Source organism: Salmo trutta, chromosome 22 (genome assembly GCF_901001165.1).
Source record: "Salmo trutta chromosome 22, fSalTru1.1, whole genome shotgun sequence".
NCBI lineage: Eukaryota > Metazoa > Chordata > Actinopteri > Salmoniformes > Salmonidae > Salmo > Salmo trutta.
In genome coordinates this window covers 503,573-625,468 of record NC_042978.1, presented here as the reverse complement: position 1 = coordinate 625,468, position 121,896 = coordinate 503,573, and the positions used below count along the sequence as shown (strand labels likewise).

The window sequence follows — 121,896 nt, the reverse complement described above, 5'->3', positions numbered from 1 at the left end:
ACTACAGCGAATCAATATGCAACTTTTTGTTTCATATTGCGCATATTATAATTTGTATTCCTTCAGAAACCGAGATTCTGAAAGTGTAGGTCTGTACACTGGGTGAGAATTGCGCACAATTATACTTACAGAAAATCCCAGTGTTCAATGGGCTTTGCATTTTGATAACACACAATGTCACTGAAAAACCTGAATATTCGACTCTGTTTTAGACACATAATTGCTGCAATAGCTGAAAATAATTTTATCAAAAAGAAAATAAGCAGAAACTCCGTAGTTTTGCATTAAATCGACCACTGAAATATGAGTATCCCGCAGGGGGCGCTCTGTCTCCGCTGAAAGGCCTGATCTGGGATTCCCGAGAAAGCCAGTGGCCCTGGAGCATCAGTTTAACAAGCTAGTTGCGGGGGTGTGACCGTATGAGAGACTGACAGCTGCTTTAACCATAACCCCTCCTCCTATGCTCCCGGTCTCTCTCTCTCGTTCACTCTTCCCTTGTTTCTGCACAATCGTGCTCAATTCCAATGCACACACCGAGCGGAGCATAAGCTTTCTGCAGCCACGCCGATAATTCGCTCAGGGACATTACTACAATATATCAACCAAGGAGATTTTTTTCGTGAATAACACTTGATCATGTAAACGGGTAGGCTAAACTACAGACATAGCTGGACTGCATTATGGTATTGATACAAGTGTGGAAATATCAAACGTCTTGACTACAAAAAGTATTTGGATTATTCCCGACGGAACCCGTGAAACGGACTTACATTGCCCTGCGTTATCATAATAGGGGATATTTACTGAATGGTTGTTGGGAACGAGGCACCTTCTCTTCCGTGATTGCCAAATGCGAAGTCTACGGGTTGGACAACTTTTGCCCGTTACCGTTTCTTGCATAAACCCATTGAAAATTATTGAAAAGGAGAGGGCTCCTGGATTGCACAAAGCTTCTCATCCCTCCCTCATATTGATATTTTTCTTGTTGGTTTTATGGAGGTAACTCTGGGTTTGGGTGCTAGACGCGGTTAGACTGGGTGCGTGGAGCGTCAGAACACCGGATTGTATTCCTCCCTCCCGCTCTCCCTTGGGTTTATTTCATGCCCGAACTGACCGCTTTATGACAATGGATTACTTTCTGGTTTTATGCAGCCTCTTGCTTGCCATGGCGTCAGCTGTTGAAGGTAAGACACATTCATATTTTTTGTGGTTTATTATTGGCTACTAGTTTTTGGATTTGCGTTTAAGACCCTGTTCGCCCTGGGTTTTAACTACGCCGAAGCTCTCATGAGGTCCGCCAATGGGCTACAGCAGTGCGCATTGGTAGTAGCCGAAGCCGAGCAACACAAGTTTATCCTTCGTCGAGCTATAGCTCTCTCTTATTTATGCTTTAGCATTTTAAACGAGATTATTTTATCAGGCTCTGAGAGAACATTTTGAACAGATATGAACTCGCTCCCACAGATAGTTTTGTGCAACGGCAAACAACCCCAAGTGCCTTACCATTGCCGATGTTCAATACACATTTGTAATGCTCACCAGTCGTATCATTTCAAGGATAGTTGTGTATTTTTCCGATCATTCATTCTCCTTGATGCTTGCCTTTTCATTCTTACCCTAAGGATATTAGTGCAACACTAGCCTGTATCTCAACAGGGAGTCGGAGCTCTATGTAGGTTGCATCTCCGCGTGTATGCAGCGCAAGTGGTGCCCCAGACACTAAAATGTATTCTAGTATTTTTTGAAGGTTCAGCATTGCATAAAATAGTGGGTTAGTTTGACAAGAAGCCAATCAAGTAATTACTTTTTAAGCAGATTTGGCTTTCAAACCATTACATTACAAATGTAGCGTTTGAGTCATTGTAAATTGGGATAATACACTATTTGTCTACACAATCACTGTGAAATATATTTTAATTTCATTCGTTAATATGTAGAGCAATATTAGCGAAAGTAGTACATTTTTTCTGTCATGCAGCAAACATAAAAACAAAAAGCGTTTTATTGCCTAACAGTGGACCGTTTATTCATTGGTGTAGAATGGGGAAACAGGTCTGGCACACAGTGGGTTTGAATGGGCCTACAGCTTGTAGGCTATTGCCGTAGCAAGGCGGCTTGTAGTCTACCCGACTGGCTTGTGTTACTGTTGCCACTAGAAAAGTAGGACAGTGTGCCACTGTTTTTAGTAAATGGCGCTCTCCCACAGCTTCCTTGTCTACTTTCATGACTTGTCAATACATTTTCAACTCCTTTGAATTTACACTGATAAGATAAGCTTTCTACGGTGTTGAACTTCGATTATACTTGAGAGAGAGAAACCGAATAGCATGCACTGTTTTATGATTCTTGGGATTATTTGATTATGAGCGAGCCTTGGCCCAATTTCAGATCGTAATATAAAATTACATTAGAATTGTGCGTGATTATAACATCATGTTTAGACAGAGTTTTAAACAATCGGTTGTTCTGTTGTATTCAAAGTCGGCCTTTAAAGTTGTGGTAAAGTGAAGTAGGCTATAGCGCGGGTCAAAATAATGTAGGCCTATACGGCTTAACTGATAAGCTTTGTTGTTTCATTGGTACCCGCAATCATTCTGTATAAAGTAGACTATAGACCAACTCATGTCAAAAAGAAGCGGTAGATTATGAATTGGTATGTGCACTGAAATCCACAAATTCACCTAGCCTGTGTAGACTATATTAGGCCTGTTATAACGCCGATACGAGGTAGAATTCAAGATATCCCTAGTTGGAGGCACTCATTTTGAGTGATGTGTCAGGGTATATAACGGCACCGAAATTATGGGTGCAGTTTTTCAAATCAAATTTTCAAATCAAATTCTATTAGTCACATGCGCCGAATACAACAGGTGTAGGAAGACCTTACAGTGAAATACTTACTTACGAGCCCCTAACCAACAATGCGGTTAAAAAAAAGTAACAAGTAATTAAAGAACAACAGTAAAATAACAATAGCGAGACTATATACAGGGGGGTACCGGTACAGAATCAATGTGCGGGGGCACCGGTTAGTAGTTAATATGTACATGTAGGTAAAGTTATTAAAGTAACAACAGAGAGTAGCAGTGGTGTAAAAGGGGGGGGGGGAATGCAAATAGTCCGTTTTTGGCTGAAGTTGATGTATTTCGTTAGAACAACCTATTTCCACCATAAGTGCTGCCATACATTTCTCTTCGCTGACCTGGTTCGGGGCTTAGCTAGGCGTTTAACATGGGCAGGTGATTTATGACTTGCGCTGGAGACTTTTCTGAGAGGGAGCATGGTTTAAGGGGATTTCGGGATAATCGACCGCCCGGGGAACAATACACGACCACACGGAGCGTCTGGTCTGACCAGGAACTGTAAACGAGAGAATGCCCCTATTTTACCCAATTTACAGCCGCTACTAACAAGGGACAGGTTAAAAGTAACATTGCACCGTTTTGGAGAACACTTTTTCTATAGCCTATTGAAAAGAAAACACCTTTAGTTTTTTTTGCATTATTTGCATGTTATTGCATGTTTTTTCGTATGCTCAGCATCCCCGTTCACGATTCCGTTGAATATGTTAAATTATTCATGAAACATATTCCTGATTAATTCAATAATTTGATACCCCCATAGGTCTATTGTGTGACCTAATTCTGGACACATGAACTACGCCTAAACATCATAGTGTGACCATGTGACTTCTGCTTAATCTCTTGCTTAGCAAAAATGAGCCATGGATATTGTGGCAATAGTCTGTTTTTCAACTCAACCATCAAAGTCATTTATATGACGAAATTTCATCCTTATTTATTCAGAAACAAAAGCAAAGGGCATGTATGAATCAGGCTACACCTGGCTATCTTTCGCACCTTCAATGTAGGCCTATGCAAATCTTTTTTCTGTATAGACTATTCAGTAGTGTTATAGCTGTCAAAACAATTAATATTCTAGGCTTATTGAGCGTTCTTTCGCACTATGGTTGGCTTTAAAATGCCCTTGACTTCAAGTTAATGTTGTTTGTAGTTGTTTGAAATGTTGTACTTGAAATAGTTTGAAAACAAAGCCAAAGTCTCATCTTGTAAAAGCCTCACGAGGCCTACTGTTCTGTACATGGCTACATAGATAAAGTGGCTAACAACCATGAGTTGTTTGGATGAAGCTCTGTGGCTATCGGTTTTCTCGGCGCTACTTCGGAGACATAAATTGTCCCGATGACATTTTAGTGCACTGGGGGATTCGTTAATCTCTTTCCCCATTGTAAATTATGTTTATGATATAGGTTTAAGATAGAAGCAGAAGCAGATATCTTAGCGGTGCACACAGCACACACAACAACATCTATCACGATTTGCAGGCAATCTAAATACACTTTGACGCGTATTTAATTTCACTTATAGGTCCCATCCTTCACTTTGCAGCCTATTGTTTTTCGAGGGAAGGGATAATCATTTTCAATTCAAGTACGTTGAACTTCGTTTTCCATTTGCCCACCCGCCCTCCTCAGTTCATGAATTCCCAGACAGTGCGTAAGCTAACCTCACAACACCAGTGTTTTGAAGCCGTGCAATTTACTGGAACTGGTTTGATTTACCATTGTCACTGCTTGCATGTTTGTAGATTGGCCTACAGGTGCAAACCTTATCAAGGGTATTTTGTATGGATTTCCCACAACTAAAGTGCTGATTATTTGCTTTGATTAGTTTTTCACCATATTTAGCCCATGCCCATGGCATAATCTTTCTGTCTCGTAGAGTTGCTATTTATGTTTGGTTGTGGTGTGCGTCAATAGGCGGCGAGCCTCGTACGCACCAGCTTGTGCTTTTATACTGTGCCCAAGATCACACCTGTGCAGGCCAAATTTCCTGTCCTTAATTTGCAGTTGGCGAATCTCTCACTCTCTCAAATCAATTCAAAGTCTCTCTCTGTCTCTCTCAGCCAGGTTTAATCATTCTCTCTTCAACGTGCCTGGAAGGCTCTTCATCATCATTATTATTGCTTGACCCATTTTGTTCGGCACACTTGTTCTGTGTTAAATAAGGAAAGCCTTGCCCAGCTTTTTTAGAACATGCAACAGGCCTATCCTGTTTGAATGAACTAGGATTTTTGTTAACTTTTTACTGACCCTGTAGTGCGTCCAGAGAGATCAGTTACTGAGCGCCCACCTTGGAGAATCCATGTTACATAGGCCAATGCATTCAAAGGCAAATGATCAACAAACGTTAGGGATAATAATGGGCATTATTGAATGGGCAAAATAAATTATTAGTACTAGTTTAACAACTGTAACAACCAAACTCTCTTAGGGGCCGAGGGGGAAATTGGACGGCAGAATTTGTAAAATAATACACAATAAGCCTCAGCTAGCACTTTCAATATGGAGACCTTGCTGGGACACCGCTGAATATGACAGAATTGACAGAATGTAGATTCCTGTCCACTGGTTATTGTTGTTATTTTTGTTGTTGTTAAAGATTGACTTTACTAGACCTAAACGAAATACTGACCAAACCAAAATTAGAATTACAGGGCTGAAAAGTACAGTGTATTTAATTAAATGCTTTAGATTTTTAAAGAGTTTATGCAGTTTGTAATATATATATTTGTTTACATCATTATAACACTTACGAGTATTTTACGTATTAAAATAGCTTCATTATATGTATAGCCTATGCTAATAATATCATAATTTAATTTATTAGCAATACGTTTTGACTTTGCGTTAATACTTTGAAAAAACTGTTGTAGGCCATGGTGGTTAAGAAAATGCCTCTTGGGTTGCATGCTTTATTGAACTATTGAAAGTATTAACTATTTAAACTTCCCTACAGCCAGAGTGTCGCAATCGATGTGGCTTGATTGATTAAGGACAACCGCGCTGCTTAGGCCTTTAACCGGAGAATCAATAGAGTGATGCAAGAGATTGGCTTCCTTCCTATTGTCTGTGAACCAAATGGCTGTGACTTTTGACCAGTTGGATATTCCTGGCCTTACAATCTATTGGAGGGCAGGTCTTTATTGCAGAATAGTCCACAGGATGAAACGTTGAAGTGCACCAATTAAGGCAATTTCTTAATAGGCGATTGGAATCAAATGGTCTGGCGGATAGAGGGGATGAGTGTGCCAATCTAATTGCCACGTAGGCCGCTCTGCGAGAGCGAGACTGAGCACGATGGTGCTGAGCGCATGTAGGCTTTTACATTTTGCATGATTTTTGACTTATTGAATTACATGGGTGAAAATATATTTTAATAATTTCAGTTTTTAGTATACAATGATTAATTACGAAAAGCCTAGTTTATTTATGAGTCTTGGTTTTTCATAAATTGATAGCATATAGGTGTATTACTATACGGTTATGGTCTCTGTTTTCCATTCCGTGAATTATAGTTGTAGCCTATTTTATCATCTAATTTTGTTTATTGAACATGTTCTTTTCATGTAGAGTTTGGCCATTATTAAATATAGAGTACTCTATTGTTAGAGTATAATTAATGCATAATAAATAATTGTGTAGGTATATTTTTCCATGTGAAATTTTTCTTTACGTCAAGAATAATATAAACTTTTGTTAAATTCAAAAGCAATATAATTAAGTAAAACATGTAATCCAAATTTGTTGGATTTTAGAGTAATTGAGCGCTTATAATCTAAGGCAATAATATAAGGAATGATAGTGGTGATGATGATACGTATAATTAATGTAAAACTACAATGTTATGATTCCAGCATTATAATCCAATTTATTTTCAAATCATGATTCAGCCTGGAATTGTGAATCAATTGCGGCTTTACAACTGTCAAATCCTCTATAAGAGAAGAATGACAACTAGAAAATAGTGGCATCTTCCCCACTCTGGCCCTGTATAGGTTAGATAGGGCCCCATTGAGTTGAAGGTCACATGCTAAGGAGAGGCCATGTTGAACAGATGTTCAGTGTCTTTGGTTCAGATTGGCATAAGGAGCTCAGACAGGGTTGGTTGGTTGGTTGGTTGGTGAGAGAGAGAGAGAGAGAGAGAGAGAGAGAGAGAGAGAGAGAGAGAGAGAGAGAGAGAGAGAGAGAGAGAGAGAGAGAGAGATCCCACCCCACTGGGCACAGACGTCAATTCAACATCTATTCCACGTTGGTTCAACATTGTTTCAACCAGTGTGTGCCCAGTGGGATGTGAATGCTGATGGGACGGTCACGGAGCACATGAACGTTTGCTCACATATCCATATACAACAGTTGCACACCAGGAACTTCTATGTCATAGAAGAAAACTAGGTGACCTTTTTGGATGGACAGTGGGTCTATAAGGGTTAGTGTAAAGCCTACATTTTGGATGCCATAAGGACAGAATATTCTGGATGGATTTATTATGCTGTGAAGTGAATGGCTGGCTAATTAACGCATAAGTGCTTGTTTGCAGACCTTCGTGTGTGTGTCTGTGTGCTTACGGAGATCCCCCTTTCTTCCTCTAAAGGGCTGTCCTGCAGCTGATGAAGGGTCTTGTCGAATAGAAGGTCTTTGACACCCGCTCCTGAGAGCGTGAGGAGCAAATGTGTCTAGGCCTGCCCGCTGCCAAATTCCCACTGGTGCTGTCTACAGCCAGCCGAGTGGAACGAGGGAGAGGAGGGAGACAAAAAAGAGAGGGATTGAAAGAAAGAGAAAGAGAGAGAGAGAGGACTTGCACTCCGTCTGGAGAGAGCGAGATGGGTGGCTGTGGCACGGCTTTAGGGCCGTGTCTTATATCACAGTGCCAACTGCTGAGGCCAACAGAGACAGCTCAAGCCACCTAAACAAAGTCACATGATGGCAGCTGGCGTTAGGGTAGTAGCGCCACTCCTTTACCTCTTTAGTCACTGTCAAAGTCAGAAGGTGCTTTCTGAGGTTTTTCCCTTTCAAGTCGACTAATAAAAGTTTTTCAACCCGAAAATGTGTGACTAAAAGTGAGTGTGGGTATGTGCGTGCAGGGTGGGTGTGTTACCACTTGGCCCCTTAGTCTGCTGTCGTTTTAAAAAATCATTTCCATCCAACTGGAACCATATTAATGAGTTTAAAAATTCTGGTGAAATGCTATACATAACGTTAACTTCCATCAAAGTAGGCATTTTATAGGCCCCTTCCACATCGGACGTCCATAAAGCGCAGCTGAAATGACCATGTGTGACAACTTGGTTGGGTTAGAATGGGGGTGCGTTCAGCAGGGAACAACGTTGTAGAACGGTCAGATAGAAAATGTTATGTAGAACAAACTTTCCTCTCTGACATCTAGAATAAGGAATCGTGTCGTCTCTATTTCGTGACATTTCTATCTGCATCGTTCCACAATGTTTGCCTGCTGAACGTGGCTCTGTTAGAACCGTGTGTTTTCTTCTGCTGCAATTGAGGACCTACGCCTTTTGACCTTCTGTCAGTTCAAAACAAGGCAGTCACTGCATCTTAACCAAGCCAGTCTTTTTATTCAGTAACAATGGCTTCCCAAACTAAATCAAACCCTTGGGGCCATGCTTGGTTGAATGAAAATAGAATTAAGGATGAAAAAGGAAACAAGTGGTGATGTGTATTTATTGTACAGGGAAATATGCATGCACAGCCACTCATGCCTGTCGACACACATAAACACTCATGCGAGGACACAAACAGACAAGCCAATAGTGCTGAAGTGTGCTTGAGCATCACTCGACGCCAGATAGCAGTTCAGGGCCAATGTGCTATTCACATGTAGGTCGGGGGTGCTCGGGGGAGAAGACTAACACACTTTATGGGCATGCCATGGTCATTACTCTGCAGAGAGTCACTTGGCGAGAGCCGAGCTGACTTCTCCTTCTGCAATGCACAGTGGTTTGATCTGTTTCAGCCCCCCAAACCCCCCCCCCTCCATTTTTTACGAGCTACAGGCTCTTGTAACATATTTTGCTGATAGAGCAGAAAGGGATCTTTGATATTTGTCTTTTACAAAAAACAGTCACATCTGTCGGCCGTTCCAAAATTGAGTGCCTGGAGGAAAAAAGCTATCACCTGGTTTCAGCTTCGCTAGTCTTGTTAAAATGTAAGAGAAAGAAGAAAAGGGGCCAACTCTAAGATATTTTTAACATATTGAAATAGTTGATGATGAGAGTTGAATGTAAGCTTTAGCTCCGGACACTTGGTTGTATTTTGGATACGTTTTTAAAGACTGGCAACACATTTTGCTACTTTTCAAAATGACTGCCATAAAGAGAAGGTGTGATGATAGGGGATCTTGGAGGCACTGACTGAAGTCGTGGTTAGTGTGCTAGGTGTGAACGTCCACTTTGATTAATGGAACTAGATGTGTGAAGCGAGTGTGTATTGTGTGTCAATGGTGTGAATGGTGGTTTGTGTGTGTATGTTCAATGTGCCTGTGTGATTTCATGGCGTGGGAGTCGAGAGTTACAGTTGGCACTAAAACTCCATCCGTTCACTCCTTCTCCTAAGAGTTAAAACACCCAGCTCCACCTGCTCCCAATCTACACTTCAAACAACACACACTGCCAAAAGGAAGCTTCTTCTCATGAATGGGTGCAGACTTTACCATACCCCCTACTACCACTTACCAACATTGACAGTACTCACTCTTAATGACTTAAATAGGGTTTCTCAACGTGATGCAGCTTGCACAGAATGTACGATAGTCGAGAGTGACGATAATCCTCACAGTTCCCACTATAACCTCCTGAAGGTTTTGTCTGTGAGAAGAGTTCTGCTAACCTTTGCATTGAATGTTAAAGACGGGGCATTGAACGTTAAAGATGTTCAATGCCCTATGCTCTTTTAAATGCATGAATAAGCATACCAAGTTAGGGGACAAAGACAAAAATGCAAATGCAAAACTGGTGAGGCATCTTTTTGTCTTTACATGCATCCTGTGCACTAAAAGACCAAATGTCTTGGTGTTGAGTTGAGGCAGACATTGTTTTACTGCCTAGCCGATCTGACACCTCTCCATTTAGGGAGACGGGACTGAGGGAGTTGTGAAGTGTGTGTTTCTCTGACTGTTTGGTCTTTGTCTCTGAGTGTGTGTGTATGTGTGTGTGTGTGTGACCACAGTGTATTTTCCAGTGGTGGAAAAAGTACCCAATTGTCATACCAGAGTAAAAGTATAGATACCTTAATAGAAAGTTACTCAAGTAAAAGTCAGCCAGTAAAATACTACTTGAGTAAAAGTCTAAAAGTATTTTGTTTTAAATATACTTAAGTATCAAAAGTAAATGTAATTCTAAAAATATACTTAAGTATCAAAAGTAAAAGTATAAATCATTTCAAATTCCTTATTTTAAGCAAAGCAGATGGCACCCTTTTCTTGCTTTTAAAATTTAAGAATTGCCAGGGGCGCACTCCAACACTTAGACATTAGTTACAAAAGATTCATTTGTGTTAAGTGAGTCCGCCAGAACATACGCAGTAGGGATGACAAAGTGTTCTCTTGATAACTGTGTAAATTTCACTATTTTTCTTTTCTGCTAAGCATTCAAAATGTAACTAGTACTTTGGGTTGTCAGGGAAAAATGTATGGAATAAAAAGTACAATATTTTCTTTAGGAATGTAGTGAGGTAAAAATAGTCAAAAATATAAATAGTAAACTAAAGTACCCCAAAAACTACTTAAGTAGTACTTTAAAGTATTTTTACTTAAGTACTTTACACTGCTGGTATTTTCAGTGGCGGAAGCCCCTGTGGGGGGCACAGAGTGCTCTCCCCCACGGGGCTATTGAGAGAACTTTATCTATTATAGGGGAATGAGATGCTTTATGGAAAGGAAAGGAGGATACCTAGTCAGTTGTCCAACTGAATGTATTGACATGAACTGAAGTGTGTCTTCTGCATTTATTCCAACCACTCTGAATCAGAGAGGTGTGGGGGGCTGCCTAAATCGACGTCTTCTTGCGCCCGGTGAACAGTGGGTTAACTGCCTTGCTCAGGGGTAGAACCACAGATTTTTACCTTTATGCAATCCAAGGCAATAGGTTTAATATATAAATCTAAGGACCATCTGTAGGATCCCCATCTGTAGTAGGGCTTCCGAGTGGCACAGCAATCTAAGGCACTGCATCTCAGTGCTAGCGATAGACCCTGGTTCGATCCCGGGCTGTATCACAACTGGTTGTGATTGGGAGTCCCACAGGGCGGCGTCATCCGGGTTTGGTCGGGGTAGGCCGTCATTGTAAAATATATGTTTTTTCTTAACTGACTTGCCTAGTGAAATAAAAGTTAAATAAAAATTACCTCACAGGAGATGTCTTGTCATTGTGATTTGTTTACATATGTTTCATCTGTAGATTGTTTATCTACAGCAAGCTGTAATCATGCAGCGAATGAGTGTCCTTGTCAAGTGTTTGTGAAGATATCTTTTTGAAGGATTCAATCTTAGCTTACCATTTGAAAGAATTACATTTCTGAGCGTGGTTTGATCAAAACTGATGTGACTTCTATTATTATCATTGGTAGATGTTCTAAAACCTGCAAGGAGTTTGAAACATGCAGACAGTTCAAAGACCTCTCGCTTATTAAAGGATTCACTGGAATATTCACTGCCTTCCCTGTAGCTCAGTTGGTAGAGCATGGTGTTTGCAACGCATGGTGTTTGCAATGCCAGGGTTGTGGGTTCGATTCCCACGGGGAGCCATGTATGAAATGTATGCATTCACTACTGTAAGTCACTCTGGATAAGAGCGTCTGCTAAATGACCTAAATGTAAATGTAAATATGGTGGTTGATGAACTTGAGAAAGAGATAGAGATAGACATAGACAGTAGAGAGAGCGAGAAATACACTATATATTTTTTTATCTAGTTAAGATGAAACCATATGGTGACTAAACCACCACACCAGCTCACAGATATGGTGTATCAAAGCCTTTTGATCCATAGGCATGGGTCCAGCAGACAGCTACATCTGGAAGGTGACATATCTCAGCCAGGCAGTGAGAGTGTTCACCCAGGGCAGCCCTTTTCTACAGGGATTATCCACAAACCCCCTGCCTTGCGAGAAGCCTCCCATGCCGGGGGAGAGATGTATGATTGCAGGGTTGAGCTTCGCGCTCTGGTTCTCCGCTGAGCCACAGTTGAAGGCTTATCAGTTATTGAACCTGAACCTGAACCGAGAGAGAGAGAGAGAGAAAGAGAGCAACAGAGAAATAAAGAGAGTGATGAGAGAGGCAGAGAGAAAGCCACTTGGTTCAGTGTTGGCAAGACAGTTCATTTCAAAAGGTGTTGAGAGTGTTGACAATGTGGGACAGAGTGACCCAGGTGAGATTGGGGGGAGCTGTGGTAAAATGAGTGGGGAAGAGGGGGTGAGGAAGGAGGGGTAAAGGGGGTTGGGGGTGCTGGTGGGCTCTGGGAAGGTGTGAGCATCAGAGAAGGGAGATTTTATTTCCTACCTTGGACCAGTGTTACATATCTACTGTATCCTCTCATCTTCAATTAGACTAGTTTAATCCAGTTTTAGCCTGGGAAGAAAGATCCAGCTTTCTCTTTCTTTCTTTCTTTCTTTCTTTCTTTCTTTCTTTCTTTCTTTCTTTCTTTCTTTCTTTCTTTCTTTCTTTCTTTCTTTCTTTCTTTCTTTCCCTCCCTCCATTTCTCTTTCTCTCTCTCACTCACCACCCAGGTTACCAGATGAAAAGTCTGGGCTGTGATGCAGGCTGGAAGGAATCCGCGGTTGTTTTTAATGAATCTGACAAAGCAACCAAGTGCCGATCAATGGCAACATTGTGCCACAATTTTCAAGACAGCATCTCTGATAATGTCAGAGAGACAGACACACTGCAAGAGAGATAGACGGAGCGATCGAGGGAGAGAAATAGATAGAGAGACTGCAAGATAATCAGCTGTGTAGTACTAGGGCAAAAATTCAATCGTCATTGTTTGCTTTTGCACAACCGTTTATGAGATTATACTGTCCAATAACTTTTATTGTCACTTAATTCAAGGAACTATAGGGCTGTATACATTCTGTGATGATTTAGCGCGTGAACAGAACTCCGCGGGCTTATCCACGGGCAGCCATTTAGGCCCTGAGCTTGTAGCTGGGTAGACAGATTGGCGCTGTGGTATGCCAAAGAGGAAGAACGAAAGGTTCACCGGTCCTCATTCAAACAGGTAGACTTTTAAACAAACCACCATAGACAATGCCTCCTGTTCTCTCCTCTGTTTACTTTCTCTTTCTTCACCTCCATCTCTCTTCCATTCTGTCCTTTCCCACCCTTTACTGTACCCCTGATTCCCATCATTTAATAGTTTGGTTCTAATTGTAGTAATATTTTCCCTTCCCGTTATCTGCCAGCCTTGTTATATAGAAATCTCAAAAGCTAGGAGACAGGGATATTTACTGCCCCGTGGTCCTTTGATGTGTCCACTTGTTGATAAGGGCTGACAGTCAGGCGACTCACTTCCTCTATTGAAGTGGAAAGAGGAGTCTGCGGTTCTCTGCTTCGTTCTGTGACATTGTTTCCCATGAACACGAAATGATGGCGACTGTATGCAAAAAATGCAGTTGGAGTTCAAGCACCGACACTTACATGACATGTTTGCAATGGCGTTCTCTTTCAACCTGTCCCCATCGCCCTTTGCTTCTCCAAGAACAGGTTCCTCAGTTGTCAGACATCACAAAAAGAGAGATTAGTACAAATGGAGGAAAACACACAAGGTCTTCACTGGGCTGTAATTCAATCTGTTGCTGTAGGGTGTCGGAGGGTGCCTAAGTGCAAGGCACGTGAGGTGTAGCAGGTTTTCAATACCCGGCAGAATGGTGAAGAGTGTGAAAACAATTGCCAGGGACATGAAAGCGAGCAGGAACACACAGCAGAGTCAAATAACCCCCCGACCAGATGGAAATGGTCAGTGAACAAGGGGGTCGATATTTATACAATTGGTGTCAGAAGACGGATCTGAAAACATTAACCCCAAAGATACTTTTGCCCTCTCTGAATCCCTATGGGACCAGAGGCTAAAAGTGTGGTGATGATTAGAGATTCAATTTAGCTCTCCATCAATCAATGCTGGAGGGAGGAAGGCGAGTGCTGTTGATAGCACAGCCCCTTAAAACCAGACTGGGTTGGTCTCTTGGGAGTAGGCATTTTTTCTGCTTTGCTAATTAAGCGGCAAAGCTGCCACTGCACTTACTTATTAATGAATCTTCGCTTCGATCGGTGCAGGAGACCACGAGGTAACTCAACTCTAAACCCTAATTAGTCCATCACTAAAGTCTGAGCTTCTCGACGATCCTTACATTCTAAACATCTACCATCAGCCAGGAACATGCCATCACACTTCTGACCTTTACTTCTGGTCTTGCGTTGCTTGTTTGAGAGCAAATTTGAGAATTTCCCCCTCATGGAACTTTATTTCCATCTGGACACCCATATTGAATGAAGTCATACGCAGGTACTTTTTGAGGAGGTACTTTAATTTAGTTTAAGCTACCATATTTAATCCTCTCTCCCAGATCCTCCTCTTTGTGTGCTTGGTGTCATTTGACTACAAACCTCAAGAGAGATCAAATGGGATGAGGTGTCACACCCTTTGATTTCCTCCACAGCCTAAGTGCTAACAGAGAAAGTCAAGATGTGGCACAAACATTCTCCCAACTCATTTCCACACTTGTTTGTGATGCTCGTTCATAGACTAACAGATTGGAAAAATCATGCACCCCTGACAATGCGGGTCAATAAGATGTCACACGCACAAACCGCGTCAGTCATGTAACCAAAACACTACCACCACGCAGACTAGTTAAGTTTGTCTAGTTTTGGTGGTGGTGGTGACATCACTGCTCAGGGACAGTGAGTCCGTCCGTCTATCCATCGCAGCCTTGTATGGTGTGGCTTTTAGAGCTATAAACACAGGTTCTGAGTCAGATTTACAGGCCCATGGGATTTGGGCCTCATTAGTTTCTGCCCACTCTTAGTGGTTCTTTGTGGTTCAGAGTCAGGTCTAGTGCTGCGTCCCAAATGCTACCATGTTCCCTATATAATGCACTACATTTGACCAGATCCCTATGGAAAGTAGTGCCCTACATGGTGAATAGGGTGCCATTTGGGAAGCTACCTATGACTAATCAGGCAGGGGTTGATCCACGCCCTGTGGTCTGGACTGACTCGGCCAGTCCCAAACGAACCCCACCTAACCCAGACCACCAAGAGCTCTCATATGTATGTGTGTGTGTCTAAGGTAGATAGCAAATACAGTATGTGTGTGTTCATAAAATATGTTGCATATTTTGTCTGACATATAGGTAGGTATAGTACATTTAGAATACTTTATTTGATTTAACCAGGCAAGTCACATTGAGATGAACATTTTCAAGAAAGCAGTCTTGTATTTGAATAGCCAATTCATTTGTAGACAATTCATTTGTCTTAGTTCTTATAGCCCTCAGCTGTGGTCACAGAAATAGCTGAAAGCTATAACTGAATGGTGAGGCAAGTCATCAGAATATGATCTTTATTAATTTACCTGTTGGCTTTGCCACGGGCAGTGTTGCAGGGGTCACAGTGAGGCAGAAGGGTAGAATATTGGAAGTGAACATTAAAGCATGAAACGCACTGCCGATAGACTGCCGATAGGTACTTATCACAGTGGGAGGCCGTTCCTTCTCTTGAAAGACTCAGTAGCGACAAACCTACCGATTCTACTTGTAGAATCGCAATGTTCGTCAGTGGCCAACCACATGACTTTGAGCCAATTAGAGAGCATGAACCCCCACGTGGGGGAGCTAACAAAAAAAAAGATAATCGGGCATTTTCTCCATATAGCCATGGATGATCCAGTCTCACTTCATATGCAATGAAGGCTATGGGATGGTAGCCAAGTGCACAGATATAATGATGCAATGCACACAATACTAAATACTTCCCCCAAGCTTATTGACCACTGTAGCTATTATTGACATTATAATTAAGTCAATAACAGCTGCCTGTGTTAGCTTCCGGGTTAGTGCAGTGTCCTTAGCTAGCTAGCTAGCTAGGTTGTTCTAGCTATCAAATATGCTAATGTTAGCTAGCTAGCTTAACATTTGGCTATGGGCTGGCACTGGCAGTAAATCAAATCGAATTCAATTCGATTGGCCACATACACATGGTTAGCAGATGTTATTGCGAGTGTAGCGAAATGCTTATGCTTCTAGATCCGACACTGCAGCAGTATCTAACAGGTAATATCTAACAATTCAACAACAAAACCTAATATCTAACAAATTCCACAACAAAACCTAATACACTCAATCTAGTAAAGGAATGGGATAAGAAGATATAAGTATAAAATATATGGATGAGCAGTGACAGAGCAGCTAAAATGCAATAGATAGTAAAGAATAGATAGTGAAGGATACTGTATACAGTATATACTGTACATATGAGATGAGTAATGCGAGATATGTAAACATTCTTCAAGTGGTGTTATTAAAGTGACTAGTGTTCCATTTATTAAAGTGGCCAATGATATCAAGTTTGTAGATAGGCAGCCACCTCTCTGCGCTAGTGGTGGCTGTTTAACAATCTGATGGCCTTGAGATAGAAGCTGTTTTTTAATATCTCTGTCCCAGCTTTGATACACCTGTACTGACCTCGCCTTCTGGATGGAAGTGGGGTGAACAGGTACTGGCTCGGGTGGTTATTGTCCTTGATTATCTTTTTTGCCTTCCTGTGACATTGGGTGTTGTAGGTGTCCTGGAGGGCAGGTAGTTTGCCCCCGGTGATGTGTTGTGCAGACCGCACCACCCTCTGGAGAGCCCTGCGGTTGTGGGCGGTGCAGTTGCCATACCAGGCGGTGATACAGCCCGATTGTGCACCTGTAAAAGTTAGTGAGGGTTTTCGGTGACAAGCCACATTTTTTCAGCCGCCTGAGGTTGAAGAGGCCATGTTGCGCATTCTTCACCACACTGTCTGTGTGCGTGGATCATTTCAGTTTGTTGATGATATGTACACCGAGGACCTTAAAACTTTCCACCTTCTCCACTGCTGTCCCGTCGATGTGGATTGGGGGGTGCTCCCTTTGTTGTTTCCTGAAGTCCACGATCATCTCTTTTGTTTTGCTGACATTGAGTGAGAGGTTATTTTCCTGAAACCACACTCCGAGGGCCCTCACCCCCTCCCTGTAGACTGTCTCGTCATTGTTGGTAACTAAGCCTGCCACTGTAGTGTTGTCTGCAAACTTGATGATTGAGTTGGAGGCGTGCTTGGCCACGCAGTCATGGGTGAACAGGTACTACAGGAGAGGGCTGAGAACGCACACTTGTGGGGCCCCAGTGTTGAGGATCAGCGGAGTGGATCCTACCTTTACCACCTTGGGGCGGCCCTGTAGGAAGGTCAGGACCCAGTTGCACAGGGTGGGGTCGAGATCCAGGGTCTCAAGCTTAATGATGATTTTGGAGGGTACAATGGTGTTGAATGCTGAGCTGTAGTCAATGAACAGCGTTCTTCCATAGGTATTCCTCTTGTCCAGATGGGATAGGGCAGTGTGCAGTGTGATGGTGATTGCATCATCTGTGGACCTGTTGGGGTGGTATTGTAGTGGGTCTAGGGTGACAGGTAAGGTGGAGGTGATATGATCCTCGACTAGTCTCTCAAAGCACTTCATGATGACAGAAGTGAGTGCTACGGGGAGATATTCATTTAGTTCAGTTACCTTACTACGGGGATTACTACAGTATGGAATATGGAGAGTGATTTAAATTGTTTCTTCATCATCTTGCTAGGTATTTATGTAGCTGTGGCCATCAGGCTAGTATCAACAAGGGCTTTCTACAAAATAGCATCATTAGCACAGTAGCTTCAAATCTAGACAATTAGCAATATGCACAGATATGCATTGCCAAACAACGCTACTGCCACCTTCTGGTTTGGAGTATTTTAACAAGGCTGAGTGGCTGACGATTTCCAAGGTCTTTGCTGTGTGAACACAAAAGAGATTGACTGCAGACACTGTTCAGAGCACTGTCGGTACTGTCGGCAGGCAAACGTTTGGCAATCTTACCGGTGTGTCTGAGTTTTAATGGGTGGTAAAACATTAGAAGTGAATATTAACTTGTAGCGACGAATGCTGATGCGCGATGTCGAATATTAACCTCTTACATCTAGATGTTCCGCTAACGGAACACCTGCTCCAATATCCAATGATGGGCGTGGCGCGAAATACAAATTCCTCTAAAATCCGAAAACTTCCATTATTCAAACATATGACTATTTTACAGCATTTTAGAGACAAGACTCTCGTTAATCTAACCACACTGTCCGATTTCAAAAAGGCTTTACAGCGAAAGCAAAACATTACATTATGTCAGCAGAGTACCCAGCCATTAATAATCAGACACCCATTTTTCAAGCTAGCCTATAATGTCACAAAAACCCAGAAGACAGCTAAATGCAGCACTAACCTTTGATGATCTTCATCAGATGACAACCCTAGGACATTATGTTATATAATGCATGCATGTTTTGTTCAATCAAGTTCATATTTATATCAAAAACCAGCTTTTTACATTAGCATGTGACGTTCAGAACTAGCATACCCCCCGCAAACCTCCGGTGAATTTACTAAATTACTCACGATAAACGTTCACAAAAAACATAACAATTATTTTAAGAATTATAGATACAGAACTCCTCTATGCACTCGATATGTCCGATTTTAAAATAGCTTTTCGGTGAAAGCACATTTTACAATATTCTCAGTAGATAGCCCGGCATCACAGGGCTAGCTATTTAGACACCCACCCAGTTTAGCACTCACCAAAATCAGATTTACTATTAGAAAAGTTTGATTACCTTTGATGTTCTTCGTCAGAATGCACTCCCAGGACTTCTACTTCAATAACAAATGTAGGTTTGGTCCAAAATAATCCATAGTTATGTTCCATCAGCGACGTTTTGTTCGTGCGTTCTAGACACTATCCCAATGGTAAATAAGGGTCGTGCGCATGGCGCATTTCGTGACAAAAGATTTCTAAATATTTCATTACCGTACTTCGAAGCATGTCAACCGCTGTTTAACTTGTTGGGGCTAGGGGGCAGTATTTACACGGCCGGATAAAAAACGTACCCGATTTAATCTGGTTACTAATCCTACCCAGTAACTAGAATATGCATATACTTATTATATATGGATAGAAAACACCCTAAAGTTTCTAAAACTGTTTGAATGGTGTCTGTGAGTATAACAGAACTCCTATGGCAGGCAAAAACCTGAGAAGGTTTCATGCAGGAAGTGGCCTGTCTGACAAGGTGTTGTTGTTCTTGCTTCTGTTTATTGAAGAGTCAGGATCTTAGCTGTAACGTGACAATTCCTACGGCTCCAATAGGCTCTCAGAGCCCGGGAAAAACCTGAACGATGACGAGGCAGCCTCAGGCTGAAACACATTATCGCCTTTTCCAAGTGGCCCATCAGAGGACAATGGAATTAGGCGCGTGCCCGATTCGACCCCGTGCAGTACTTTCCTTCGGCTGTTTAGCTAATTGCAGATTCCCGGTCGGAATATTATCGCTTTTTTACGAGAATAATGGCATAAAAATTGATTTTAAACAGCGGTTGACATGCTTCGAAGTACGGTAATGGAATATTTAGAATTTTTTTGTCACGTTATGCGCCATGTGCGCGACCGTGATTTACCATTCTGATAGTGTCTAGAACGCACAAACAAAACGTCGCTGATGGAACATAACTATGGATTATTTGGGACCAAACCTACATTTGTTATTGAAGTAGAGGTCCTGGGAGTGCATTCTGACGAAGAACAGGAAAGGTAAGACCATTTTTCTTATAGGAAATGTGATTTTGGTGAAGGCTAAACTGGGTGGGTGTCTAAACTATTACATTGACCCCCCCCCATTTGTTTTGTACACTGCTGCTACTCGCTGTTTATTATCTATGCATAGTCACTTCACCCCTACCTACATGTACAAATGACCTCTAACCTGTACCCCCACACATTGACTCGGTACCGGTACCCCCTGTATATAACCTTGTTATTGTTATGTTATTGTGTTACTTTTTAGTATTTTTTACTTTAGTTTATTTGGTAAATATTTTCTTAACTCTTCTTGAACTGCACTGTTGGTTAAGGGCTTGTAAGTAAGCATTTCACGTTCTACACTTGTTGTATTCGGCGCATGTGACAAATAAAGTTTGATTTGATGACAGGAACATGGGTGTGGTCAAGAGGTCTGTAATTATGACTGTCACCACCAAACGAGAATCAAAGGTATGCATGTTTTTCTGCCTGTGTGTATGTGTACATGTGTTTAAGAGAGAGAGATTTTTTAGAAAGACACCTCTGATCTAACATAAACTGGTTAAATCCTTCTCGCTCACCAAGAGCACTTATTAACCCTATTTTTTTGTCAGGGTTACGTAACCTTTTGTCCTCCTCCATTGCTGAGTGTATATGATTGAGTGTGTGTGGGTGAGTCAGTCTATCCACTATCACATCCCGTACCATCACCCAGTGTGATTGGCAGCCTACCAGGCAAAATTGACTCAACAACTTGAAGTGAGCTGTCAAAACAGTTCATGTATAGATCAGCGATTGACTCTGGGTGGATATAACATGACCTTTCCAGTCCTTTGACATCTGTTATTTATCCCTCGAGTCATATAGCCACAGTTGCTCCCTCTGTCCTTTTTATCTCCCTCCCTCACTCCCCCTCTGCCTCCTTGCTGCGCTTTGGCCTCTATTGCCCTCAATCACACTAGCCGCTAGATATCCTATGAAGCCTGTACCAGTCTGTTTGCCTCAGTGGTTACACATACCACAGGAGGTTGGTGGCACCTTCATTGGGGAGGACGGATTCATGGTAATGGCTGGAGCGGAATGAGTGGAATGGTATCAAATACATCAAACACATTGTTTCCAGGTGGTTGCCATTCGCTTTGTTCCAGTCATTATTATGAGTCGTCCTGTCCTCAACAGCCTTCACTGACACACACACACACACACACACACACACACACACACACACACACACACACACACACACACACACACACACACACACACACACACACACACACACACACAATCAGGGGCGTCATGCACCCCAATAAATCTGCAGAAATTACTTGAGGATGGCTGGGAGGTGGGCCCGGCTCCACAAGGGTGCTAAAGGGGGTTTAGCTCACACAATTCAACCTTTAGTTTATAAATTGTATGTCCTTATATAAAAGAAGCTATCAAATAAGTTAAAATGATTGAGACACAGGTTGGCTCCCCCCAAAAAAATCTGTATCTCTGCTTCACTGTGTTCCTGTGTGTAGGCAGCCTGGTCTCATAGACTAGACGTAACATAGTAAATGTAAATCTGGGACTCTCAAATTAGTATGATATGTTACATTTGGTATGGTTACATAAGACATAAGGTTACTTAAATGTGCAATATGCAGAATTTGCTCTGCCATTTCCTGGTTGCTAAAATTGTAATAGTTTGCCTAATTTCCGTTTATGTGACAAAACAATCAGTCGTTGTGTGGAGAATAATTGTACCATCTAAACCACTGTGAAATATATTTTCCATATCCAGAAATATTATATTTTCAATTGGTTTAGCTACATATCCATATGTTTCATCATAGAAATAGAAAGGCTACATTCTATTATGGTTTTCTTGGTAGCTTGTTGGTTTTCATTGCTGTAAATGGAACTTTACGTATTAGAAATGTGTTTATGGTAGGCTGGCATTGCTTAATTGATTATGCGGGTCGAATTTGTTTCACATAAGTGTGTTTTACCATATCACAACGTGAGCGAGCAGCATGATTTTCCATGTTTGAAGCAGGCCTGCGTAGGTCTTTTAATTTGGAAAGACAGCTGTGCATGGCTGCATCTCACTGGAGTAGTGTGTAGGCTATGTTTTGGTTATTTGATCTCTATTCGCCTTTTGTTTACTTTTAATGTAACTAGCCTAAATATAAATTGTTTCATGCCATTATCGATCATATATTTTGTTTACTAGGACTTCAACTCTGTACCGCTGTTTTGTTCTGTTTACATTCGTTCGCATTCACAATTGTCGGAATTCTAATCCAAACTTTAGAATACCAAACTTTTGAATATTCTACTTTCAGCATTTCGTTTGCATTATTTTGGTAATACAGCTGTGTGTACGGTGTATTTACATGCACCGACTGTTTGTAATAGGGTAATTGCCCATCGCAACGGCATTGCTGTAGAGGGATGTCCCTTGTGCTGATACAGAGCTACAGAGATAGGCTACAGAGTCTCGGCATTTGAACATTATGTTTATTAGGGTATAGCGTGATTATACTGTGTGCACTATTATTAGGCAAATTGTATTCCTCATGGTTAATTTTATTGTTGAACAAACACAATGCTCTCAGTCAATACAAAATGTTATTGAACATCAAACCTGAATGTTTAACCTGTTGGGGCTACGGGGTAGCAATGAACCCTGAGATGGGATTGCTAGCAAGGCTGGAAATTCAAAACATCAAAAATCTAATAATTTCAATTTCTCAAACAATCAACTATTTTACACCATTTAAAAGATAAACATCTCCTTAATCTAACCACATTGTTCGATTTTCAAAGAGGCTTTACGGCAAAAGCATAAAGTTAGATTATGTTAGGACAGTACATAGCCACAAAAGTACAAACATCCATTTTCAATTCAAGGTCAGGCGTCACCAAAAGCAGAAACCAGCTAAAATTATGCACTAACCTTTGACAATCTCCATCAGATGACACTCCTAGGACATTATGTTATACAATACATGCATTTTTTGTTCCATCAAGTTCATATTTATATCCAAAAACAGCATTTTACAGTAGCGGTGAAATTCAGATTTTTTTCTTCTCTGAAATGCTTCCGGTGAACAACGTTACAATTTACAAAATTACTATTCGAAAACATTGGTAAATTATAATATTGTCATTCAAATAATTATAGTTTAACATTTCGTAAATGCTACTGTATTGCCAGATTTCAAAATAACTTTACTGGGAAATCACAAGTTGCAATAAACCGGGTGCTGTGCTAAGAACAATAGGCTAGGCTATATAGGTTAGCATCATCTTGTAACCATGTAACATCAATAATACTATTGTCAATAATCCCTTACCTTTGATTATCTTCATCCATTGGCACTTCCAGGAATCCCAGGTCCACAACAAATGTGGTTTCTTTTGACAAAGTTCATAATTGATGTCCAAATAACTCCAAGTTGTTAGGCTTCGGTGGCTACTAAAAAGTAGCGCGGGGGGGTGGGAAGTCACGGCGAAAAGTTAAAAAAGTTGTAAAAAATAATCTATTTACGTTCGTTCAAACATGTCAAACGTTGTTTAGCATCAATCTTTAGAGCCATTTTTAACGTGAAACATCAGTAATGTTTCATCCCGACCTCTCCTGTGTCTAGAAAAACGTTTTTGAAAAATGTCTCCCGTCACATGATTACGCAGGTGCAGGCAATAATGGAAGTGACGACATCCCAGGGAGGTCAACTTCCCTGCATTCTAATTTGATCTCTGTTCATCATAGACGCTTCAAACAACTTTATAAAGATCGCTGACATCTAGTGGAAGCCGTAGGAGTTGCGAAATGAATCCTTTCTCACTGTGTTATCTATTAAACAATGACTCAAAAAAAATAGTACAGCCACAAAATTATTTTTTTCTCTCAGGTTTTCTCAGGTTTTTGCCTGCCATATGAGTTTTGTTATACTTACAGACACCATTCAAACAGTTTCAGAAAATTCAGAGTGTTTTCTATCCAAATCTGGTAATAATATGCAGGCAACTATTGGTGTGCAGAATTATTAGGCAACTAAATTACAAAAATAATTTCTCCAGCATGACCGGTTTGGCGGTGGGTCAGTCATGGTGTGGGGTGGCATTTCTTTGGGGGGCCGCACAGCCCTCCATGTGCTCGCCAGAGGTAGCCTGACTGCCATTAGGTACCGAGATGAGATCCTCAGACCCCTTGTGAGACCATATGCTGGTGCGGTTGGCCCTGGGTTCCTCCTAATGCAAGACAATGCTAGACCTCATGTGGCTGGAGTGTGTCAGCAGTTCCTGCAAGAGGAAGGCATTGATGCTATGGACTGGCCCGCCCGTTCCCCAGACCTGAATCCAATTGAGCACATCTGGGACATCATGTCTCGCTCCATCCACCAACGCCACGTTGCACCACAGACTGTCCAGAAGTTGGCGGATGCTTTAGTCCAGGTCTGGGAGGAGATCCCTCAGGAGACCATCCACCACCTCATCAGGAGCATGCCCAGGCGTTGTAGGGAGGTCATACAGGCACGTGGAGGCCACACACACTACTGAGCCTCATTTTGAATTGTTTAAGGACATTACATCAAAGTTGGATCAGCCTGTAGTGTGGTTTTCCACTTTAATTTTGAGTGTGACTCCAAATCCAGACCTCCGTGGGTTGATAAATTGGATTTCCATTGATTATTTTTGTGTGATTTTGTTGTCAGCACATTCAACTATGTAAAGATAAAAGTGTTTAATAAGATTATTTCATTCATTCAGATCTAGGATGTGTTATTTTAGTGTTCCCTTTATTTTTTTGAGCAGTGTATATACAAAGCATTCGGAAAGTATTCAGACCCCCCTTTCCATATTTTGTTACATCACAGCCTTATTCTAAAATGGATTAAATAAATACAAATCCTCACCAATCTACACCCAATACCCCATAATGACAAAACAAAAACAGGTTTTTAGAAATGTTAGCAAATGTATTAAACATGTAAAAAGTATCACACATTTACATAAGTATTCAGACCATTTACTCAGTACTTTGTTGAAGCACCTTTGGCAGTGATTACAGCCTCGTATCTTCTTGGGTATGATGCTACAAGCTTGGTACATCTGTATTTGGGGAGTTTATCCCATTCTTCTTTGTAGATCCTCTCAAACTCTGTCAGATTGAATGGGGAGCGTCGCTGCACAGCTATTTTCAGGTATATCCGGGTTCAAGTCCAGGCTCTTACTGGGCCAGTCAAGGACATTCAGATACTTGTTCCAAACCCACTCCTGCATTGTCTTGGCTGTGTGCTTAGGGTTGTTGTGCTGTTGGAAGGTGAACCTTTTCCCCAGTCTGAGGTCCTGAGAGCTCTGGAGCAGGTTTTCATCAAGGATCTCTCTGTACTTTGCACCGTACCCTCAACTCGTCATTAAGCTCGAGACCATGGTCTCATCTCCGCCCTGTGCAACTGGGTCCTGGACTTTCAGACGGGCCGCCCCAGCTGGTGAGGGTAGGAAACAACATCTCCACCCCGCTGATCCTCAACACTGGGGCCCCACAAGGGTGCGTTCTCAGCCCTCTCCTGTACTCCCTGTTCACCCATGACTGCGTGGCCATGCATGCCTACAACTCAATCATCAAGTTTGCAGACGACACTACAGTGGTAGGCTTGATTACCAACAATGACAAGATGGCTTACAGGGAGGGGGTGAGGGCCCTCGCAGTGTGGTGTCAGGAAAATAACCTCACACTCAACGTCAACAAAACAAAGGAGATGATCGTGGACTTCAGGAAACAGCAGAGGGAGCACCCCCCTATCCACATCGACGGGACAGTAGTGGAGAAGGTGAAAAGTTTTACGTTCCGCGGCATACACATCACGGACAAACTGAAATGGTCCACGCACACAGACAGCGTGGTGAAGAAGGCGCAACAGCGCCTCTTCAACCTCAGGAGGCTGAAGAAATTTGGCTTGTCACCAAAAACACTCACAAACTTTTACAGATTCACAATCGAGAGCATCCTGTCTGGCTATATCACCGCCTGGTACGGCAACTGCTCCGTCCACAACCGTAAGGCTCTCCAGAGGGTGGTGAGGTCTGCACAACGCATCACCGGGGGCAAATTACCTGCCCTCCAGGACACCTACACCACCCGATGTCACAGGATGGCCAAAAAGATCATCAATGATAACAACCACCCGAGCCACTGCCTGTTCACCCTGCTACCATCCAGAAGGCGAGGTCAGTGCAGGTGCATCAAAGCTGGGACCGAGAGACTGAAAAACAGCTTCTATCTCAAGGCCATCAGACTGTTAAACAGCCATCACTAACATTGAGTGGCTGCTGCCAACATACTGACTCTAATCTCTTGCCGCTATAATAGTAAAAATTGCATGTAATAATTGTATCACTAATCACTTTAAACAATGCCACTTTATATAATGTTTACTTACCCTAGATTACTAATTTCATATTTATATATGATATACCATCTACTGCATCTTGCCTTTGCCGTTTGGCCATCGCTCATCCATATATTTATATGTACATATTCTTATTCATTCCTTTACACTTGTGTGTGTGAGGTAGTTATTGTGAAATTGTTATATTACTTTTTAGATATTACTGCACGGTCGGAACTAGAAGCACAAGCATTTCGCAGCACTCACATTAACGTCTGCTAACCATGTGTATGTGACCAATAGAATTTGATTTGCAAAAATTATAATTATTTTACTTTAAAAATATTTTTTATATATACACTACTGTTCAAGAGTTTGGGTGCACAACTGAGATATGGCTTTTTCTTTGCAACTCTGCCTAGAATGCCAGCATCCCGGAGTCGCCTCTTCACTGTTGACGTTGAGACTGGTGTTTTGCGGGTACTATTTAATAAAGCTGCCAGTTGAGGACTTGTGAGGCGTCTGTTTCTCAAACTAGACACTCTAATGTACTTGTCCTCTTGCTCAGTAGTGCATCGGGGCCTCCCACTCTTCTTTATATTCTGGTTAGAGCCTGTTTGCTCTGTTCTGTTAAGGGAGTAGTACACAGTGTTTGTAACGTTCGTCGTTATAGAGGGACCAAGGCGCAGCGGAGGTTTGGTTCATCATCATTTTTATTAGAACGGTGAACCAGCAAAACAATTAACGATACCATGAACGAACAGCTTCACAGGCTACGAATAGCAATGCAAATACAATTCCCCACGAACAGCGTGGGGGAAAATGAACTTAAATGAGATCCCAATCAGAGACAACTAGCGACAGCTGTCTCTGATTGGGAAGACAGAAACCAACATAGAAATACTCCCCAATAGAGCCAACACAAGGCTCCAACGCAAAACAGAAAACAAACACAGGAAAACCACCCAACATAAACCACCCTGACCCAAAACACCTGAGTTCACCCGGTCAGGGCGTGACAGTACCCCCCCCTCAACGGTGCGTACTCCCGGCGCACCAAACTTAAGTCTATTAGGGGGGGGAATCCGGGTGGGCGCCTCACCCTCGGTGGAGGCTCTGGCCCCGGGCGTGTTCTCCCCCCCGCCCCCACCTTAGCCCTACCCCTCTGGCCCGGACTGGACCACTGTGGAGCGGCATGCCCAGGCTCTGGAGCGGAGCCGTCGCCCGGAACAGGATTGGGCACCGGTGGACCGGACCCGGGCCGTGCCGGACTGGGAACACGCACCACTGGTTTGGTGCGGGCAGCAGGGACGGGCCGGACAGGACTGGGGACACGCACCACTGACTTGGTGCGGGGAGCAGGGACGGGCCGGACAGGACTGGGGACACGCACCACTAACCTGGTGCGGGGAGCAGGAACGGGCCGGACAGGACTGGGAACACGCACCTCTGACTTGGTGCGGGGAGCAGGAACGGCCCGGACAGGACTGGGGACACGCACCACTAACCTGGTGCGGGGAGCAGGAACGGGCCGGACAGGACTGGGGACACGCACCACTAACCTGGTGCGGGGAGCAGGGACGGGCCGGACAGGACTGGGGACACGCACCACTGACTTGGTGCGGGGAGCAGGGACGGGCCGGACAGGACTGGGGACACGCACCACTAACCTGGTGCGGGGAGCAGGAACGGGCCGGACAGGACTGGGGACATGCACCACTAACCTGGTGCGGGGAGCAGGGACGGGCCGGACAGGACTGGGGACACGCACCACTGACTTGGTGCGGGGAGCAGGGACGGGCCGGACAGGACTGGGGACACGCACCACTAACCTGGTGCGGGGAGCAGGAACGGGCCGGACAGGACTGTGGACACGCACCGTGGGCTTGGTGCGGGGAGCAGGGACGGGCCAGACAGGACTGTGAACACGTATAGGTGACCTGTAGCGTGGAGCTGGTTTAGCCACTCGTCCCGGCTGGATTCCCATCTTAGCACGGCATGTGCTGGGTCTGTCCACCGGACGCACTGGGCTGTGCGGGCGCACTGGCGACACAGTGCGCAACTCCGCATACCAGGGCTCCTCCTCCAGATCTTCCCTCTGCAGGTCCTCAATCAACTGCCTCATCCTCGTCTCTTCCTCCGCCGTCATCCCCCACGAGAGCAGTGGTCTGGGCTCTTCCTCTGCCCTACCGGACCACCCCATTAGCCCCCCCCCAAAATTTTCTTGGGGCTGTTTTCCGGGCCTCCTCGACCGCCGCCTGCGACTCCGTCTACCGGCTGGCTTTTCCTCCTCGACCTGGGAGTCCGTCCGCCAGGGTCCTTTCCCCGACATGATCTCCTCCCAGGTCCAGAACTCCTTTCCCTCGCGAGCCCATCTCTCGCGCTCCTTTTCCTCCCGCTGCTTGGTCCTGGTTCGGTGGGGAATTCTGTAACGTTCGTCGTTATAGAGGGACCAAGGCGCAGCGGAGGTTTGGTTCATCATCATTTTTATTAGAACGGTGAACCAGCAAAACAATTAACGATACCATGAACGAACAGCTTCACAGGCTACGAATAGCAATGCAAATACAATTCCCCACGAACAGCGTGGGGGAAAATGAACTTAAATGAGATCCCAATCAGAGACAACTAGCGACAGCTGTCTCTGATTGGGAAGACAGAAACCAACATAGAAATACTCCCCAATAGAGCCAACACAAGGCTCCAACGCAAAACAGAAAACAAACACAGGAAAACCACCCAACATAAACCACCCTGACCCAAAACACCTGAGTTCACCCGGTCAGGGCGTGACAGTGTTGTATGAGACCTTTAGTTTCTTGGCAATTTCTCGCCTCTTCACTGCTGTGCTAACAAATTGCAAAAGGGTTTTCTAATGATCTTTTGCTTATCAATTGCTGATAATGGGGCTCTGTATGCCTATGTCGATATTTCATAAAAAATCTGCCGTTTTCAGCTACAATAGTAATTTACAACATTAACAATGTCTACACTGTATTTCTGATCAATTTGATGTTATTTTAATGGACAAAAACATGTGCTTTTCTTTCAAAAACAAGGACATTTTTAAGTGACCCCAAACTTTTGAATGGTAGTGTATATTTTTAAAACAGGACAAATCTGAGGGAGAACGTGGGGCATGACGCCTCTGCACATCATCACCTGTTTGACTGCTATAATGCTTCAGCTCGGTTATTCTGGCATGTTGATGGTGTGGTCTCCAGATGACACATACTTGCAGGCACACCACAGGAGGCTGCTGAGGGGACAGCTCTTTATAATGGCTGGAACAGAGTAAATTGAATGGCATCAAACACATGGAAACCAGAGCATGTGTGTGGCATCTGGAGGCTTCACCATAAACATGCCAGAGAATGAGCATGCACAATTTGACGAGCATGAAGCGAGATTCGCAAAGGCTGGAGCGTCGGCCTTCTCGCCCAATCCAATTTTGCTCCAGTAGCGCTCCAGTTACGCTCACTTCACCACTTCAGGGCATGCCCGGCTCATCATTCATTTGTAGTCTAGTTGTGTGCTGTTATAGCCCCTTGCTTTAGCTACTGTCATGTAGTTTGCTAAATATTATCATAAAGAAACTGATAAAACACACAGGTGCTAAATCAAGGTGACTTACAAAGATGAGGACCAAGAGCAAGAGAGGGAGTGTGGTGATGTAGTGTCAACAACTTGAGAATCATTGTGGAATCTGAAAAGAGGCATGATGGTGTACTTACTATGTGCACACGCTAAACGAAAAGAACAAGGTGGGTAGATAACTAAGTGTGTATTTATAAACTAAAAATGATAAACTTTTAGTTTATTTTTGTTCTATTATTTATACAATAGGCCATCATTGATTTTGTCCCAATAAGCCTGGAATATTCCCACGTTCAAGGAGCTTTCCGTTTTGTTTGGGTTATTTAGCTTAAAAACTTTAGGCCTACCTATAGAAAAATAAAAATAATAAATTCTGCATCTCTGCCCAGCCTGGCAGAAAGGGTGTTTAGCATCCCCAGTGACTCTGCCCGTGTGGAAAGGATATTCTCTCCAGGCACCATCACATTTGTATTTCATTCTAAGTAAATCACAGCCTCTATGCGCAATTTATAGACTATAATGATTTAATACAACGAAATGTTGTTTAAATGCTGAACACTTTATGTCCCTTTTTGTTCCTTCTTAGGCTCCCTTTCTGACCTATTTAGAGTGTTTTTATGATGTTTAATATAACATGTAGCCTATTTGAAATGATGTGCGCTTCTTACATTCACCTTGTCATGTTTATTCAAATACTTTTCATTCAAAACCATATGGTTTGGGAGTCACAAAATAAATGGGTGTTGGTTAAATTGGGATTTTAATAAAGGGAGCGAATTTGGAGCGGCAGTTTTTATTTCTGTGAGCACTGAGTGGTTTTTAGTGGAGCGGTTGGAAAGTACATGGAGCACCGGAGCGGTGCCCAAGCACCTCTCCATGAGCGATGAGCGGGATTTCCAACCGCTCAACTCCACTCACCTACACTCACATGCTCTGATGGAAATCATGTGTTGGATGTATTTGATATCATTCTACTGATTCGGCTTCAGCCATTACCAAGAGCCCGTCTCCCCAATTAAGGTGCCACCAACCTCCTGTGATGTACAAACACACACACACACAAACTGGACACACACACACTCCACACTTAACTCAATCCAATCCTGCCCAGGCTGTGTGCATCTGTCTATCAGCACATAAATCAATGGGGCCTTGCGACCTGGGCTTCTGTGGGGGAGTACCAGTTGTACCCTTCTTACTAACCACCAGCTTTAGTTACACATCAATGATGGGTGAATAATACATTAGCCAGCATGGCCTATATGTTCCTTCTACTGCTGAAAGGAAGAGAAGGGAAGAAAAAGCGAGAGAGATAAGGAAAAAGAGTGGGAGAGCGGGGGGAGCGAGAAGGGGGGAGAAGTAGAGGGAGACATCTCCAGCATCTGCCCCCTCTTCTTTTATGTCCAACCCAGGAGATCCCTCCCTGCTTTGCAACCTGTTTGCCTACAGTATGTCCCCGCTTAATTCAGATTTAAATATGGTATGGGACCATACTGTATGGAAGATTCATGTCCCAGCTAAACAACAACACCAGTCCTTGGATATATGAGAAGTGGAGTGATGCATACATCAACTCTGGTTCAGTAGACTCACTTGATCTGAGGGAAGTTGCTGGCAGTGTTCTCTTGTTGTGGGTCAACAGTTACAAGTGACACCCATCCACCTCAGTTTTAATGGCTGAGTGCAAATTGTACAAACAGTGTTCCAGTCAGCTAGATTGTGACTGACTGCCTTGACACAACAGCAAAATAGATTATGAGAGCTTGGGTAAGCTCTCATAACCTATATAAGGTTATATCTGCATTTTTGTAAACATTTTGTTCGCCTTGTTCTGTTCAATGTCCTCTACCTATATAGTACTCTAAATACCCCAATTCATGTTGTGATGTTCAAAAGAATACAAGATAAGAATGTCTGACACCATTCAAACCAATGAGGTTCGGAACTTGAAAGCCAATTATCTCACAATCATCTTTTTGCAGATAGAACCTTATAGTCCCAAGCTCTCGATTAGTTAGGAGCCCAGACAGACAGACAAACACAGACAGACTGTCCTGTACTCCCTGTTCACCCACGACTGCATGGCCAGGCACGACTCCAAAACCATCATTAAGTTTGCAGACGACACAACAGTGGTTGGCCTGATCACCGACAGCGACCAGACAGCCTATAGGGAGGAGGTCAGAGAACTGGCCGGGTGGTGCCAGAATAACAACCTATCCCTCAACCAAGACTAAGGAGATGATTGTGGACTACAGGAAAAGGAGGACCGAGCACGCCCCCATTCTCATTGACGGGGCTGTAGTGGAGCAGGTTGAGAGCTTCAAGTTCCTTGGTATCCACATCAACAACAAACTACAATGGTCCAAACACACCGTTGTGAAGAGGGCACGACAAAGCCTATTCCCCCTCAGGAAACTAAAAAGATTTGGCATGGGTCCTGAGATCCTCAAAAGGTTCTACAGCTGCAACATTGAGAGCATCCTGACTGGTTGCATCACTGCCTGGTACGGCAATTGCTCTGTCTCTGACCGCAAGGCACTACAGAGGATAGTGCGTACGGCCCAGTACATCCCTGGGGCTAAGCTGCCTGCCATCCAGGACCTCTACACCAGGCGGTGTCAGAGGAAGGACCTAAAAATTGTCAAAGAACCCAGCCACCCCAGTCATAGACCGTTCTCTCTACTACCGCATGGCAAGCCTAGGACAAAAAGGCTTCTCAACAGGTAATCAAATGGCTACCCGGACTATTTGCATTGTGTGCCCCCCCCCCAAACCCCCCAACCCCTCTTTTTACGCTGCTGCTACTCTCTGTTTATCATATATGCATAGTCACTTTAACTATACATTCATGTACGTACTACCTCAATTGGGCCGACCAACCAGTGCTCCCGCACATTGGCTAACCGGGCTATCTGCATTGTGTCCCACCCACCACCTGCCAACCCCTCTTTTACGCTACTGCTACTCTCTGTTCATCATATATGCATAGTCACTTTAACCATATCTACATGTACATACTACCTCAATCAGCCTGACTAACCGGTGTCTGTATGTAGCCTCGCTACTTTTATAGCCTCGCTACTGTATATAGCCTGTCTTTTTACTGTTTTATTTATTGACCTACCTATTGTTCACCTAATACCTTTTCTGCGCTATTGGTTAGAGTCTGTAAGTAAGCATTTCACTGTAAGGTCTACACCTGTTGTATTCGGCGCACGTGACAAATAAACTTTGATTTGAGACAGACAGACAGAATGCCAGACAGAATGCCAGACAGACAGACAGAATGCCTGACAGACAGACAGAATGCATGACAGACAGACAGAATGCATGACAGACAGACAGAATGCCTGACTGACAGAATACCTGACAGACAGACATGATGCCAGACAGACAGACAGACAGACAGACAGACAGACAGACAGACAGACAGACAGACAGACAGACAGACAGACAGACAGACAGACAGACAGACAGACAGACAGACAGACAGACAGACAGACAGACAGACATTCCACGCAAACACAGCCAAGTTCTCTCAACGGATACAGAGAAAGATTTGAGTCAGTGTGTCTGGTCTGGCTCCCTAAGTGCTGTGTGATTTATTCGTCCTCATTTGCTGTCACGGGCCCCTAGCTATCTCTGTGTCGTGGCGATGCACCAGAGCGATTTAACTTAAACATTACAGTGATCGTTCCAAATGCATCGGTATTTACGAGCAAACTTTTTAAGAGTGTTTCTCAAACAAGCACATAGAGAGAACGTTCACTAAGTGTGTCTTTAGACAATGTGTCGATACTGATAAGATCAAAAGGATATTGCACACTGCTCTCGGATCAGCTTTCTCCATTCAAATGTACATGAGAATTACTCCACAATATTGACGACGGATCAGCTCCTAGAGAGATATTACCACCTATGGCTGCAAGTAGGCTATTGAGGTGGCTTATTTTGCTTACCCAATAATAATGCACTAAATCACAGATTGTGGCACATTATTGCGCACATGTTGTCACACATCATGAAATACATTGAGGCAGAAAATTACAGACAGTAGCCTAGTCGCAAAATAGAACTCTATTGATTGCACATGTCATTGATTTCAATATGATTAAAATAGCCTATATATGACCATGCAGCCTATGTATCTTTTAATGCAGTTATCAACATTTTCATTTGAAGCATAATTGTGTCCTTTAATTGTTTGAAACAATTGGAAATACTTTGGCAAATTTGTATTTGTAGTTATCGGACATCACAGTCAGAGAGACACCTAGCCTGAATATCTTGATTTTATTTTTAATGGTGATTTTCTCTGAAGTAAGTGACGTGGAAGGGCAAAAAAGCATCTAACAATGCACTTTGGCTGCTCTACGAGTGGTCTGGATCACTCGTAGATGTGCAAAGGTTTTTAGGAGCCACGTTACTAATGAAAATACATTGTAAGATGGTTCTAATGATGATCTTAACGCAATGAAGGCTCTGTAAAGGAGGCCCAGACCAGATAGAGAGTAGAGACTGAAAACACAGTTCTGGGATCAGGGATAGGGGACTCAGGTATGGCAAAACTGCACTGCAAAGTCATCTGGGAAGGTTGGGCACAAATGTACATGGTATGGTTCGTTCTCTCTCTCTCCCTGCCTCCCCTCTCTCCATGTTCCTCTCATTATCTCCCTCTATCTCTCTCCCTCTCTTTGTCTTTCTCTTTCCCTCTTTCTCCTTGTCCCTCTCTCCCTCTCTGGGTTTCTGGCACTTTAGCGATGGGCCTCAGAGCTAAAGAGGCAAAGCCCATTCGGAAAGGTCTAACGAGTCAAGTTATTATAGCAGCCAAGTGTGAGATTAATTAACTGAGTGGCGATTAGGAATAGAGCAGACAAGATCTCCTAAAAGTAACGCTGGGGAGTGCTAGAAACAAATCAACGTGATTTATCTCGCAGAGCCATTTGGGAGAAGAAAAACAAAATAAGCATACATAATAATGATCTTCCCTCCTCTGAAAGTTAATGATGCCAAATGGCAAATACATTCTTTTGGCCAACGAAAAGTCCTCAAAAAGGCGGAAATAAATATATAAATCCCTCATAATTAACCCGCAGCTGTTTGTCATCATAGGCCATTGAGTATATAAAAAAAATTACGAACGTAGAGAGAGAGATAGACCATGGGCATAGGCCCAACTGAAAGGGAGGGAAGGGGGGGTTGAATCTCAGGTTGGTTAGCTGGCTATACACCCCAAGGGAGGACCTAAGAGAGAGAGAGAGAGAGAGAGAGAGAGAGAGAGAGGGAGGAGTGCCATGCGTGGAGGAGAGAGAAGGAGGGAGAGGCAGGGGAGGGAGAGGCAGAAAGGGAGAAGAGGAAAGGAGATGCCAGGAACCCTGCTTAGGTTTGTTTAATCAAACCAAGTTGTGTGCGTGTCATGTGTCTGTAACACAAATTCTGTAGAGCATGTGGTGTATGCCTCTAAATGTGTGTGTGTGTGTGTGTATGGTTACCTGTGTGTATGTGTGTGCCTGCCTGTGCGTGTCAGCCTCCTTAGCCGACTGTGTGTATGCGTGCACATAGGTGTGAATGTATGTGTGTGCGTGTGTTTCAGAGCATGTGTCAGCAGCCAGCAACACAGCCCTAAAGCCTTGACCCAGCTGGCTGCGTTCCTTCCTCTAACTGCCCTAACCTTGCTTTTGTGCTCCTGACCTGAATGGGTAATGAGTGAGCAGGTAAACACGAGCCCTCTCTCACATTTAATTCTATAAATGTTGCACCCGAGAAGGGACTTCTGTTCTGTGACTGAGTGACTCTCTTGCAATGCGTGAGCCTAAAACCTGGCTGATTTTCTCTCTCTCTCTGTCTCCCTCTCTCTCTGTCTCTCTCTCTCTCTCTCTTTCTTTCTTTCTTTCTTTCTTTCTTTCTTTCTTTAATGATCTTAACGTGAGAACCGCCTGTCGAGCTCTGGCTAGCTAGCTCACACTGAGGCTATCGCCTCCCCTGGAGCTCATTAGCAGCCTGTTTGAAAAAGAAAGGGATAGAAATACAGAGGAAAAAACATGTATAATTACTCATCTATTACACTGTGGTGAAGCTGGACCTATTAGGATTGATTTTTTCTTCTTCCCTATCCCAGGTACATGAGGACATACCTCGGAAATTAACATCGTTCACGGGTGAGAATTGACTCAAACATTTGCTGGCACGTCTTAATAAATCAACTTCAGTTACTCGGATAGTCTCATTGTTCCTCCTTAAAAGCTTGAGAGCCCATGCATTTCACATTCTGGTCTTTTCTTGTTTTGTTTATGTTACTCAAGAGGGACGCCAAACCAGAGGAAAAATAAAATAAAAACATGTTAAAACCTCAAGGGTTTTGAACTGTCCATGGTATATTTTTTCGACCATTATAAAGTAATTGAAAGCCACTGGTATGTGGAAAATGTGCAACCACCACATCACGGCTGTCCACTGCAGATAACCAGCTGTTCAAAGAAATGTTGAAGCAGCGATCGCTAATTAGATTGAACACAATCATTACACAGTACTTTACAAGTGGACTGTAAAGACTGTAAGACAATCCGATATGTTGGCATGATGGCTATATCAAAAGCTGATACTCATAACGGCAGTTATAAAGATAGACTCGATATCTATTCATACAGAACAGTTAAGCTGGAAGTTAAGCCCTCTTTTTAATTTAGAGTCAGTCCCCATTAGAGACTCACTGCTTTTCTTTTATACCCGGACCAGCTTCCGGAATTTTCTGTGTTAAGCTACACAGAGGACAAGCAGGATTTTGTCATTGTGTGGACAAGCCTGTATCGGTGTGTGTTTGTATGTGTGTTTGTGTGTTTGACTGTGTGCGAGCGTGTATAAATTGGGGCATGTACTGTATCAGGGATGGCCGTCATCTATGTGTGGGTACGAGTGTGTATGTGCACGGTGGTTCACATTCTCATGTGATAGCGGCACACTGTTTGTTGTGCAAGTTGCTGACTCACAAACCAGGTGGAACCTCACATTAGCATGGGAAGTAACCTTCACAGACAGTGCATGTCAGACTATGTCCCAGGTTCTCCCTGCGCAAGCAGAAGGATGGTATGTGTGTGTGCATGCATGTCCAGTGTCTGCATGAGTGTGTTCTTGAGGGACTGCCATACATATGAGAGAGAAAGCTTCAAGTTTTTCGGCGTAGACATCACTGACGATCTGAAATGGTCCACCCATACAGACAGCGTGGTGAAAAAGGCGCAACAGTACCTCTTCAACATCAGGAGGCTGAAGAAAATTGTCTTCGCCCATAAGACCCTCACAAACTTTACAGATGCATAATTGAGAGCATCCTGTCAGGCTGCATCACCGTCTGGTATGGCAACTGCACCGCCCGCAACCGCAGGGCTCTCCAGAGGGTGGTGCGGTCTGCCCAACGCATCACCGGGGGCACACTGCCTGCCCTCCAGGACACCTACAGCACCCGATGTCACAGGAAGGCCATAAAGATCATCAAATACACCAACCACCCGAGCCATGGCTTGTTCACCCCGCTATCATCCAGAAGGCGAGGTCAGTACAGGTGCATCAAAGCTGTGACCGAGAGACTGAAAAACAGCTTCTATCTCAAGGCCATCAGATTGTTAAATAGCCATCACTAGCTGGCTACCACCCGGTAACTCAAACCTGCACCTTAGAGGCTGTTGTCCTATATTCATAGACATGGAATCACTGGTCACTTTAATAATGGAACACTAGTCAATTTAATAATGTTTACATACTGCTTTACTCATTTCATATGTATATACAGTATTCTATTCTACTGTAAGTTACTCTATGCCACTCTGACATTGTTCGTCCTAATATTTATATATTTCTTAATTCCATTATTTTACTTTTGCATTTGTGTGTATTGTTGTGAATTTTTAAATTTTACTGCACTTTTGGAGCTAGGAACACAAGCATTTTGCTACACCCGCAATAACATCAGCTAAATATGTATATTTGACCAATAACATTTGATTTGAATTGATTTAAGAGGGAGACAAGCCACGGGCAATGCAACCACACAGAGAGTCTGTGTTCCCCATTCCCCTAGGATAGCCGTGGTGCAATCTGCTATCATATTTTCATATATTTTGTCTGGGACCCATCCGGGCTAACTGTTAATACTGCTGCTGTAGTCAATATAATGAATGTTTTGCCGGGTAAGCAGAGTTTTTTTTATTTAACCTTTAACCTTTATTTATTTATTCAGTCAAGAACAAATGCTAATTTACAATGACGGTCTACCAAAAGGCTTCCAGTGGGGACGGGGGCTGGAATTAAAAATGTAGGACATAACACACATCACGACAAGTGAAACACCACAACACTACATACAGAGAGACCTAAGACACCAACACAGCATGGCAGCAACACGTGACAACACAGCATGGTAGCAACACAACATGATAACAACATGGTAGCAACACAACATGGCAGCAGCACATGGTAGCAAAACATGCTACAAACATTATTGGGCACAGACAACAGCACAAGAACATACAGACAAGTATACAGTGAGGGAAAAAAGTATTTGATCCCCTGCTGATTTTGTACGTTTGCCCACTGACAAAGAAATGATCAGTCTATAATTTTAATGGTAGGTTTATTTGAACAGTGAGAGACAGAATAACAACAAAAAATCCAGAAAAAAGCATGTCAAAAATTTTATAAATTGATTTGCATTTTGCATTTTAAAGACCACTTCTCAGTTCCTATGTTTCCTGACTGATGTTTTGGTCACTTTTGAATGCTGGCGGTGCTTTCACTCTAGTGGTAGCATGAGACGGAGTCTACAACCCACACAAGTGGCTCAGGTAGTGCAGCTCATCCAGGATGGCACATCAATGCGAGCTGTGGCAAGAAGGTTTGCTGTGTCTGTCAGCGTAGTGTCCAGAGCATGGAGGCGCTACCAGGAGACAGGCCAGTACATCAGGAGACGTGGAGGAGGCCGTAGGAGGGCAACAACCCAGCAGCAGGACCGCTACCTCCGCCTTTGTGCAAGGAGGAGCAGGAGGAGCACTGCCAGAGCCCTGCAAAATGACCTCCAGCAGGCCACAAATGTGCATGTGTCTGCTCAAACGGTCAGAAACAGACTCCATGAGGGTGGTATGAGGGCCCGACGTCCACAGGTGGGGGTTGTGCTTACAGCCCAACACCGTGCAGGACGTTTGGCATTTGCCAGAGAAATAAAAAAGTATTGAATGTTGAATGTATACACACACATATTTCATGCATCCATATACACAGACAGACAGACAGACAGACAGACAGACAGACAGACAGACAGACAGACAGACAGACAGAACTAGCTGAGGCCTCATATATATTCCTGTCCACACTTCCTCATATGGCTCTTATCAGGGCTTGTTAACGGCGAGCAGCTTTGCTCATTAGCTAGATCTACTGAGGATTCATCAGAAGCCGTTTGGGCCAGACAAAGAAACAAATCAAAGCGTATCACTACGCCCTTATCTTATCCAATAAATTACTCCACCACCCTATTCCCCTTTCTGGAAATAGAATTCTAAAATAGTTTTGTAGGTTACTGAGAATTTTCAAGATTAAGCAATTTTTCTCAAACATTTTCATACAGACATAGCTCAAAAACAAAGAACAAATGACAATTACAAAATAACTTTCTCTTCTTTAATATGACACCACATTCATGTCAATAGGAATAACACTCATTGTGTTTTCCATTGTGTAAAGACACTCACTATTACGCACTCAAAATGAACAATGCATAATATATTATACTTATAAATATTGAACAAATAACCAAAAATGTGACCAGAGGACAATATTCAGAAATATTCAAAGGAGGCTATTTGATTGACAACTACACTTACTTCTGTAATGATGTAAAAATGCAAACAGCTATTCAGAGACTTGAAAATCTAGATAACCTTTCTCAATAACATGTAGTACAGACCAGGCCTCAAACAAAATGTAGAAATAGTAGCCTACTTTGACAACAATTCAGTTAATTCAATGAATGTATTAGATAGACAGACAACTACTGTTCAGAGACAATCCGAAAAGAAATACACAATTTCCCTATAAGATTTGTAGGACAAATTCTTATTTCACACTGTCACTTTAGTGTGTGTATTTAGCCTACAACATGTCATGGGACTTCTGGAAGCACAGCCCCATTCAGCAAAGTGGAATAGAACATGTAGAGCACACAAAGGGGGTTTCTACACAACTCCCACTCTCTGCCCTGCGTCCACTCCAGATGCACACCACACACCCTCTCTGCGCGCTTCAACCTACACCAGGTAGTGGTTTGAGTGACAACTCGGTGCAAACCTCCTCGTGCCACACTCTTGGCTCACCGCTTCCTGCCACTGTAGCCATCCCAAAGTGAATGCACAAGCTGCATTTTGAATACCTTCAGGGACCAATGCATGCAGTTTCCTGGAAGGGGCCTTTGCAGGGTCCCCCACACTAGTCTACTGATGCCGCCCTCAGGGTACTATACATAGGTAGCAATATGCCGCGCAACCGCTTTGAGAAGCTATGTAGGTACATGCAGTTTTCAGATCCAAATTCAACAAATGAGACAGACAAATTGCACAATGTAAGCTGTGTGGTACAAGGTGAGACTTAAGAATTTGTTCTTTTATCTGAATTTTTTTATTTACAATGACGGCCTACACTGGCCAAACCCGGATGACGCTGGAACGATTGTGCACCGCCCTAAGGGACTCACAAACACGGCCGGTTGTGATACAACCTGGAATCGAACCAGGGTGTCTGTAGTGATGCCTCAAGCACTGAGATGCAGTGCCTTGGACCGCTGCGTGACTCAGGAGCCCAAGACTTGGGGCAGACACATTCCATGGAAACGTAGGCTCCCATCACTGGTGTGCTCTCCCTCTTCCTCTTTCTGTTCCTCCTCCTCTACCTTTCAATGTTCCGATCACTCTCCTCTCGCTCCACTCCTCCCTCCTCACTCCACATCTCTATCCCACCAATCAACTCTAACTGGTCTTCCTCCCTGCCTTCTGCTACTGGGCCTTGAGTCTCCACATCACTTCCCTCACTTTCACTGACCTAGAGGAACAGAGTGACAGAGGGAGAAAGAGAGAGAGAGACACAGACACACAAACACACACACAGTACAGTTGAAGTCAGAAGTTTACAATCACTTAGGTTGGAGTCATTAAAACTCATTTTTCAACCACTTCACAATTTTCTTGTTAACAAACTATAGATTTCGCAAGTCGGTTAGGACATCTACTTTCTGCATGACACAAGTACTTTTTCCAACAGTTGTTTACAGACAGATTATTTCACTTACAATTCACTGTATCACAATTCCAGTGGGTCAGAAGTTTGCATACACTAAGTTGACTGTGCCTTTAAACAGCTTGGAAAATTCCAGAAAATGATGTCATGGCTTTAGAAGATTCTGATAGGCTAATTGACATCATTTGAGTCAATTGGAGGTGTACCTGTATTTCAAGGCTTACCTTCACACTCTCTGCCTCTTTGCTTGACATCATGTGAAAATCAAAAGAAATCAGCCAAGACTTCAGAAAAAAAATTGTAGACCTCCACAAGTCTGGTTCATCCTTGGGAGCAATTTCCAAACGCCTGAAGGTACAACGTCATCTGTACAAACAATAGTACGCAAGTATAAACACCATGGGACCATGCAGCCGTCATAATTCTCAGGAAGGAGACTCGTTCTGTCTCCTAGAGATGACTTCGGTGCGAGAAGTGCAACTTAATCCCAAAACAACAGCAAAGGACCTTGTGAAGGAGGAAAAACAGGTACAAAAGTATCTATATCCATAGTAAAATGAGTCCTATATCAACATAACCTGAAAGGCTGCTCAGCAAGGAAGACGCCACTGCTCCAAAACCACCCCCCCAAAAAAGCCAGACTATGGTTGGCAACTGCACATGGGGAGAAAGATCATACTTTTTGGAGAAATGTCCTCTGGTCTGATGAAACAAAAATATAACTGTTTTGCCATAATGACCATCGTTATGTTTGGAGGAAAAGGGGGAGGCTTGCAAGCCGAAGAACACCATCCCAACCGTGAAGCACGGGGGTGGCAGCATCATGTTGTGGGGGTGCTTTCCTGCAGGAGGGACTGGTACACTTCACAAAATAGATGGCATCATGAGGCAGGACAATGATGTGGATATATTGAAGCAACATCTCAAGACATCAGTCAGGAAGTGAAAGCTTGGTCGCAAATGGGTCTTTCAAGTGGACAATGACCCCAAGCATACCTCCAAACTTGTGGCAAAATGGCTTAAGGACAACAAAGTCAAGGTATTGGAGTGGCCATCACAAAGCTCTAACCTCAATCCCATAGAAAATTTGTGGGCAGAACTGAAAAAGTGTGTGCGAGCAAGGAGGCCTACAAATCTGACTCAGTTGCGCCAGCTCTGTCAGGAGGAATGGGCCAAAATTCACCCAACTTATTGTGGGAAGCTTGTGGAAGGCTACCCAAAACGTTTGACCCACGTTAAATAATTTAAAGGCAATGCTACCAAATACTAATTGAGTGTATGTAAACTTCTGACCCACTGGGAATGTGATGAAAGAAATAAAAACTGAAATAAATCATTCTCTCACTATTATTCTGGCATTTCACATTCTTAAAATAAAGTGGTGATCCTAACTGACCTAAGACAGGGAATTTTTACTAGGATGAAATGTCAGGAATTGTGAAAAACTGAGTTTAAATGTATTAGGCTAAGGTTTATGTAAACTTCCGACTTCAACTGTATGTGTTATTTCATAGTTTTGATGTTTTCACGATTATTCAGAAATGAGAAAATAGTAAAAATAAAGAAAAACCCTTGAATGAGTAGGTTTGTCCAAACTTTTGACTGGTATTGTATGTTTGTTAGACTGATGGGTATTCAGACATCATGGAGCACACAGAAAGACGTTCATAAATCTGCTCATAGATGACCAGCAGAGTTACATTATAACCGTAAAGGCTATATATGGTATACACACCTCAAGACCCATGGTTAGATGATTTAGTTAGCTGGTTGTCTTTGTAGGGAGGGAGTGAGACGATCAAGTGACAGCGTCGCTGAGCAAAGCACAATGTTGTCGCCTACACTCAACTCTCGTTTTCCTGCCTGACAGACAACTACAGAGTTAGTTAATTAGTTACAAAGCTGGGACAGTTTCCAAATGAATAGCACCGGTAAAAACAGGACAAAACAAGCAACTGGCTATTTAAACAAATTTCACAGCAACTGAATATCATTTGAGCTCCACTGTGTGGGCTTCTACCATAACACGACAGCTAAGCAAGCTGTCAAATAATTGGAAAACGAGGCAATATATAGCCTATGAATATCTGTAACTAGCAAACATGACAAACCATAACCTAAATTCAATAGATAAATATGAATTACTCTCATCTCTATTTCGTGTCTAGTTAGCTGGTTGTCTGTATGGCTAAAGTAGTGAAAGCAGTGAAATTGACAGCTTGACATTTCGCGAGCACAGGACACATTTACAGCCACACAACTTTTATAGCTAGCTATCCTGACAGCCAAACCTGACAGCCAAGCGTTGACGGCCGCTATGTGTATTAAAAGGTTAACTAAAGAGAGAAATGTTGTTTGGCGTAGGGGAATGGCTGTGGGGAATGGGTACCAAAGTCAGTGATGTTAAAATGGTATGGTAGAGAGGAGTCGAGGTATAAATAGGCAGGATTGAAAGCTGGGTAATGGCCAGTTTGATATTATGGAGCGTGCAGCACGTGGTTATTTTCAGTATCATGGAGGGCTTTTTATAGGATTTTGGAACGTGTACCTGAGAATGAGGGTGTGAGCTTGTCTGTCGCAATTATGGAGTAGTATGAATCAAACAAAATACAGGGGTAGTGGTTACTGTATGTTTAAATATGAATCATAATCCTGGTCTCGTAGCCTGAAGGTAGTGTGAGTTTATACTTCGCTCAACTAACAGCTGTACAGACACACACACACACACACATACACACTTGCAGATACACACACATTAACACACACACTTGTGGACACACACACACACAGCGCTCAGATCTCCATTTCCATATGCAGATGCTATGGGCAAGGGTAAACTCCTACCTTGGTTTTTTCAACCCAGGCAGTTGAGTCATCGCTGAGAATATCAGATTATAGAATCAAACAGACATACTGGCAGACGAAGACTACTTGAAAACAACTCCCACACCGATTTGAAGATTGATTGATGACTAGACAAAATACAACGCTGTGTTCATGTTTGCTGAAATGGCAAATGTGTGCAATTACTAGACTGAAGTAGTAAGACAAACATTATCTCTGAAGAAGTTTAAAAAAGTAAAGAAAAATGTTATGTTAATGAAGGATCCAGACAATATTTTAGCAATTTTACTTGGTTTTGAGAAACTTCCTCCACCCGCAATTGCTCGTTCCGCAGTATGGTGGCTACGGAAAAACGTGAACAAAGGCTCCAAAAAACCCAAATACTCCCTAAGAAACGACAAAGCACTCAGTAACATTGAACAACGTCATATTCCATTATGTGCGACTCGAGCGGTTTCCCCTACCAGCTGTGCGGGCTACACGGAGAAGCAGCACGAGCTACATGGAGAAGCAGCACAGCTGGTAGGGGAAACTGCAGATCGAGCAATGAGGAAGTCTACAGCAGGTAGGAATAGTTTCTCAAAACAAAGTGAAATCACAAAAGAAGTGTCTGGACCCTTCGATAACATGCCATTTACATCAAAATAGAAATTTGATGAAAAAAATGGTGAACTCATCTTTTAAGATCTGGTCCAGTGGAAAGAACTCTTGTTTTTTTTAAGAGAGAAAGTTTTATCCCAAGTCTCTCAGAAATCCGAGCCAATGTGTGATTTCCTGTAAGTAGAGCCCAATACATGGCGGATCTAGATGATTTGAAATCACATGGTCTGAATGTCATAAATCAGTTTAGGGTTGAGGATGACTACATCGCAGAGCGGGGGGGGGGGGAGTTTCGGTGGGTGTGTGTGCTTGCGCAGCCCTACAGCGTAACGTCATACGGTGAAACATGGCCATAAAAGCAGTTAGTCTTCTCTTAGACATGTTAGCCTCTCCTTAGACAAGACCTGAACACTATCATTAAAGTCCCGTCATCATACAGTCAGCATCAGCAGTACTGCCCCCCCCCCCCCCCCCCCCCCCCACACACACACACACACACACACACACACACACACACACACACACCTGGTTTGCAGACAGACTCCCTAGGGGCTACCTGTTCGTCAGATCCTCTCTGCTCTCTAATTACAGGCCGTAGTGAAAGAATAGGGGGAGTGTGGAGAGGGGGGCTGAGAGAGAGAGAGAGAAAGAATGGCAGAAAAGACAAAAGAGACCATTCCACTGGCAATACAGGAACTAGTACAGACTTCATGAGCTCTTGAAAGCACCCACGCACGCACACACAAACTCACGCACGCACGCGCACACATACCACAAAAATCCACACACCAACAGAGGAATATTGTGCTTGAGTCAGCCTTTCCCTTCTCAGCTGTTTCAGTTTGAGAATAAGCCCATGTCTGAGACTACTGCACCAATGTGATCAAATCACCAGTCTTCATTTTAACTCCCAGTGGCCACTGCTCCTCTGATGCCTACGTGAACTCAGACCCCCATTCATTCCCTACACTCCCTTTGACGCGACAAACAAAACACGAAGGCCTTTGCTTCTATCCCCTGTTTTCTACTTTACCATTGCCATCGCTGTCTAGGCTGCCATAGAAATTAAATGTACTAATCATATTTTACCATTTATTTAACGCTGCATAAAAATGGATAGCCAACCAAGCAATTACACTCCTAGGACATTATGTTATACAATACATGTATGTTTTGTTCAATCAAGTTCATATTTATATCCCAAACATGTCTGAGGAACCTTTAACACTATTAAGTCTGCAATCCATTTGATAAGCCAAGTAAATGAGGGGGCCAACAAACTGTTTTCTCTGAAGACTGTGTTCATTAGTGTAGCCCCGCAGTGAGAGAGCTCATTTGCCCAGCATTGACAGTGGAACCCTGTTAGTACACAGAGGCAAGCGCTCTGTGACAGCCATTGTGGCATGAGTGACAGCAAGTCGCGAGAGTGAGAGTAGGGGGGCTAGGGGCGAGGTGTCATGGGAGGTGGGGTGATTTGGGGGGAATAGTGGGGTTGGTAGAAGGGGGTCTTTTGAGGGAATTCCATAGAGGGCAACAAGGGGAACACCACAGCCACCTACATCGAGCCCGTCGACCAATTACCGAAGCAGGGGGGCTCAGCACAAAACGGGGGTCCCCTCCTAATCATGGCACTCTACCACGGTACAAAGGGAGAGAGGCTGCCTGCCCCATTCGAATTTAAATAGGATTTTTCCTCTCTCTCTCTATTTTCCTCTCTCTGCCGCACCCCTCTCCTCTTGGCTTGATAAAAGCAGCAGCAACAAAAGCAGCCTACAAAGCAATTAGGCTAATATAGCACTAATACGTTTAACGTTGGGGGTCCTCTGGTTATTGTTGACACATTTCACTGTTTTGTGGCTAAACAGAGCTGAAGTGTTTGGCGACAGTGCAGGCTTGGCCTTTGTTGAAGCAGAGTTGCCATGCGCCGGTGTGTTTCTCTGAAATGACACAACAAAGGCGCTCAGAAGAGAGAAAAACGATAATTAACTGGCGAAAGAGAAGGACTCGAGACAGAAACGCTGAAGTGTGTGTTCAACGGTGTTTGTTGAAAACAACCAAAAAATCATCAGAATTTTGCAGGCAGGCTAAACTGTGGTGTAGTTGCTGAAAATGTGCTAATTAGAGAATTTGCTAATTAGCTTCAGTGTAACTGAGCTAAAACAACATTTATCATTCAGGAAGTCACTGAAACACCAACAAATATCCATTGACATTCCCTACCAAATTAGAAAATATCTCCTCCCGTAACTGAACTGTTGAGGGGTCAACCGTAAAAAGAGGCTACTTGCAAAAAATAACAACAAAAAGTTGTAGGTACTAGCAACAGACTACTAGATAATCCCTCACCTGTCTTCTCTTCCTAGCCTGGGAGTTAGGTTTGGCCTATGAAACGAGCACACATTCTTCTGGGTCAATAATGGTGCTTTTGCCTCTCCCCCATTCCCTCTTCCCCTTTCTTCTTTTTTTGAGATGCCTGGTTGTTTGAACAAATAAATATTTGAAGAGGCTTGTAACCCTGTGTGTGTGTGTGTGTGTGTGTGTGTGTGTGTGTGTGTGTGTGTGTGTGTGTGTGTGTGTGTGTGTGTGTGTGTGTGTGTGTGTGTGTGTGTGTGTACACGGCCTGTATGTTAATATGTGTGCCTGCATATGTGTGTGTGTTTGTGTGTGTGTCTGATGTCTGTCTATGTCATGCATCCATGTTTCACGGTGTTTATATTCTCTATGTATGAACCAGGGTCAGTGAGTCATGTTTATATCATAGCTTTTGTGTCACTCCTCCTCCCCACCTCTCCCTCACTGTACACAGTGCTGATCTAGGTAGGGTAGAGCTAACCTACATTGTAAATAACACTTTTATTCAGCAATCCCCTATGACTCAGGGATCTTCCGCCCATCCCAGTACAGTATAGGTGGTTGGAAAGCATCTACCTCTGGCCAGACTTACTGTACCATCCATCATTACACAGTCAACAGAGCTAAAGCTTCACATACTGTATGAAGAGAGTAAATAAAGAGATAGAGAAAGAGATGTAGAGAGAGACAATGACAGAGAGAAAGAGAAATAAAGGGATATAAAGAAAGAGGTAGAGAGAGATGGATGGATTAAAAGCATAAGAGCATTAAAAGCATACATTTGCATGTCAGTTTGGCTGCTATCCCATTGCCAACGGCCCCAGTCTATGTAGTACACTGCTTTATGACACCGCCTTTTATAGCTTTACTCTATCAATGTTTTACCCTCTGTCTGACATCCTCAAGCTTTACTCTCTCTGATTGTGGTGTCCCATAGTAAAACTTCAAAAGGACATTTGGAAGGTTAAATATGATGGAAAATACCTTTTGAGCTGTGTATGTTTGTTTCTTTCAAGAGTTGTCTGACACTTTTTTTGTCAGGGCTTTAAAAGCTCTCTTGCCTAGCATGTTAGTCATGTTAGCTCTCTGTGCATCCTTTTTTTTGCCATGGCCCAGTAAGAATGAAAAAAACTAGGTTCTGTCTTGTATTTTGTATGGAAAACATTTCTGTCGAGTTCATAGTGATTGCATTGCAGTTCCATAGTGAGGATGGACTCGATGTGTGCCCTCTTGCTGGCCTTGTGGCCCTTACTGATTTTGGGGAGTGATGATGTTCCGTGTTATGATGGGGTCATTGTGGCATTGCCTCTTCAGGATTGCCTCTTTATTGCTGGGCACAATGAGGGGGCTTTGTCGTAGTATATACTGTTTACACACCGGCCGAGAGCCCAAACAAAACAGACAGTTGCAGAACCTACTGACTAGGCCACTGCATGCGCATACACTCCTTTCCTGAATGTTCCATAGTTAACACTGAGTCAGGCCTTCCATGCACTGTCTCTCTCTGTGTGTGTGTCGCACACTGTCATTATCAGTGAAGTTAGCAGTAATGTAGGGTGTACATGGTCTGTTTTAATAGACTACGTACTATAGTAGCTTTACACTGTATACTTTTGTACCTCATCTCCCTGTGTGGTTGCTTGCTTGTAAGTGGTCTGACAATAACACTGTAATGTGTGAGTCAGATGGGGAAGTCTTAAGCAAAGTGGATACACACATACTATCATGTACACACTGACACTTTCTCTCAGATGCTATCACTCAAACCTAACAGGGTGACATAAATGGGACATTTCTGCAAAAGAAAGAGATGCTACAAAGCTAGTCTGACTGACAGAAAGAGGTCTTTGAGTTTGATGCGGTTGAGAATATCTGCGTTTGTCAGCATAAGTATTTCAACGCAGGAATTTGCAGCCGGAAAAGGAGATTACATGCAGCTCCCTTTTTCATGTCAAATGTTCTGTCAATTCACCTGGAATACTTGAAACAGACTGAAAGAGAGAGAGAACGAATTGGCGAGGGCACTAGAACAGTCTACAGCACCCGGCCTCAACCTACTAGAATCTGAAGTCAAATGTCTACTGTTTGCTGATGATCTGGTGCTTCTGTCCCCAGCCAAGGAGGGCCTACAACAACACCTAGATATTTTTATTTGTGTCTTACTGAGATGTATTGTCAGACCTGGGCCCTGACAGTAAATCTCAGTAAGACAAAAATAATGGTGTTCCAAAAAAGGTCCAGTTGCCTGGACCTCAAATACAAATTCCATCTAGACACTGTTGCCCAAGAGCACACAGAAAACTACACATACCTCAGCCTAAACATCAGCGCCACACGTAACTTCCAGAAAGCTGTGAACGATCTGAAAGACAAGGCAAGAAGGGCCTTCTACGCCATCAAATGGAACATAAAATTCAACATACCAATATCAATTTGGCAAAAAATACTTGAATCAGTTATAGAACCCATTGCCCTTTATGGTTGTCATGTCTGGGGTCTGCTCACATACCAAGAATTCACAAAATGGGACAAACACCAAATTGAGACTGCATGCAGAATTCTGCAAAAATATCCTCAACGTAAAACACCAAATAATGCATGCAGAGCAGAATTAGGCCGATACCCGCTAATTATCAAAATACAGAAAGAGCCGGTAAATTCTACAACCACCTAAAAGGAAGCGATTCTCAAACCTTCCATAACAAAACCATGACCTACAGAGAGATGAACGTGGAGAAGCGTCAAGTTGGTCCTGGGGCTCTGTTCACAAACACAAACAGACCCCACAGAGCCCCAGGACAGCAATACAATTAGAACCAACAAAATTATGAGAAAACAAAAAGATAATTACTTGACACATTGGAAAGAATTAACAAAAAAACTGAGCGAACCAAAATGTTATTTGGCCCTAAACAGAGAGCACACAGTGGCAGAATACCTGACCACTGTGACGGACCCAAAATTAAGGAAAACTTTGACAATGTGCAGACTCAGTGAGCATAGCCTTGCTATTGAGAGAGGCCGCCATAGGCAGAACTGGTTCATAAGAGAAGACAGGCTATGTGCACACTACCCACAAAATGAGGTGTAAACTGAGCTGCACTTCCTAACCTCCTGCCAAACGTATGACCATATTAGAGACACATATTTCCCTCAGATTACACAGACCCCCATAGAATTAAAAAACAAATCCAATTTTGATAAACTCCCATATCCATTGGGTGAAATACCACAGTGTGTCATCACAGCAGCAAGATGTGTGACCTGTTGCCACAAGAAAAGGGCAAACAGTGAAGAACACACATCATTGTAAATACAACCCATATTTATGTTTATCTATTTTCCCTTTTGTACTGTAACTATTTGTACATCTATTCCTTTGGAACGTTTGTGAGTGTAATGTTCATTTTAAATTGTTTATTTCACTTTTGTTTTTTTATCTATTTCACTTGCTTTGGCAATGTACACATAAGTTTCCCATGCCAATAAAGCAATAAGAATTTAAATGGAATTGAATTGAGAGAGAGAGAGAGGAGAGAGAGCATAGAGAGAGAAAAAAAAGCTCTCAAGGAAAAGGAAGGCCTTTGTGGAAGGCCTTTGTACATCTTTCCATTTTATGCCAATGCAAACATTGGCTCGCTTTTGGTGTTGCACCATTCCATGATCTTTACTGTCTTGTAGAACAGCAGAGTGGTAGGATAATAACACATGCAGTTGCTTAGTACTGCTTCCCAAGTGCCAGGTAGTAAAATAGTTAATTTATAGTGTTCCCCTCCCCACACTCTTCTCTCTCTCTCACACAGCAAGACTGTTTGCCTAGGCAATGGAAAGAGGGAACAGTAGGAGGACAGAGAGAGAGAGGGAGAAAGAGAAAAGAGTGAAAGGAGATTGGCTGATTTTTAAAAAGCGAGGGAAATTTAAGTGTATTGAGCTTTCTTCTGGGTGAAGAGATTTTCTTTTGTGCTACTGGGGGGTTTATGACACCCTTATCCATGCCTTCTATTGAAGTTATATACAGTATCTGGGGCTCCCGAGTGGCACAGGGGTCTAAGGCACTGCATCTCAGTGCTAGAGGCATATCACAACCGGCCGTGATTGGGAGTCCCATAGGGCGGCGCACAATTGGCCCAGCGTCGTCCAGGTTAAGGTTTGGCCAGGTTAGACCATCGTAAATTAGAATTTGTTACATTTTAGTAATTTAGCAGACGCTCTTATCCAGAGTGACTTACAGTAGTGAATGCAAACATTTGATACATTTTTCTCTCCGTACTGGTCCCCCGTGGGAATCGAACCCACAACCCTGGTGTTGCAAACACCAGGCTCTACCAACTGAGCCACACGGGACTGTGTTCTTAACTGACTTGCCTAGTTAAATAAAGATTAAATAAATAAATACATCTTCTTGAGTTTCATAACTTGTTACCACAAAGTGTGTGTGTGGTGTGTGTGTGTGAGTGTCCTCATTTGAACATGCTTAAGAAGCAGAATAGTCTCTCAATGACACTCATGGTTGTTTCCTGGCCCTGTAAAAACATGTCTAATTAAATTAAATTAGTAAAACGAGCAACAAAATAAAATGTCTACAACACTTCCCAGATCACCCACTTAGATGTCTTGTTCCTCCAGTCTTTTTACATTAAATATATTTTTTTACGCTAAATGTAGAATCTTTTATTCAAGTTTAGCAGCTTACTGAGTGGTGGTAACCGTCTCAATAAGTAATTTCCTCTCCTTGGACAAGGTAGTTACCTGGATTCAGCATACTTTGGTCAGGCCTACTGGGGGAATGTCAATGCTTCTATTCATTATGGCAGATTACTTCAGAAGGAACTGGTATTTTTATGATGCCGCTATCTTGGTAACTGTTGAAGGTTTACTTGATTTCGTCTGTGTTAGTTCCTCTTTCGCTAAAGTATTTGTCTCCTTTTGTCTGTTTACAGAAACATTAATGGACACCAAGTGGGCCACAACAGAACTAGCCTGGACTTCACATCCTGAAACTGGGGTAAATTGTTGGAGTGTGTGTGTGTGTGTGTTTGATCGCACATGTGTGTCTCTCTGTGTTTCAGTGTATGTGTGTGTATGTATGCACAATGCCTGTATGTAAAAAAAAAAAAAAGTTATTTTTTATTTAACTGCCTAACAAAACATTCATTATAGTGACTCCAGCAGCAGTATTAACAGAGAAGAGAGAAGGTACGTGAGAAGGTACACGTCCAGGTCTGAGTCACTGTCTCTCTTTCACATTCTCTGTGTAGGGAGGCTACCTCTTCTCGCTTTGTACATTAGTCTGTTACAGAGTTATGTGTGTGGATGTAGGAAGACAAACACAGATATAGACTGAGCAGCATCTCCTCTCCACATGACAATACCAGGCCTGGAGGGTCTAGAGGCAAACACACCAGTGTGATGCAGCGTGGTGCTGCTAGGGTCTGATACAAATTGACCTCTGTTTGTGTATGTGTGATAGACAGTATCTCCACATACCATTCTGCCCAAGATATGGAAGCGTGTGTATGTGTGTGCAATGTGTACGTAAAGTGAGCATTGTGTGTGTGTGTTCTTGTATGTCTGTTTATGTCTGCGTCTGGATTTTTCTCATCTGTGTCTGTGTCTGTATGTGTCTGTGCACGCATGCACATTGGTCATGCCATTTCTCCCCAAACAGATAGCCGTTGAAGGGGGAATTCCAAGCACTAGCGAAGTAAATGGCTCGCCCTGGGCTCAGTATGTAGCCTCCAGGGGGTTTCACAGAAACAAATAACAAGGTGTTGCTAGCGACCAGCCAGCCTGTAGCCTGTAGCCTAAAGCATGTATCCCTTATTATGCAGCGTGTAGTTTGTAGCATGTAGCATGCAGGAGCCCACAGCTCTAATGACAGTTATTAGCATGGTTCTATTAGCAGACCACACATGGGCTTACATGCTGGTACATGCTAGGCACATGTTAACTTTGCTACACACTAAGCTTTGAGGAAACTAGTGTGACAACTAGCATTTATGGCTAATCCTTGACTATATGTTATCTAGCTGCCTCGGTTGGTATGCAGGTCTGGAAGAAGGCCTGAGTCCTCACATCCCCCTCACATCCTCTGTCCCGGCTGCACCAAGGTCCCAGTGAATCTGAAAGTAAAATGTAGAGCCTTTGACTGTAAAGGACAAAAGGAAAAAGGAGTTGACTTGTAAAGCTTGCATAACTATTCATCTTGTTCCAAATTGATGCCAAAGCATTTGACCCTCTTTCACACAACCTACTTAATTCATTCAGGTTTGGTAAGCAGGGCTGGCGTGAAGTGTCGGCATCTGTGCTGTACGTGTGGTCCCATGGGGTTGACCTCCACACAAACACACGCTCACGCATGCATATACACACACACACACACACACACACACACACACACCCCCCCTATCGCCCTCTTGCACACTGGGCAATGTATTACACTGGACTAAATACCCATTCACACTTCATGCATTCTCTCGTCCCATTGACCTGGCTGGTGATTATTGATTCCCCCGATGGTCTCGACTCCAGCAGATAGCTCACAAATTAATGCCTTCTCTGGGGCTGATCCTCAGCTAAGCCCCCCTCTCTCCACAGGTCTAGAGGGTCCTGCTAGATGAATAGCCTGCCTCCGCTACATCCATATTAGGCCCCTAATTAAGAGTCTTCAGCCTCGGAGAGAAATCTTTCATTATTTTCTGTCTTTCTCTGTCTGTATTTCGGCAGCGTCCAAAGTTCTGTGGTAAACTAATTTCCCCCAGAGGTGGCAAATTGAAGGCCTAGTCAAACGTGGCTCTTGTACATGTTCCAAAGACTGCCGTTACTGCTGTTGTCCACTATTGAGACATTGCCTGTGAGTTGTCCCGGAGTTGTTATTTAGCTAATTATATTCTTAGCTAAATATTTTACTATTTAATAGTAGTAGCCATAATGCATAAAAGGCACCTTTTATAGGGTTCTTTGATCAGAACACTAACAGTTCTTCTTCACTGAACCAAAATGGTTCCATATTATTTTGATTTTTTATATTTATTTCACCTTTATTTAATCAGGTAGCCTAGTTGAGAACAAGTTCTCATTTACAATATATAGAACCCTGCATGGTGCCATTTGTGTATTATGGCTACTACTATCAAATAGTATTATGTATTATGGCTACTACTATTAAATAGTAATGTATTTAGCTAAGAATATAATTTAATAAACAATTAAATAATGCACAAAAGAATACCAGCAAAGGTTTAGAATTTCCTGTCATTTTATGCAAACATAGTTTTCAAATATGATCTGGTTATAACGGGTGTCGTAAGGATCAGACCAAAATGCAGCGGGAACGTGTATACTCATCTTCTTTTTAATGTGAAGAAGGAAAAAACAAACAAATCACGTATACAAAACAAACAAACAAACAAACAAACAAACAAATGACACTAACAGTCCTATCAGGTGCTCAGACACTAAACAGGAGACAACTACCCACAAATACCATAGAAAAAAACAACCCTCTTAAATAAGACCTTCAATTAGAAGCAACGAGGAGCAGCTGCTTCCAATTGAAGGTCAACCCCATTAACTAAACATAGACATAGAACGACTAGAACTAACATAGAAATAAACTAACAAGAACATAGCCAAAAAAAAACGGAACACTCTAAACAAACACCCCTTACATAATAACATAACCCAACAAACCCCGAACCACATAAACAAACACCCCCTGCCACATCCTGACCAAACTACAATAACAAATAACCCCTTACTGGTCAGAACGTGACACTGATGGCCAGGGAGGCATCTCTTTGTGTGAATGATGGTCCACATCAACTCTGAATGACTTCTTTACAGTGCAATACAAACAGCAAACCTCACACATACAGTGTGTGGCGGCAGGTAGCCTGGTGGTTAGAGCATTGGACCAGTAACAGCCTAGGAACCCACTGTTCCTAGGCTGTCATTGTAAATAAGAATTTGTTCTTAACTGACTTGCCTAGCTAAATAAAGGTACAAAAAAAAATACAGTTGAGATGAGCACAGATTCAAGCTCAGTTTAGGAGGAAGCCCAGGGTATGGGATGACATTCTCTAGTACTAAGCATGTTTCCATTTGGCCCAACTTGAACGGATTGTTTTGTTTTGATTGACGTTATCGTTCTAAACATCTTCAGCCAAGTGGAGTCATGTACTGAGAAACACATTAAGTTAATCTAGGTGCCATTAAAAGATAGACACAACCAGGCCTTTTATGTATTTTCTGTATATAACAATTTAAACATTTGCCAATTTGCATACATATTTTCATTTAATGAAACCCGTAATCAGAGCTTTGCCTCAGTAATTTATGTATTTGTCTCCCAATGGTGAGAGATAAAGAAGTAGGAAGGAAAGAGAGAAAAGGTTACACGTTTCTTTTCGCAAGCTGTAGAGGACGATGCGATCGTAGCTCCGTAATTGAAGAGTAATTGCTTGTGAAGCGATGCAGCGAATCTGGAGAATGAGGTAAACAACCAGTGCTGTTCAGTTGGGACGCACCCGGGTTGACACTCCGCCGTAATTGTGATGAATTCGCCGTCCCTTGTTTCCTGACTCATCACCGTGGTAACCAGAGATGAAAGGCCGCGGTGCGGGTGGAAAAGGCCCTCAACGGAACAGCGCCAATCGGGGCGTAATTGAAAAGACACAAACCAAAAATTTGACTTCCTTTTTCATGTTTCATCTGTCCGTTCCTAACGCCTCACCTAATTTCTCTCTCCGAATTGTGTTATTGGACTTAGTATCTGAGGCCAGCACAGAGCACTGTACATCATGTTAAATGCCTCACAAACCCTGGATGTGCTGTGTACTGCTGTTGTCATCCACACCTAAGACTAATACCAACAGACTAGAGATGGAATCATTTAACACACTCCTTATCTATCATGTGTGTGTGAGAGTGTGTCTGTGTGCCAATGTGTTTAAGAATGCATACATTATAGGACATTTGATCTTTATTTGACCCTAACACTCATCTCTCTCTCTCATTCCCTCTCTCCCTCTCTTCTTCCCTCTTTCTCCATCCACAGTGGGAGGAGGTGAGCGGCTACGACGATGCCATGAACCCCATTCGGACGTACCAGGTGTGCAACGTGCGGGAGAGCAATCAGAACAACTGGCTGCGCAGTGACTTCATCCCACGTAAAGATGTCCTCCGAGTATACGTGGAGATGAAGTTCACAGTGCGCGACTGCAACAGCATCCCCAACATCCCCGGCTCCTGCAAGGAGACCTTCAACCTTTTCTACTATGAGTCCGACTCAGACTCGGCCACGGAGACAAGTCCATTCTGGATGGAGAACCCCTATGTGAAGGTGGACACCATCGCACCCGATGAGAGTTTCTCCATGTTGGAGTCGGGAAGGGTGAACACGAAAGTGCGGAGCTTCGGACCTCTATCCAAGGTTGGGTTTTACCTGGCATTCCAGGACCTGGGGGCTTGTATGTCATTGATATCTGTCCGGGTCTTCTATAAGAAGTGTTCAACCACCATTGCGAACTTCGCCGTGTTCCCCGAGACGGCCACAGGGGCCGAGGCCACGTCGCTGGTCATCGCGCCAGGGACATGTGTCTCTAACGCTCTCGAGGTGTCCGTGCCTCTCAAGCTGTACTGCAATGGGGACGGCGAGTGGATGGTTCCTGTTGGCTCGTGCACCTGTGCAAATGGGTTTGAGCCCGCCATGAAGGACACCCAGTGTCAGGGTGAGTGTGACATCAAGGACACACAATGTCAGGGTGAGTTTTTTACCGGCCATCACCCAATGTTCTTGTTCCTTTTGACGGCAGCCATTTTGTGCCAAATGCATCCAGATACTGTACATTTACACCCAACTATCATGAAACAGCGAGAAACACAACACAACACATCATATAGTCAGTGGCACTCTCTCAACTGAGCCTCTATTCTCCTGACCTCAATTTTCCCAGACAGTGAGTTGATGAATAATTAAAATGCCTGGGCGCTGCTGTCAGTAACCTATATGACACTGGAGCAAACTGGAGAGATCTAGGAGGGCCAGATCTGATAGAGAACATAACAGGTGCACAGAAGTCCAGACCAAGGTGAATTAAAACAGCAGGCCAGGGCTCAAATGTACTGATGAGAGAGTGGGGAGGCAGGGAGGGGGGGGGGTAGTGGAACGTTGGAGAGCAGGGGAGATAGGCCGCTGTCAGTTATCGTTTGGCAGGGCTGATTGTGATGCATGGTGTGCAAATGTGTAAAAAACCACACAGACCTGTACTTCATACCACCCTGCTAACAGAAAGAGGAGAGGGATGAGAGATTCAGGAAAGAGATCAAAAAAGGTAGAACGTGTGAAGTAGGGAAGGGGGCTTAGGGATCTTGAAGTCTAAAAAGAACAGAAAGGGAGCTAGCTCCCTATATGGCGTTGAATGGAGGTTATTGAATGTGTGCCCACCTTTAATGGAGAGTGGGCACAGTAAATCTAGTGGCAGGTGTGTGGTTAAAAACTCCTCTGGCAGCTCAAGGGCAAAGCCCTGGCGACTGGGCCTAAAAAAACGCTCTCTAAACAAGTCGACCGGAAACCACAGGGGATAAATCTCCCTGTCGTGTCTCTTCTTACCCTTTTTCTCACTTTTTCTCACTCGCTCTTATCCTATCCCCTCTATAGTATCTATCTATCTATTGCTCTCTCTTCCGAGCCATTGCTCTCTCTCTCTGCCAACCTCTGACTTTTATCTCTCTGTGACTTTCTCTGCATTTCTACCTGAAAATCTCTCTCTCTCTCTCTCTCTCTCACTTTCTCCTTATCCTCCCCCTCTTTCCTTCTTTATGTATTCCCCTCCCTTCCTTTATCTAAAGCTTTCATTAACGCCCCACCAGAGCACGGTGAGGACACCCACATGAATATTAATCAATCAATAACTTTTTTTTTCTCTTTTCCTTCCCTACCGCTCCACATTTTTAAAAGCACTCATTTTTTACTTCCTCACTTCCAATTTCAGCACATATCCTAATCAGTTCCTTAAGCCGTTTGCTCTGCATAAGAGGGTAAGAGACAGAGAGAGGGAGAGAGAGAGAGGGGGAAGGAAAGAGAGAGAAAGAAAACAGAGAGAGATGGGAAGTGAGAGAGAGGAGGGAGAGATCTGCAAAAAAAGAGCCTGCAGGATTAGTATTTTCTCTGCCTTTTCCTCCTCATCCTCCCTTCTCCCCCTCCACTCTCCCCCTCTTCGCCCTGTCAGGAGTGGTGCTCGAAGGGAATGGAAGATGAAAGCAAAGGGGATGACTTCTTACCTCACTGGAAGCAATTGATCAGCACTTTCAATCATTCACACATAACAACTTGCCTCGTTTAAAGCTGCAATATGCAGAAATTCTAATAGTTCACCTAATTTCAGTTCATGTGAATCATTTACCATCTAAACTGTTGTGGAAATATATTTTCAATAACCAAAAATATTGTATTTTCAACTTGTTTGAAGCTGGTGTACAAAACTGAAAGTAAAAGACGCAAAAATAAAACTTAAACACGGAAAGCATAGAAATAGTGCACATAGAACACATCTATCCAGTGGTTCTTAACCTGGGTTTGATCGAACCCCAGGGGTTCGGTGAGTCAGTCTCAGGGGTTCGGCGGAGGTCAAGACACACACCTGACTCATATGATTCGTGATGACACGCCCCGCTTGGCCATCATTGGCTGCAGGTGATCACGCAACATCGCTTGGCCTATCTGTGCTGCAGTGAATTTGGCGCGCTCAGTAGTCGAATTGTGACTGTCGTGATAGTACGTCGTGTGATTTCTTTCTTAATATTTTAATCCCTTCATACTAACTATGTCAAGCAAAAAAATAAAGTGGTCGGACGAATATGTACAATATGGATTCACATGAATAACGGAACGTGATGAGAGTCAGCGTCCTAACTGCATGATTTGCAATGTCTAGTCTAGCACCGGCAAAACTAAGAGAACACTTCCTTAAGCTGCATGGAGATGGACAATACAAGAACACAACGCTCGCTGAATTCAAGGTGAAGAGAGCCATTTTTCCAATTAAGAAGGGTTCGGTGAATGCGCATATGAAACTGGTGGGGGTCAGTACCTCCAACAAGGTTAAGAACCACTGCATCTATCGCTTCTCACATGCTGACCAAACTGCGCGCAAGTTGATTTTGTCCACCCACACCAGACGCGATCAGGACACGCAGGTTGAAATATCAAAACAAACTGAACCAACGATATAAATTTGGGGACAGGTCAAAAAGCATTAAACATGTATGGCAATTTAGCTAGCTTGCTGTTGCTAGCTAATTTGTCCTGGGATATAAACATTGGGTTGTTATTTTACCTGAAATGCACAAGGTCCTCTACTCTGGCAATTAATCCACAGATAAAACGGTAAACGTTTGTTTCTAGTAATCTCTCCTTCAGGCTTCTTCTTCTTCTTTGGACTTTATATGGTGGTTGGCAACCAACTTTAAGGTGCATTACCACTACCGACGGGACTGGTGTGGATATCAGTTCATCTTTCAATCACCCACGTGGGTATATGCTCCTGAAAACCAATGAAGAGATGGTCCGTGGGTATATGCTCCTTAAAACCAATGAGGAGATGGGAGAGGCGGGACTTGCAGTGCGTCAAGCATCACAAATAGAACTAAGTTCTATTTTAGCGCCTGGCCACGTAGACGCTCATTCACGAGCACGAGCAGTGTGGGTGCAATGATTGAATAACATGTATGTGTAAATTTATTTTGCAACGCTCGTGCACGCAATGCAAGCGGTGTGGTCAGCATGTTAAACTTGCTTTCAATGAGAATGACTGCTCTATAATTCACATTTCCATATATATATATATTTTTTTTATTTCACCTTTATTTAAACAGGTAGGCCAGTTGAGAACAAGTTCTCACGTACAACTGCGACCTGGCCAAGATAAAGCAAAGCAGTCCGACACAAACAACAGAGTTACACATGGAATAAACAAACCTACAGTCAATAACACAATAGAAAATTATATATACAGTGTGTGCAAATGAGGTAAGATAAGGGAGGTAAGGCAATAAATAGGCCATAGTGGCAAAATAATTACAATTTAGCAATTAAACACTGGAGTGGTAGATGTGCAGAAGATGAATGTGCAAGTAGAGATAGTGGGGTGCAAAGGAACCAAAAATAAATAACAGTATGGGGATGAGGTAGTTGGATGGGCTATTTACAGATGGGCAATGTACAGGTGCAGTGATTTGTGAGCTGCTCTGACAGCTGGTGCTTAAAGTTAGAGAGGGAGTTATGAGTCTCCAGGTTCAGTGATTTTTGCAATTCGTTCCAGTCATTGGCAGCCGAGAACTCTAAGGAAAGGTGGCCAAAGGAGGAATTTGATCAGGTTGCAGGTTTAAAGAGGAAGCTTTAGTTGGGATAGTGCCCATCAAACCTGAATATTCGCCTTTTCAAGTTCTCATTGACCGAAATATATATTTTTTAACTGGACAATATGATAGAATATGATATGCATTGTAACTTCACAGTGACCTTGAAAAAACAATTTGCATAGTTGCAAAGTTCACAAGCACAATTAGCATGTTCACGAACATGACTAAGAAGACAAATGTTATTTGAGGTAAAAATGTTATCATGCCAGGATGTTAGCACTTTTTGTTGGGGTGGGTGTCTGTGATTAATGGTGGAAGAACAAACACACTCAGTGTTAATGCACACCACTCAGCAGCTAATGCGGCTTTGTACCAATATTATACCTTCACACACAGCGAAACGGTGACAAATGTGACAAGAACCAGTCCCACAGTGCTACCACTGACCTAATTTCTAAATAATACTTTCCACAGGAAGCAAACAAACCCAGTAGCAACACAGCAATGAACATTTTGAACCAAAACCAAGCAACCTTGACATTGACGAGTGAGTTAGCGGCATAGCAGGTCATGCTAAGCAACTTTGCTGTCTCACCTTCCCTTCCCTTTTTTATTAACATACCACCTCCACTCATCTTTTAACAAGACAGTTTAGTGAGAGATAGAGAGATAGAGACGGCTGGAATGTTCCGGATCAGAGTGCCATCTACTGCCTGTGCTATGCTTCCCTGTCCTGCATGCTAGCTCATAACTTATCAATTATAAACTTCTAAACAGGCCCTGTAAAAATTGATAGGGAGTCTACAAAGGGCACCGGTCGACAATGTTATAACTCTACACATCAGAGATACTATGCACTCTCTGCTTGAGGCGTTATTTATTGATTTATTTTATGTATTAATGTATTACTTTTACCATTTATCATTGAGAACAAATTCTCTCTATGACAGATATTTTATCCATTAGTGTTGCAGTAAATTGGATTGATTTGAAAAAAGGAAGATGATAGGCACACTTTTGAGAAAAGCTTCATAGTATTTAGAGCATGTTACTGGGAAGTGAAGGCTGTTACCAAGTGTCATGGAAGTGTGTGTGTGTGTGTGTGTGTGTGTGTGTGTGTGTGTGTGTGTGTGTGTGTGTGTGTGTGTGTGTGCATATGTGTGTGCTTGTGCAAGTGTGCATATGTGTGTGTACGTCTGTGTGTATGTGTGTGCATATGTGTGTGTGTGCATACATTTGTGTGTGTATCAGGGATAAGAGAAGGAGTTTAGAGGAAGGCTTCACGCTAGTGTGTGTGTTTGTTAAGAGGTGTGTGTTAGTAATTTGGGATGACAGTGTGTGCATCTGTGCACGGGTTTATGCAAAGGACTGCGTGTTTCTTAAAATGCCCTCTTCCTATAATGTTGCTGGGGGATGTGCTCTCCAGAGAGGCGGAAAAAAGGAAAACAAAAACAAACAAACACACACACACATGGCAGTGAGAGCTGTCAATCATATCGGAAGCCATAGTTTATCACAGACGCTCAGAGAGAGTGCCAAGACAACGTGCACACACACACACACACATGCAAATACAAACAACTACAACCGAGCTTTACACAGGTACAATATTGCTATTCTTGAGATTCAAATGAGTGCTTTCATTCACCTGTGTTAACCACCTTATCTGTGTAGTTCCTGGCTTTTGGACTCACTCCTTTGATCTCTCCCTTTCTCAGCTTGCAGCCCGGGCACGTTCAAATCCAAGCAGGGTGAGGGCTTCTGTACTCCCTGCCCACCAAACAGCCGGACCAGCTCTGGAGCAGCTAGCTTGTGCTCCTGCAGAAACGGCTACTACCGCTCAGACACAGACTCACCTGACAATGCCTGCACGAGTACGTTTTTTTCTCATTTAGTTGCTGTCTGCATACACACAAACAAACAACACACATTAGAATATGCTACTACACTCATGGGCCTGAATATACACTGAGGTTGTGGGTATTGGTGTGTGTTCACTTCTGCAGCCATTAAGCCATTCACGACCTCTTCCAAGACACTCAAGAAACTATTAATTTCTCGCTGGACTATGACCTTCACTCACTACCTTTATCAGCACTCTCTGAAGGGCCTGAGAACATTCCCACATTGCCACATGTACAACAAACACAGCCACTCTCCCAATGTTTTCCAAGCGCTATCCCAACGTTATCAGTGCCTTTTGCACACCGTAGCCTATCCGCCTGTGCAGCCGCCACCTCTCACTGGCAGAGTGTAGGAATTGATCTAGTGGATGTGTCTTAGTTAAGAGCAAAGAGAAAACGCATACACACACACAGGGAGTAATCTTTTCACTTGTGGTGAACAGAGGGCCTATTTTCTCTTGTTGTTAGGAGGTTTGTTTGATTCTCCAACAGAGCAGGCAGAGATAAGGCCACAATAATTGGATAACAATTGCTTCGCTGCTGCCAAGAGCGCACAGGAGTGCACAGGCAGGCATGCACGTTAGTGGTGTGCGGGTCAGCTGTTTGTTTACCCGCACCCGCCCGCAATTGCTAATAACCCATCCGCAACCGCCCGACTATAAGTGATAAAGTGAAAATCTGAGGCCCGCAACCGACCCTGACCTGCTAATATAGAAAATGTGCTCTAGGCTACAGTCAGATACGGTGGAACGTTTTTTTGACAGGGGTTGCAGGATTTTTTTGGCCTGATTTATATGTTTCTGCATATAATTTCAAACATTTTGGTAGGCTATTTGTTAGTCTATAATTAGATATATGCAGCTTCTCTTCTGTCATTATATGTTGCCCTAGAAGAGTAATTAAACCCTTGCTCACCAGAATAACATCATAAATAGAGAGAATGAATGCTTTAATGTAGTTGATTGTAAAGTTCTCTGTTACCTCTGCTTCTTTCCCGGAGCAAAGACATTTAGGGACTGGAGAAAAATTGCAATCGCAATTGGGATTTTCTGTGCAAGATGTCCAAATGACATCTGTTTGACCGGTTGTAAAAGTAACAGAAATCTATGAAAACGACACAACATGTTTCTGAAAAGATTTCAGTTTGAATTGGATGCATATCCTCTACGGGCTAGGGGGCAGCATTGAGAATTTTGGAAAAAATATGTGCCCATTTTTAACTGCCTCCTACACCAACTCAGAAGCTAGAATATGCATATTATTGTTCAGGTTTTGATAGAAAACACCCTAAAGTTTCTAAAACTGTTTGAATGGTGTCTGTGAGTATAACAGAACTCCTATGGCAGGCAAAAACCTGACAAGGTTTCATGCAGGAAGTGGCCTGTCTGACAAGGAGTCGTTCTTCTTGTCTCTGTTTATTGAAGAGTAAGGATCTTAGCTGTAACGTGACAATTCCTAGGGCTCCAATAGGCTCTCAGAACCCGGGAAAAACCTGAACGATGACGAGGCAGCCTCAGGCTGAAACACATTATCTCCTTTTCCAAGTGTCGCATCAGGGGACAACAGAATTAGGCGCGTGCGCGATTCGCCCCCGTGGAGTATTTTCATTCGGCTGTTTAGCTAATTGCAGATTCCCGGTCGGAATATTATCGCTTTTCTACGAGATAAATTGCATAAAAATTGATTTTAAACAGCGGTTGACATTCTTCGAAGTACGGTAATGGAATATTTAGAAATGTTTTGTCACGTTCTGCGCCATGCGCACGACCGTGATTTACCATTCTGATAGTGTCTAGAACGCACGAACAAAACGCCGCTGTTTGGATATAACGATGGATTATTTGGGACCAAACCTACATTTGTTATTGAAGTAGAAGTCCTGGGAGTGCATTCTGACGAAGAACAGGAAAGGTAAGACCATTTTTCTTATAGGAAATATGATTTTGATGAAGGCTAAACTTGCCGGGTGTCTAAATAGCTAGCCCGTGATGGCTGGGCTACATACTTAGAATATTGCAAAATGTGCTTCATCCGAAAAGCTATTTTAAAATCGGACATATCGAGTGCATAGAGGAGTAATGTATCTATAATTCTTAAAATAATTGTTATGCTTTTTGTGAACGTTTATCGTGAGTAATTTAGCAAATTGTTAGTAAATTCCCCGGAAGTTTGCGGGGGTATGCTTTTTCTGAACGTCACATGCTAATGTAAAAAGCTGTTTTTTGATATAAATACGAACTTGATTGAACAGACATGCATGTATTGTATAACATAATGTCCTAGGTGTGTCATCTGATGAAGATCATAAAAGGTTAGTGCTGCATTTAGCTGTGGTTTAGGTTTTTGTGGCATTATATGCTAGCTTGAAAAATGGGTGTCTGATTATTTCTGGCTGGGTACTCTGCTGACATAATCTAATGTTTTGCTTTTGTTGTAAAGCCTTTTTGAAATCGGACAGTGTGGTTAGATTAACGAGAGTCTTGTCTTTAAATAGCTGTAAAATAGTCATATGTTTGAGAAATTGAAGTAATAGCATTTCAAACGTTTTAAAAATCGCGCCACAGGATGACACTAGCTGTTACGTAGGTGGGACGAATTCGTCCCGCCGGTCCCATAGAGGATATGTTATGTGGTTGAAATACTATCAGCTTTTATGATGCTGATAAAGATAGCACCTCTACAGATGATATCTAACAGCGTATTTGCATTCTCTCAAGATGCTGAAAGAAAGAAATCATATTTCTCCACTCCTGTTCCCGAGTAAAATGTTTGCCTACGTTTGATTTATCATTTTACTGCAAGAAATCCTTAATTCTGCAGGAGTTAATATTATGTATATGTGAGATTTCAGTTTACATTTAACTAATCTGAACAGTAGGTTACAGTTCCCTTGACGTGCCATAGACCTATTTGAAGTCCCCGTCTTGACTGGGACTGTTGAATTTGTATAGTGCCTAAAAATCTTCACATATAACTTAGCTAGCACTGCTACCTTCCTCTTTTACCACTTCACCAAATATTTCCCAAACATTACTTTTATGACCCTCCCTTTTTATTTTCAACTCTCTTATTGAATTAAACTCCGGCATTGTCCTTTTTGTGGATCCAAATGTTTCTGACCGTTCCCAACAGCATTTGTTCTGTATGCTATTTGGCTCGTGTACAGTTAGGCCCTTAAGCTTAGGCTTACACACTAATGCCAAATAGCCTAAAATAATGAAAGAAAAACCTCAATGTAGCCTATAGATATAAATTGCACAAGAATTATACATTTATGGATTTTTAAAGATATTGTTTTCTCTTTATTCAATCCACCCGCCCTTCATCCACACAATATTTCATGACCCAAAATCTGCCGGCCCTGATATAACTGGGCTATGAGTCAACCCGTGCATCACTAATGCACGTGTCCGCACACTAACACACACGCTCTCATACGCTCTCCTCCTTACAGAAAGAGTTGCACAGAATGTTTATTTCATATTGAGTTCTCTAAGCACTCAAAACACAGAGAGAATTAACCCTCATCCATTACCACTACCACCAAAGTCCTATTGAAATAGAATCTATTAGATTCTACTCCCTGTTCTAAATATATTTCATGTCCTGTTGAATTGTTCAATATTGTTGCTTTGTCAATACTTCTGTCATGCCAATAAAGCGTATTTGAATTGAAATGAATTGACATTGTTTTCTTCCTCTTTTTTTCTTCTTCTTTCCTTCCCCCACAGCCATCCCCTCTGCGCCGCGCAGCGTCATCTCCAACGTCAATGAGACCTCCCTGGTCCTGGAGTGGAGCGAGCCGCGCGACTCTGGCGGTCGAGGCGACATCTTCTACAACATCATCTGCAAGAAGTGCCTGCCTGAACGTGGCATGTGCTCGCGCTGCGACGACAACGTGGACATCTCGCCGCGCCACCTGGGCTTGACGCAGCGTCGTGTGACGGTCCGCAACCTGCAGGCACACACCCAGTACAGCTTTGAGATCCAGGCCGTCAACGGCGTGTCGAATAAGAGCCCGTACACTCCGCAGTTCTCCGCCGTCAACATCACCACTAACCAGGCTGGTAGGTAAAACCGAGGCTAGTCTATAGGATTGAATATAACTTTATTGTTCCATTGTGAAACGGACAGTTGTCTTTTGAATGTCTTGTGTTGTTCCTAACCTAAAAGGTAAGACACGTACAGAGTGAGAATGAATGGAAGCAAAACATGGTCAGCTGCAGAACAGGGTTTTGAAGTAGGTTAGCGGCGTGAAGTGCCTTGCTCAAGTGCACAATGGCAGTGTGCTACAATCAGTGATGTTTACAATAGGGTGAAGCATTTTTCGATAATAGATGATGGTTGCTTCAAGGAAAAATAGTGATTTACAGCAGCAAGGCAGGTAAAAGCAGACATTTGTTCAGATACATTTCCTCTGCATGTAGGTGTGGGTTACATACAATATATATGTATTTTAAGTGACGATTGAGAAGAAAAACATTTGAATGAGATTTACAGAAGGACAATTTCACACGCCCACAGCGCTCGGCACACACCACCGCAAATAGCAATAGCGAGGCAGTGCTGCTTGTATGACTAGGCATTGAACCGACACTGTTCTGCTCACAATGATCAACCCACTGTCAACCCACAGCATCTTCAGTAACTAGGCCACCATAGTAATCTGCACCACCAAACCCGATGGAATCTGTCTTTGGTTTGCTGTATGGAGGTTGTGTGTGGATGTCTGTATTGTGTATTATTCCTAGTTGTGTAGTTTTCCCTGCTGTATGCCTATATAGCCTGGATTTGTGTCTGGGTCTCTGTGTTGAGTTTACCCTTATGTAGGCCTACAGCTGGGGTTTATTTGTTGGTCTTTGATTTGTTGGGGTTGTGTGTTGGTTCCTGTGTGGAGTTTTCTCTGGTGTAGGCCAATAGCCAGGGATTGTGTATAAGTCTCTGATATATAGCTGGGGTTTGTGTATGGGTCTCTATGTAGAGTCTGCTCTTTAGACAGGCTCAGACAGACCCTGGGATTATCCCTCTCTGCTGCCATGTGTCCCTCATCTCCCTTCTGTTCCTCCTCAAAGCCTCACGAAAGGAATGGGAATGGCCCACTGCTTGTGCCTGGGGCTCCGGTGGGGATTCCGTAGTCCCCCATTGTTGCGCAAGGGTCGGGCACCGGGTGCCACATGGGTGACAGGCATAGACGCCAGAGCAATGGAGCAAACGGAGCAGCTGCAGACCCACTTTTAAAATAGGGGTGCAAACGTGTAATTTCTAATTTTCAATGATTAGTAATGTTTTGAGCTAGTCTGTATTGAAATAGATATGTCCATATTGTATATGATATAATAATTAACAGATTGCATTTTGCACCCCTCCCCCTGTCACCTCAAGCTGAGTGGTTTTGACGACTCAAAAGTTTTGCTTCGCTCCCGCACGACACGGTTTTGGTATAGTGGACAAAACATTTTATGCTGTAAATGTCATATTGATGTTCTTATAAAGACAGTATGACTTCACTTTCCTAGAAAATACAAATAAGTTGTGTGTAGAGTATAACATTTGCTGTCTAACCAGAACGAGAATGGCATTCTATCTGGCCAAATTTAAGGATTTGGTTGTCTAACCACACACTGACATGCACAGCTCTCTGGGTGAGGTTCTGTCTTCAAGTCTCCAGTGGGTCATGAAGTCCCTTCCATCTATGTAATGTATTACAGGTTATGGACATGTAAAGTCAGTTGGCAGGAGGGATGGAGTGCATGACACTCCATCCTGGATATGACTGAGTTTGCCTCAACCCATGGGCCAGCAGGCAGAGTTCAATAACTACAGGCAGATGTGATATGGAGGAGGGTGGCACTCTTCTCATACCACTCTGAAGGCTACTGACCAGGAAGAAGCTTTGCATCAGTCAGTAGCCTACAGAGTAATATGAGAAGAGTGCAATTGCTGAAGTTATGTAGCTATTCTAAATAAACGTGTTTTAATAACTTTTAAGTGTAACAGTTCCATGTAGAATAAACCATACTTCAGATAGTACTGTAGAAGCGGTGTTCTGCTAATATAACAAGGTGCAAATATTATACCTTCCTGTGTGGTGTCCCGTATAAGACAGGAGTTCCCTGACGTTTGAAGAATACACAGGGGTCCCCACTATTGATAGAAACATTCGATTAAATAATAACAAAAAAAATAATAAAAAGTAATAGATGTGTCTTGTATCGTTTTAATGCTGAGTGCAAGGTCTCTCCCAATTCAGACATCAGTATCAACCAGTCTTTCAGTCAGAGAACTCTATTTCAAAAGCATCTCTTTGGTCCTTGATGAGTGACACATATTGAAAGGGTGATATTACTAAACACTTGTCATGTACTGTCTTATAAGTAGTCACCTTTTGTCCCTTATGTGGTGTTTGCCAACGCCTGATGGGCATGGCAGCGCAGATTAGCTCCAGGACCCTCTCATCACAGATACTGATCATGAAGGAGCCTGACTTTGGCTCCTATATCTGACCCAGCTCCTATATCACAGAGGGAGGGAGAGAAAGACTGTCACCATACAGTCATGGAAGACAACATTAGATACACGGTTGAACATAGCCAATCAGAGATCCTGATTCACAAGGGACACGTGCTAGCATGGTTGTCATTTCTCACTCTGGCCCAGGAGTAATCCATTGGCACAGTGGAAAGGGTCACCTTCTTACAACATACAAGACACACATATACACACAGCATTGATTACATTATCAATGGTGGTTAGGTGAATTCCAGGTGTCCTCCATTACTCTGAACTGGGACTGGTGTCTGGCCACTGCCTCAGACTTCTGTAACAGCTCCTGATATGGCAGGAGGTTTCCCACGATGCTGCTGAACAACAAATCCACCAGGTTGTAGCCTGTGAATGAAATAAAATATCAACACTCAATAAACATATAGTGAGAAAAATTACTTTCTCTAGTTTGGAAGTAATTTATATGCTAATAGAGGGACTGTAAGTACAGAATAGATTCAGGCCGGTGACGCTGATGCCGTTTCTATGCAACCAGCTGTGTACGTTGCTGAATGCTTGCTGACACGTTTTGCTATTTTCTGCCAGAGCCAAAGCCACAAGTACCATCCTTCACTTATTTTTGCCCTAGAAAATACATTTTAAACTTTTATGAGAACAGGCATGTTGTGGCAGACACCCCCGAATGCTAGCTAGCTAGCTAACTTGCAAATCCGGGTTAGTTATCAATATCTGTCCGAGTTGAAATGAGTTGGCTAGCTAGTGTCTGCCAACCCTTATTGAAAGAAAGTTTGAAAGCAAGTTGGCTACATCGTATGATTAGCTAGTATCCAATGCCTGCCCTGTATTGACACTAAATGCAAATGTCCTACAATTATCTGTTGATAGCAAGGTAGCTAGCTAACATGAGATTTGCTCATCTTCCTCTGACATGCTACATCACATTACACATTACATTTTAGTCATTTAGCAGACACTCTTATCCAGAGCAACTTACAGTAGTGAATACATACTTTTATATTTTTTTGTACTGGCCCCCCATGGGAATTGAACCCACAACCCTGGCACTGCGCACACCATGCTCTACCAACTGAGCCACATCATTAGCGTGATATATTTACTTAGCTACAGTATCATTCCCCTTTCAACTGTGGTATCATAGCTAGCCTGGCTTGCTAGCATTATCAAATAATGTTGTATAATGAAAAGTAGATAGCTAGCTAGTACCAATATAATAATGAACAGATTCCATACCTGGCCATCTCCATTCCTGGCCATCTGGCAATATTGTTGAAATGCATTGGAAGTTGGCACCAACTTTATGGAAGCCCATTTTCACTCCTATTTGCCAAGCAAAAATGTAATGTGCATGTGTTGCACCCAGATGCAAACTTGACAACATTGTCCAAAACTCCCCATGGCAGCTGGGGGCGGGCCACAATTTGTTGTCTCTGGGAAATTGGTGTAATTGGCAAAAGTGGGCATGTAAGTAATCCATACCAAAACCCTCAAATACGTCGTAACTAACTCACTTACAAAATTCAGTTTTGGACGAGACTGACTTTATGACCAACATTTTCCTATTTACACTTTGTAGTCAATTCTGACACTACACTAAATGTTTCTGACTCATATCGATGCCACATAGCCCATTTCTTATGAGTTGTGTATTGCCTTCAGTTGCTCACCTCTTTGGGATAGGGGGCAGTATTTTCACGTCCGGATGAAAAACGTGCCCAGAGTAAACTGCCTGCTACTCAGGCTCAGAAGGTCGGATATGCATATTATTAGTAGATTTGGATAGAAAAACACTCTGAATTTTCTAAAACTGTTTGAATGATCTCTGTGAGTATAACAGAACTCATATGGCAGGCAAAACCCTGAGAAAAATCCAACCAGGAAGTGGGAAATCTGAGGCTTGTAGTTTTTCAAGTGAATCCCTATCCAATTTGTAGTGTTAACGGGGTCATGTTGCACTTCCTAAGACTTCCACTAGATGTCAACAGTCTTTAGAACGTTGTTTCAGGCTTTTATTGTGAGTAGGGAGCAAACAAGAGCTCATGGAACCAGGTGTCCCAGAATAAGGCATGAGTTCAGTCACACGCTCAGCCTTGGGAGCGAGCTGACTTCATCTTCATTCCTAAAGAGAAAGGAATCGTCCGGTTGGAATTTTATTGAAGATTTATGTTAAAAACATCCTAAAGATTGATTCTATACATCGTTTGACATGATTCTACAAACTGTAGTATAACTTTTTGGACTTTTCGTCTGGAGTTAGCAAGCACGCGTCTGGAATAGTGAACCTAACACGCGAACAAAAATGTAGGTATTTGGACATAAAGATTAAGTTTATTGAACAAAACGAACATTTATTGTTGAACTGGGATTCCTGGGAGTGCATTCTGATGAAGATCATCAAAGTGTCCCCCAAGGCTCTGTTCTAGGCCCTCTCCTATTCTCACTATACACCAAGTCACTTGGCTCGGTCATATCCTCACATGGTCTCTCCTATCATTGCTACGCAGACAACACACAATTAATCTTCTCCTTTCCCCCTTCTGATAACCAGGTGGCGAATCGCATCTCTGCATGTCTGGCAGACATATCAGTGTGGATGACGGCTCACCACCTCAAGCTGAACCTCGGCAAGACGGAGCTGCTCTTCCTCCCGGGGAAGGACTGCCCGTTCCATGATCTCACCATCACGGTTGACAACTCCCTTGTGTCCTCCTCCCAGAGTGCTAAGAACCTTGGCGTGACCCTGGACAACACCCTGTCGTTCTCCACTAACATCAAGGCGGTGACCCGATCCTGTAGGTTCATGCTCTACAACATTCGCAGAGTACGACCCTGCCTCACACAGGAAGCGGCGCAGGTCCTAGTCCAGGCACTTGTCATCTCCCGTCGGGATTACTGCAACTCGCTGTTGGCTGGGCTCCCTGCCTGTTAAACCCCTACAACTCATCCAGAACGCCGCAGCCCGTCTGGTGTTCAACCTTCCCAAGTTCTCTCACGTCACCCTGCTCCTCCGCTCTCTCCACTGGCTTCCAGTTGAAGCTCGCATCCGCTACAAGTCCATGGTGCTTGCCTACGGAGCTGTGAGGGGAACGGCACCTCCGTACCGTCAGGCTCTGATCAGGCCCTACACCCAAACAAGGGCACTGCGTTCATCCACCTCTGGCCTGCTCGCCTCCCTACCTCTGAGGAAGCACAGTTCCCGCTCAGCCCAGTCAAAACTGTTCGCTGCTCTGGCACCCCAATGGTGGAACAAGCTCCCTCACGACGCCAGGACAGCGGAGTCAATCACCACCTTCCGGAGACACCTGAAACCCCACCTCTTTAAGGAATACCTGGGATAGGATAAAGTAATCCTTCTAACCCCCCCCCCAAAAAAAAGATTTAGATGCACTATTGTAAAGTGGTTGTTCCACTGGATATCATAAGGTGAATGCACCGATTTGTAAGTCGCTCTGGATAAGAGCGTCTGCTAAATGACTTAAATGTAATGTAATGTAAGTGAATATTTATAACACTATTTCTGAGTTTTGTTGACTCCAAGATGGCGGGTTTCTGTTTGGCTTGTTGTTGTTGTCTGTGCTCCGTACTCAGATTATAGCAAACGTGTGCTTTCGCCGTGAAGCTTTTTTGAAATCTGACACAGCGGTTATATTAAGGAGAAGTTTATCTAAAGTCCCATGCATAACACTTGTATTTTCATCAACACTTATGATGAGTATTTCTGTAAATTGATGTGGCTCTCTGCAAAATCACCGGCGGTTTTGGAGGCAAGAACATTACTGAACATAATGCCCCAATGTAAACTGAGATTTTTGGATATAAATATGAACTTTATCGAACAAAACATACATGTATTGTGTAACATGAAGTCCTATGAGTGCCATCTGATGAAGATCATCAAAGGTTAGTGATTCATTTTAGCTGTATTTCTAGTTTTTGTGACGCCTCTCCTTGCTTGGAAAATGGCTGTTTGGCTTTTCTTGTTTAGGTGCTGTCCTAACATAATCTAATGTTTTGCTTTCGCCGTAAAGCCTTTTTGAAATCGGACACTGTGGTTGGATTAATGAGAATCTTATCTTTAAAAGGGTGTACAATACTTGTATGTGTGAGAAATTCTAATTATGAGATTTTTATTGTTTTGAATTTGGCGCTCTGCTATTTCACTGACTGTTGTCAAATCGATCCCGCTAATGGGATCCGAGCGGGAAGGGGTCTCTAAGAGTTAAACATTTTCATGGTGACAGCGCTTCAAACAATGCTGCCAAAAAAAGTTCAGGTCTGAGGACAATTGGAACATTATTATGCTTGCTGAGAGAACACTTCTGTTATTTCTCATACTTTTTATGATTATTATGTTTCTTCACAATTTGTTGTCAAATATGTAGCCTACTCACTGTGGTATGTTGTTGAAATGGCCACTATTAAACAGAATGACAATTTGAAAATTATTGATAGTAGCCTAGTCTTATAACTGCAGGCTACAGATTTGTTCAAATGTAAAACCCTCTTATTTTCTCTCATCTAAAAATGAAAGACTCTCCAGGTAGGCTACAGTAGGATTTGTGTAGGATATGTGGTTATAAGAACCAAATATGTGATTAGATTATGTATGTAGAGATTTTCTTTGTTTCTATTAGTCAAATTAGGACTACACAATAACATATGCAGGCTGTATATGAGTAACTCCATTTTTTTGGTATGTACTCCAATTTGCATTTTCAAGTTGATAGTTCTTGTTCAATGCCCTACCAGATAATTACCATGTTGAGAAAATACATTTTTTACATTTAAAAGATAAATCAAAGATCACATTTTTTGTGACATTATTGTGATCACGTTATTTGTGACAAGAAAATGAAAACTTAACAATTTAACAATGCTTTTTCTTAACCTACCAATTACAACATTGGGTAAAACAATATTATTCCTCCCATTTTTGATTTCATTTTCTCATTGTCATGCGTTATCCTGGCCACATTCTTAACAGTTTGGCTTGTCAATCAATCACTGTGGGTGGGGAAGGAGCAGGATGTTTATGAGTCACATGGTTGGGAGGGTTTCAGACCAGTCAATGAATTATTGGAGGTGTACTTTTTAGGGAAGTAGGTAGATTAGTAAACTAGTCATTAAAACGCTTTTTCAATATAATTTATTGTGGAAAAAAACAAATAATATGTATTCCTCATGTTAAGAAACAGTATAGAATTGCAGGAAAAAGTATTCAAAAAATATACTGATCCCCTCCTGCCACCCTCTCCCCTCCAAGCTTTTGCACCCCCACTTTCACACAAAGTCAAGCGCCCATGGTAACAGGGACCCCCGTCCCACACTATGCACCCCCCAGGAGGAGTGTAGGTCAGGGGGGAGCAGCAGGGGGGAAGGAGAGACACCACCCCGATCAGATTATACTTAGATTCCCCGCCACTCTCCGCATTCAACTTTTAAGACCAAAAATAAATAGAGGCGATAAGCCGTGTGAGGCCCGCCATGGTTACTGGTTACTCCCCAGTGTCTCGGCCAGGAGGAGGCTCCCAATGACCTGGGGAGTTTGCCCAGGGAGTATTGTCTATAGGGAGAGGTTTGAGATTTTCAGGAGGAATGGGTGGCTGGTGGTAGGCTACTACGTGGTGATGGAGCTTTGGGTTAGAGAATAAAGAGAGAAAGAGGGGAGGGTGTGAGAGAGAGAGGGAGGTCTATGGTGGTGGTGGTGACAATGACAAGGCAGAGAAACAAAGGTTCAAAGTACCGGACTTGGGGATTAGAAACCGTTTAACAAAGAGTATTGGCGGAGAGAGGGAGAAGGGGGGGAGGGGGGTGAAGAGGAGAATACTAGGAGTAAAAAAGAGACAGATGAAACTGGGGAAAAGAATCATTAAGAAAGAGGGGGAACATTTTTGAGCGTACTAAAGAAGGACTGAAAGGACACTGGATGTTAAATAAAAGTGAATGATAGGGTAGGAACTAGGGAGGTGAGGATGGATCAGGGTTGAGTACATGGGAGTGACTCAGAAACAAAACATGCCTGGACATGCCTGGAGAGAAAGGGAGAGAGAGAGAGAGACTGCTGTGTGTGTAGTCATACACAGGTCACAAATAACGAATGGGTTGAGAAATGAACCTGATGTGGGTGAGGTCATGTATGTGTGTGCATGTTACGAACCGGCTCAGAGTTCGCAACAAAAGGGAGACAACGTGGAGACAAGGAGTAACAAAAATATATATTTATTAAATAAAGTAACTAAGTAATTAACAATGGCATGTGTAATCAGTAGTGTAAGTGAGTGTTTTGCATACCTGAATGTAATAATGCAGAGTGTTGAAAGGTGCCAAAGCAAATAACCAAAAAGCCACAAAACTACACAACCAAAATCAACAAGGTGTCTGCGTGGAGAGAGTCTTCCCAATGACTGTGGAAGAGGTGTCTTTATCCTGGGACACACCCGAGCCCAGGTGTTTCCCATCTAGCTGACGACCCTTCCCACTCCGCCCACTGGCATCCTAATAAGGAACAAGAGCAAAGAGAGAAAATACAGCAGACAGAGTGGGAGGGTCGTCACACCCCCCCCCATAAAACCGGGGACCAACAAGGACCCCGGAACAACGTACCAGCCTCTGCCTCCCAAATTGACAAGGGGTTAAGTGTTCACAGTTCCACCTGCCCCAACCAACCTCCTCCCCAGACCTCAGCAACCTTTACACAGGAAGCAACTTTTAAGAGGAAAGAAGAAAACGAGACCAGGAGGGAACAGACGGGAACGACAGAACATGACAACACCAAACACTGGTCAGTCACATAACACTCAGGAACAGGGCGCACAAGAGACCACATCAGCTACAAACGCAAACAACATCTCCCAATGGTTCAGTCACAACTCAACGGTTGTCATTTCCCAACGATTCATAGTCACTCCAACAATTCCTAGTCACTAAACTCATAACCAAATACGAGTACAGACCAGATGGTGTAATAAAGGCAAAAATGTCATGTGCCCTACTCGTCAGTGGCACCTGCCAATAGCACAATAACAGGTCAAATTTGCTCACAACCTTAGCTGCGCCGACTTGATCAACGCAGTCCTCCATCTGAGGAAGAGGAAATTAATCCGGCTTAGTGACTCCGTTTACATTAAGGTGGCCCGTTCCATCCGGTTTACTGACCAAGATACAGGGAGAAGCCCAACTGGAGAAAGAAGGCTCTATCTTACTCTCCAGCATGTACCTGACCTCAGCATCCAGACAACGCAGTTTCTCTACAGAGACTCTATAGAACCGCTGACGAATGGAGTCAGCATCTCCAATGTCCATATCATGCTCTATCAAGTTTGTACGTGTAGGTGTCACAGAAAACAAACCTGGAATTTTCCGAATCAGACCAACCAGCTCTTTCCGCCCATCAACAGGTAGCTGAGTAAAAGGGCCATCCAAAATATCCAGTGTCTCAGAATTTTTCAATCTACCCTGCAGTATGCAATCATCGGGACCAGGAAAATTTTTTTCCTCATGCCCAGACCTAGCATTAAAAGAACCAAGGGAAGTAACGTTATCAGCCAAACGAACAGGTTTACCATCCTCTGTAGACACCCACTTTCTCATCAGAACATCCTCTTGGAGAAAATAACCATGTGCGACATCTCCCAACTGTTCCACCAGCACAATTTGGTCACGCAACTCTTCTAATGTGGGGTCAGTCCGTGGCGCATTGTTTAGATCGGAGCGGAGTACAGACAACGGAATAACAGGGAAAACAGTGAAAGACTTCTTTGTGGTATTCTCATTTACCGGAGCAGGGACCAGGTCACCCTGGCTCATAGACCGCGTCACTGCACCCGCAGAGAACACCGCTGGGAACCTCTGCGCACTCTCATCAGGAATCCCTACAATTGACGGTTTAGTGGAAACCACTAGAGATGGAAACACGACAGGCCACACACTCACCAGCCAAGTTATTCCCAAGGATAACGTCGATACCCTCAATAGGCAACGAAGGACGCACCCCCACAACAACCTCACCTTTCACCAGTCCACAATCCAATATCAGTTTATGCAATGGAACTGACAGATTGTTCAAACCTATTCCCCTAATTAGAACACTATTCCCAGAATCAGTCTCAGCCGAGAAGGGTAACACAGATTCCAACACAAACGATTCCGAGGCACCTGTGTCTCGTAGGATCTTCACTGGCACTAGGTTCTTACTTCCTAACATAGACACAAAACCCTCCGTAACGAAAGGTAAATAGCCTGGGTCAATATGAACTTTCACATGGCCCTGGGCCTGAGACAATGTTTCAGGAGTAAACTGATGTGGAACAGACGCAGCTAACGCCGTAGGCCTAGATTTAACGTTATCACACGTACTGAATTTACCCCTAGACCTGAGAACCGGACATTCGTTTTTCCAATGACCTGAGCCTTGACAGTAGTGACACTCTTGACCAAAGTCAGTTTTACCACGGGAGTCAGGCTCAACCCTAGTTGAATAAAACTCTGCCCGTGAACCAGAGTATCTCTGTGAGCGAGGCCCAAATCTATCCGAACGCCCCCACTCACTCCAAGTACGGGGTTCTACAAAAACACTTTTGTGAGTCAAAACATATTCGTCTGCCAAAACCGCAGCTTCAGCGACAGTCTTTACTTTTTGTTCGTTAATATACGTCGCTATATGATCAGGGATTGTGTCCTTAAATTGCTCTAGCATAATCAGATCACACAGCCCTTGAAAAGTCATAACCGCAGAGGCGGAACACCAGCGATTAAACTGTGAAGATAATTTTCGCGCAAACTCAACATGAGTCTGCTTATCATCCCTTTCTAAAGTTCTAAATCGTTGGCGGTAAGCCTCAGGAACCAATTCGTAAATCTGTAACACCGCCGTTTTAACCTTATCATAACTGACACTGTCGGCTACACTAAGAGCTGAATATGCTTCCTGCGCTTTACCAGTCAGCACACACTGCAACATTAAAGTGCGGTCAGAATCAGGCCAACTTCTAGCGTCAGCAACACGCTCAAACAACGAAAAGAATGTCTCAGGGTCCCTTTCATTAAACTGAGGCAACAACCGTAAATTCCCAACAATGTCAAATGTGTCCGGGGCACGACCAAAAGAGGAACGATTCCTAAGTAAATCTGCGTCACCTTCCCAGAGCAAACTCTCTCCTGAGAGCTTTCCTTCCCTAACCAACTCTAGTCGCTCTTGTTGCAGCTTGATTTTAGCACTCTCCAATTCCAATTCCTTTTCATATTTCAACCGATCAGCACGCTTCATATCCTGTTTAAATTCCAATTCCTTCTCATATTTCAACCGATCAGCACGCTCCATATCCTGTTTAAATTCCAATTCCTTCTCATATTTTACACGATCATGCTCTAGCTTCTCACGATCGTGCTCTAGCTGTAACAGAAGCAGCTCTTTCTGCTGTTCAAAAAGAAGACTACTAGGACTAACCGATGGAGCGGTAATTGTAACATATCGGGGAGATGGCGAGTCCTCAGCAGAGGCTGCCCCAGTGGTAACGTCAAGAATACCACTCTCCATCAGATTGGCCTTCAATATTAACCTAATAGAATTTTTTTAGACGTTTATCACTAATTTCAACCTTGTAGTGTTCAGCAACCTTCAACAGCTGTTCTTTAGTACATAAGTCTAACAGTTCCTCTGATGGAAAGCGAATGAACTCGTCTACATTAGACGTCATAGTGAGAGAGAGAGAAAAAAAAAAATTCTCACTCAACCCCTCTGAGCACACCAGACCACAATAAGAGAAATAACAATCACACTGGCACCACAGAAAAGAGATGAGATATGGAGCTTCCCCAAAACCTACAATAACTCAACCCTAGTCTTCATGCAGATTTGCGGTGGGTAATTATGCACTGTAGCCCGCTGGCAAGGAAGTAACCCCCCAGCACGCTGGTAGATTCCACCAAGCCATGGATGTGCTCCCGAGACAACTGCTCAGTCCACAGACACCACACAAAAATAACAAACATTAACAATGCCCAACATATTCCAAAATGAAACATGTCGCTAAGCCTATCAGGGGAAAAAGGCTATAGCTCCAGGTAGTAAGTTCACTACCCTATCCAAATCTCCCACCGAGGTACACAGCTGATTGTACTCACCTCAGACCAATGTTCCAACAGCGAGTAGAACAAGCGTTTCCAGGCTAGGCAGGACCTGGAAACTAACCAATGTACTCTCTCCAACCCAGCACACAAACCAACCAAACAAAGGCAACCAGTACTGAGCACCAAACTCAAACTAACAAACAAAGCACCTCAATTTAACATTCCTCCACGTTTTCTCCCAAACACAAGTTCAAGAGCCTGGACGAGCCCCCACTTGTTACAAACCGGCTCAGAGGTCGCAACAAAAGGGAGACAAGGAGTAACAAAAATATATATTTATTAAATAAAGTAACTAAGTAATTAACAATGGCATGTGTAATCAGTAGTGTAAGTGAGTGTTTTGCATACCTGAATGTAATAATGCAGAGTGTTGAAAGGTGCCAAAGCAAATAACCAAAAAGCCACAAAACTACACAACCAAAATCAACAAGGTGTCTGCGTGGAGAGAGTCTTCCCAATGACTGTGGAAGAGGTGTCTTTATCCTGGGACACACCCGAGCCCAGGTGTTTCCCATCTAGCTGACGACCCTTCCCACTCCGCCCACTGGCATCCTAATAAGGAACAAGAGCAAAGAGAGAAAATACAGCAGACAGAGTGGGAGGGTCGTCACAGTGCATGTGCGTGTGTGTGTGCCGCACAGGTAGTGTATTGGATCTTACAAATACTAAGCGCCACCATTTTGTTGATTGATTCCCTCATTGCTGAGAGAGAATCACAGATCCCTTGTCTGGAAAAGGAACAGCAGAGCTATAGGGGGAGAGAGTGGCTGGCTGCATAGCGTACTAAGTATCGCAAGCACAGCACATCACAAAGACCTGCAAAGCATCAATATGCTTAGGCTTGTGTAGATATACAAAGGGTGTAAAACTCAGAAAACACAGAATACTGAATTAAAGTGCATATTTCCTTCCCTCTACCCCTCTCTTACAGCACCATCTGCAGTACCTACAGTTCACCTGATGGGGGCCACAGCGAGCACCATGAGTCTTTCCTGGCTGCCCCCTGAAAAACCCAATGGAATCATTCTGGATTACGAGATTAAGTACCATGAGAAGGTAAGCAACAATGTAAATCAACGCTTCTTAATTCCACATCCTATTTCACAAGTCTTATTTCTGCCTCTGTTGCATGATGTAATAATATTGTCCCGTAGGAAATAATTCAACACCACAACAATAACAACAAAGTCTTAATCCGGTCCCTCTGTCCGCTGGGCGTTTAGTTGATCCTTCCTTCCTGCCTTTATTCCTTCTTCCCCTCCCAATCTTTATACATTTTTATAAAAACAACATTTTTCTACTAGAGTTCTTTTTCTATCAAATTGACTTGTTCATGATAAAAGGCTGTGCGTGGTGACATAGTGGACATAAAAAATGCTTTTGTGGTTACATTCCCATGTAAATAAATAAAAAATAGTTATTTTCATTTTTATGTGTTATTTTCTTTTTTATCTAATTTTTAACTCTACTGGTGATTTTGGCAAAATATATGTTGCGTTATATAGTGAATGTGCCCACTGGTCTTGGCACGTGCGCTCTAACCAACAGCTCACAGATACAGTGCCTGGTTGGCTACCTACTGTACATGATGAGATTATTGTTGATAAGAGCGATATCATTTTTATTTGTCAAACTGCTGCCAAGCATCGATCATCTTGTCACCAAAATAAGACCCTCTATATTTATTGGAAAAAGAGGATCAAGCTCATTAACATGCACTTTCACCACCCTGTGGAAGTTCATCATAACTTAATTGTATATAACTGCATGCTTTCCCGAGTCATAGTGGGAGGACCACACAACATATCCTGTTATTAAAGTTTACAAATGGAAAGTTAACCGACAGATTTGCTGTTTCCATCAGGCCTGACGTGATATGTTTTATTTGACATGGACTTTACTCGCATAATATATTTATTTATTTGATTTTTTATTTCACCTTTATTTAACCAGGTAGGCCAGTTGAGAACAAGTTCTCATTTACAACTGTGATCTGGCCAAGATAAAGCAAAGCAGTGCGACAAAAACAGCAACACAGAGTTACACATAAACAAACGTACAGTCAATAACACAAAAGAAAATAAAAATAGAATCTATGTACAGTGTGTGCAAATGTAGAAGATTAGGGAGGTTGGCAGTAAATTGGTCATAGAGACGAAAATAATTACAATTTAGCATTAATACTGGAGTGATAGATGTGCAGATGATAATGTGCAAGTAGAGATACTGGGGTGCGAAAGAGCAAAAGGGTAATTAATAATATGGGGATGTGGTAGTCGGGTGTGCTATTTACAGATTGGCTGTGTACAGGTACAGTGATCGGTAAAAAAAGTTTGGATGGAAACCTGGTTAGTGTCTCTCTCTATGTTTGTTGTGGCGTTGTACCCACCGATTAAAGCTCTCCAGCTATTCTCGCCTCGCGCTGCCTCTCGCCATCTGTACGGTGAGATTTGTTGGACATGGCATGTGCAACAAAGCGGTTGGAGGGAAGGCGATGAATATGGATGATATGAATGAGGGGATGTTGTTTGTTTTAGTACATTTTTGAAGCATTTCTTAACCATTCTCTGTGCGTTTGGTTTGGCAGGACCAGGGTGAGGCCATCGCCCACACCATGACAGCCCAAAGGAGCTCTGCCCGCATCGAGGGGCTCAGGACGGGCACACCCTACGTGGTCCAGGTCCGGGCCCGCACAGTGGCTGGGTACGGCCGCTATAGCAGCCCCGCCGACTTCAGCACCAACCTAAAAAGTATGAATTAGCTAACATTTTTTCTCACCATGAGCGGAAATTGGGGTTTGTCAACAGTCTAAAACACATACAGGGACGGCATTGACACAAGCATGCATCAGAATACTACTGAAATTCTCACACGCTGTAAAACAGGTACACATCTCTTGTGGTTGCGATGATGACTCACAACTTGGTAGCAGCACGGTGGGTTTGCTTCATGCGAAGGCCACATATAGCCTATTGTATAAGTGTTCATTGTAAATCGCTTTGGATTAACGCGTCGGCTAACTGACCATATTACATCACTTGCTTCCTACCTCCACTTCCTTACCCTTTGCCCCTGCTTATAAATATGTAGAGGCTCAAAAGCCTTACAAAAGGTTTATACTTCTTTAGGCTTATCATTTAAATAATAAACCTTTGGTGCCTGTCTGCCGAATCATTTATGACGATGTCTCCCGTTATTTGACTGTCATTCCAATTTATATTAGAGCCAGTTAGGCTAGAGTACTGTATCGTGAATCTAAAGGTTGAAACTGACAAAACATACACTGGGGAAACTGCCAATATCCTTCCCATTCTCTCTGATGCAGAGTGGTGAACACAAGGGCATGTGGTTTCTAGGAGTAAGTGTAGGAGTGGTTTCTAGGAGTAGCCGAAGTGTAGGAGTTGAAAGCCTATACAGATATAGGACCTTAATTTCATCACCCTGTTGCAGGAGAGCGTTCTTGCAATGCAGGACATTTTTAACTTGTAGTTTATTTGAGGTTTAAAAAGGCTTCTGAAGTTTGTAATTTCCACTTTGAAATTTCAGACTTGATTTTCCCTTAGGAAAAATGTATCAACCCCTACAAAAATGTCCACTAATAATAATCCCCATCATAATAAAAATGTCCTGTTGCAGCAGGATTATTGTCCTGCTGTAGCAAACTGTTTCAAATCATTCTATACAGGTGGGAGATGCACGCATACATTACAAGGACAAAGTGATGTCGGGAGTTCGCCTAGTCGGAGGGTGTGAGGGCCGTGTGGGTGTAGTGTATTTGTATTTATGTGATAGTGGTGACAGGTACCTATGCTTCACCCTGACCTCTAACCTCTTGACCTCTAGGTGACCCCGAGAAGTCTCTTCAGGAGCAGCTGCCCCTTATTGTGGGTTCTGCCACCGCAAGTCTAGTCTTCATTATTGCTGTCGTCGTCATTGCCATCGTCTGCCTCAGGTGAGAATAAACATAGTCGATACTACCCAGTGAACACATTGTTGTTTAGACGAACGTTGAAAAAGTGTCTACGTCCGACGTTGAAGCCACGTTCATTATCAAAAGCAGTTGACCAAGCTCATACAATAATAGCTAACAATAAGCCATACTTCAGTTTGTGGATGAAACAATGTTAGCATAGCAATGTTAGCAAGTGAGAAAACCGCCTATTTATGGTAATTCCTGGCATATTTGATTTACAGATTGAAACACCCACACAAAAACGAAATGGAAATGTCAACTTTTGAATGTGTTTACGTCCTTAAACACACAACAGAAAGACAGGGACGCTCTACACTGGCTGCCACCTAAGAGTTTTGCGAGTTAGAGATTAGCTCTATCCAGTGGATAGTCCATACAGATTTCCCTCCCAATCCCTCGCTAGGCTAGCCCACTGGACAGAGCATGAGTTTCAGCTGCTAGAAGCTAATAGGCCTGCACTCATGGCCTTGTCATCGAGTGCCTGGGTATATGCACATGGATGCTGCCCGTCCCAAAAACCTGGACACGGCCCATCCCTATTGATTTCTATTCACTTGTAGGATATTAGTCCATTTAACTTTATTATCCATTCAGTTCTTGTAAAAGCCTGGCCGTGGTCTTTCAACTCTACTGTACATAGTACTACTCATCTGTCACTGGGAGTCTGCAGGTTGGCGACGCGTACAAGTTTGACACCCTCCCATTTGGCGACTGGTTGGCACTCATCCGCCTGCCGCGGCAGCGGTGGCATGGTTCACTGTGAGCCGCCCGTTCTGACAGGCCCGGGCCCTGTCAGGCTGAATAGTCTATTTCTTTGTCTTAGCTTAGCTCGCTAGCATCTGCCACGAGAGAAAAAAAAAGAAGGAAAACTCAGAGGCTCCTTGACATATTCTGTAATGCATTTGAATTGGAAATGAGATGCAAATCACCGGTGGGTATTATTGCCCCGGTTACTGGTTAGACAACAAAGGAACCACATTAACATGTAATTTCAACAACCCCACCCCCTTCGCCCTGTCATAGCCATCTCCCCCGCATTAATGGACTGATACTGAAGAAATAAGAGAAAGAGGAGGATGAACAGAATAAATAAGGGGGATTGGGAGTGAACAGTGTATTAGTCTGAACCAGCGTGCAGGAGGGAGTGTTAAGCTGGGTGTTGAGGGAGACAGCTGAGGCTGCCATTGGATGAGGCTTTGTCCTTCACTTCTAGAGTTGGGTCATTATATTTTCTCTCAGCTGCCATTTCAGACATATAAACAGAGTCCTACTTTTCCTGTCTGATATTTTATCTTATTTTGTAGTTTTACCTGAAATTCTCTATTTCTTAGTTTCAAATATAAAGATATCGTAGTGAGCAGCAATACAGTGGTATTCCCTATTTCTAATGACACGGCTGTGCCGAAATCATCGCCACTCAACCCTGCTCCATTGAGTATTGCACCATACGGTACTTGACTGACTTTGTGTTTTTACTCTGGTTTGCCCCACAGGAAGCAGAGGAATGGCTCCGAGTCAGAGTACACAGAGAAACTGCAGCAGTACAGTAAGTCTCTACTGCCTGTCCTCCATTATAAGCTATCCACGTGATCCATATTCTAACAGCCGCCCTCTGAGCTAGACTTAGTCCCTACATCTAACAGTATACCCACACACTACATGTCAAAAGCCAGTTATATCACAAGATATGTGTCAAAAGACTGTTTATGTCATTTAACAGGCACAGATTATTTAGGCAGCATTGGTACACTCTTAGCACCTTTTTTTCCTATCTAGAACCTAACCGGCTGTACCCATACTCTGAGTCGGTATTCATGTTTAGAATTATTTTTTATTTCACCTTTATTTAACCAGGTAGGCCAGTTGAGAACAAGTTCTCATTTACAGCTGCACCCTGGCCAAGATAAAGCTTGGTGTCATAAGAAGGAATTCCCCTCGACCACGCCCACAAATTGGGGAAAACAAACATTCTTTCCTATTGACCCCCATTGAAAAAAGACAATTTCATCACAGATGTTTTGTTATACAGAAATAACGCTGTGTTGTTCAAAGAAACCAGGTCAAAAATCCCGACCTACGGTTCACAATGCTCACAAAAAGGGAAATAGAGCCTGAGAGAAGAGCCCTGTGGCTTCAATCTATTCAGTGTGGGAAATTGTGGGGACATAATGGCCAAGTAGGCTACATGTAGCTATGTGTGTGGAAAACATTTCATCACATGAAAGAGATTTAACTCATTTAGTATTTAGTATAGTCCGTTTGTAACTCCAATCACTTCTTGTAGCTATAAATTCTGTTTGTTTGTGTTGTTGGTCTTGGCTAGCTTAATGTTCTGATTGGCTAGCACTCACTCATGTAGCTAACTTTAGCGCCGTCATGAACGGGGCATGTGGGAAGCCCTACAATATGTTTTTCTAAGTAGTGAGAACGCTTGGGAGCAGGAAATGTTCAAAAGTAATCTTTTAGACATGTTGTACTTTTCTTAAATATAATTTTGTAAATGAGGAAAACAAGCAGACAACAAGAAAATTGCATTTTATAAAGGTGACGTTTTTTGGTCAATTGGGTAACCAAGATAACCAAAGGTTGTTTTCCCCACAGGCGGGTGGGCCGCAACATTCTATTTAATACCTACTGAGACAATGGAAGAACCCTTTGAAGAAACCTTTTGGGTTCCATGTAGAACCCGTTCCACAGAGGACTCTACATGGATCTCAAAAGGGTTCTACCTGAAACCAAAAAATGGTTCTACCTGGAACCAAAAAGGGTTTTCCTCTGGGGACAGCCGAAGAACCCTTTTGGAACCCATTTTTCTGAGAGTGTAGTGGTTGTGGATCTCATTGGTGTTAATCCTCGACTGTAAAATCCTATGTTAATGCACCCATTATCATTAGAAGCAAAGCTATCATTACACCACGTAGGCCGCCTTCATGCATTTAATTGATTAACAATCAATGCTATACAAATAATTTTGAATGGTAATTTCTGCTTGACTGCCTTGATTCATGTGATTATTTCCACTATTGAATCCCCTATAGTCACACCTGGAATGAAGGTCTATATTGACCCCTTCACCTACGAGGACCCCAATGAGGCCATCCGTGAGTTTGCCAAGGAGATCGACATCTCCTGCGTGAAGATCGAGGAAGTCATTGGCGCAGGTAACCAACAAAAGCTCCTGAGCTACAGGGGGAAGAATGCTAGTCACCTCCAGGCCATACCGTTAGAGGACTTCACGCCAAGCGGTACTTTCACTCAATTCATCGTCCCAACCCCCCCTTAAACCATCCCCGCCTCCCCTCGCGCTCCCCCCATCCCCCCAGCACTAGCAGCCCCCCTAATCACAAATATGCACTTACACCTTTGCAAAAAATGTTGCGTCCCCTAATTCGCTTCACTCACAACTGTAGCTCCCCCTTAGGTTGGCACCTAAGTGCCTTTATGATTGCTACCTCCTTTCCCCACTTTTTATCTCTTTGTTTTATTAAACCTTTAACCTCTAAGAACTGCCCATTCCTGGTCCTGGAGAGGTGCTCTGTAGTAGGAAGTTATTTTGTTTGTTCAACTGTCATTAATCAATGACTTCAATTGATTAGCTCCCCTACTTTAATCTAACTGACTTAATCATCATCTAGGAGAGTTGATTGGCTATTCAAGAAGCTAGAACATCATCTCTAAACTCCATCCCCCTCTTTAAGTGTCTTGAGGGCCACTCTAAAAAGGGGGCCACTCCAAAGTCCCTTTGACCCTTGACCTCATGACTTATTGTGGTCATCCTTCTTGTTTACTTCTTCCTGTTTACACCCTTGCTCCATCCCTCCACCCCTTTTTGATGTACTAGTTAGAGTTAAAATCTTGATATTTTGAAATATTAGTAATACTTTTGCTAAAAAGCTGCAGGACTGTTGTCGACTCAGAGTTAGCCTTGTATCTGAGCCGAACGAAGACTTGTGGTGATGGGAATTTGGATTTTGAGGTGTATGTCGCCTGCAGCTGAGCCCCCTCTGCTCTACTACTGCTACCACTACCACGGCTTAATTGAGGATCTTATCCCGATCTTATCCCGGTATTGGGATTCATTGTCATGTGACCATGGCGGGGAATTCAAAACTGCAAGAGTAATCATTTCAAAAAATCAAATAATCAACTATTTTCCTCCATTTGAAAGATATATCTCCTAAATCTAACCACGCTGTCCGATTTTCAGAGGCATTACGGAGAATGCATAAAGTTAGGTTATGTGAGGAGAGTACATTGACAATAGCTGCGTGTAATGTTTAGCCAATTCAAAGAAGGGCATCAACAGACAGAAAACTAGCTAGAATTATGCACTTACCTTTGACAATCTGCATCAGATGACACTCATAGGACATTATGTTATACAATACATGCATTTTTAGTTCCATCAAGTTCATATTTATATCCAAAAACAGCATTTACAGTCGCGGTGAAATTCAGAATTTTTTTCGGCTCGAATGCACCCAGTGAATCCAGCATTACAAATCACGGAATTACTATTCGAAAACATTGGTAAATTATAATATTGTCATTCAAAGAATAATATATTATCATCTCGTAATTGCTACCGAATGGCCAGATCTCAAAATAACTTTACTGGGAAATCACATTTTGCATAAACTGGGTACTATGCTAACAACAATAAGCTATATGCTAAGCTAAGCTAAGCTATACCGTTAGCATTAGCATCATCTAATATCGATAATAACATTCTAAATATCCCCTTACCTTTGATTATCTCCATCAGAAGGCGCTGCCAGAGATCCCAGGTCCAGAACAAATGTGGTTTCTTTTGACAAAGTTCATAATTTATGTCCAAATAGTTAGCGTTCAGTAGGCTCCCACAAAATGAGGTGGGCAGTGTAAAGTCACGTCGAAAAGCTAAAGAAAACCTAGTAAATAATCTATTTACGTTTGTTTAAACATGTCAAACGTTGTTTAGCACTAATCTTTTGTTCCATTTTTAACGTGAAACATCAGTAAACATCAGTAATATTTTCACACAACCTATCAAGTGTCTAGAATAAACGATAATGACAAAGGCACTCTTCTCAGATTCATGCGCAGGCGCAAAAAATGAAGTGATGACGTGTCAACTTGTAAGCTTTCTAATTCGGTCTGTATTCATGACAGATGCTTCCAACAACTTTCTAAAGATCGTTGACATCTAGTGGAAGCAGTAGGAGTTGCGAACTGAATCCTTTCTCACTGTGGTATCTTTAAAACAATGACACTAAATAGTACAGTCACAAAATTCTCATTTTTTTTAATCTATTTTTCACAGGTTTTTGCCTGCAATATGAGTTTTGTTATACTTACAGACACCATTCAAACTGTTTTAGAAAATTCAGAGTGTTTTCTATCCGAATGTGTTAATAATATGCATATCCTAGCTTCTGAGTTGGTGTAGGAGGCAGTTAAAAATGGGCACATATTTCTTTCAAAATTCTCAATACTGCCCCCGTGGCCCGTAGAGGTTAATAACCTCTTACATCTAGACGTTCCGCTAGCGGAACACCTGCTCCAATATCCAATGATAGGCGTGGCGCGAATTACAAATTCCTCAAAAATCCCAAAACTTCAATTTTTCAAACATGACTATTTTACACCATTTTAAAGACAAGACTCTCCTTTATCTAACCACAGTGTCCGATTTCAAAAAGGCTTTACAGCGAAAGCAAAACATTAGATTATGTCAGCAGAGTACCCAGCCAGAAATAACCAGACACCCATTTTTCAAGCTAGCATATAATGTCACAAAAAACAAAACCACAGCTAAATGCAGCACTAACCTTTGATGATCTTCATCAGATGACACTCCTAGGACATTATGTTATACAATATATGCATGTTTTGTTCAATCAAGTTCATATTTATATCAAAAAACAGCTTTTAACATTAGCATGTGACGTTCAGAACTAGCATTCCCACCGAACACTTCCGGTGAATTTACTAAATTACTCACAATAAACGTTCACAAAAAACATAACTATTATTTTAAGAATTATATATACAGAACTCCTTTATGCAATCACGGTGTCCGATTTTAAAATAGCTTTTCGGTGAAAGCACATTTTGCAATATTCTGAGTAGATAGCCCGACCATCATGGCTAGCTATTTTGACACCCGCCAAGTTTGGCCCTCACCAAACTCAGATTTACTATAAGAAAAATTGGATTACCTTTGCTGTTCTTCGTCAGAATGCACTCCCAGGACTTCTACTTCAATAACAAATGTTGGTTTGGTTCCAAATAATCCATAGTTATATCCAAATAGCGGCGTTTTGTTTGTGCGTTCAAGACACTCTCCGAAGGGTAAAGAAGGGTGACGCGCCCGGCGCGTTTCGTGACAAAAAAATTCAAAATATTCCATTACCGTACTTCGAAGCATGTCAAACGCTGTTTAAAATCAATTTTTATGCGATTTTTCTCGTAAAAAAGCTATAATATTCCGACCGGGAAACCCTGTTTTCGTTCAAAGACAAAAAAATAAAAACATGGAGTCGACTCGTGCACGCGCCTCCAGTCTCATTGTTCTCAGATCGACCACTATCCAAATGCGCTACTGTTTTTCAGCCATGGCCTGCAAAGTCATCATTCAACGTTCTGGCGCCTTCTGAGAGCCTATGGGAGCGTTAGAAAATGTCACGTTACAGCAGAGATCCCCTGTTTTGGATAGAGATGATCAAGAAGGCCAAGAAATAGTCAGAGAGGGCGCTTCCTGTTTGGAATCTTCTCAGGTTTTGGCCTGCCAAATGAGTTCTGTTATACTCACAGACACCATTCAAACAGTTTTAGAAACTTTGGAGTGTTTTCTATCCAAATTATATGCATATTCTAGTTTCCGGGCAGGAGTAATAATCAGATTAAATCGGGTACGTTTTTTATCCGGCCGTGAAAATACTGCCCCTATCCATAACAAGTTAACATCTACTGCTGCTACTTGAACCCGTCGCTTCCCAGCCTTCGCCTTTAGTGACAATCCTCAAACCCTGTTGCCCCTCTCCTTTACCCTCCCCCCTTTCCCTCACTTCCCTTGTTTCCGTCTCTCGCACACACACTCTCTCACACACTCTCGCACCCGCTTGGTGTGTTAGGACCTAAACGCAAAGCCTCCACGACCCCCAAGCTTCTCTCGCCTCCAGCCTCTTCTTCCGCCCCTGCCCCTGACTCATCTGAATCCTAATCTCCCCAACCACCCCTCTACCCCCACCTATTTCTCTAGCCTCCCACCTCCCCACTCTCTTATCAAGCTTTACCCCCACCCCCAAACTACCCACGCTCACCTACTTTTCCCTACGTTTTTAGTTCTCCCTCGGCCGTCCTTCACTCTCACCTTTCATCCCCCCTTTTCTCTGCCACTCCTAGCCACCGTACACTGCCCGAGCCCCTCTCTCTCACAGTCTCCCGCTTCCCTTCCCTGGCTCCTTGTTTCTAACCAGTAAACTGTCCCTCTCCCATCTCCCCCACTCTCCTCCACTTTTCCGATCCTTCCTCTCTTCCCCCCTCCGTCTCTCTCTCTCTTCTCTCTCTCTCGCTGTCTCCCATTCCTCGTTCTCACAGGAGAGTTTGGAGAGGTGTGTCGCGGGCGTTGCAAGCTACCTGGCCGACGTGAGATCATTGTGGCTATCAAGACACTCAAGGTGGGCTACACTGACCGGCAGAGGCGGGACTTCCTGAGTGAAGCAAGCATCATGGGACAGTTCGACCACCCCAACATCATTCGATTGGAGGGCGTGGTCACCAAGAGCCGGCCAGTCATGATCGTCACAGAGTTTATGGAGAACGGGGCGCTGGACTCTTTCTTGAGGGTAAGAGAACCTATGGAACATACTCACACAAGGGTGCACACACACACACAATACTAAATAATAATAATAATTTGGTGGGTGCATACACACACACACACACACACAAGGATATGTTTAGAATTAGCAAATTATTTGAAACATTGAGCTCAGGGTTTGGCAAAGGTAATAAAAAAAAACATAATTTCACATATTGCTAACATTACCCACCACCTACTGTACCCCCAAAAATGTTTTCATAATAACAAAGGCCTACCTTGCTGTCAATCTCTGTACTAAATCCATTGAACATGCACTATATAAAAACACCCAGAGAATTGATACTCTTGAAAACACATCATAAATGTGTATCTGTAATCATCTCATCATCTGCCAAAGTACCCAAACATGTCTTCCTAATCTTCCCTAATAATGTCCTCTTATTCCACACCCTCTCTATCTCTGTGGAAAAGGCCCTAACCCCCGTCTGTTGTCAGTATCTTACAAATGTGCCACTCCTCTCGCTATCTCTGACATTTACAGAGGTTTCACTAGCCTATGAATCACTGCCAAACATTGTCTGACACTGAGAAGGAGAGAGAGCGGAAGATTGAGGGAGAGAGAGATGGAGGGAAGGAAGGTTTGAAGAAAGAGGGTAGAGAGAAAAGGGTGAAACAGAAGACATGGGAGAAACAGAAGGAGAGCTAGATGGGAGACAGGTAGAGATATGGGGGAAATAAGAAAAAGAGTGAGAGGGAGAGACACAAAACAAAAGAGAGAGTTGGTAGGAAAAGAGAGAGTGACAAAGAGGTAGAAATGGGAGTATGTTAAACAGTTAAACTAATTATTGAATATAGATTATAGTATAATACTTGTTTATCTTTCTATCTCTCTGTTTTTCCAGCTCAACGACGGGCAGTTCACAGTGATCCAGCTTGTGGGGATGCTGCGTGGCATTGCGGCGGGCATGAAGTATCTGTCTGATATGAACTACGTCCACCGGGACCTGGCTGCACGCAACATCCTGGTCAACAGCAACCTGGTGTGTAAGGTGTCTGACTTCGGCCTGTCGCGCTTCCTCGAAGATGACGCCATGGACCCCACCTACACCAGCTCACTGGTTAGTGTGTAGGACACTTTGGTAGTGTGTGTATACATGTGTGTGCGGGCATCTACACTGCATGACCAAAAGTATGTGGACAGCTGCTCGTCGAACATCTCATTCAAAAGCATGGGCGTTAATATTGCTGCTATAACAGCCTACACTCTTCTGGGAAGGCTTTCCACTAGATGTTGGAACATTGCTGTGGGGACTTGCGTCCATTTAGCCCCTAGAGCATTAGTGAGGTCGGGCACAAATGTTGGGCGTGTAGGCCTGTTCGCAGTCGGCGTTCTAATTCATCCCAAAGGTGTTCGATGGGGTTGAGGTCAGTGCAGGCCAGTCAAGTTCTTCCACACCGATCTCGACAAACCCTTTCTGTATGGACCTAGTTTTGTCCCCGGGGGCATTGTCATGCTGAAGCAAGAAAGGGCCTTCCCCAAACTGTTGCCACAAAGTTGGAAGCACAGATTCGTCAAGAATGTCATTGTATGCTGTAGCATTAAGATTTCCCTTCACTGGAACTAAGGGGCCTAGCACGGACCATAAAAACAGCCCCAGACCATTATTACTCCTCCACCAAACTTTACAGTTGGCACTATACATTCGGGCAGGGAGCGTTCTCCTGGCATCCGCCAGACCCAGATTCGTCCGTCGGACTGCCAGATGGTGAAGCGGGATTCATCACTCCAGAGAATGTGTTTCCACTGAGTCCAATGGTGGCGAGCTTTACACCACTCCAGGTAACGCTTGGCATTGCGCATGGTAATCTTAGGCTTGTGTGTGGCTGCTCAGCCATGGAAACCCATTTCATGAAGCTCCCGGCGAACAGTTATTGCGCTGACAGAGGCAATCTGGAACTCGTTAGTGAGTGTTGCAACCAAGGACAGACGATTTTTATGCACAACGCGCTTCAGCATTCACCGGTCCCGTTCTGTGAGCTTGTGAGGCCTACCACTTCATGGCTGAACCGTTGTTGCTCCTAGACATTCCACTTTACAATAACAGGGTTTACAGTTGACCAGGGCAGCTCTAGCAGGGCAGAAAGTTGACAAACTGACTTTTTGGAAAATTGGCAACCTATGACGGTGCCATGTTGAAAATCACTGAGCTCTTCAGGAAGGCCATTCTACTGCCAATGTTTGTCTATGGAGATTGCATGGAGGTGTACTCGATTTTTCTACACCTGTCAGCAATGGATGTGGCTGAAATAGCCGAATCCACCAATTTCAAGGGGTGTCCACATACTTTTGTATATACAGTATAGTGTCTGTCAAGTCTTGAATGAATCGTAATAAATTGGTTTTAGTGTGCGTTTCAGTTTTATGTCACTGAATAAAGAACACAATCACAAATTGTACTGTAGATTCAATAAGAATCACAATGAACTTGTTGTTCAGGGTTTTGTGTGTATGTGTATGGTATTTGTGTACCTCAGTTTTAGCTGGCGTCTTATCATAATCAAACGTGTCTCAACCAGTGTAAGTTTGTCTCACCCTCTCTTCCCTCTGTATGTGTGTAACTCTGTGTGTGACTCCATCCCCAGTATTTCACGCTCACCTACTCATTCGCATATCCACAGGGAGGCAAGATTCCTATTCGCTGGACGGCCCCCGAAGCCATCGCCTACAGGAAGTTCACCTCGGCCAGTGATGTGTGGAGCTACGGCATCGTCATGTGGGAAGTGATGTCGTACGGAGAGCGGCCATATTGGGACATGAGCAACCAGGACGTGAGTGGAACTTGCTTTTATTTACTTTACTGGACTTGACTTTGTTTAAGTTGACTTAGTTTGACATTCAACGTTTCCGAAAAACACTGTCACATCTTCAAGCTGTCACTCTCCTACTCTGACTCCCCCTTTTTCCTAACTGGTTCCCCTTCCCTTTCCTCTCTCCCCCCTGCCCCCTTCTCCCTTCTCATGCTCTTTCTTATTCCCCCCCCCCCCCCTTCTGACTCTTCTTATCTTGACTCTAAACCCACCTTCTCTCCTATCCCTTCTCTCCCCTGTCATCACCCTGTTTCTTATCCTTTTCTTCTCATAATTCAAAACCATATTCCTTAGATTTGACTGATTCTATCCCACTTGTCAATCTAACTCTTATCCAACCCTCCAGGTGATAAACGCCGTGGAGCAGGACTACCGGCTGCCCCCGCCCATGGACTGCCCCACAGCGCTGCACCAGCTCATGCTTGACTGCTGGGTTAAGGAAAGGAACCTTCGGCCTAAATTCTCCCAGATCGTTGCAACGCTGGACAAGCTCATCCGCAACGCCGCCAGCCTCAAGGTGGTCACCAGCAGCACGCAATCTTCTGGGTAAGACTATAAGCTGTCAAACAGTCTGGCCCATCTCAGCCTAGTTAGCAGCTACTTCAATCTGGTGCTGGTTGCAAAATTCACAGATTTTCCAGGATAACCATAACCCAGTTATCTTCCCACCTGGATTTCTAGAAAACCTGGGAATTTTGCAAAAGTTTGGACACCTTGTCCAAACTTGGACACAGTGTTTTGGGACATTGTCTTGTTGAAAAACAAAATACGGGATGGCGTATCGTTGCAGAATGCTGTGGTAACCATGTTGGTGGAGTGTGCCTTGAATTCTAAATAAATCTCTGACACTGTCACCAACAAAGCACCCCGATACCATCACACCTCCTCCTACATGGTTTCACAGTAGGAATTACACATGCAAAGATCATCTGTTCACCTACTCTGCGTCTCAAAGACAAGGTAGTTCTTGTCAAATAAGGACTCATCAGACCAGTGGACAGATTTCCACCGGTCTAATGTCCAATGCTCGTGTTTCTTGGCCCAAGCAAGTCGCTTGTTCTTATTGGTGTCCTTTTGTAGTTTCTTTGCAGCAATTCGCCCATGAGGCCTGAGTCACGCATTCTCCTCTGAACAGTTGATGTTGAGATGTCTGTTACTTGAACTCTGTGAAGCATTTATTTGGGCTGCAATTTCTGAGGCTGGTAGCTCTAATGAACTTATCCTCTGCAGCAGAGGTAACTCTAGGTCTTCCTTTCCTTTGGCGGTCTTCATGAGAGCCAGTTTCGTCATAGCGCTTGATGGGATTTGCGACAGCACATGAAGAAACTTCAAATGTTCCGGATTGACTGACCTTCATGTCTTAAAGTAATGATGGACTGTCGTTTCTCTTTGCTTATTTGAGCTGTTCTTACCATGATATGAACTTGGTATTTTACCAAATAGCGCTATCTTCTGTATACTATCCCTACCTTGTCACAACACTACTGAATAGCTCAAACACATTAACCTGTTGGGGATAGGGGGCAGTATTTGCACGGCCAGATAAAAAATGTACCCGATTTAATCTGGTTACTACTCCTGCCCAGTAACTAGAATATGCATATAATTATTGGCTTTGGATAGAAAACACCCTAAAGTTTCTAAAACTGTTTGAATGGTGTCTGTGAGTATAACAGAACTCATATGGCAGGCAAAAACCTGAGAAGATTCCTTACAGGAAGTGGCCTGTCTTACCATTTCTTGCCCTCCTTGATCATCTCAATCCAAAACAGGGGATCTCTGCTGTTACGTGACACTTCCTACGGCTGCCATGGGCTCTCAGAAGGCGGGAAAAAGCTGAACGATGTAATTCCATCCCCAGGCTGAAACACATTAGCGCGTTTGGCAAGTGCTCTATCAGAGGGCCATCAGACTGAGGCTCGTGCATGAGGGGATAGCATGCTTTTACTTTCACTCTCTTTGTATTAAAAAACTATTTCCCGGTCGGAATATTATCGCTTTTTTACGAGAAAAATGGCATAAAAATTGATTTTAAACAGCGGTAATGTACGGTAATGGAATATTTAGATTTTTTTTGTCACGAAATGCGTCGTGCTCGTCACCCTTATTTACCCTTTCGGATAGTGTCTTGAACGCACGAACAAAACGCCGCTATTTGGATATAACAATGGATTATTTGGGACTAAACCAACATTTGTTATTGAAGTAGAAGTCCTGGGAGTGCATTCTGACGAAGAACACCAAAGGTAATAATATTTTTCTTATAGTAAATCTGACTTTGGTGAGTGCTAAACTTGCTGGGTGTCTAAATAGCTAGCCCTGTGATGCCGGGCTATCTACTTAGAATATTGCAAAATGTGCTTTCACCGAAAAGCTATTTTAAAATCGGACATATCGAGTGCATAGAGGAGTTCTGTATCTATAATTCTTAAAATAATTGTTATGTTTTTTGTGAACGTTTATCGTGAGTAATTTAGTAAATTCACCGGAAGTGTTCGGTGGGAATGCTAGTCACATGCTAGTCACCTGTTAATGTAAAAAGCTGGTTTTTGATATAAATATACTCTTGATTGAACAGACATGCATGTGTTGTATAACATAATGTCCTAATATTGTCATCTGATGAAGATCATCAAAGGTTAGTGCTGCATTTAGCTGTGGTTTGGGTTTATGTGACATTATATGCTAGCTTGAAAAATGGGTGTCTGATTATTTCTGTCTGGGTACTCTGCTGACATAATCTAATGTTTTGCTTTCGTTGTAAAGCCTTTTTGAAATCGGACAGTGTGGTTAGATTAACGAGAGTCTTGTCTTTAAAATGCTGTAAAATAGTCATATGTTTGAGAAATTGAAGTAATAACATTTCTAAGGTATTTGAATAACGTGCCACAGGATTCAACTGGCTGTTGAGTAGGTGGGACGCAAGCGTCCCACCTAGCCCAGAGAGGTTTTAAGAAGGAAAGAAATTCCACAAATTACCTTTTTACAAGGCACACCTGTCAATTGAAATGAGAGAATGCCAAGAGTGTGCAAAGCTTTCATCAAGGCAAAGGGTGGCTACTTTGAAGAATCTCAAATCTCAAATATTTTTTGATTTGTTCTACATTGATTTCTACTACATGATTCCATATGTGTTATTTCATAGTTTACATCTACAATGTAGAAAATAGTAAACATAAAGAAAAACCCTGTAATGAGTAGGTGTGTCCAAACTTTTGACTGGTACTGTATAGTGTATGTATGTATGTGATGGATTACATTATAGAGAATAGGAAGAAATATATATCTCTGAAATGGGTTGCTTTGGTTTTCTGTCTACTGCAATACAGTTTGTCCCCTGGACTAGGGTTTAGTAGTGACGGTGCCATTTTTTATCTGAGACTGTGGTACTAGAGTCACCCGAGTCATGCTGACAACGATAACACTTTTCACTGGACAAATATCCTTATCCAAATTGACTTAGAGAGTCAGTGTCTCAGCAATGCCTACAGTACACATTACTTCCCATAGCTAAAACATTAAGCCACCAAACAACTGGCCAGTGTTGTCAATGCAAATGTGGAATTACTCAATAAAGCACTCAAGGCAACCATAGCTCCTACAAGGAAGTTCTTAGATCGATGGTTTCACATATTTAGTGATATCCTCATGCTACATTCCTCTGTCGTTTTCATGGAAAGAGCCTGAAGGGGGAAGAGGGTGAGGAGGAATAGGGGGTGATTCCATCGGGGATCTGGAGCTGTAGCTATGGCGATGGCTGGGAAGATTAAGTTAGATTAATTAGCTAGTATTTAGCTAGATTAAGAGTGACGCGAAAAGACATGAACGATTTTAATTTTTTGCAAAAAATATTTTAAACGAGCCAGTGGAGTGGTGAGCCCCCTGCCGAGCCTAATGAGGAAAGAGTGAGTGAGAGATGAGCTGCCATGATGTCCGGCGTGACATTAGTGCTTTGTAGTGGTTAGCGGTAGCTAGGCTAACTTTTGTCACTGGTTTGGGAGTCGTGTTATAGTTTATACAATACAAGTGGAGGTGTCCTCCTGTCATGCGTGAGTGAGTGTGTGGTGTGTGTGTGGTGTGCGTGTGTGTGCGGGGGGTGGCGGCAATGTGCGGTCAGGTGTGTCTGCCTCATAATGCATACCCATGTAGCCTGGCACGGAAAAATCCAAAAATCTGTGTCTTTCATCACTCACACTGAAGACAAACAAAAAAACATTCACCAAAAACCATGAGGAAACAGTCACAACACCTTTGCCCTTTGGGCTCCAGTTTGGGAGTATCCACTCAGGTGACTGCCCCTCATAACATGAGACATACGGTCTTAGTGGCCTCTCCCAGTGCCTTTGGCTTCCTTTGACTACTGTAGCCAGCTTCTAGCCTGATTCCACATCCTCTGTTTGGGCTGTCTTTCCACTGACCATAAGGAGTTGGCAAGACAGCACAAACAGATCTGGGATCAGGCTAGACACCTTCCTCTTCAGTACGAGACTTCAGAAAGTGGCTAACAATGCTCTATTAAGAGGGAACTGTGTCTGATGGTTGATGGTGGCTGGCCTGAACCCTCGGGGCCCTGAAGCGCAGGCCTTGTTAAAGAGCACTCCTCCTATCCCTCTGCAGCAGTCAACCCTTCAATGGAGCCTCTGTATTGACTCTTATTAACTCGCTCTCTCTCTTTTTCCATTCACCTTTGATTGTGAATCTAATGCCACCAAAAGACGACAAGGATCAACAGAGCAGAGAGCGGTCAGAGAGAGAGAGCTACACAGAGACAGAGGTTCTCTTTCTCCTCTTTCTTCCCCCTTTTTTCATTCTATCCCTTTCTCCCCCCTTCCTTCGTTCACCCTCGCTCTCCCTCTCTTTTCAAACTTCCACTGCTGTTTATTAAAACTGCAAGGTGGCCGCCCTATCTATGACATCAATCAGGGGTGGTTGGGTTTTTTGGAGAGTCCGAGGGCCTCGTTGGGTGTCGACAGGTGTATACATACACACACACGTGCACATACACACACACACGTGCACATACACACACACGTTGACAGTCCACAAATATCTCCACGCTGTCCAAGAGATTCTTGAGGAAATGTCTTTCCACCTTCGCCGTATTGTGTTTGCACACCTTTTGTCTCGTTAGCATTGGTCATCATGCCAAAGAGAACACACACGCCTGGCCAAGCCAGTCTCCAACGGTAACCAAAGGTGGTTATGTTAGGCGACAGAGGCGATTGACCCTTGACCCTACAAGGGCAGCGAGGGGGAGAGCGAGGTGGCGTTTTGGGGGTTTGGGAGTGAGGTTTCATTGGTGCTGGAGGCGAGGCGTGACCTTAACCCTCTCTCTTTTGTCTCACTCTCCTCCTCCCTCCTGTAGGGCGTCGCAGCCTCTGCTCGACCGATGCGTCCCTGACTACACCACCTTCACCACTGTGGGAGACTGGCTGGATGCCATCAAGATGAGCCGCTATCGCGACAACTTCCTCAATGCCGGCTTCGCCTCCTTCGATCTCGTGGCCCAGATGACAGCAGAGTGAGTGAAGAATGAGTCGATTCCGATTAATTATATTTGGTTTGGTTTAGTTGAGTTCAAATGGCTTCGTTGAGACATGAGTTGATTCCTCGATTCACCCAAACTCAATTCAGGTTAGTTCAGTTCAAAAGGCCTCGTTGATATGGCAAGAGTAGAGTGTGGGTGAGTGACTTAGGCGGTGGGTCCTAGCAAGCTTTCTGCTTTAGTTTTTGAGATGATAGATTTCTGTCGAGGGTGGAGATGTTTTTTTAATTTTTTTTTTACATATTGTGTATATTCATTTCTTTTGAACACAATTCTGTTTGTTGGCAATGTCAATTTTAGCAATGTTTTTCAAAATGCTTACTTTTATGTTCGCTAACTGGACAGGCAAATGCATCTGAGTACTAATCTGTAAACCAATACAAACTTGTGCACTATCCATGGTACTATCTATGCTTATCACGTCTGCCAATCATGTTATCCATACCTAAGGTAGAAGACAGCTGTTGACAGTTCGAGAGAGATCTGCTATCAGGTAAAGTTTTTATTTTTTATTTGTAATTTAACTATTTAGTTAGAGAAACGTGATACCATCAATGCAAGCTCTAAAATGACTCCCAACTTAGAACACAGAAACCTTAGTAATATAGCTAGCTTTCTAGTTAGCTAGTAGGTTACAACAAGTAGATGTGATTCTAGCTAACAGGAGCAGATAGCTTTATCAATAGCTAGCATGTCATTCCGGGACAAGGAGCATTTTAGCTAACAGTTTATTCCAAGTAATAATAAGACTACAAAAATATATAGGACAAGCAGTGTACATCTAATACAATCATCAATGCAGGACCCACAAATGTCTTTCATACTGACAAATAAGAAATACTACATTATCCCTGTCAATAGTTGGAGTAGGATGATTGCATAGCACCCTGCCCCAGACTGTCAGGATGTTCATTTTCTAGCTCACAAACTACATTCCTTTGCTGTGATTTATTTTATTAATTATTGTATCTTTCTTTTGTATCACATTATCTATTCAGCTCTCCTGTGTCCTGCTCCTAGAGATCAACCAAGTGCTATTCACCAAGCATGGGCTGATTCACTCACCTGTGAGGACAACCATTCTACTGCAGATCGAACTACCCCTGCCCTCACTATTTAGACATTGGGACCACATACGCATTTGCCAGTTGTCTTTTCTTTGTGGATTTTGTCTTACACAGTAGTGCATTTTAGAGTTCAAAAACACCAACTACAGATACACGTGCTTGTTTGAGCATCTCAAAGACTACATTTTACTATCGTAACATACAACGATGAGAAATCTATTGTCCCCATCAGGAGCCCATGATTTTGCCATAGATGGTAGAGTTCACCTCTCTGGACCATACAAGCTTTAGCTTGCGTTCTGTTAAGGGACTTGTCTCTCCATTCATTGGTCAGCTACATTGGTGACCAGGGTGGGATTCTTTTGATATGCCTGTGTGGTCCGGGCACACAAATGCCCCTAGAGACAAGGAGGCATACTGAAGAATGCGTTTACCATCTATGCTTTTGACATATATGATAAACCTCTCATTTCTGGACTGCAACATTGTAAGATAATGCCCTCCCCGGCAATTGAAATTTGATTGGTAGGTTACACTATATTTAGATACTTCAAATACTGAGACATCTTTGCTATTTGTCTCCGTATTCAATAAATGGTGAAACACTTTGTGATGGCGTTCTTTGTTCGAATGTACATGCATGCAACTTACATTATGGAAAACATGTCTCACACTCAGTCATAGTTAGTAGAATAATGAATGAATTGGCAAGGTTTTGGCACAGAAGGTTAATAAGAAAGTTAATAATTGAACCCCCCTAAATATAATCACATTCACTGAACATATAGTATTTGAATCTCAAACATTAATTTCCCAACTGATTTTTCTATAATCCTACAGGCTCTTTGTCATTATCCATTCATTATATCCCAATACATCCAACATTATGCATACCCACCATGGTATTGGGCAGTTGCTATTTGAGAACTCATCTGGTTTAGAAATTAATCTCTGCTTATCTTATTGCAGAGCACATTATACAAGAAGATTATATTCTAAGGTATGCTACAGCATATGTGTAGGCTATTGGGCTGACCCCATTCAGTTGACTGGTCAATTGTTTGGTGAATGGGCTATTGTTTGACGGAGGTGTCTTTAGTCGAGCAGTCGCAATTATAAAAAATGTTCATGGTCCACAAGACACCTGTCTGATTTGCGCCTGTCTCAGAGGACTAGTCCATTGCGGCAGCCACAGGGATGGCACAGTCCAAGACATGTGATACTGAAATAGTATATGGTTCTATTATGTAAAAATAATGGTGCACCACTAATAAATCTAATATTATTTTATAACAAATGCGCTTTTTTAACAAATGCGCTTTCTCCCGCGTTGGATATGGTTGCTGTACATGTTTCTGAAACATAATCTTCAGTGCGCTGTAGAATTGGCATGTTTCCCTATGTTGCTATGTGCATAATAACAAAAATAACCAGCATATTGGAATTGGCGAAGGCAGCAACAGCAGAGATGAGGAAATAGCCCTTGCCTTAAACCCTATTCGGACGGGATTAGATTTACTGGGGGTGGTCGGTAATGTAATTATGTGTACAAGCAAAAAAACACCATATGTAATTTAAGTCTAGTTCGAATCTGCCATGTCAGTAATTTGTACATGGCAAGAGAGTAACAATTCCAGCCAGAATAACCTACAGTTATTTTGAGAATACCAAGGTCCTCTGATAATACTAGTCCTGTGCGAATCAACATCCCTGTGTTTAGAGAGAAATGTATGAGTTTGACAGGTGTTGCTCACTGCAAGAAAACAATAACTGATTCGATAAGGATCCGCCCCTTTTTTCAATTTTTGCCTAAAATGACATACCCAAATCTAACTGCCTGTAGCTCAGGCCCTGAAGCAAGGATATGCATATTCTTGGTACCATTTGAAAGGAAACACTTTGAAGTTTGTGGAAATGTGAAAGGAATGTAGGAGAATATAAAACAATAGATCTGGTAAAAGATAATACAAAGAAAAAAACAATCATTCTTTTGTATTTTTTTGTAGCATCATCTTTGAAATACAAGAGAAAGGCCATAATGTATTATTCCAGCCCAGGTGCAATTTAGATTTTTCCCACTAGATGGCAGCAGTGTATGTGCAAAGTTGTAGACTGATCCAAAGAACCATTGCATTTCTGTTGTATCAAGATTGCCCAAATGTGCCTAATTTGTTTATTAATAACTTTTCATGTTCAAAATTGTGCACTCTCCTCAAGCAATAGCATGGTATTATTTCACTGTAATAGCTACTGTAAATTGGACAGTGCAGTTAGATTAACAAGAATTTAAGCTTTCTGCCAATATCAGATATGTCTATGTCCCGGGACATTTTCTTGTTGTGCTAATCGCATTAGCCTACGTTAGCTTAACCGTCCCGTGGAAGGGACACCGATCCCGAAGAAGTGATGCTCATAGCCTATATATGAAGGGCCTACACTGTGTATCAACTTTCACAGTGAATGCTTTGTTCATAAGTTTTTGTGCGTATGAATTGTATATTGCTAAATGATGATCATAATAATTAATGTCATTATCATTAATAGGCTTAGTATAGTAGCCTTGTATAACCACCATTGAGCTGTACGCCTCAGAGTGCCTCCTGTTTAGTCTTAACACCGTAACATACTTAGGCCCAAATTTAAATATATAGGCTACTGTATCAATCAATCATTAATTTGTTCATGCCATCACACAACATACCTGACATTCATGCTTTGATTTGCAATTGAGCATTTTTGTTTTTAAATTAAATAGCAAAGGGAGCTTTTGAATAATTTGCCTAAACAATAAATAAACTGCAATTCAATAATGTTTTTAGTCTGCTGTAATAAAGGCTTTATATTTTCTTCCTTAGATCAGACTCTCTATTACCATTATTTATTTAGTGTTGTTTACACTGTTCCAAATGGTCAGAAAAAAATAATAATATTGTAATCTAACAGCAACTGTTGGCACACATAATACTCACGCAACGCTTGCTCCTATATCATATTTTTTCTTGATCTCCAGTAGTTTCCACAACCAAGTCAAATGTCTTCCACAGATCTGACTTGCCTTTCCCTTCTGAGCAACTAGTAAACATTCACCCATTTTGAGTTCTTTTTCACCTCCTCCGCATCCATTTTGCTGTCAACATGACTGTGTTCGGAGTTTGTTATAACCAATTTATTGAAGTGATTGTGATAGGCTATAGGTCTGGCCCTATTGGTCGCATGTGATGCTTACATGTTTCACATATAGAGAGCAAGGGTTGAGGGAATAGAAAATGCTTTTCCTTAACGAATTAGGGATTTCGGTTACAGAACTTTTCAATCAGAAACAATTGAGAAACTACATGGCTGAAATGATGTCACAGCTTCAGCACGGACAGCGCAATAAACACTTGCTGTGCTGTGGTGCCTTTCAGCTGCAGTAGGGAGGAGAGCGAGACAACTTGCGCCAGTCACACAGGCACTCGCTGTAATTTTCTTTAACACAGTGTGCCCATTGGGCTCTTTCTTGAGTCATTTGTTTTTCTTAATTATTTCATCAAACAGTGTGCTTAAAGCATCAGACAAGCTCAGTGCATATGTAGTAGGTTTTATTCAAACACATAGGGTTTCAGTCTATATATGGAAAAATAAGTTTAAACATTTCGACCAATCGATTTGTCAAAAGAATAGGACGACTCTCGGTCGACCAAGATTTGTTTTTGTCGGGGACAGCCCTAGTAGGCTACGCCGTATGTATTGGCTAATATGCCTGTGCAGCTGTCATTTTTGAACCTCCAATCTAGCATAAATGACACACACACATTTATCTACATGCTTTTATTTGGGTTTCTATTAAATCAGCTAACTTGAAATGAGACAATCTTGCCAAAACATAATTCAACATTGTATTCACTGACAGAGTGATAGCTAATGAAACACTAGCTTCCTGAGCAGGCGCATTGATGTTTATAGTATTAGCTGGCTAGGCTAGTCAACTGTAACATTGGATAGTTTTCAATAAATTGTCTAAATGGTCAACGTGCACTCAAAAACAGATAATTATCTTATTTAGTCTTTGGTAGTTAATGTTAGTTCCTCTTAACACACTGACACTGTTTTTCCATCTTAGATAGAAGCAGGCCATTAGCTGCCTTCATCACGAGGCATATGTACAGGAGTTCTGATTGGTTCTAGGTTGAGCAAATTTGCCTGAGCAGACAGTGTTGAAATATATACGCAACATTTCAAGTGTTGGTCCCATGTTTCATGAGCTGAAATCAAGATCCCAGAAATGTTCCAGATTCACAAAAAACGTATTTCTCTCAAATTTTGTGAACACATTTGTTTGCATCCCTATTAGTGAGAATTTTCCTTTGCCAAGATAATCCATCCACCTGACAGGTGTGGCATATCAAGAAGCTGATTAAACAGCATGATCATTACACAAGTGCACCTTGTGCCGGGGACAGTAAAAGGCCACTCTAAAATGTGCAGCTTTATCACATAACACAATGCCACAGATGTCTCAAGTTTTGAGGGAGCATGCAATTGGCATGCTGACTGCAGGAATGTCCACCAGAGCTGTTGCCAGATAATTGAATGTTCATTTCTCTACTATAAGCTGCCTCCAATGTCATTTTCGAGAATTTGGCCATACGTCCAACTGGCCACACAACCACAGACCACTTGAAACCATGCCAGCCCAGGAGCTCCACATCCGGCTTCTTCACTTGTGGGATCGTCTGAGACCAGCCACACCAGATAGCTGATGAAACTGAGGAGATTTTCTGTCTGAAAAATGTATTCTGATTGGCTGCGCCTGGCTCCCCAGTGGGTGAGTCTATGCCCTCCCAGGCCCACCCATGGCTGCGCCCCTGCCCAGTCATGTGAAATCCATAGATTAGGATCTAATTCATTCATTTCAATTGACTGATTTCCTTATATGAACTGTATCTCAGTAAAATTGTTGCATGTTGCGTTTATATTTTTGTTCAGAATACATTTTCTGAAAAAATGTGCAAGAATTGAAGGTGGCAACAAGTTTGACATTAATCATAAGAATATTGTCATGTGCAAAAAATCAGCCCCTCCCTCGACATACAGTAGATCGATCCACTTCACTGTTTTCGGCGTCGGCCCACCACGTAGTTGGGAAATAGTCAATTTTAATCAACCAAATAGAATTAACCTCAGGTGAATTCAAACGGCCTCATTGTAGACATGATGTCTACGTGAGTAGACATCCTTAGGGTGCCAGTGAGAGCATGGCCCTTGAAATTTACATGACTGGAGACATTCAAATTGCATTTAAATATTCACTCACAGAGGCCCAGTTCTCACACATATTGTACAGTATGAACCAGGACAGTGTTGTTCTCTAGAGTTAGTAACACTACAAATTGAGATGCTTTGGGAATAATGGTGGCTGCTGCTGTTACTGTTATCATTGTATGTGATTGGAAAGGAAAAGGCGGATATCTAGTCAGTTGTACAACTAGTGAGAGACCATTCGAGATAAGGGTCCACAAACACCAATTGACCCTGAAGTGAAAACACAATAAGAGAAAAAGCACTTCTCCTGAAGGTTCTTCCTCATCCTGGAGAGACTTGAAGGACACTACATACACTCTTCCTCCATAGTGCACGTTACCTCACGACACCTTCCCTTCCAGCAATAATAACCTAGAGTTGACACAGAACTGGGTTGTGTTCATTAGGAAACAAAACGTTATAAAAGGTTTTGCAACGCAAAATGAAAAGGAACGTTTATCATTGGACAAGTCCTGGTAGTCCCTCCCTGTTTCAGTCCATTTTCTTTCATTTGGGGCCTAATGAACATGAGCAATGTTTTCAGAGCCAGCTTGGCACGTTATTTATATAGCAGGAAGTGTGCATAGAAGTCATGGAAACGGGGCCAGTTGTGATCAAAAAAAGGAATAATGATAATAATGATCAATATATCATCCTCATTAAGTGGTTAATAGGGGATTTGTTTCAATTTGGCAGGCTGACAAGTGTGCTGTACAGTGGCTCTCTCCTGCCCTTAATGGCAGGTAACTCCTCTAATGGCTTGCATTTATGATCATTTTATCCTCCATTGCTGGAGTGATGAGGGATTGCAATGGAAACAAAAAGACAATTTATTTAATTTAGGCAAAATTGTTTGTGTCAAATCAAAATAAAATTACATTTTATTCGTCGTGTACACACTTTACAGCAGGTACAAAAGGTGCAGTGAAATGCTTATGTGCTAGCTCCCTCAACAATGCAGTACATGAATCAATAATAACAATAAAAGTCTCAAGTCTAAAATACGTAGTAAAAGCAATAGAAGAGGTAGTATGCAGTGTGTGTGTGTGTATTTGTCTGTGTGTGCAAATGCAGAGGACAACAGAGACATGCAGACTTGCAAAGGGCATGGTGTCTGTGTACAAGGTTGAGTTTATGTGTGCATATGTGTGTCTTTGTCTGTGTGAACGGAGAGGATCCAGACAGGCGCTGGGCCCTCGTGGTTTGCTAATCGTTCCCCCAGATGCCGACCGTGGTTTGCTCTCTCCTTCGTTATCGGCAAGGGGAAAACAAACAAAAGAGCGGAAAAGGGAGTCCTTGTGATATTATTCCTAACAATCCGGTACATGAGGCCTTAGTGTTAAACTAACACCGCTAAGACGATTAGATTACACCGTCTGACTGGCTGCGGCCAAACAGGTGCTGCAGCTTTTTTCATAGCTGCCATTCTTTAATAAGGCTGCTGTGTGGGTGTCATTTTCATATTTCCCCCATTGCTTCTCGCATTTTGGAGTGAACTCTCTCTGTCCTCTTTTGAACTATGAAGACAGTTTGAGAAACTGTTAAAAGACAAGTCAACCTGGGTGACTGCTATGAGATTGATTGATTGATTGAAAGGATGGATTACTGTTCTCTTCCAGTCTTGTCTTTCAAGACAGCTTTGTCATCTAACTGACTGTGTAAGACTAGACAAATCACCATCAAATGACCTACCAGTTGACTCACTGACTGGCAGTCTAGTCTGTTATATGAATAAGTCGTTGGCTACTGACTGATTGTTCTTTGACTGACATAATTTCTAACTTCTTTAATTTTCTCGATCACTGACTAGTTGACACACTGACTTACAGTCTGTTGCAGAAATAACTGATTGGCTACTGACAGAATGTTCCATGACTGACTTCCTCACTCGCTTGGTTTTCTCAATAACTAACTTGTTTTCTCGACTGACAGGTTGTTTGGCTGGCTGTCTAGCTGGCAGATTGGTTTTAGTTACGTGAAAAGCACCAGCTGGCCCACAGTGGCATAAAGCACTGTTAAAATATTAACCTCCCTTCCCCATTACTATTTTCCTCTTCTCGCCCACCTGCCAGGATATTGAAGTATGTTACATCTGACCCAGGTATCAGTGCACTGAGGAGTGTCACCATTTTGTTGACATGACTCAAGTGTAACCGATATGAAATGGCTAGCTAGTTAGCGGGGTGCGCGCTAATAGCGTTTCAAATCGGTGACGTCACTTGCTCTGAGACCTTGAAGTAGTTGTTCCCCTTGCTCTGCAAGGGCTGCGGCGATGGGTAACGATGCTTCGTGGGAGGCAGTTGTTGATGCGTGTAGAGCGTCCCTGGTTCGAGCCCAGGTAGGGACGAGGAGAGGGACGGAAGCTATACTGTTACATTGATGCCGTTGACCCGGATCACTGGTTGCTGCGGAAAAGGAGGAGGTCAAAAGGGGGTGAGTGTAACCGATGTGAAATGGTTAGCGGGGTGCGCGCTAATAGCTTTTCAATCAGTGACCTCACTCGCTCTGAGACCTTGAAGTAGTTGTTCCCCTTGCTCTGCAAGGGCTGTGGCTTTTGTGGAGCGATGGGTAACGATGCTTCGAGGGTGGCCGTTGTCTATGTGTGCAGAGGGTCCCTGGTTCGAGCCCAGGTAGGGGCGAGGAGAGGGACAGAAGCTATACTGTTACACATGGAAGCCATTTTATTGGTGTACACAGATAACTGCTGTTATCTGATAACTGCTGATAACTGCTGTTATCTGATAACTGCTGATAACTGCTGTCCACAAGGGCAAACTGTATTTGTTCTCATGTAAACCTACTGGCATATGTCAATCAAATGTAATCAATCAAATGTATTTATAAAGCCCTTTTTACATCAGTAGATGTCACAAAGTGCTTATACAGAAACCCAGCCTAAAACCCCACACAGCAAGCAATGGAGATGTAGAAGCGTGGTGGCTAGGAAAAACTCCTTAGAAAGGCAGGAACCTAGGAAGAAACTTGGAGAGGAATCAGGCTCTGAGGGGTGACCATTCCTCTTCTAGCTGTGCCGGGTGGAGATTATAAGAGTACATGGTCATTAAGGCCAGATCATTCTTCAAGATGTTCAAACATTCATAGATAACCAGCACGGTCAAATAATAATCACAGTGGTTGTAGAGTGTGCAACAGGACAGCACCTCAGGAGTAAATGTCAGTTGGCTTTTCATAGTCGAGCATTCAGAGGTCGAGACAGCAGGTGCGGTAGAGAGAGAGAGAGAAGGAGTGAGAGACGAAAACAGCAGGTCCGGGACAAGGTAGCACATCCGGTGAACAGGTCATTGTACCATAGCCGCAGGCAGAACAGTTGAGTTGGAGCAGCAGCACAACCAGGTTGACTGGGGACCGCCAGGAGTCATCGGGCCAGGTAGTCCTGAGGCATGGTCCTAGGGCTTGGAGGCTCAGGGAGATGAGGAAGACAGGGAGAGAGAATTAGAGGGAGCATACTTAAGTTCACACTGGACACCTGGTAAGACAGGAGAATTTCACCAGTTAGGACAGACTGACCCTAGCCCCCTGGGACATAGATACTGGAGGCTGAGACAGAGGGAAGTCGATGGAAACTGCAGCCCCGTCCGACGATACCCCCGAACAGGGCCAACCAGGCAGGATATAACCCCCCTCACTTTGCCAAAGCACAGCCCCCACACCACTAGAGGGATATCAACAGACCACCAACTTACTACCCTGAAACAGGGCTGAGTATAGCCCACCAAGATCTCCTCCACCGCACAGGCCTCGCAAGACAGGAAGATCATGTCAATGACTCAACCCACTCAAGTCGAGTATAGAGCAAAAAAGCCTGGCACGACGTGACACACCCCTCCTAGGGACGGCATGGAAGAGCACCAGTAAGCCAGTGACTCAGCCCCCGTAATAGGGGTAGAGGCAGAGAATCCCAGTGGAGAGAGGGGAACCGGCCAGGCAGAGACATCAAGAGCGGTTCGTCACTCCAGTGCCTTTCCGTTCACCTTCACACCCCTGGGCCAGACTACACTCAGGACCTACTGAAGAGATACGTCTTCAATGAAGACTTAAAGGTTGAGACCGAGTCTGTGTCTCTCACATGGATAGGCAGACCATTCCATAAAAATGGAGCTCCAAAGGAGAAAGCCCTGCCTCCAGCAGTTTGCTTAGAAATTCTAGGGATAATAAGAAGGCCTGCATCTTGTGATCGTAGTGTACGTGTAGGTATGTACGGCAGGACCAAATTGTAGAGTCCATGTAATGCCCTATGGTGGGGGTCGAATAAATTAAGGTGTGGCGGAGGTGTGTATACAGATATGCCGTATTCTGACATTGACTTTATTCCCAAATAATTCCACCACCTTTACACGTGAGTAAACAATGAATAAGGTCTAACGAACCTAACGGTTCCAAGTGGAAAAAACATCTACTTAACTTTTTTCTGATATTAAGAACAGCATTCTCCAAGCACTGCAATTTACAACTTGATAATAGTTTTTGATAAGAGCTTGGTAAATGAGCAATCCGTTTGGATACGGGAATTGTAAATATAAATGACACTTGCTCTATATCTATTTTACCTTATAATCTCTGGAGACAAATGTGAAACCAGTCATATGGCAGCAAACTGAAGCATATCAACTTTCCCACAGTAAAGTTTATGAAATGCAATGCCATTACGCTGAATTTAAATTGTACGCCCTTTCAACTTGCAGGGATGGGCATTCTTGAATGTTTTAATTAATGGCTACCCCGATGTTCTCTGTCTCCTATTTCTATCATGTTAAATATTAGCCACTGTCAGTATTGACCGTCATTAGGCCTAATAACCACATATATTAAACTGCCAATTTACTGTTAGTTACTGTTGGTATTGCCTATATTATCATTCCATTTAATTACATTGTTTTGTTTACCTTAATTTTCTTCCTCTGTCAACGCGTCACTAATTAAATCATTATGGAGTGGAGCACAGACCAAGCAGCAAAAGTTTGAACCTGATGCATGGCGCAATACTTGGGCGTGTCATCACACAGATCCATGGTTAGTCCAGGCAATAGACAAGGGTATAGCCTACTATTGTACAATATTCTCCCTATTATAATTCTACAGTGGCTTCAGAAAGAATTCATACCCCTTGACTTATTCCACATTTTATGTTACAACCTGAATTCAAAATGGATTTAAAAAAATAATATCTTCACACAAATGTTTTGAGAAACGTTTTCATATTTCTGTATTTCATTTTCAATAAATATCTCATTTACATAAGTATTCACACCACTGAGTCAATACATTTTAGGCAGCAACTACAACTGTGAGTCTTTCTAGGTAAGTCATCTGGACTTAAAAAATGTATTCAAGCTCTGTCAAGTTGGTTGTTGCTAGACAATGATCCCCCCCCCACTCACGAACATTCAATGTCGTCTTGGTAAGCAACTCCAGTGTATATTTTGCCTCATGATATAGGTTATTATCCTGCTGAAAGGTGAATTTGCCTCCCAGTGTCTGTTGGAAAGCTGACAACCAGGTGTTCCTCTAGGATTTTACCTGTGCTTAGCTCTATTCCAATTATTTTTTATCCTAAAGAACTCCCTAGATATTGCCGATGACAAGCATTCCCATAACATGATGCAGCCACCACCATGCTTGAAAATATGAAGAGCTTTACTTTGTGATGTGTTGTATTTGCCCCAAACATAACACTTTGTATTCAGGACATAAAGTTAATTTCTTTGCCACATTTTTTTCCAGTTTTACTTTAGTCCCTTATTGCAAACAGGATGCATGTTTTGGAGTATTTTTATTATGTACAGGCATCCTTCTTTTCACTCTGTCATTTATGTTAGTATAGTGGAGTAACTACAATGTTGATGATCCATCCTCTGTTTTCTCCTATCACAGCCATTAAACTCTAACTGTTTTAAAGTCACCATGGTGAAATCCCTGAGTAGTTTCCTTCTTATCTAGCAAACCAAATTTTAGTTGTCACATGTGCCGAATAACTCCCTACACGTTGCAGATGAAATGCTTGTTTACGAGCCCTTCCCAACAATGTAGAGTAAAATATTTAATAAAAAAGAGTAACACTAGAGGAATAAAATTAAATGCACAAGAATGGAGCTATTTACAGGGAGTACCAGTACCAGATCAATATGCAACTGAGTTAGGAAGGGTGTCTGTATCTTTGCAGTGACTGGGTGTATTGATACACCATCCAAAGTTGAATTAATAACTTCACCATGCTCAAAGGGATATTCAATGTCTGCTTTCAAAAAAAAAAATCCCCAATTTGTGCCCTTCTTTGTGAGGCATTGGAAAAACTCCCTGGTCTTTTGTGGTTGAATCTGTGGTTAAAATTATCTGTCTTGACTGAGGGACCTTATAGATAATTGTATCTGTGGCGTACAAAGATGAGGTAGTCATTAAAAAATCATGTTAAACATTATTATTGCACATGGAGTGAGTCCATGCAAGTTATGTGAAATGTTAAGATTTTTTTTACTTGCCATAACTTGCCATAACAAAGGGGTTGAATACTCATTGGTTCAATACTTTTCTGCTTTTCATTTTTACTTAATTTGTAAAAATGTCTAAAAACATAATTCCACTATGACATTATGGGGTATTGTGTGTAGGCCAGTGATACAAAAACTCAGTTTAATCCATTTTATATTCAGGCTGTAACACAACAAAATGTGGAAAAAGTAAAGGGTGTGAATACTTTCTGAAGGCAATGTATGTACACAAAACTTTCAACATTATCATGCGTTGAAGAACTGAATGTGGCAATTTCAGAATTAATCAAACCACTGTTTCCTTTCTTTCATACGTAAAGGCTCTCCAAACCTGTTTTTTTATGATTCATAAATTCATAAATTTATCTACCAATTGGTGCTGAAACGGAGACGAATATGCATATATTTTGAAATCAAATTTGATTTGTCACATGCGCCGAATACAACAGGTGTGTAGACCTTACAGTGAAATGCTTACTTCTGAGCCCCTAACCAACAATGGAGTAAAAAAAAATACAGCTAAGAATAAGAGATAAAAGTAACAAGTAATTAAAGAGCAGCAGTGAAATAACAATAGCAAGACTATATACAGGGGGTTGCCGATACAGAGTCAATGTGTGGTGGCACCGGTTATTTGAAGTAGGATGTACATGTAAGTAGAGTTATCAAAGTGACTATGCATAGATGACAACAGAAAGTAGCAGTGGTGTAAAGAAGGGGTGAGGGGGGGGCGCTCTGCAAATAGTCTGGGTAGCCATTGACTAGATGTTCAGGAGTCTTATGGCTTGGGGGTAGAAGCTGTTTAGAATGGACCTAGACTTGGTGCTCCGGTACCGCTTGCCGTGCGGTAGCAGAGAGAACAGTCTATGACTTGGGTGGCTGGAGGCTTTGACAATTTTTAGGGCCTTCCTCTGACACCGCCTGGTATAGAGGTCCTGGATGGCAGGAAGCTCTATAACTGTTCTTACTACCCACTGTAGTGCCTTGTGGTCGGAGGCCGAGCAGTTGCCATACCAGGCAGTGATGCAACCAGTCAGGATGCTCTCGGTGGTGCAGCTGTAGAATCTTTTGAGGATCTGAGGACCCATGCCAAATGTTTTCAGTCTCCTGAGGGGGAATAGGTTTTGTCGTACCCTCTTCACAGCTGTCTTGGTGTGCTTTGACCATGTTAGTTTGTTGGTGATGTGGACACCAAGGAACTTGAAGCTCTCAACCTGCTCCACTGCAGCCCGTCGATGAGAATGGGGCCGTGCTCAGTTCTCTTTTTCCTGTAGTCCACAATCATCTCCTTTGTCTTGATCACGTTGAGGGAGAGGTTGTTGTCCTGGCCAGGTCTCTGACCTCCTCCCTATAGGCTGTCTCGTCGTTGTCGGTGATCAGACCTACCACTGTTGTGTCATCGGTAAATTTAATGATGGTGTTGGAGTCGTGCCTGGCCGTGCAGTCATGAGTGAACAGGGAGTACAGGAGGGGACTGAGCACGCACCCCTGAGAGAGAGACAATATTTAACCCATTATCTTAATGTATTCTAGTCTGTCGAAAAACATTTTAACTAAAAGCTACACCGTATTTAAAATGATGCCTATTGAATGAAAACTCCACAAGAAAAATCTGTTGGCCAGCAAGTGTGAGGGTTTTCAGCAGGTTGAATGACATTTATTCAGAGCGTGCAAAATGATTTGGGTTCAAGTTTTAGACCTATTTATTTATTTATTTTTCTCTCTCTCTCTCTCGCTCTCTCTCTCTCTCAGAGACCTTCTTCGGATAGGAGTGACATTGGCCGGCCACCAGAAGAAGATTCTAGGCAGCATTCAGGACATGAGACTACAGATGAACCAAACACTACCTGTCCAGGTCTGAGATGGACAGACAGGATGGGGAGGAACTGTGCCAGAGAGAGCCAATAGGAAACCCTAGCTGCCTGACCATCTCTGCCAATCAGACGAAAACAAAACTGGCTTACAGTGCCTCGAACTTGTGTTTTTCTTATTTTTCTTCCACGCCAACGTTTTATGTTTCTGTGTTCCACATTATTAGTCCAACGTTTTTCCATCAGATAAGACTTTTAACAGGATTATTTTGTAAAAAAGTCATGTCTAAAGACAAGAAAGAGAACCCATATCCCATGCGTGCCTCACTTGTTTCAGTGTGGGGTGATCGTTAGGCCAGGACTTAAACCCTCCCCTCCCACCTCTTGTATCCTGAACTTAGTCTTCCTCCTGTGAAAATCCATTTCCTTGAACCTTGACCCTACCCCAACATCTGTTGGAAAGCCCCCTGACGGACATTACAGTTGGAAAAGGAGGAACACTGAGTATAAAGTGTTTAAAAAAAGCGGAAAACGTGAACGAGCGTTCGCACACAAAAAAGTGTTTGTACACCAAGATGATAAATGAAAACGATAGAAATTGTTTTATTGTTGGTGTGTGTGTGTTATTCCCCATCTTCATATTGAAGGTGTATTATTATGTACAAGGACACATGCCTAAGAAGGACGTGGAGGAAGAGGGTAAATCAGAGGGTCAGAGAGGTTAAATGAGAGCTGCTTAGCTGGAACTGGCCACATTAGTTTGGCCTAACCAGGTCCAAAAGTATGGAACAAACCTTTTTCTAAAACCTGGGGGGAACTCACACTCAGGATGTTCTCAAAGCTTGGGACCATTGGCTCATTTTGGCTCATCAACTGTGTTTTTCTTACTATAAGAATTGCTGTTAATTTGTTTACATCAGCCTTCCATTTATGTTTTTCTGTTCCATCATTTTGGGGAGATTTGTGTTTCAAGATGGCTGGTCAGAGCTAAGTACTCCTGTTGGACGTTTTGTGTGATGGGGAGGGAGGAGCTAGGCGAGGACTGTGGCAACTCAATACAAAGACTGACCAGCCTTTTGTGTGTGCTTGTGTTTGTGCGTGAGTATGTATGTGTGTTTGTGTGTATGCGAATGTATGAGTGTAACAAAATACTGTACAATACAGCTTCAGCTATATCGCCACCATGGACAATTAACGCATGAACTGAACAGTGACAAGAAGCAACAATTATATCGGAAACAATTTCGCTATATTCTGTGGACAACTGTTCATTTTTTTTTATTGAAATCCAAACATTTGGAAATATATATGCATCGTACAAAAACTAAGGGCAACCACGAAAGACACCGTAACTTTCTTTTTACTAATACCTGGATAAATAATGTATCTAAAACTTCAGCTAAATTTCTATACTTCCACCCAGTGTATTTATTTTTCTCCCCACTTGGACAAGAGGCCATTCGAACTGTGGACTTATTCTAAAGAATAATCAAGAGGAAACGGAAAGACCCAAGAGGAATCGGCAAATTATTGATTATTATAAAAACGTGCATATAAAATTGGATAATGTATTTTTGTTGTTGTTCTAAACAGCCTGTAATGTTTTGTAACAAAAAATAAGATAAATAACATGAAAACAAAATGCTATTTGAGAAACTGGGAAAGTGTTGTTGTGAGACGTCGTTTGATTCTGAGTGAAATGTGCAGATAGTGAGGGATTGAAGACGAATAGAATGAGAGAGAGAGAAAGTTAGGAAGGGAAAGGGAGAGAGAAGTTAGGGACAGCTGCAATGATTTTAGCATTTCAAGGGGTAAACCGTGGTTAGACCACGAGGGGTATACACTCTGCACCAACAACCTCCCTCTCTCTCCTTTCAAGTGTATCTTTCTGTGTGTGAGTGGGTATGTTGAGCGTGTGTGTTTCAGGTCAAATTGTATTGGTGACCGCCAAGACTGGATTTTTAGCTGTACCATCCCTTCTCTCAATCGTCTGTAAAGAAGATTATATTGTGTAGCCATGTGAACTTGTCAGTAGTTGTCTTCCATGCACCTTTATCCGAATGAAACTTCCTGACACAGTTGACACACTCAATGGTCGATGGAGATTTTATTGAAAGTGTGTTTGTACATCTCGATATTGTCCGTTACCAAGATTGTCCGTTGCCCCCACTGTATAGCTCTGTGACAGAGACCATTCTTAAACCGATAGGTCTGTAGACGGAGCTCCGTCAAGGGGCTCAGTGTGTGTGCACCTCCGTGATTGGGCCCTAGTCCACTTTTTTCAGAGAAGTGGCCCCTTGGACCCGGCTTGTCAGACTGATTAATGCAGTGGCCAATCTGCTGCTCCGAGGGATACATTCACAGCCCAGCGCAGACATACGGATGGACGGCCTATGATTATCTGTATTTATTTCCTGTTCAGGCTGCAATCATTCTGTCTGGGCTCTGCGGCTCTGCCTGATTAGTACAGTGCGGGGACCAACAACCTTGGCCTGGAGACAGGCAGCAATCTGGAGCGCCCATTGTAAATGATAGCAGCTGCATCCCCTAGGACCGTACCATCAGTGTTATAGTTGGAGGGGAGTGGGGTTGGGGGCTGAGGGATGGGATGAACCACCTGTATTGGGCAGGGTGGTACTTGCAGTGCTGGCCTCACAGATTCACTTCGAGACGGTTTCTGTTGTCTACCGTGCATCAAGTCTTGCCATATTACTCTTTCAGACTTTCTTTTGAACCCTCTGAAGCCATCAAGGATATTATGCAAAAATATGTGTTCCTTATTTTGATTTCATTTTATATTCTTTTAAAATAGAGGAATTTCCAGTTCAATGAGTCCCATGTAAGGGCTTACTAACCTGAAAAAGTTGCACTGTACGATAAGGATAGGGATAACAACAATAATGCTCTCAAAGTGAGGAGAGGTATAAATGCTACATCAGCTAGGACATTGACTTATTAGAACTCGGTTGATGAATGTGAACAATGGAGTTGGCTGAATACAATCAGATGTTTGACATGCCCATTCATGAAAAATAGCAGCTCAGAGCTAGGTTGAACTATTGATTTGTTGCACATGCTGTGCTAGGTCTTGGTTTATGTTTTGGGGAAAAAAGAAGCTGAATGAGTGATGAGCTCTGATGCTGCAGCTACACATCTTAAAATGATTAAAATGCTTTGCACATCAACTCTGAACATATTGTTGGAACAAATAGATTTTTCACACTGTAGGGAGATGTTCCTAACATATGTTTCATACTTAGGACCTTGAATTGTCAAGAGTTGACGATTGTTCATCATTCTGTGTTTTTCTTTAATCATATCTTACAGACCAGTATCTCTGCTTAGCGTTGACATGTGAATGGAGTGTGTGTGTGGACATAGGTGCTAGTATTATAATTTTCTACTGAACCAATCCAGTCCGCAGTCTATACATTTATCGTAGATACAGTATCTCGCTCTGTGCCAATCACCGCATCTCTCTGAATGTATACGGAGTTAACACTCGCCTCACATTCCTCTACCTACCCCCTAGTCCTTCCACACGCCACCCCATCTAACCCCACAACTTTTAACCCTTAACCTTTTCCGATATAATTTTTTTCAGAATTTTTTTTCTTCATCTGTCACTGTTTTATATAAATATATATATATAAAAAATTAAACACTCACTTAATATGCCTGTCTTCTCGTCACTTTCCAGATACATATCGAAAAAAGTGAGATGTTTACAAGTGTTGTACATGTATAGTGAGAGGAAAAGGAAGAAACCTTTGAGATTTGCATTTATTTTGTTCCTCTTTGAAAGCATTGAGATCTATTTAATGATGGTGCAGACAAAAACAACAAATTGATTAAAAAAATGCATTCTTTGTAGAAATATTTTTTAAATACCCTTTTGCAATTAAATTATTTACCAGTCAGTCTTTTGAGTGGTGTGATGAATTTGTATACACATTTCATATATTCATAGGCCTATATTATATTTTACTAGTAACAAACTATCAATATTGACATGCATTATTCATTTTCACAGTCTTCTTTTTCTCTTATCAGAATAAATACCAAGACAAATACAAAGTTCTATCTTTAAAGTTATAACAAAGTTTAAGAAATGTGTAAACCATAACGTAGACTGAAAGACAGTTATAAAAAATCGGATAGGAAATTAAAGGCATTTGCAGTTGTTTAACCGACAGTTGTTTACTTAACCAAATTGACATATTTCAGACAATTGATGCGCTGTCAATGTTCTGCTGAAAGAACCTCTTCAGGACATTATAAAAACACAGTCCTAGCACTTAGGTTTTCAAAATAGTCTTACTTGATACTTGCAACAGCACCTTAAAACGTGTTATGGCTTGACATTCCTCTAGCGGAACCCCTCGACAACATCCGGTGAAATGGCAGAGTGCCAAATTCAAATTAAGAAATACTCAGTACTTTGTTGAAGCACCTTTGGCAGCGATTATAGCCTCGAATCTTCTTGGGTTTGATGCTACAAGCTTGCACACCTGTATTTGGTGAGTTTCTTCCATTCTTCTCTGCAGATCCTCTCAAGCTCTGTCAGGTTGGATGGGGAGCGTGGCTGCACAGGTATTTCCAGGTCTCTTTAGAAATGTTCGATCGGGTTCAAGTCTGGGCTCTGACTGGGCCACTCAAGGACATTCAGAGACTTGTCCCGAAGCCACTCCTGCGTTATTTTGGCTGTGTGCTTAGGGTTGTTGTCCTGTTGGAAGGTTGAACCTCCGCCCCAGTCTGAGGTCCTGAGCACTCTGGAGCAGGTTTTTGCATCAAAGATCTCTCTGTACTATGCTCTGTTCAGCTTCCATCCTGACTAGTCTCCCAGTCCCTGCCGCTGAAAAACATCCCCAAAGCATGATGCTGCCACCACCATGCTTCACCGTAGGGATGGTTCCAGTTTTCCTCCAGACGTGACGTTTGGCATTCAGGCCAAAGAGTAAAAGTTTTGTTTCAGACCAGAGAGTATTGTTTTTCATGATCTGGGCTGTCATGTGCCTTTTACTGAGAAGTTTCTTCCGTCTGGACCCTCTACCATAAATGCCTGATTGGTGGAGTGCTGCAGAGATGGTTGTCCTTCTGGAAGGTTCTCCCATCTCCACAGAAGAACTGTAGAGCTCTGTCAGAGTGACGAGCTCTACAGAGCTTCTCCCCCAATTGCTCAGTTTGGCCGGTTGGCTAGCTCTAGGAAGAGTCTTGGTGGTTCCAAACTTCTTTCATTTAAGAATTATGGAGGCCGCTGTGTTCTTGGGGACCTAAAATGCTGCAAACATTTGTTGGTACCCTTCCCCAGATCTGTGCCTTTACACAATCCTGTTTCAGAGCTCTACGGACAATTCCTTTTACCTCATGGCTTGGCTTTTGCTCTGTCGACTATGGTACCTTATATAGACAGGTGTGTGCCTTTCCAAATCATGTCCAATCAATTGAATTTACCACAGGTGGACTCCAATCAAGTTGTCGAAACATCTCATGGATGATCAATGGAAAAAGGATTCACCTGAGCTCAATTTCGAGTCTCATTGCAAAGGTAATGAATACTAATGTACATAAGGTATTTCAGTTTTACATTTTTAATAAATGTGCAAAAATGTCTAGAAACCTGTTTTCACTCTGTCATTATGGGATATGTGTGTAGGTTGCTGAGTATTTTTCTTTATTTCATCCATTTTACATTAAGGCTGTACCGTAGCAAAATGTGGAAAAAGTCAAGGGGTCTGAATAATTTCTGAAGGCACTGTATATGTGTGTGTGTACGGTGTACATATTAGGACAGCCTCAGTCTCAGTACAACTTCTTTCAATTTCTGCAGAACTTATACTATGGTAATAGTATTATATAGTTCAATAGTTCAGCTGGTATGGACCAGGATCCAGAATCCTCATAAAGTAGAAGGTGAAATCTTATTTCATATCTAATTAAGATACTAAATTGCATTATGGAAGTAATAGAAAAAAAATTGTAGAAAAAGTGACATTTTACTGACCCCTGACTCTAAATTTCTAATGCACTCTGAAAGACCTATAATTCTGAAGTGCCTTCAGAAAGTATTCATACCCCTTCACCTATTCCACATTTTGTTGTGTTACAGCTTGAATTAAAAAGGGAATCAATATAAAATAAATTCATACTCATCTACACACAATATCCCATAATGACAAAGTGAAAATAAATGTCTAAGTTACAATAAGTATTCACACCCCTGAGTCAATACATGCTAGAATCACCTTAGGGAGCGATTACAGCTCTGAGTCTTTGTGTGAAAGTCTCCAACAGCTTTGCACACCTTGATTGTATAATATTTGCCCATTATTATTTTAAAAATTCTTCAAGCTCTGTCAAATTGGTTGTTGATCATTGCTAGAAAACCATCAAGTCTTGCCACAGATTTTCAAGCAAAAGTCAAAACTATAACTCGGCCACTCAGGAACATTCAAGGTCTTCTTGGTAAGCAACTCCGTCCTGCTGAAAGGCGAATTTGCCTCTCAGTGTCTGTTGGAAAGCAGATTGAACCAGATTTTCCTCTAGGATTTTGCCTGTGCTTAGCTCCATTCCGTTTCTTTTTTATCCTGGAAAACTCCTCAGTCATGAAGTATTACAAGCATATCCATAACATGATGCAGCCACCACTATGCTTGAAAAAATGGAGAGTGGTACTCAGTAATGTGTTTTATTGGATTTGTCCCAAACATAACACTTTATATTCAGGACAAAAGGTTAATTGCTTTGCCACACTTTTGCAATATTACTTTAGTACCTTTTTGCAAACATGATGCATGTTTTGGAATTTTTGTATTCTGTACAGGCTTCCTTCTTTTCACTCTGTCAATTAGGTTAGTATTGTGGAGTAACCACTAGGGTTGTTGATCCATTTGAAGTTGCTATTAAACTCAGTAACTATTCCAAAGTCATCATTGGCCTCATGGTGAAATCCATGAGCAATTTCCTTCCTCTATGGCAACTGAGTTAGGAAGGATGGCTGTATCTTTGTAGTGACTGTGTGTACTGATACACCATCCAAAGTGCATTTAATAACTTCACCATGCTGAAAGGGATATTCAGTTGTCTTCTTTTTTTAAAATCCAGAATGATGCAACTTTTTCTGTGACTTATTAAGTGTAAGGAATGACGCTTGAGAAGAGAAGCAGGTACGGGGAGTCAACATTTAGTCAGAACAGACATGAAAACAGAACAGGAACAGTGTCAGAACCGGGTAAAACACAGATGTAAGACAATCAATGCAGCAGCGGAGAGCAGAGCTGGGGAACTGACAAATATAAGGGAGGTAATAAACAGGTGATTGAGTCCAGGTGAGTCCAATAATTCGCTGATGCACGTGACGAGGGAAGGCAGGTCTGCGTAATGATGGTGGCAGGAGTGTGCATTGCAGGGCAGCCTGGCGCCCTCGAGCACGCAGGGGAAAGAGCAGGAGCAGGCGTGACAGTACCCCCCCCCGACCCTCTAGGGGCACCACCTGGCGTCCCACCCGGGCGAGCCTGATGGGCTGGCTGAGGCACGGGCGCTGGACAAGTCGGCTGAGACCTTCCGAGCCAACCGGGGCAAGGAAACTTCTCGAGCCAGCTAGGGCATGGAAGCCCGACGATCCAGTTACAGCACCCCCAGTTCCATCATTTGATGACTGCTGCATTCTGTATGGAATGACACTGGAGAAGAGAAGCAGGTACGGGGAGTCAACATTTAATCGGAACAGACATGAAAAGAAGACAGGAACAGCGTCAGAAAACACAGACGTAAGACAATCAATGCAGCAGCGGGGAACAGAGCTGGGGAACTGACAAATATGGGGGGGTAATAAACAGGTGACTGAGTCCAGGTGAGTCCAATAATTTGCTGATGCGCGTGACGAGGTAAGGCAGGTGTGTGTACTGATGGTGGCAGGAGTGTGTAATGCAAGGCAGCCTGATGCCCTCGAGCGCCGGGGGGTAGAGCGGGAGCAGGCATGACAATTAAGCACATTTTTACTCCTGAAGTTATTTAGTATTGCCATAACAAAGGTGTTAATACTTATTGACTCAAGGTACTGTATATCCAGTATATACCATATATTATATTTACATACAAATAGTAGTACATTTACCATAATAGTATGTTTATCTTCAGCACTGTGTGTTTTAACCATTCACTTCTGCCCAGAAATGGTCTACCGAGCTGTAAAGATGCTGAAAGAAGCAGTCCTGGCTTACTTCGGACAGTGAGATGCTGACGAAAACACATTCTCCTGGAAGGGAAACTTTATTTGTCCATCTGTAAATGCTCTACAGATGGCCACGCTATCAACAAACTATCTGTAAGCAACTGCTTGCTAAGGTTA

At 42.8% G+C, this 121,896-nt stretch overlaps 1 protein-coding gene and 1 long non-coding RNA gene across 12 annotated transcripts; one reads left to right on the top strand and one right to left on the bottom strand.

Moving 5' to 3' along the window:
- The first annotated feature begins 362 nt into the window (after nt 1-362).
- On the top strand, nt 363-117,466 carry LOC115157920 (ephrin type-B receptor 3). Of its 10 annotated transcripts, none has more exons than XM_029706256.1 (16): nt 363-1,184; nt 51,711-51,775; nt 55,829-56,534; nt 61,851-62,006; nt 65,768-66,103; nt 79,618-79,742; nt 81,274-81,436; nt 82,530-82,638; nt 84,153-84,205; nt 85,686-85,820; nt 90,241-90,488; nt 91,369-91,584; nt 93,146-93,295; nt 93,681-93,880; nt 98,700-98,855; nt 113,488-117,466. In XM_029706256.1, exons 1-16 carry the CDS (start codon nt 1,121-1,123, stop codon nt 113,594-113,596), a joined length of 2,991 nt encoding a protein of 996 aa, XP_029562116.1. In that variant the 5' UTR covers nt 363-1,120; the 3' UTR covers nt 113,597-117,466. The 10 variants fall into 10 exon arrangements, with proteins under 10 accessions (XP_029562116.1, XP_029562118.1, XP_029562117.1 ...); XM_029706258.1 differs by lacking the exon at nt 363-1,184 and adding an exon at nt 44,358-44,383; XM_029706257.1 differs by lacking the exons at nt 363-1,184; nt 113,488-117,466 and adding exons at nt 99,330-99,372; nt 99,878-100,554 and having other exon boundaries at nt 51,421-51,775.
- Nucleotides 40,620-44,095, bottom strand: LOC115157922 (uncharacterized). Of its 2 annotated transcripts, none has more exons than XR_003868581.1 (2): nt 43,819-44,095; nt 40,620-40,779 (listed from the first exon to the last, which is right to left on the bottom strand). It is a non-coding gene; the product is annotated as an uncharacterized LOC115157922 (long non-coding RNA). The 2 variants fall into 2 exon arrangements; XR_003868582.1 differs by lacking the exon at nt 43,819-44,095 and adding an exon at nt 42,710-43,425.
- Nucleotides 117,467-121,896: the final 4,430 nt, after the last annotated feature.

Excerpts from the sequence above, each read along its gene's own strand:
- LOC115157920 (XM_029706252.1), top strand. The coding sequence starts at position 51,557 with ATGTCAATGCTTCTATTCATTATGGCAGATTACTTCAGAAGGAACTGG. Across the intron at positions 85,821-90,240 it reads CGAGGAAGTCATTGGCGCAG|GAGAGTTTGGAGAGGTGTGT; the intron begins GTAACCAACAAA and ends TCGTTCTCACAG. Across the intron at positions 91,585-93,145 it reads CCACCTACACCAGCTCACTG|GGAGGCAAGATTCCTATTCG; the intron begins GTTAGTGTGTAG and ends GCATATCCACAG.